We start from the raw sequence: 144,179 nt of genomic DNA, 5'->3' as shown, positions 1-144,179 counted from the left end.
GTTGCTCTTAATTATTTAGCTGAAACACGTAAAGAGACGCTATGAGAAGCGTCTAGGAAAAGGACTAGAAAATGGAAGTTGTAATTATAGAGAAGTGTACACTCATGAGGAATGTAGAGGAAGAGGAGAAAAAATGTCCACCGGTATGCTGCGGCTTACTAAAAAGTAATAATAAAAAAAAGATATTTGATTAAATCAAATTAAAAATATTAATAACCTACTTTGGATCTAGTGGAGCATCGGCGTTGAGCCTGCACGCTGCAGCGAAGCGGGCTATAGCTGCCTGTAGTGCGCTGAGGTCCCCTTGTATAGCGTGCTGGTGCAGCAGGGTCTGCGCGGCGCCGCACAGGTCACCCTCCCACGGCGGCGTGGGGGTCGTGGTGGTGGGCTCGGGCTCCCCAGCTGCGGCGGCGGCAGCTGCGGCGGCGGCAGCGGCAGCGGCTGCAGCGCGCATCATCTCCACTTCGTATGCAAGCAGGACGCCAAACAGACGCTCGTGTTGACGAACCTTTATAGATTATACCTTTTTATAGCACGTCGATATTGACACTTTTTTTTAATTTTGGAAGAATTCATGTTTCTAAAATATTGTAGTTATATTTTTCTCAAGCAAACGACGCCAATATTTCATCAGGCGCGAATGTTATGGGAAGGAGATTCGAAGGGATGCCGAGAAGCCCGATAAGATACTTTATACCGAATTTTATAGTTTTTCAAATAAAGCATCTTCCAACAACATTATATAGATTATATAACATCTCGTTGCTTACCATCAAATCAGCTCCTTTGTGAAAATAAATTGCCGAGGAGTCGGTAAAGAGTTTAGGCGGTTAAACGCGGGCATCTGAACCACTTTGCTTTGAACCCAACCGGAGCTTAAGTATGACCCTTTTAATTTACAAGATGTTTCTTAGACATAAATAAGTCTTAAAATTCAAATGATGGAATGGGCAAGTGATAACTCTTGAAGCGTATAAAACCCAGTCCCACTGAGTCACACTGGAAAAAAGCACCTATGAGGGATAAATTGGATTTATCGTGTAATCGCAATTTCGCTTCAGTCGCTCGCTCACTTGATTACTCGGGCTAAAAGAGATATTCAGTTTGAATACTTTGAATACGTTATCGAGATACTGGCGGAATCTTTATCGGGACACCAAGAGATTCTTAAATGTAAATTTATTCTTGTAAAGTTACCACACTTTATATAATAAACAGATTGATATTTGTGTAGATATTTACGAAAATACCTGTTATCGCTATGGTTTTTTTTCAATATAGGATAACAGCGTTGCTACATTTTCTTGCATCATAATCTTCTTCTTTTATGCCTCGTAACATTCTTAGTACAAACAACTGGGTCAAGGTACTTTGTTGGTTAGTTGCCATGCTAGATAAGAGGGATCTGGGTTTTCTAGGGCAAAGGAACGCTGACAATGTAGATAACTGGCAGTTGGTTTTCCTTAATATAATACTTGCTGCAGAAAAACCCACGTTATCCAGACTTTGTTGCTAATTAGATGTTTCCTCTACTCTACTGATAGTATTCTCAGTATATATAAGCCTAGCTTGTCAGCGACGGAATCCTAAACTGCAAAACTGGTTCAGACCGATAGTATAATCAATATATATAAGCCTAGCTTGTCAGCGATGGACAGCTGAACTACAAAACTGATTCAGATAAAATTTTGCTCAAGGTATATTTACATCCTAATTTATAGTCGCAATATTATTTTCGGCACGTATTTATCTATTGCCTACCTCCTACTACGTGGGAGAAGTCGCGACAAGCAGCTAGTTATAAAATAAATGGTTCTAACTTTGATGTACTACAAGATTTTGTTTGATGTTATTTTGGATATTAATAACAATGAAAATCCGGCTAATTATAAACATTGTTGATAAAAATATATTGGTTCTGGGCTGTTAAGCAAATAAAAGAGGCAATGTGATCCAAAATAACAACAAGGGCGCTGGAGCGTGGTCGACACGCGGGCTTCACGATAGCGCTATATTTGCAGCTACACAATACTTTCTACCTAGGTAGGTAGGTTTAGCTGATGCCTCGCTGCAAAAAGCCAATAAAGCTTTTCATGTACGGTGCAGTGACTTCGTTGACTAGTAATATTGATTATGTTTATTTATTGCGAAATATTTTGAGTGGAGTACCTAGTTGGTTTTAATGTTAGATTTTTAAATGGTCTAGTACATTGCAGGTAAAGTCATTATAGAAACTCGTTTATGACGGTGACAGCTTTATTAAGATCGCTTGTCATTAACAGACAACGTCACTTGGAAGTTGCTTTAAAAACAGTGCAACGTTTTTAATCATAATAAAATGCAGTAGGTAAAAGTTTGGTATGATACCTAAAATGGCGTTATACTTAATCATGATAGTAGAACGTAATTGTCTATATTAAGTTATAAACTTACCCCTTCGCGATATACAAGTATAATATTACGAGTAGGTAGAGCCCTCATTGAAGTTAATTAAGCTTCATAAAGGTGTTGCTCCTGTTGTAATATTGGCTCAATTTCATCAAAGCCGTCTATACTATGCATGTTACATAACAAAATCTTCATGATGATAAAAATAATAACTTTGCAGGCTAAATAATATTCATATTCTTTGTTACATGAGCTATTAATAACGTTAGTTAGGCACTGTATATTGAGCCAGTATGATGTATAAAGATAAAGTCCTTGATTAAGATCCTCCTCTAATATAAAGCAGCCATTGCTATTAATATCGGAAGAACTGGAGTATAAAATTAGGCTTAACGAAGCAAAAAGGAAATCACGTCGCCGAATTGTACTATTCTACTCGGACGGAAAAGTGCTTTGGTTTTCGATTTCACGTCAATTTGGCTCTACGCATAGACTATAATGGCCTCCTAAATACGCTTTGTTTATTTTGAGTAAACAAACCTTATTTACTTATATAAATTTTCGTTTCTGGATTGTCATTTTTATTTTACGAGTCCTTACACATTAATTTCTAAATATTATTTCTGAAAAGCTCTATCATTTGTTTATATGTCAAATGTTATTACGAGACTTGATTGGCTGTTAGTAATTTAATCGCAGTACTGCATATATTCCACAACAGAATGCCTTTCAGTACTGGGGTGTATACTAGTTACGTCACAAGCGTCTTGTGGAGTAGAGCGCCTACCACCGCCCTTAAAGTAATATTGTTGCAGTTGTGGACGAGTGACAATGCACTACACTTTATAGAGCGGCGTCTCTCTTCCTCAACTGCAATGACATTAGTTTAAGACGTGCTGTAAGACCCTAGTTGTCAGTGTTATTTGTTGCAAACTGTAGCGGGCATGTCTGCGAGTGAATCAGCGAACAAATGAGGCGGACGCCGGAGTCAATTGTAGTGCAAATGTGACGGTCCTATTGTTGTCAGGTGAAGTCGAGAAGGAACGGGAGGAAACGTAGCGAAAACACCCTTATTTCCTTATCCATTTATAGATTTCTTCATTTATAACGTTTTCATTACTTCTTCAATTTTTACGTCATTATGTGGTAGTCGTAACGTTGTGTGTTAATGAATACAAGTAAATAACTTAAACAAAATTTTGATGTTGTAAATGCTTTAAGAATAGATCCTGAAAGGGCGCACTAAAATAGTACAGTATCGCATCTCGAGAGATTTTATAAGTAGTAAGTAGGAAAAAAAAGTCGATTAAAACGTGATTCATTAGAGGACATCGCGCCTCTGTCACACGCGTCATAATAAGAACGAACCAATCTCGAAAGTAAACAAGAGCAATACCTGTTGCCAGTTGTCGTCATCATGCCGGCCAGCCTCCCTGGCAGAGAGCCAGAGGCGCAGCCGAATACGGCCCTGTACCGAGGAGCGCTGCGAGCGCGCTTCCAACTTGTACCACGCCTCCACACCAGTTGATGGGATCTCCCGCAATGGAATGTTCACACAACCTGCAAAGAGATTTTAATCAGAAAACTTTTCATTCTAGAAATCCGAGAATGGCTCATTTAGTAGTGAGAAATATCGTTCGAGTTTCATTACGTTACGAAGCTCTATCATCAAAATTGTCAAACCATCATTGCCGGCAATATATTGCATCTTGCATGGTATGTCCCTGTCTAAATGAGCCTTAATTATATTTAACTAAAGTTACAATACTCCGATTCCTTGAATCCGTGAAATACAGTGGGATTTTGTTTTTTAAATTGCTTTATTTAGCTATTTTGTTTTTCTTGACAGCCCTTGTTTCTACTTTAGCGATTTCTTTTGTTTTGCGAATTAAATTTGTTCTGCTTGAAAATATTTGAGTTTCATTGTTTGACGTAACAATTTATGAAAGGCTCCAATTGGGACGCTGTATTTTCAATTGTAAAGCATTCATTTTTATATTGCTTTAGAAGGTATATTGTGAGGTTTGCGTTGTGTATTAGGATTTTAAATCATTAATATCAATTAAAGTCAGCAACATCCATCCATCAGTCGAGGTATACATTTCATTTGTATCTACGTTTAAGTAATCTAAAACTCAAATTGTGTTAGCAAAATATCAAATATAAAAGCATCAAACATGATTTATTTTTAAATCTTACTTGTTTGCAAAGTTAACGAAGTTATGTTTCCATTTCAAAGTTGAGAATTTCAGACATTTTCGTTACAATATTTGTTTTTATTTGTACTCGGTACTCGGCAGTCGGTAGCGATATGGCCAGTTTTATGTTTGTTGTGAAAATCAACAGATTTCTGCTGCGCCAAAGCGCCTCCATAAGCGGATTACGTTCATAAAACAAATGGAAATTAAATTGATGCATTAATTTTATGATGCCGTGTCCCGACACAAACATATTATGATTATGTGAGTGGAGCGATGTCAAAGCTAACAGTTTATTCACATTGAAATTATGGCTTAATTCGGTCGAATAACATTTTGGTATATTTGTAATACCTCATTAGGTCTATCAACATCAATCATATTCAGTAACGTTTTAAACAAACAGATTTTCAGAATATTAATTGAACAATTTTTCATTCATGTCACTTTGATCATGTTGATACGTAATAGTTTTAGTTTTTCGTGTATAAAATAGTATTTTTATTCATCATTCGGTAAACTGGAAATTACATTTGGTAGATAGCCGCCTGAGGCGAAGAGATTTCTATAGGCTGCTTTTTTAGCGAGAGTAACTTATAAAGAACATGTTTTTAACAACCAAGATATTCACTTTATCAGTGGACGCCCAAGTTAAAGTAAAGGACGTGATTCTTCCGTCACAATACATCTTTGTGTTCACATGCCTGCCGAAAAATAGCAGTCAAAAAGTTCTTTTAATATTTATTCCCCGAATTCAGTGCGCTGCGTTAATAAATGAAATTACAATACAGAACACAGGTACGCTCCCACTCGTCCATCAAAATTGGTCATATCCAATTTTTCGATGGATTCACATTTCATCCCGCTACCAAAAAGAGATTTGAAAATGTCAGCGAAGTAAAACAGGATTGCCGAACTCTGAAATGAATTGGAACTGCCTTTATTCTGTCTGTCATTCACGTAGTCCCGTCTATCATTGCGATATTGCATTGTCGTATTCGTATGCCGAAATTCATGCCTGAATTGCATAACTATGGCCAATAAATATAGGGAACTGGTCAAAAGACAACGGATATTAACGTATTTTTGTGTTTTCTTTTCAAGAAATCTGCTAAACAAATCGCAAAAATAACTGTGTTTTGAGGAAGTGTAATGTTATACTGGAGGTAGCAACGAGTATCCAGTTTCCCATTAGCTTCCATCTAACTACAGTTAACATGTGTAGGTTAAGCCGACATCTTAGTGTGTGTATATGTAGATAGGTGGATAGGTATTGCTTGGTATCGATTCTAATCAACCCACGATAAACACTTGACGTCAAAGTGTATTCGCAGAGCAGCGGTACGATATCGGAATATCCTCACACTACCATAAACAGATTTATGTGAAATGAGTGCGTGAGCGGGTATTACGTTGTTCAAACAGTGACGTATGGCGGTGGACGTAAAACGAGGTTCCATGCACCCACCCCACCGGCACCGGCCCGTTCGATTCGGCCTCCTACCGCCCTGTATGCAAGCGCTTTGCACCTCTCATTTGAATATGTACATTGTGAATTTCATCGCCTTTTATTGTTTTTTTTTTTGTTATATAGCTTTGTTCTAATAATTAGCCGAAATTTATAGTAAGTAATTTGCTATTTTTCAGAACAACGATCACTTTTTTGATCTCTTTGAAGCGTACAACTGTTTTGGTTGAATTTGACGCGAGCCTAAAATAAATAAGGAATACTAAATCTTATTTTCTGATTATACCTCAAATTGTATTCGTCTCAAATTGAACGCCGTATTCATTAATCTGTGTGGTAATAGAATCGTAATAGGCAGTAAAGAGAAAGTCCTTCTCATTCCAATTTATTCAATGCTGCCTAATTCAAGGTAGCAATATAATTCGTCATTTCATTTGGACGGTGACTGGTTGTTCAATTCTGTGACACAAAGAAAAGTAATAGCATTTAAGCGTAGACACTTAAAAGTATTACCTACTTAAATCCTTTAAGGTCGACACACGTACTAGCTGCGTCTTACGAGCTTAACGTAAGTGTTGAGTTCTTTACTTGCTTAGAGCAATCGTGTATGTGCTTCCCACCCGCAGCTATCTTAAAAATAAATACGTGCGCCGTGCGTGGCTTCGGGAGTCCTACCAACCCCCTTACACTGTTGTAAAGTAAGACTGTCGTCTGAATGACCATCGAGTGAGCGAGATGGCGCTCGTCACAGCATTTAAGTGCGTCTCGCTTCCACACTGGCAAAAATCTTTCTTTAAGTCAATTTACATGGTTGTACAAGTGCCTCAGGTACTCAGTGCTTAGTAGAGTGAGATGTGCGTTGAGTTCAGATCGCGTGTCACGAGCCCCGTTGCCTTCGGGAATACTTTGCAAGTCGTTCTTGTCAGCAAAACAAATAAACTCCTTGTTTGGTTTGCTGTTATCATTTATTGGTTGTTGTGATCGTAGCTACTAATGTATTTATTATTATTTGTATATTTGATGCTTGCTTTACGTACTACGCATTGCTACGCTATTAAGTTTTGTGTAATAGCAACTTAGACTGCTTCAAATTGACTGCACGGATAGCCGAGTTGTTGAGGTCACCGCGCCAAACCCACTGTGAGCGTCGTGTCGCGGGTACGATCTCCGCTTAGGACAAGTGTGATACATGGATGCTTGTTCTGTTTGAGAAACAGCCCGCGATACAAGGATAAAATTCCTTTCCGCGGGAGTCGTTCTAAAGAAAATAGTTGGTAAATAATTTCGTAGATATTAGCAGTACTTTGTGTCAATGTAAAATAATATGTTATAAAACAATAGAAACCATTAATGGATTTAACAGTGCATTTTATAATGGGGCACTATTACCTTTGTCCTAATGGCCGAAGGGGTCGTAACAACTAGGCTATCGTTTGTAGTTAGTTACTATGCATTTTTAATCTAGTATCGACCAAGCCATTTTATCATTCAGTTCGCATTCAATTAATACATTATGCAATGATTTTTTTACAGTATAACTACGTTCCCAACAAAAATAATCTTCTACTGAAATTAGAAGTGATCAAAGTCTGTGTAGCTATAATACAGTTAAGACGCGTTTTTCGTATTGGGACTACTTTGTGGTATTCAAGTCTTCATCGACAAGAGGACTATCCAAAACGACAAAAAATCAAACAATTCGATCTAATTGTAAACAAACTCTTCCACTTTATGATAAGGTTTTAATATCATTTGTGTTTAGGTTGTATATCAAAATTTTTCGTACAAGGGTATCTAAATAACATCACGCTATGATCAATATAAAAATGTACCTTTATAAAAATAACTAGCTGTTGCCCGCGACTTCGTTCCCGTGGGTAGAAGATATATGTTATGATTTATACCTGCTCTGTTTTTTCACATTTTCCATTGTACCTATCTTCGCTCCTATTAGTCGCAGCGTGATGGTTTATAGCCTAAAGCCTTCCTCGATGAATGGTCTATTCAATACAAAAAGAATTTCAATTTGGACCAGTAGTTCCTGAGATTAGCGCGTTCAAACAAACAAACTCTTCAGCTTTATATATTAGTATATATATGCAGGCAAAAATAGCTCTTACAATTTAGACACAATTAAAATATTTTACATAAACATTTTCTTTAATGTATTTATTCAGAGTCCTAAAAACATTTCTTTAATTAAATCTTTTTAGCAATTAAAGCAAGTTAGGTGTTTACTAGTTTTCTTCATAAGTTTCAGTACCAAAGTGTTTCAGTACAGAACATTAACGCTTGTTATTAAGCGAGGCCCGACCTTACTTGACCTAAGGTATTATAAAATTATAGAAGACTCCTAAAGGAGAGAAAGAAAACCTTTGAAGTCTAATAATTTGTCGTATAAATAGGAGTAGTTTTAGTTTATATTTAAGTTATAGAGAAATATATGTACGAAATATTATAATATAATTTAAAAGTTATTGTTGTTAAGTGCTTACCTATTCTCTATGTATATACAAATATTTGGCAATATGTCTGCGTACAATATTTATGCAATTAATTGCTCAGCTCGGTGTGTACCTAACCCACATCTGTCATCATCATCTGTATGTATTTACATAGTTTTGCGGTGGCATTATAATATTCAGTATTTCCATTGGAAATATTAATAGCAATTACTACAAAGTCAGTCTTACAAAAAGTAAACCAATTCCACTTATTTACAAATAATTTACGCCCTGGTTTTTAAAAGACTATAAAGCTCACGTTTATTGAATGAAAATCAATTGTACATTTATAGTTTATATTAGGCGATAAAAGTACTATCGTCTTTGTGAGATTCAAAACTAATCGAGTATGAGAATAGCCGTTCTAATACTAGTTAATGTATTTAATATTCTAATTTCCCTATAACATTCGGTATAGCGAGGTATCTAGTACCTAAGTACGGCTTAGTGTTCCTTATTCAGTGTTCAAGCGTCAGTTATCAACATATGTGGTTCCTCTGCGGTTTACCTCACACAGTACCTACCAATATGCCTTTGGATCGGAAACTGCGTTAAACATTCAATGACATCTAAAGACCGGTTTTGTTTTCAGTTAATAAATGTAGAGTCGTCACAAAAAGATCAGTTTGGTTTGGTTTTTGAATTATCATTTTGTTACTGAGATACTTTACGAATAGTGCAATTTACCTCTAATTTTAAATGTGTATTTTTCATAGGTTAGTATTGTGCGTAAAAAAGAGAGTAAATGAAGAGCTTTATTTATTAATCGTGTATCAATTGCACAGTCATTTATTATTTAATTATCTATCCCTATATCAATTGTGAAATGATGATTAATTTAAATTTTAAAAATTGCAAAAAAGTGTAACACCTTTTTTTCATTTATCGGATCGAATGTTGCCATTGTTGCCAATACGAAGAGATTGACATTTGTTACGTGAGACACGTCTGATTCAGTGATATCTAAAGTATGAATATAGCAATGCCAAGCAGGAGTACCCTAGTATTATTATACTCCAAGTATTTTTTTAGATATTTATAAACGTGGTTGAAATTTTATGAAAACACACTTTATTTGCTCAACATTTAAACTTCTATTAACTTAAAATGGCTTACGTAAAATTTCCATCTAACCTTATTACTTTCTTATTTTCGTAGGATAATACATAATTTAACATAGGTTTAGCTTTTCAATTAATAACATAAAAAGTAGGTGGAGTTGGTATTTAAGTAAAGAATGTTGATTTTAGGTGTGGGTGTTAGATTCGATTCGTTACTGATTTTTTGTTAAATTACATTTATTTTAGAATGATTCATATTTTAGGTATGTAATCCTTTTAAAAGAACCTTTTCAAAATTAATAAAAAAAGTACTAAGTTACACCTGTACGCAGGATGAACTCATATTTATTTAAACTCATGAATATTAAATACAATTTCATACATAGCAATTTTTTTCTCATATCTCATACACGTTGACAAAATGCTGTTGCCATCGAAGAAGAATAAGTAGAAACTTACCTAGGAAATCATCCTGGCTGCCCTGCCGAGCGCTCTGGCAGACTTGCTTGAAGAAGCGTCCCAGCCCGCGCACGCCGCGTACTTCGTTAAGACGTGACACCGCGTCCAGCACCGAGCTCTCGTCGTCATGGTCCCAAATGTCCAGGTGCAGTACATCCGATGAAATATCATCGATGTCACTACAGAAAAGAATACTTAATTACCTAGAGTCAATTTTGTTTTTTATTTATCCGATCCGGGAGCCGACAGCTACCGCTTAGAGTAAGAATGCAGCAATTGTAAAAAAGGGAAGGTACTACATGGCGTAGAGCGGCGTCTTGCCTCCACAACAAAAAACTATCATAATTTGAGGAAAAAGTCCAAAAATTAGGCACGTTTTTCCGATAATTAGATTTGGGCCCGACTTCACAGCCTTCCTGACATTTGACGGACCATAAAATTCATTATAATAGTTCAAAATTTAGCTAACAGTCACGAAGTCTATAATTTTCAGAGAACTAACAACGTTCGCAATCATCCAGTGACGCATACACAATAACTACGATCACTAATTAGTTCAACAAGTTGCACGTCAACAGAAATTATTCATAACACACCAAAGTCAATATTTTAGTGGTCTACTAAACAACTTACGGCAGGTCAAACCTAATAACATTGTTCAAACATTCCACTGTATATAAAATGTTAGAATCTGAATAATTTCCAGGAATTTGTAACATTAGGTATTCATAGTACCTAAAATAAACAGTATTATAATTTAAAGAGATTCCACAGAATGTTTATCTTCAGGCTTAAACATTTTGTTTTTCTACACGGAACATTTTACAGTCTCTATAATTCTCAAAACAGGGTTGTTGTGAGTGTAAAACGAAACTGTTCAGTATGGAGCATCATATTCATTCCTCGACGGCAACAAAGAGCTTTGAGTAATCTTGAGTTATATCAAGTTTACGAAAACTTATCACGATATTCATAAACTTACAATTTGAACGTCTCGTTCCATTTGGGTGAGAGGGTGTGTGGCCTGACGCTGGTGGCTCTGATGTAGCGTGCGGGCAGGCGGCCCAGGCTGTCGCGCTGCTGACGCCCGTCGCGCCGCTTGAAGCTCAGCCTGAACCCGTGCTTACGACCTTCGTCCTCAGAGGCGCGCGGCGACGCGGGCAGCGACGCCGGCTGGATGCCCAGCATGCAATACGGGTCACTGAACCCTATCGAAACACAAGACCATTTGTAATAGGTACAGGCTGCTAAATAGAGGTTTATTTAACTCAACAGCATAAAACTTGCGAAACACATCCAGTGTTGTTTGTAACTTGTAGGTAATATCGCCTTGACCGAGTTGTGTAGCTTCTCGATGAGCGTGGTTTTCTAGATAAAGGAAATCCTCTTTCATGTATATGAGATTTTAAAATGTCAAGGTTTTTTATCTGGGTTCTCTAGCATGAAGTAAATTTATTACGAAATTTTCAGAAAATGCTGCTTGTTTGTATGAGGAAAACCCTTGTTGAAATTACTCACTATCTCAGAAAAGGCACATTGGGGTAGTTAATCGATTTTTATATCTTTCAATAAATATTTAGTGGTAATATGAAAAAAAACGTTTTTTTTGACCAGATAAATTGACTACATTACAAAAACACAAAACGTGTAAAAGGAAATGTATTGATTTGCTACATATTCGTTACAGAACTCGACATTTTCGCTTATTTACTTTTGCATTTCATACCTTCCAGAAATTAAAATATCCTTTTAGCATAACAAGGTTTCTACCGCAACATTCGATATGTACACGGTTTTGCGAAACTCGGAGAAACGTAATTGAATACCTTTCAACTTTACTAGCCGTTTGCAAAGCTGTCGAAACAAAGTTTTGCTTGAATAGAAATTTGATTTTAACTTTCGTTTGCAGCATTTATTCTAGAGGAGATGTGGTTGTTTTTTCGTAAATATTCTTGGAATTCTAAAATCTTTGGTTTTTGAGAGGCGTTTCATGTATAATCTGACGTCATTTGGTGTTGTTGTAAGATGTGTTCGGGTAGCTAGACGACCGCGCGGTATCTCGCCGTCGGCGCGCGGCACCCGCCCATCGCGTTCGCGTAATTCAATATAACAAGCGTAGCTGTCAGCACGCCATCCCCACTACATTATTTGTAGCACAATTTAATTTTTATTTTCCCGACGTCGACGAAAACATTTTTAGCCATTTCCTCATTTCCTTGGATCTTGTAAGTACAACATGATAATGTTCTAGTAGGGGCAAACATCCGTACGAACTATATATATATTATCATTATTTCATTTGCCCGACTGAAGGGATACTGGTTATTGAATAATGTTACAACTCATTTAAAGATTATGATAGGAATTTTACTAAAGAAAATATGTGAAAGCTTTGTCTTTTCCAAATTTAAATGAGCACTGAGCGTTTGATGTATGAGTCAATTTGACATAATGTATGGTGTCACAGAAATGTCAGGTGAAGAGAGAACAATATCATGATACATTACATATGTTTTATTAGTATAAATGTTCGAAATGTCAGCTCAGGTAAGTGAACCGAAGGTAAGTCGAGAAATTTATTCGAGGCGACACTCATCATTTATGAATTTGATTTAAGGGCGCATAAAGAAGGACGTGTGAGCAATAAGGGAGTTATATTAAGCTAGATTTACTTTCGTTGCCACACGAAATATTATCACGATAGAAAACTTTTCGGAATAACGATCATCTATCGGTATGTGTCAACATGTCTCTCGTGTGTACACGTGGTTACGTAGCTATATTGTTATGGAAATATCTTTCATATCGTGTTTGATAAATGTTCATCGACAAGAGTGTTTCAATTGGACCTATGGTTGGGTTGTGTCGTGTAATTTTGTATTGATAACACTGTTTATCACGATTTATCGATATATATTTATTTAGTAGAACTAATATAGCATCAGCAGTATGTTTTCCTATTCTTAATTCTACCTATACTTCAGCATTTTCTTTCTTTTCGATTCTCCAAACTTACATTTGCTTTCTTTCAAAAACCGGACAATTAAACATGATATAACAAGTCCTCAATACTTGGCTTATAGTTAGCTTTAATGTTTATAGAATGCTTACCATTGGCATCTTTGGCCTCAAGTCCATCAGCCTCGAGGACGGTGCAGCCGAGTACGACGGTGGGCGGCCGCTCACTGCCGGCGGAGCGCAGAGCACGCGCATGGACCTCCGAAGACACCCTGAACGCGCGACGAGCATGCTCTATTACCTCCTCCTTGTAAGCGGCAAATTGGCCGTCCGGGGCTGGCGCGCCCACCGCGTTCTCGATGCAGTACAGCACCTGACAATAGAGGTAAATGGCTCAGACATAATGGCTTGAATATGTGCGGTACCCAACTGTTGCTCTGTAAGTAAAATTGTCGTTCATAAAGGTCTCATTTCAAGTACCGTTGAACTTTACTGCAGTAGTATACCGATATAGTAAAATGACCAAATAATGTGAATAAACGTCAGACAATACTCAAGTGTTGATATAAGATGAATACGCATTATACCACGTCCTATTTATTTATCACTCACGATCACACTTACAGACCGTTGATATGATTCTGACACGTATTAGGTGAAATATTCGAGGTGAAAGATATACGGACGAAACGTGTTCACGTGCGACCTACAACATACTAAAGTAAGTCTCCTTTTCAGATGGAGTCCGTTACGAAAAAGCTGACGTGACGGAATGTCTGTTCCGTGGAAAGACGACTTTGCATGTTCCAAGATAGTTACGCAAGAGACGAAGTATTCAATTACGGTAGATATTCACCCTCCTTGCGTTCCTACCTTACTCGTACATGACTGCACTGTCAGCTTACATTGCATATCTACATTATAGTTGTATGCCACTATCTTTAAATAAAAGTTAAGCATACCTAAATTATACATTATACTTTCAAAAAAAAAATCCATTGAATTTCATGAAAGCTTAACGCTTACTGAAATATTATTTTCATTATGACAAGAGCTTGGCTTTCAATGTAAATTAATTCAAGGATCACACATTAAAATTCCGCAATACATATATATTAAAAAATTAACATAACTATATTAATTCATTCAACTATAATAATTAATTTATGATTTAATTCATTAGAACAAAAAATCACTGAATTTCAGTAATTAAGGTTTCATGGAAACTTAACGTGCATTTGTGAAAATAGTCTGTTTTTCAGTCCATACAAAACACGGTGCTACTCAAACTTCCAGTGAATGTAACTTTTTCACAAAATAAACACACAGCGAATGCTTAAACTTCAATTAAGTCGCAACGCTAATAAAAGTCATACCAAATTACATATTAGTAAAATGATCAATTCAGAATGAGAAATCCGTATTAGAACCGTGTAATTCAAGTAAATATTACATATCTCTTCAAATAGGTATTGTTTGGCACTGGTTGATCATTTCACAGGTAGGTAAACAATTTCGCTAACGTTCACAGTAAGACTTGCTACGTTAAACAATTACAATATCATGTTACCGGTTAAATATGCTTCTGGTAATTCGTAGCAATTAGAATTCCCTATTAATTAATTGGTAATTTAATGCTGGATTGCTGCGTTCCCATATTAGGAGTTCTCGGAAAAAGGGTCTGTACCTGTACTATGAAACTCTTAATGCAGGTCCGTTGGTGTGAAAGAGAGATGCTGCTATACAAAATGTATCGCCATCTCGCTTATACAACGGTAACAGTTTTATGTTGCGAGCTCATGGTACACAGGCACTGAAGATTCATGGAAGGTTTTAGTGGCGTCGTCGACATTTATCAGCCGGTACACTAATACCCGCATCCTATGATTTCTCACAATCAAGATAATTTATTTAACGAATTTCGTATAAAAGGGTCCTATGTACCGATTCAAGGAAAAAATCTCACAAACTCTCAAGTTGAGCACTTACTAATATAATAAAGGTGAAGACATTGTTTGCACGTTCAATCTTTTAAACTGGGAGTTGGATCAAACTCTATCTATCTTATTAGCTATTTTAGATTGAAGTTACCTGAAGTTACTTATTAATTTAATTTTGTATTTCAGCTTAAAAGCTGATTACACCATCGACGAACACTTATTTCAACACCTATCCGATCAAATACATTTCAATTAGCGATCTCATGCGGGGATATGCAAATGCCACAGTAATGCGCCAATTATCCCATTCATGCGCAACTATGACAAAGTGAATACAGACATACGTTTATTCAATTAATTGAAACATTCATAACTTAATACTCACGATAAAAAAATACTTAAATTTATTTTATTCGAACGTAACGACGATGTATTTTCGAACGCTCGGTAAATAATGAAATTATTTTTACGTTTAATTTATTGATAAACATCATTACGTATTTATAAATAGAGTTTTCATGACCGGTCTGAATTGCTTTTCATTTTCAATCTTTTCAAAACAAGCTGATTGTTATTACGTCACAATAAGATGATTTCTTGTCATCATTTGGTATCCTCTCTTTGCTATTGAAATGTATTAAATAGGTTTATATACATATTATTTAAATAGATGCTTCTGACCTTACTATCTATTCGGTCTCAATTTACCGCATATTTAGACAGTAGACGATACCCACCTCAGCTTTGGCACCTTCTTGGGTCACCTCTACCTCAATCTATTCGTATTTTAATATTCCACAAAGGTTTTAGTTAGTACTATTATAAATTGGTTTAAAATTGGATTTGGAAGTGTCATAGTGACTTTGACGTAGATGACTATTAATTAATACTTGTTGATTGGAATAGACACGCACATAATTGTCAATGACAAACGAGATTATCAACTCGGTTTGGACTCGTATTTCAGCGTGCTTACGTTATAGACATAAACATATGTACGGTGTACCTTGGATTCAATCTCCTATTAATTATAATAATGAACAGTATTGATAGTCTTAATTCTAGTTGAACAAACTGCATTAACACATTTCTTAATGTCTTTAAGCCGTTATATACGGTAAAAGCCCTGTACAAAAGAAAATTATCTAATACTAATGGGTATCCGGTAAGAATCGCTAAGTACTGTACAGGAAAAAACGTAATTAAATGAAAACCGACATTCCCACAACTTGCATGACCTGACTAAACCTAACGTGCAGCAGTATTGATTCGGTAATGTTTGTAGGAAAGACTGGTTAAATATAAATGGGTACGAACCTCTGTGTACAAATGTTCGTGTTCCTTGTGTGACAGCTGGGCAGACACGCTGGGCAGGCCGAGGTCGTGCGGCGCGGGCGGCGCGCGCTCCGAGCGGGCCTCGACGAGGCGCAGCGCCGCAAGACGACGGTTCTCATGACGCCAAGAGAGAGCCGTGAAGTTCTCGAAGTATGATCCGTCGGTCTCTTGCACCCTAAGAAAAAAAGAAATTGGTTGTTAATCTAGCAGAGTCAAATTGGATATGGAAATCGTAATATCGAGTTTTATTTGGCTTTTCCAGCCAAGCCTGAAGCCACCAGCCGACCTACCAACCGATCAGCCAATCACCAATAAAAATGTTTTTTGTCGGAACCGACAGACATAAAAATATATGTAAAGTTAGCGAAATTGCCCGCGAGAAAAGTAATCGAACTTTCAGTACTTATAACGGATTGAAGTCATAATATTTAAGTGTAAAGTAAAAGATTATATAGTTCTAGTTTAGAGACTAACTTACCATTGTCTAAAAACTTTATAGACTTCTTAATAAAACTTAATGGCCGAATAAAGCCTAGGAGTAGCCACTTCACAAAGATTACAGATTAAAACGGTTTGACTGAACTGAGAATTGACTATCTAAGAAAATTTCGTATTATAATCGAAAATGATAAAAACTATCCTGTTTTTTAATATTGGTAATAAACTGTCTGTGTACCATGTTTCGTCTAAACCCGTGCAGTGTATTTTGAGCGAAAGAAGAAGGAACATCCATTTTGTTTTCCGCTTTTATAATATAAGTAGGATTTAAGTAATTAGGAAACGACCATATACTATCTCTTTTGAAGTTCTCTTATCATTAGGTCAAGGTCAAATCTGAATAAAAGCGTGTTTAAATAATAGTTATGCATAATCCGGACCAGCTCTAGCCGTATTTGTTGGACCGTGACTTTTTCGCAATACCTCACCGGGTTTTTTCCTCTGTGTCACCCTGTGGTAAGGTTTTAATGCTTTTTTCTCTACGTCAAACGCAGGACAATGATAGTTTTTTGTTTGAAAAATATTTTTTATAAAATTCTTCCGTATCTAAAATTGTTGTACAAAATAAACATTGGTTCGAGGGTTCAAGTTTCAGCCTGGTTACTAATATAGGTACCTTAAGTATAATTTCACAGCCAAGTTCACTAGGAGCTTACACAGAGCTTAAGAATGTACCTACATATGTACAATAAGGTTTTTAATTTCAATTTAACAAAAGAAAGAAAAAGTAAGGTAGCTAGCAATTTTCAGCGCTCATCATAATACCGCAACGTCATTGCCACTAAAAACGATACCGCAACGTCTGTTTCCACTCATTTTTCCTGAGTTTGTAGCACCAATATTCTGTAAGAGCGGTCTCTAATTGTGGCCAGTCATAAACGAGCCGCTGTAATCAACTACAACTAAGCTTTCTCCTCATTACACAAAGAATATTATTATAACGCAAGGGAACTAGTTTGTGTAAAGTCTAGATTCGTTTGTATAAAGTTTGTGTATTTTCCCAACACGAATTTTCAAGTAAAACTGTTATTTGACCTAAAATTATATTACACTCTTCGAAAATTTTCAGAAATACCTACACAATACACAAGTATCTACCTAGTACATAAATATCACGTATCATACATACCTAGTATCATAAATACGAAGGGTATCCCAACAAGGCAAATAAGTTCTATAAGTAGACATAATAGGCATTAGAATTTCCCGGAATGTACGTAATGTCTCGTTATCCTTATAAGTACAGTTGCTAACTGGGCGTAAATTCATTTGTACCATAAACCGTTTCTTATACATCTTAATACTTCGATATTTATCTGTTCACTGTAATAAATGTCGGGCCACGTTGTTATGATGTAAATATATCAGGCGGGAATAATATTATTGATACCCAGTTGATTAAATATTTGTACAACAAGCTCCGATTGGAGATGAGAACTTGACAAATAAACCTAATACCGAAAACGTAAGGACGGGCATGAACCGAGGGTAACGGTGCTATACAAATTAGGTACGTCGATACCGAGGTATATCTCGCTTATATTTCAATTAAATTATTTTGTGTTGTTTTACATTTTCGGTTTATTGAAATTGTAATTTTGTACGAACGGTTTTGAGACCTTCCACACCCGGATCGACGTGAAGGACGATCAAACGAAGGTGTACTTAAACTCACAGGTATATAAAACGTACGAAAGTAATAAATTGCGTATAAAGAAGGTTTTATGTAACAGTGACCCTTTCCTCTGAAGGTGTGTGAATTACGGTCAAACGCGAAAATAACAAGTTGTTCCTGATTGATGTCGGTAATCAATACGAAACGCACGACTATCGTAGACACATTCACTGAACCCTATTAGCCATGTACTGTAACATTGAAAACCCCAAACGAGAAGCTATTTTTAGAGCAGTGCCGATATCTCACGAAACTACTGTTTTGGAAGAGTAAATTTTTGGACTTGGTAAATCTAATTTTCTGCGCAATTGCTCAACAATATTGTAAGTAAATCAATAAAAAAATCGATGAAACAATCAAAGCCTGCTCTCTTGTTAGGAGCATACATGTACCTATTATCTATTACAAAATTAATTTCAATCTTGGCAAGAATTAAACAGGAGAATTATTACGTAATTGCAAGGCAGTTTTATGCATGGACTTGTATGTACAAGAAGCAGGTTTGATCCGAACGCAAAGTACTGATGTGACTTGTGTACTTCCTTAATTATTTTAGACACCACTGGCTTACGGTGAATAAACCTAGATTCCAAATATTGGAATCTGAAATCACCAGCCCGCAGTGAACTAGCTTGGTGATCAATGCTCAAACCTTACCCATATGGGAATATGCCTGTGCCCAGAAGTGGGAAGTATTAGTAGATATTAGAAAAATCCAGTGATAATATACAATTTTAATATACGCCGTCGAAAATCCATTTAACGAGGAACGAGCTCCAATAGATAGAAATTCTCACAAAATCTGACCGCAGCATGCTCGCCCCGCTCACAGGTTGCGTGCTGTGGTTGGCGTTCGCTTCCACCTCACTTCTACCATTCCGTCGAAATCACGTCAATACAATGTGCTTAGCATTTAAAAAGGTGCTCCTGAATAATATTTTGCACAACCCTACAAATACTGATAAAAAATTAAAAAAGAGGTCAAACCGTAGGTCAAATTGAATAGAAACTCCAAAATTGAATTTGTAAGTAATAAAAAAGTGATAATAAAGTAATAAAACCTATTTCATATCGATTTTACATATACTTACTCAACGTCGTCTACTTGTAATCTTATTATAAAGCTATAAATAAATGCCGATCAAAATCGAACTTGAATAAGGAATCCTTTTTATGGCATGATAGCAGACTCGTAACCGAGGAGTTTTTATGTGATTGTTAAAGGTGTGCTATGGAGATTCAGGGACGACATTTTAAAGCGTAGGTCACACAGCGAGTTTATCGAACTCCTTTTATATTTGTGAACAAGACTTCCAAGAAGTGTTTCGTTAGTTAGTTTAGTGTGCTCTACTAACTTAGCGGTGTTTTGTCGCCGCGCTTAGCTAGCTGTGTGACCTGTGCTTTACGCCTGTCCCCATCGTTTCGGAAGTGCGTGACATGTGCGTGTCGGTCAGTTTGCCCCGGACCCACATGTTATCCACATTACATTCTAGAGAAACGTGTTCTGCGAAGTCTGAACAAAGGTTTGAATTCTTAAGCTTCTGCAAACCCTTTTGTGACTATATATTGATTTATTAAGCTCGTATGCTCACAACATATATTATACACTGAAGCTTATCGGAAATAAGGATTATGGAACTACGGATTCTCATACAGATTCTAGGAATACTACTATTGATGTAAAAATAACATCAAAATTATTATAAAAAGATCTTATACAGCAAAAAATATGACAAAGGCCGTAGGCAAAGTAGCTTTTTGCCAAGCTTTAGGCAAAATAAGTTTAGTGTATTATCTTATACACTTATGTGAAAATAAAGACACTTATGTGTCACAAAAATCTCTTAAATATTATATAGATATTGTATAATAATATGTTATCCGAGAATCTGCCGATAGATGCGTACCTACGATTAAATGAATATAATAATATAACGTTCTGCTATCAAAGAAAACTGAAGACTCCTAGTATACTATTTAAAAACAGGATCAATAAGTAATGGATAAAGTACAATGCTGAGTTTGGTTAAAGAAAAGCATTGGATATTATTTTAAAAATAAAACTATCACGAAATGCTTTCAGCGATCCATCAATTCTCCTGGGAAATGTACTGCGTCAGAACTCGGTCCGGTCAGTCCTATAGGTAAATAACCTACATAATGTACATAATACACAATTCGAAGAATCTACCAAATGAATACGTGAAATTTCATTACGAACCGTTTTCAGAGGGAACCGGGCTTTATTGATTTCGTCGACATAATTTTCACATGCATATTCAGATGAAAATGTTTTGTAGCAGCTTGTCAAACAAATATTTATATAAAAACAAAAGGCCAGCGGTAACCTCAAACGTTAAGCGAGTTTTATTTGTGTTCCAAAATTAACAAATTGAAATAAAATTATGTCATATGAAATTATATCTTGCAAACCCAAAATCGAATGGCCCTAATTCTATTACATAATAGTCTAGCCGAAATAACCTTTAAAAAGTTTATCTGAAAAATCATTATGCGAGTTACATTATTATTTCTTTAGAAGTGCCTGAACTATGTGACTTTGACAAAGGTTTGGTGTCCATTGACTCGTCACCGAACCGTCACCAAACCGTCAACGGGCCGTCAACCCTTGCATTGTGAACGTTCTAACAGGCACGTATTTAATCTGCGTGACGTTTAAACACGGAGATGTGAGTATCTGCGAGTGTGTGGGGCGCAACCTCCATGACGAACGTTTGCCAATTCGACTGAGTTCCGGTCACCCGTAAGACCTTCGTTATCGCCTGTTACTCGGACATTGTGTTTACATGCCTCTGTAAGTCTGTTACTCCAAACATCGTCTGTTTAATTACTGTGAGTAAGTATAGTTTTGTCTCCTTGTGATTGATCAGACACAGTTACAGTAAAGATAAAATAATGAAACTGAACAAGTTTCCTTTAAGTGTTTAGCCAAGAAGTCAGCTACCACCAAATATCATCGAGCTTTCGATGCAGCCGTTTTAGCATGAAGAGGTATCCTTTCGCATTTATAATATTAGTGTGAACATATATTACGGAAGAGAAATGCTGCTCTACGATGTGTATAGAGTTTTACAATCATACCATTCTCATGTACAAAGATGCCCTTATCATCATACTACTTTAAGACGTTGTGGAAGACCTTAAGGCCGTGTAAATATCCCGTATAAAATATAGCAATACCTCACCGAAAACCTTTGTACGCATATCAGTAGGTACGTTTCATCGCTCCCTTTTTATTTATTTCATGTGAAGTTCATTGTGAAGCCATTATTAGTGAAGTGTAAACTACGCGCGGTATGTTGAGGTCCGCGCCTCGTGTATGTGGGGATGTGTTTGTGTTTCCGACGGATTTTACAGAACAAATACTTCAGGTTTTATGTGCTAATTAAATTAGTATTTGACTTCAGACTTACGTGCTAATGATATGTGTTTCGTGTTTTAAACACTCCATTCCTGTTGAACAATTAAGTATTTAACTCATTAGGAATTATGAAGCTAGTTGCATAAATAAAAAGACTACATTTTGACACTTTGATGTCATAATAGATATCTAACTAATATGAGTTAAAATGTTTTATATTGAATACATTGTTTAGGAGCTTTCTAGCCCCTGTTTTAAACATAACCATTTTCACTACTATAAGTAATCTTTAACCGGTTTGGTTTCATGCAACTATTAGGTACCTTTAAATACAGGTTTTTGTAAAAAGCTTTTTCGTCTTCGTTACTGTAATAAAAGTTCAGAAAATTTGATATGATGGAGATAATAAGTTTCTATTCATAAAATATATCTGAGATGCATTCAAAAAGCTTCGAGAAGCTCTATTCAATTGATCGAACAACGCACCCTATTAACTCAGTATGAAACTGTCTTGGATAATGTGACTCTTCAATAGCTATAAGTATATCCTACGGCTGCCATCAATGAAGGCTCAATTATCAATTGTGTGCTTGTTGCCAAGCTTAAATTCACAGGTTTTATTCCTAACCTAGCTTGGAGGTGAAAATGTAAATATAACTATGTATATATTAAATGTTTGCATTTCAGTTAAGAGTTTTATAATCTGCACTGCACTTAATAAACTCGATGAGGGAAGAAGATTCTCCTGATAAACCAGGAAGTCCATGAATTTGAATTTTAATGGCTAACCCAGCAATTGAATACTTATGTGAAGAAGTTTTTGCTTTTAGCTTTTGGGGCGTAGACCGATGTTATTTATATGTATAGTTATAATTATGTAACCGTTTCTAAAAAAACTGATTATAATATAAATATATTCCTCTGCCGTTATTAATATAGGTAATATGTTTGTAAGTAGGTCACCTAGCGACTTGTTGCACGTCCTTGCACGTGCCCCCGTGGCCGGCGTCTGCCCCCACCCTCCCATAACCTACGCATTACCCCTCATCCCGCGCTTTTACTTCGCAATCATCGCACCAATGTTGCCAGCTTTTATCTAATTGAAAACCTTTCGCGTCAACTTATGTCGGGTTCCAATACCGCTGTGGTAACGGGCGGCGCGCGGCGGCGGGGAACGAGACGAACGAGGCGAAAACAATGTTGGAACTTACAAGTTGGGACTTATTCAATATATGTTTCATAATCAACAGCATTAACACTTCGACATTGGTTTGACCGTGGGTCAACGTAGTTCTCTATATTAAGATTCTTTGCGTAAATATGAGTGATTGAATTCTCTTCTTCATATTATACTATATCTTATAAGATAATAATCTATAATAATCTAATATGATACTGCCAATCTAAATTGTAACTTAAAAGTGCAATAGAAAGAGAGTACGGCCACGCACTAGGACAAATTATACTATCGCATTGGCATTTTATGTATAATAATTACATGAAATGTTTAAAAGAAACTTCATTAATCGAAAACACGTAAAAACATGATAAAACAAGTATAGATTACTAATATTATCAAAGTAATAAAAAAGATAAAGTACACGCTCATCTAAAATGATGTTCACGTTACCAAAAGGTAAAAAAATGTAATGTTTCATTTCGAATGGCAGCATAAATAAGAGCCCCGCTGGTTTAATCAAGTTTTCTATTCTACAGATGGACTCCCGCTGTTAAATCGATTCATTTAACGACAACACATTTCGTCCATATCTTATGTAAGAGACTTTTTTACTCTTGAATTTCTTACAGACTTGAGACTTAATAGAAAATAATTTCCTGCAGATGTTATCGTTGTAAGTTATTTAACTGTTCCCTAAGCTGTTGGAAGATAAATACGTCTTGAATAGTTTTAGTGTCACATAAAGAAGAGTTAAGACGCCATCTGTCGTTTACTTAAAATACATTCTTATTTGGTTTAGGGACAACTAATTTCTATTCGCGACAGGTTTCGTCTCAGGGCCGTAAGGAGTTGCCGCTAATTTGCAATTCCCCTTTCAGTGAAAACACGTTAATATCCTTCGAGAGCCTGCGATTTCCTCGATATCATTATTTGTCTAAATGGTCTTTGTTAAAAGATTGCTCTAGTGCGAGAAAACTTGAGTTGCATTATAAGCTCACCGAGATTAGGTAATTATTTGCTTCAACCTTAGAAGAACACTTGAATACAACCCTCGAGTTTGGTACAAGTAGAAAGAGTTGAAGTTTGTGAGTTGGGTATAATCTTTCCATGAAATGTAATGAGGCACAAAAACTACAAATAAAGAAAAACAACTTGAAAATAAAGAAAACAAACATATTTGTTCATTTAGTATCCCGGAACTCTATTTTTAAGTTAGGTACTAGAAATATTCGACTTACCCAGAATTAACGGAGTTGTCAACTTCGGGCCAAGACAGTCGACGTTTGCAAAACGCCATGGTGGGTTTCTCTGGTGGTGGCGGGTTTCGGGGCACGCGCAACGACCCGCCGCGGCGCGGGGGCGGTGCGGGGGCCAGGCAGTCCAGCGTGCGGCGGCGGGCGCTCAGAGCTGATGCACCTTCAGTTGGCACCACTCGAGGGAAACCTGTACATGATGACCGATTAAAAAGTGAGCCCTTAAGCCGTTCTCAATACAACCTTAAATGTATGAATCTATTTTACAGATTATGATATGCACACATATAACAAAACATATTTTTTTTCGAAAGAATACCTACATATTCCAAGTATCATTTTTTTTTTACTCCGTCAAATCATAATCCCTATTAACTACAAGGTACATGGCACAATAAAAAAGTACTCCCATGATAAATTATTTTAACCGAAACTAAGTTGGTTTCTTTCCTTCAAAGTTCAAAGATCTCGAGGAAAAATTTACGCCGACACACTTCTAAATCTGGCACATAGTAACTTCTCAAGTCCTTAAGAATTCGTTAGCAACTAAGTTGAAGTCTGTACTAAAAGATTTCTGAATAAAGAAACACGAATAGACCAAGACCCGGGGCCTCCAGACCTTACTTATTGTCTGAGTAACGAAGTAATGGAATGTTTCTCACAGACTGCTTACAAATAGTAGGTTAACTTTAAGTCTGAGTGATTTTAATTAAATGGACATCCCCCTTGGCGAATCTTAGATCATTTCTCGAAAATTGTTCAATTCAGAAATCGTTTTGCGATGTACAGGTATTTAATTTATTTAATGAAAATATAAGTAAATTGCTCCAATGTGACTTGAACTTATACCTTCAAAGTGACTGTAAAAATTACTCATGGATTTTTTTTGTTCGTCAAAAAACAAGTAACTTCTAGCGGCTTAGGGATCTTTGGCTAGAGCCTTGTTATACAAGTAATCCATTATTATGTTAAACAATAGACGGCCTAAATTCATGGACAATAGCTAGATTATAATGTTATTACAATATAATTATTTCGGGCATTAAATCAATGTTATTTTAGGCTTAGGCGGAGAAAAACTAGTGCTCTTATGAAATAATTTTAAAGTAGTATATTTTATAACGGTTATACTTTCTTTTTACACAAAGAACTTAAAATTATATTATTTTAAAATCTGGTTTCGAATGTATTAAATAAAAGCGCTGCCGCTGGTCTGCGCTCCGCCAACGAAACGCTAGATACAGAAGACAAATAGATACAACAGAAGAAATCTCGGGATCCTGCGATGCCGGTCGTTTTCTTGCACCGAAAATTCCGAGATTGCACAATTGGCTAATCTCGGGATTTATGTGATAGCACAAATAGGTCTCTTCTGTTGCGCCTTTACAATAACCGTGAATAGATTATTTTAATAGCATTCAAACTTCGAATCGGGATTAAAAATCAATCACAAGATGCTCTGATATTTCTGTGACTATATTTGCGAAATACCAAATAGGTTTTTGTGTTGCACGATATCAATATTTTTCGATGAAATTGCTTATAGTTCTTGTAATATAGGCATTTACCATAAAATCAGATCCTTGGATATGATAGTCCGGGATCCAGAAACCACGTATACAAAATCCCGTTATACTATGATGAATAAACACGCTGGAGATTGTATTCCCTAGCGCCAGCCAACATCATCACAAGATAGTTAACTTTTAAATTTAAATCAAAATTTAAATATATATAATGTGGTTATGGTCACCTCTCATGGTAGCGGTGGATGGCGGCGGCGGGTGCGCCTGCGACTCCTCGGCGGAGCGGTGGCGGGAGGGGGGCGCGCGGCGCGGCGACAGCGCCAGCCCCGCCACGCTGTCCGCCACGCCCGCCACGTACTGACCCAGCGACGTCAGGAAACTCATGGCTACTACAGCACCACACTATTCCACCACACTCATCTGACACACCACACTATTGAGTCAGTTTATATGAGCACTCATTAAAAGTTCAGTACTTAGCGCGAAAAAAGTTCACATAATCGTCAAAGTTTCGTTTTTATAACACTGGTCGCTAGATGGTCATTTCCGTGCACCTCACCTGAAAAAGAATAGGCTATTAGAAACAGATTGATACAAAATTTAAATATTTAGCTATGGGAAAAAAGGAATCAAAACAGATAAAGCTACATGTCAAATATATTAATTGTTCAGATCTTTTAGGATTAACCTTCTCTTAAAATACTGTTGGACGGTACAGCAAAGGGTGCTTATTACATTAAGTCCATAACGTTACGAAGAGTGAAGCATATGCGACTTTCTGGTTTAAATTAAAAAGCTCCTTACAACATTCATAAAGATTTTAATTAGATTTAACATGTTGCGTCATATAACAGTCATACGGTAAGGCTTGGCTAAGAAGAGCAATCTTAATACGTTAAAGACCAAATTTGAATTTTAAATCCCTTCGCGAACTAGGACTTGCTTCGCTGAAGTAAAACTTTGTTTTCCGTGGTGACAATTTATTACTATAGAATCGTAATTTACTGTTAACGCCTTCTAAAATTAAGTTACTGTTTTACACAAACATTGACTCTATATTAACATACTGACGCATTTTATAGGGTTTCATTTTCATTTTTAGTTCACTAAAACAGGTCGGACAATCCTTTTTAAAAGTTTACACAAGATTGTAAGGCACCACACTCCTACCAAGGACAGTAATTTATTTAAATGTATTCTACAGTACATAAGAAGCAAATTTTAGCAAGTGTTATCACAGTGCCTAGGCACGTAAGCAAACAGTGGCCCTTTTCTGTGAAACACTGAAATATCAAGCTGATAAGATATAGGAGTAAAACATTAGATTTACACCCAAGACTCCCACTACGAGCTCCCAAAGCAGTAGGCTTACTCCCGACAAATATGAACTTAAATTCATGTTCAAGTTGTATTTCAATCGAATGAAGATCGATTCTCGACTGATGATTCTCGTTAGGTACTCGACCTTGGTTCGGTTTTTATAGTAAAATTTCAGGATCGCAACGAGGCCTAAATCAAAAACAGAATCAGACTAGTTTCGGAAGTCAACCTCCTGGTCTGGTGCCATTCTAGAAGCAAAACCCGATATACCTTGCACTTTGCCGCCTCTTTTCCAAAACAACGACAGATTCACTTTAAGTACACATTTCTTATACTTTGAAATTATCAGAAACCTCTCCAAAAAATACTTTTGATGTAGCCTCCCATTTTACAGAATCTTTTGTCACAGTTCAGGACTATATTGAACTCAAAATACTGTTAAACCCACACCACATTCAAATCATGTAAAGCTACTGCACTTTAATTTCTATAATCTTCAAAAATAATTTGTATAAGCAATGTAATAAAAACGTTATCACACTTCAATACTTTTTTGATAAATGAAGATACAAGGAGACCACCCAAAAAAATTATTATTATATCTTTTGTAGCTAGAAAATAACTTTGAAACGTCTGTCTAGATAAACTTGTTTGGGCAAAAAAACATTTCATTGATGTAATCTAAATCGAAATGAAAGATATTTCAAAAGTGCCTTCACAAATACAGTGACTGAAATTGGTTTTTCACATCGCCTCAAAAAGTTTTGACTGTTCTCTCAAAATGTTCGTAATATTTCTATTAATTTATTTTGCGTATGCCTATAAATACTGTCATGAACTCTTGAACGATAGAAGTGTTCAGGCTGAGTTAAAGTTTTAGAGAGACGATATGCTGGGGAGGTCGTTAAAGTCATTTAGGTCGCATAAATCGAACCGATAGTGGCAATACGCGACTGTAATTCAATGCGATATCTTAAACTGATATCAGGCTTCTTCGGCGTAAAAGGAGTTTACACAAAAAAAAATCGTAATACCTAGGGCTAATTATTGCCGTGCACTAATCCATACTAACTAACTAAAGATTTTCTTTCAGCTTCCGAACAACGATTTATGAAAACATGACACACCAACATTGCGATTTAAAAAGTTTTGATTTTATATATTGTTTTACCCCATTTTTTCCCAACAACAGGGTTCGCTGTTTTCACTCAGCCCTCACTCAAACAAATAAAAAGATTTTCTGCAAAACAAAAGAATTCTTAATGTTGAATTGTGAATGTTTTGGACGTCCGCGAGGCCCTTTTAAGATCAGGGATCAATATGGCCTCAAAGACATCTGTTTTATTACCCGCGCTGTTAAACCCAAGTTTGTCGTATAACATAGAAGCCAATACAGTTAGGAAGAAACGAGTTCATACTGACCCAACAAAAATAACAAACATGCATTTAAGTGAGTTTCATGTGAAAAGTCTAGAAACAGGAAATATAAGTCGGTCTGTTTATTATATAATGATTAAACAGATTAAGCCAACTAACAAACAAAGTGTTAAACTGTCAAATTCTCCTTCGTATTTTGTACGGAATCCTCGGTGTCGCGAATCCGACTTTTACTTGAAAGGTCATTTATTAGTTTTTAGCTCATATTGAGATAGTATTTCGTTCTGTACCATAAAAAATGACACCTTCCGCACGAAATTTTATCGGCTATTAAAAAAAAAAATATAGACGAAGAAATATGGAACATGGCGTTACACCATGAAAGTAATAAACTCTTAAAAATTAACACTTGCAATATTTTCGCGTAATAAATTCAAGCGATAAAGATTTTACGTCCGAGGCATTTTTCTTTCAAAAGGATTCCTTTTGTTACATTTTATAGGCACTGTATGAAGTTTAGTAAGATAATTAATTTCGTTCCACTCCAACTCTCAAAGGCATTGTCGCTATTGTATTTTAAAAAGAATTTATTATGCATTTTAAAATTAAAATATTTAAATATTACAGTTTGTAAGAGAGAAAATAATTAACGTTAACAAAGAAGAAAATGAAACTTTAATGTTTTTCTTTTATTGTAGCCATTTTTGAGTTCTATGAAATAAATATAAATCTGCAGTCATAGTACGTTACAGTAACGTAAAATATCAATACCGTCGGCAATTTTTTTGTACGAGCGTAGCTTAGTTTAACGATAGTGATACAGATTTTATTTTCATTTGAGTCGGAATGAAATACTGCGTGGTGTTTACACGAACAATTTTATAACAAACATGTTTTGCCCGAAAATAGCGCAGTAGGCTCTCCTAGAAATTCGAATAAAAATAAACTTTAGCATTACTCCATATGTAGCTTTTTCTGGGTAAGACTATTATTAATTATAATTGAGCTGCGCTTAACGGTATGTTCGATGAATTTTTTTTGCTCATCACACGATAAAAATATATTTTGTGGGAAATAAAGTGGCATGTGTTTAATCTAGGGTGTCCATGAGTTTTCCGTAAAATTTTACCAGAATTTAAGTAAGAAACATGTAAGTACAAAAGTTGAATGCTTTTACATTATCTTAATATTCAAATCTCAATCTCGATGAACATTATGGTAAAAGCCTGATTTACTTTTAAATTGCTATAAACAAGTATAAATGAGCACTCGTGAAAGTAAACAATCTAGTCGGGGGTGTGCTTGCGAACAGCAACTACCAGTAAATCCATTAAGCTCAGAGACCGATGCTCCGCTATAATCCCGCCTCCTCAGTAGTAACAATATTGGGAATTGACCTCGGCCAGCACACTAACAATACAGCCTACTGGGGTTTGATTAGGCAAGGCTTTGTTTTAACGGAGCCGCTGCTGCGAGTCACGTTACAATACGCCTATCTTCCCGGACGAAATGCGCCTCCAATTTCCCCACAGTCATTTCTACCATTAACTTTTATATTTCGAATAAATACATGTTCTTATCCCAAATAAGCCATGGCGTTCTGCAGTGAGAGCCCCGCTTGCTTATCTGTTTTGATATAACATTTTCGAAACTTGTGCACATCAAACACTTTCATTAAAAAGTTTGCGTCAAGTATTTGGTTTATAAATGAGACAACTTAAGTAAAAATTTATTGCGTATTTAACAGAAACCCATTACTGCTCCAGATAGATAACTTAGAAAGCAATCCTTAGGAATTTTGTGAGAAAAATACTGAAGAGTCCAATAAACTGTGCGCCTCTTGAATTAATGAATTTTCGTCTCCATTGTCGGACTGTGATTAGAATAAATGAAATAGTTTTACTCCAAACTTTTAATTTGAATTAAAGCCAGTTAAGGAACAGGTTTGAATTAACTTACTTTTATTGAGGAAAATCTGAAATTTGTTTTTTGAACATTTTGGTGAAGATTAAAGGTTTCGCGTTGCTACCTGGAATACAGCAATTGCCTACTTTATAAAGACTTAAGTCAGTCTAATGTAGTCTGTCCTTACAAACCGAAGCGTGTACTTAGTATTATAGTAACCTTTATCAAAGATTAAGTGAACCCTAGGTACTTTATATTTGTTCTCTGAAAACAAATCTTATCACCACGCAAAGGTCAATATTTAACATATTTATGAACTATACCTCTAACATTAACTGCGAAATGGGATGAACATACTTACTTACATTGAACAATCTATAAATTTCTTCGATAGCGACCACTATTAAGAGTCATAGGTAGCCATTAAAGATCATGTCTGACCTTTTTCAAAGTAGTATCGTCTAGTGCGAAGTATAAATATTGTAAATAGGTCGCCACCCGTTCAAGGGTTGATGTATAAATTACCGTGCGTTCCCCAGATGACTGCGTTACCCTTGGGTCACTCTCACCTTGGTCGCGTTTAATTTTGTTAAAACAAACTTCATAAAAAAATCACACCTCGCATTTTAGCCCATCTTTTAGTAAAAAGGTCTACTTAAAAATGGCGTTTTTATTATAACGACATTAATCTTGGCGTAACCTTTGATTCACACGTGTTTTGCTTTGTTTTACAAAAATATGATTGCAGAATAAACATTATAAAGAATTTCTATTCAATATTTTCACCGCGTTACATTTTTAGTTAAAAGCTTCTCTATAAGCAAAATATCAGTAGCGTTCTTTATACGATACCACCCCTTTATTAGAACCCACCAACTAAGGTGCTAAAAATAGGCGACGCAAGTTAAGTTGGATTAGTATCCATTTAAGTCGCTTTCAAGAGTTTGTCGGCTAACGCCAAACACTCGTCAAGTCGTCACGTAATCTCCAGATCTACAATGGCTTTATATAAACGTCTGAAAGTTCATCAGCGGTATCAGGAATCATAGGCACAGAGATTGATTTAATGTGAGAAATTCATGAGCATAACGACAATCTATCTTTAACAGATATGTATATGGTATTTGGACTTGTCTTGCACTCTTCAGCTACTTCCATAATGCTTTCTTAAACACAGTTTTTGACAAAAAGCTCTAGAAAGTTATGCATAATATAGCGGACCAACTCAGTCGTTAATACACATCACAAATGTATTCACGTCATATTTGTGGTAGGGTTGAGTGGATAAGCAAACTTCTTATTAGTAACAAAATAAACGTCGTTGTCAGAACTCTGGGACAAACAATAGAATTAATTATATTCTAAACAATACAGAGGTCTCCTTGAGAAACATAACACTGAGACGGATCTAAACGCATTTAAGATGTCGACTATCTAAACAATTTACGAAAACAATGATTTACAGTGAAATTCTAAACAACTTTATAATCGTTTAATTGGATCTGAACTTGATTTAAATTTATAAAATTCGTTGTTTAGTAAAGTGAAAATAGCAAAGAATTGTAATAAAAAAACTAATTTAGTAAATACCCGTAGAAATTTGATAACCAGCGACTTTCTTCTACACAGCTGGAATTTGTAACATATTATGTATCTTCGTCTCTCCGAAACCAAGCCATTCAACGAACCCAGCTCTGCACCTAACAGGAAACTTTGCCAACCAAAATTCAATGGTTTTCAGAAATAGCCATGCTTAATTAAACCCTGGACCACGGGGCATTGTTTGTGACTCAACTCGGAAAACGCAGTTCGACAGAATTTAGAATTCCTGGTGAACGTTGTTAGGGCTAGTTTCCATGAATATATGAACTATGAGAGATAAAGCTTATAATGCCTTTGAGTAAATGTTACTTTCGATTTTAGAAATTGGTTTATTTTTAGAATTTGATAAATAGGTATATTGCTCCTTCAGAATCTAGTCCATCCAAAGGTTGTCTGTAAAAGATCGCTTTTAGCGATAAGACCGCCCATTGTGGCACCATGTAACTATTTATTTATATAAAATCCTGTATTGATTTGGTTTGCAATAAAGATTATTCTATCTATCTAACCATCTATATTCTATCCTAGTTTATCCTGCTGTATTTATACGAAAGTGGTTATCCTTACCCTTATGATGGGCTACACTACTTTTAGATTAATAATACCAACTTATTGACGTCTTTAATTACTAACTTTTATTTGTAAAATAGTTCTTAAAATATTTCTTACTCATATTTACTAAAAATACTTTTACTCAAAGCACGAATAAAAGCAGCTTAAACTGCTAAAAATATACCTACAGTATTAGTGTATCGCGAACAATGCCAAGCGAACAATAAGGTAGCGTTTTAATTAATGTTATTTAAAACCATACGTCCATATCGGAAACTTTCAGTATTGAACCTCTATTCATTCAAAATAATACATTGCAAATTTGTTAAAGGAAATTGAACACATGTGCTTTCAAAAATATGAATATACAGACATCAGAAAATTAAGGTTAATACATAACTACGTTTAATCAATACCCCTTTACATCGACTCCGATCGGCTGGAAAAAGGCGACATACCGGGACAACTTCGAAATTATTTCATATTTAACAAAGGCACAACCCAAAATATCTTTTGTAAATAAAAAAATATTTTCCCTAATAAAGGAAAATTGACATGTTTCTCGTATTATTACAAAGCCACACATAATTGCGCTTTTATGGGCTATTTTTATAGCCTAAACCAAGTTGAGGAAATTGGTCAGTACCTTTAGTAATGGACTGGCGTAGTGTGATCTTTATCACACCTATTGCATGTTTGTACTGACTATGATATATTTACAAGCGCTAATGCCGCCTACCGCATCGTCACACGCGGCACATAAAGTAGTATTGAGCCAGTTAAATGAACATTGATGAAAATAAAATAAGTTTCGAAGCAAATTGTCAGAAATATAACATTCACGTAAATTACACAATAATCTTTTAGGTCGGTTGGGTTTTCCTGTTGCTCGTTTAATTAAAGCCTGCTTGGCGTCCGCTGCAGACTTGGCAAATAAACTTTCATGTAAATTGCAAAGGCCGTCTCTTCTGCCACTTTTTCAATCGGTTTCTCCGCCTTAAATGACATCTAATGTAACTCATTTTCGCTTAGAATTGAGAAGTGCATTTCCTTTCGCTTGCATTAGAGCAAATTTGTTCAGTTATGGGGTCAAGAAGCCTTTTATTTACTTCCAATCAGCAATTTTTATTTGTACGGAAGTATTTGAACATAATTCCTTCCAATGACATTAAGCACTCGTATGTCAGATTCATTTTATTGAGTTGACAATTCTGCCGCAATATCTGAGTTCATGGAAATCCCATAAGAAAGGAGAAAATTCGGTTCCGAGTATTGAAAATATCCGGTGGAGCTACGGAAGGTTATCTAATAAGTCTTCAAGCGCTTACCCACACAAGCTACCAATTACATCGCACCAGGCGATCGATCGTCATCAACGTAGGTACACGATACACAACAAATTGTATGCGAAGTGCAAAGTAAAATTATTTCAATAAATAAGTATTGCAAAGTTTATCTAAATAGCGTCCTTTTTCTCGACTTACGCGAACTTTCAAAAGATGCCCGTCTAACAGCTCAGCACGACTACAATAATGGAGTTACAAGACTTCATTATCGCGAAAAAGAACTGAAAACTTGAAGCGAAGTACATTAAAGTCTGCGGTATATATTAACCCCTTCAGAGACTTTTTCGTAGCGTATTCAAAATGTTACCACAATTTTGAAGATGTTTCTCGACTGTTTTAACCTGAGATGCATGTTATTATGTCAAAGTTGGACTATTTGTAATTACGGAGGTGTAATAGATTGGTCTAAATAGATTAACCGACAGAATGTTACACAGATATAGCGCAATGTAATTACATTCGACAAACTAATTATGTTAAACTGATATGATCAAAGCGGCAGGTAAGTATTATCTTCATTAAACTGATAATTTAATAGTGTAAATCAAAATTTCCATCAATACCATTTGGCAATAGAGCAAAATTGCCAAGATGATTTTTTATTATATTTTGTCAAGTTTGCATACAAACACCATCGAAATATGATCAAAACTCAGAAGCCGCCCCTTTCAAGCTGTAAAAAAGTTGTTTCCATATCAAAGCAATTAAAACAGGGCTATTTATACATTTTTCTCCATACATTAGCAAATACCTTGACCGGGGACCGTTTGTCCCGACGACCCCCAATCTCTAAATTTGTCATTAAGGTATTTCTGATGTTACAAATAAAGCCACGTTAATACTTTTTATTTAATCTTGGTAGTTCTCGTAACTCAGTCTCGTTATTTCTAATCTGACTTAGGCATATGGCATCAGTCGATATCGATTCTAAATGGTTATACGGTGACACAACATTTTCCTATTTACATTCAGACAGCAATTTGATATAAATTTGACAGCCCGCGCCCTAATATGAAATGACCAATAGTAATATGGGTACAATACCTCCATACTTGGAAATTTGAGCTATAGGTTTGAAGTTCAATCGTCGACTGTCATGATTAATATCACAAGTATCTTTCACGTACACCTGAATGAGTTTCACTTTCTTAATCATGTAGGTTTCCAATTCACTAAACGCAAAGTAAATATTGGATGTACCGTGAGTAGAAAAATAAATTAGCAGTTTCGAACCTTCCACTAAAAGAGCAAAGGTTCCATCTAATTAAGAAAAGGAAACGAGCATTAATCACATCCTTCCCTCACGAAGTGTTGACGATTTCGGAATATTAATGTTTGTTTCATTACGATGTTTCCCTTCACTATTAGTTAGAGGTATCTAACCTATACTCGACCAAACTAAACTTCAGGACGCTCTAAAAAGTGCTTCTATTTTCGCGACATTACATAAAACGAATGTGGCTAAGAGAGCTTGACAGTGAGTAACATTGACTATCGTATGTTTTTCCATAACAATATAATAAATAATAAAAAATAACTTGCATAAGTTTGATCGAGCTAGTTTATTTATGCAAATAAACTTGGTCTCAAAACTTCAACAGCATAATAAAAGCAGGAACATGCATAAATGTGGAAAAATGTCGTTCCGCTTTAGTTCGGCGACATCCAGCACACAATATGTTTGTCAATGTTGAATTTCGTAAGTTCGTGAGGTCCCGTTAAACCCGTGTCACAGCCGCCTGATTGATGTTGCTTTGTCTAAATAAATAATATAGTACGACGTCAGGTAAGGGAACTCCAAATTAGTTCTAGTCCTATGTTGTGGATGGCAATATGCAGCATTAAATAATCAAAACCTTTCAAACAATCTCTGTTGTATCAGGAACTTTTGGCCCAGCCTCAGTGTGAAGCACTCGGTCCCATTAGCCAGGAGAATTGGAATTTCCGTTCTCCATATATTGAGTGGAAGCAGTTATGCAATTTCTGCGCTTGGTGCTGATTTCCTATGGTAAAAGTCATCTCGACTTACGGCTAAGCTAAGCTAAATATGTCTCATAGCGATAGCGCTATGAGACAAATTAATCATAACATGTCTTAAAAATTAGTAGAATGACTAAGACAATCACTTCTAAACCTAAAGTTGTTGAAAGCTTTTAGCCTACTGAGCCTCAAAGTGTTTTGGCCAACACCTGAACAATCAATCATAAACTTGAGCACTAACGATAAAGTTAAACAACAACTAAGCTTCGTTTGACGATGAGTTAATGAAACAATTTCTACGTAATTACGTAAAATGTGCAAAAATCTTCTAATTAAGATGTTGAAATATGGTAATAATTCCGTGAATAATAACTTTTCGCCCAGTGTAATTTGAATGGGACTCAAATTGCAATTTTTCGTCTCGTACTCAGATTAAGAATCCGGTCCAGCACTGAAATTACAAATTTTCCGACGGTCACCCGTCGTTTCAGCGTGTTTCATAAATGGAAATAGTCAACGTTGGAAGAGGCGGACGAATAATTAAAAAGAGCATAACTACGCTTTGTATGAGTGCCATCCAAGATCGCTAATTGCAAAAACTTTAAAATGAGAATTACAGCAATCCGTGTAAAGGTTTAGTAAATATTTACATCGCTGTCGTACTAACAAGTTACGAATTGGTTAATTGAATATAAATATAAATAACAAACTTGTCTTCTTTTTCTTGTTACCTTGAACAATACGCTATTCGGAAGACACAGCGCGCTGTTGATGGCTAGCTACAAATTAAAACACTGCTACGACCGAAACGGCTACGACATTGCAATCAATGGCTTTCGTAGCAGCGAGTTTCACATTTACTGGACTAAATCGATCTTTACAACAGGAGGTTTTGTACACTGAAGTAAATCCCCAATAGCAAGCACGACCTAATTGCAGTCACTGTCCTAATAGCAAAGCAAACAATCACTTACACGACGCAAGAAAGTTCCAGATTCAATTCAATTGCTTGAAACATGAGTTCACATCTGTTTTTATTTTATAAACAAGATACTGAACTCTTGATAACTTAGTATTGTTATTTTGCTTTTATTACAAACTTGCTTAAAGGATGCTTTCTTGAAGTTTCATTTCTTTGCCGACAATAAACAGAAGAATGTTGCTTTATTTGGAATGATCTTGCTTTTAAATAGGGCCTTATCTGTTCGATAATAAATAAATAATTATTTATTTACAACCTAACTACTAGTTTAATATAAACATGCAAATCTTTGTTGTTATAAATATTTTTGCATTCTCACAAATATTTACCTACACTGCTTTCATAATCTTATTTTGCTAGGTTAACTTAACGTAACGTAAGGTCGTAACTTGCAGCACAACTTCTTAAAATTATGGGGACTAAATGCTACTTAAAACTTACTTGGGCTCAAACGCAGTACATTATTGGGGCACGGAGAATCCTTCGCGATCTGTTGGCACTCAGCAAACTTCGAACGATCTCAATTCCAGTTCTTAACGCGATATTCGAACTTATTTCGCCGAATCAAAAAGATTCTCTACTCCATAAGATGTTTGTTGTTCTGTGATGGTAAAGTATGCAAAATCCGAATTTGGTACGTGATCAGGCGTAAGCGAGACAAGTGATCGGTGTGTGTGGGGTGCAGGCGCGCTCGCGAGGATGCGACGCTCGCGAAGGGCGGCTGGGCGGCGACTGGCGTCCTCTGCTTGCTCGATGCTCCTGCGAGCCTCGCCCGGGTCCCCTTCCTGTTGATTGTGTACGCGACAGGTGATCTCAAACCTCTTTTAATCACTAACTTCTGTTTACAACTCTATCGCATTATTGATTTATAGACAATTATTGGTTTAGGAAATGCAACTGTTGTTGTTGTGTTGTATACAATAAGGTGGCTACTTGCAGCCGTTACGCTCGCTTTTATAATATAAAACTGCAATTATATTAAACACCGATACTAGTAACATTTACTTACAAATTTATGAAATCAAATAATTGGATTGATCGATTTTTAGATACAGTTTCTGATTTTCGCTACTATTTTTGTCCTATTAATGCACCTGAACGTTTTCTTTATAGAAAATAATAATTTAATAAATGTAGTAATAATTTATTGTTTAATTTAAGCAGTGACTAAAAATTCCATTTGGTTTAATTGTTGATAAATGTGGACATTGTTCAATTAATTACTGGAGTGAGACCCACATGTTTGTCGCGTAACTTTTGGTAGTACATTCCTTCAGCTCGCGTTAGCTGGAAGTTAGCCCAATCTTCACGTAGATGTTCAGATGTTACAACTAGACTGTGGTAACTTAATTACTTTCCGTAAAAGTTTCGCGCAGTAATTTATTCTTAAGCGAGTGGCCGTTCGAACGGTGATTAGCAAAGTTTTGACCGCCCCACGTCGCCTTCCGATAAAACAAGTGAAATTACTTTCATAATTTTACGCAATATATCAAAATTTTGGTATTTAGTTATTGGATTGGCAATTTTTGTATTTTCATGATTTTGTCAGTTCCTTCTCCGTGCAGAATAGTAAAAAGGATCGCAGCCACGTGTTATGGTTATTCATTTCTATAATTTCATTTTAGTTTAAGAAACCCTTTTTTTCCTGACAGTATTCCTGCTCTAGATTAAACTCTAAAATATTCCCAACATAAATCAATATTAGTGCTATTACAGAGTTGTCGGTTGGTCGGTATCCAATCGAAGTTTGGCGATCCTTAACGCCAGTTGCGATCTGTTCTTCCGGAGATGTTTCATTAACTTGGCATGATATCTGTAGCGGCGGCAATTTGTCATCGCGTTTGTAACCTGACAACTGAGAGGGTACTTGTCAATATTACATTACAAGGTAGGAAGTTATCCGTCCTGATGTTATTATGAATTTGTAGGTATTAAGAAATTAAATTATCAATAATAATGAGAATACTGACTAACAAAAGAAAAACATTAGTTTTTTTTTAAATACAGATAGCAATGTAAAACGAAATTACGTACTTCATTTGAAATCCTTTTTTTTTAACTGTATATTGTCAATTATCGAACTACAATATGAAATTGATATTGCCAAAATAAAATCTAATAACTTGTTTAAAAACTATACGTACAAATATAACTCGTTTGACAAATCAGTTTAACAAAATTTAAAACAAACATTTATGACAATGAAAAAAATAACTAACACTTTCTGAACGACACAGTGAATAACTGAACAATAATTGCTAGATTCGAATATGAATTGGTATTAAATAATCACGTTATGACGTAGTGCTTGTTAATCCCCTAATACTCATTAAGCTAGATGTAGCGTTGTGGTTAATCAATTCTCTATAGATATTTAGGACATCAATTACAATAATGGGTTACTATTAAAGTCTAAAACTCATTATATTATTTAATTTAGTGGTGTTATATTTAGCTGGATGGTTTAGATCTCGATGACGTGCAATTGGAGAGGCCTATGTCCAGCTGTGGACGAATATGGGCTGATGATGATGATGATATTTAGCTAGGTCAAACCGGCCAATCTAGGAAAATACTTCCAGATTCAGCTCTCTCTTTAGCCTTAATAATAAGGCTGAGTCGAGGGCCTAACCCAACAGTGGTTGACCTCAGAGAGCGTGGCTAACTTACTTACCATTTTATATTTGCTATTGCTGGCTTCTAAAGCTAATAAGTCCGGTGGAGCAGTTAAAGCCTGCGCTCGAGCTAATATTAGAAACCACAACAAATACAATAATAGCTTAGTGGTATAACTGTTGGACTACCAAGTTAAAGGCCGCAGGCTTAAAGCTTGGCACGCAAAGATGTCTTTTCGTATTAAAGTTCGTAAGCTGTTACCGCTTTAAAAAACAATGAGGTAACCAAGCACACCAAAGAATATTGCGTTACAGTGGTTTAGAAAATCTGTCACAAGCTTGTATATCAATAACAAGAAAAAAGAAGATTGCGTATTATGTTGTAAAACTCAAAGTTCCAAAAAGGACTGCTTAAAGAACTTAAAGTAAAATTAAAGGGGTGAAGAAGCTTCACAGCACTACACTATAGGGCGGCATCTCTTTTACACAACTGTAAAAATATAACTTGAAATGGTCTTAGTAGTCTTCCAGGTTTAGGCAAGTGCATTTCTGATGGGTCTCCTAGCGATTCCTTTGTTTGCTCTGCAGTCTAAAGGCATCTTATCGAACTCCACCAGCAACTAAATCGAATATCCAATTAAGAAATTAATTCCAAGCGTCACTTCATCCGTTAGTTTCAATTCTGGCAGTCACTGCTATTATTGAAAATGTTTTGTTCCTCTATTCTAATAAAATAAACCTGTTTTTCTATTTACTCGAAAAATGAGACCCTCTCAACACTTTTTGAGCCGTAGTAAGGTTAGAAAATTTAATTTTATAGGTATAGATTATGAGAATACCTATTACCAGATCAAACATAAGAATACAAGATTAATCAGCATGCAAACTATTAGATACTTTTCTAACAGTACCGCTAATATTATTATGTCGAACATTTAACTAAAAACCACAACACAAAAAATGTGACAAAAATCCCCTATTTTGTCTTTTCAAGTAGACAATGTTTCGAGCATGAAGCAACAAACGAGATTGTAATCTTCTTCCTTTGCCTTATTAAATTATAAGTCCATTTTTACATAAGCGCTGCAAAGTACCGCGCACCTACACAGCCCATTAGATACCTATCTGATTGTCTTTCATAGTAATTATAAAGGATCTGACGTAGCTGTAACGAGCGCGTAAATTAACACAGGCCATAAAATTCGCATTCATTATACGAATTCCCAGTATCACGTAAAACACTGCGACGTCGGAAGCAACGACAGAGAAAATTATTTATTACGAGCGATAAACGTTCATAGAAAATGTATAAACAGGACGCACCTACCTCATACAGCTTTATTACAATTTGGCGATAAAATACTTATTGAGTGCTATCACTCATCAAACATGACAAGTGATAAAGTGCGTTGATAACGAGGATGCCTACATTTCAGTTTATCTGATACCTTACAGGGTGACAACATAATGAACTCGGGAACTCGGGCCAACCTCGACGTCCCAGGACAGCGGTTTGCATTATGCCTTAGGATTGGTGGTAAGCCCTAGAGGATTTAGAAGAGAATTGGTTACAATAAATAGTAGACACTACTTTGACACAAGCAAATGTCAGCGGCCTCGCCCGTGTGGTCATTAAAAATTTTCCATAGACTACAAATATTGTTTTAATAGTAAGGCAGCGGCAACGCCTCAATATTGACCTTTTAAGGGCGTCAATTAAAATATAATTTACCTTTCTAAATTAACACTTGAAAATATAATAATACCCTGATTCCAAGATATTTCGTTTTAAGTTCGTTACCCAAAGGGTCAAAACTGAACCGTATTACTAAGGCTCCGCTGTATGTCTATCAGCACTCTGTATCTCATACGATACAGTTGGGAACATCACATAAAATGTAGTTTAACAATGAAAAGAAAAATCGAGGTTAAGCAACGTTGGTACAGTAATTTTTTTGATTACTGAAGAGAATTTAGCCATTTACCCTCACGCGCACTTGAATATTATATTTCATCGGTTAGTTCCTGTTAAAATAAAACACATATTTCAAAATTACCTTCTAAGCAGTCAGTAATCGAATGACAGTGAGGAGTGCGTGTCTAACCAGGGCTGGTGTATCCACAGGTCGCAGATCCAATCTAAGCGGAGTGCACATCAATGGATCTGATTATCGATTGCCAACCGGAAATGAGCGTGGAGAGTGACGGCCACTTCACTACTTCACCGACACACCAGAGGGGGAAGAGCAGTAAAACCACTACGAGCAAGACTATATAATAATACTTCAACCTATTCAGAAAAACTGGAAGTAAACTGGAACATACTAAAAACATACTGGAACATACATCAAACACCCTTTTATGCCGTATTACACGAAATAGATGTTTTGTTTATCTGAAAACAAAAGGCTTCAGTGATATACCTAATATCATCCATCCTAATTCATATAATATTATCATCAAAAATTTTGATATCATAAAACTGACGGTACAAAGGCAGGTGTATAAAGTATGAAACTACAAGAGACCTTTATGGTAAAAGTGTGATGTGTAAAGGTCAAAAGACAGAACCGCAAGAATTCCTTCCTATATTGCAAGAGCTTTTTTTATATGATTAGGGATATTTCGCCTCTCAGGTAACGAACACACATATTATCTTCAGTATTAAGAATATTGGACGTTCCCCTTAATTTCCTCAAGTCTGACTCTTAATTTACTTTCATATGGAAATGAAAATGGTGATGAAAAACTAAACTTTGATACCAAAAGTGGAACACTAATAATTAAGTATACCATGCAATTATTTTATCATAATAACTTTCGTGAGGTGGATTCATAATTATTTATTAAGTAAGTTTTCCCACGCGTATTTATCCGGATAGTCCGACCAGTTTTGGACCCAACCGGAGTCCTTAATCTTAAGCTGAGACGGGGTGGGGTCGAGGCACGCGTAAGTAAACCGTTACCAAAATAATGATGTATTGATAATCAGAACACAAGCCAATTTAATGCGAAACACACAAGCAATTTAATAAGGCTTAATGACTGACAAAGCTTTACACAGTTGAACTATTTATACTGATCTATACTGTATCGCAACAATGTCAATCACAAACGCACGCTTTACCGATATAATTGTTCCACTTGATATGCGGTTGAGGTTCATAGGCCAACCCCAACTTGGAGCAGACTGGTGTAGTTGTGGGAGAGGGACAGCGCTCTGCATGATGTAGAGCGACGTCCCGCTTCCACAATCAACGTCTTCCTATCGCGTGCGAACTAAGACTTCTGTTTGTTATGCCTGTGTGATAGACGCCGAGAAACCACTTCCTGCCAACTTAAAATGTTACATCTAAGTAATAATATATTTTCCAAGAAAATTTTAATAAGATGGTCTGAGCTGATAACGTTTATAAATGTAGTCTGCTTTTAACGTCGTTATACGGTTATTAGTTCGTAGTATACATACATATATTTTTAATATAATTAACATCTTTTACATATGCTCACATAAACATGGCATTAAAGTCACTATCGCGTGAGTCCTGTCTCCCGTTTATATTCATAAAAGCTACTTATAGATAAGTAGTTTTTTCTCTCTCACACCAAACTGCAATTATAACATTACTGGACAATACTTAGATTTGTCGGTCGACATGACGACCTGTATGATGATGTACTGGAATAATACAGAATACACACTTAAAATATGTTTTTTAACATAATGATAACTCATATGTATCGTCATACGATTCGCGTCAAATACAGTGCTCGTGAACATAATATTAATGCGTGCCGTAATGTTCGACCAATAACATAATGTTGATGTTAATTTAACCACCCGCTGATCCCTAACGGATTACACGGGATGAGTTGAGAGTATTAGTGGAATGTATTATAACAATTAGTGCCGACACACTAATTGGAATCACGTCAATCATAAATTGCAAAAAATCCAATCATTGTTAAAATTGATTTGCGTAGTACCAGAAAGAACCGCAAACAACCGACGTTTTATATTTTATACATTTCTTCCATCGTAAGTTCAATATCACAGATGTCTTAGAAACATGTAAAACAATTGGCCCAACCAATTAACAAGTGTATTCGTCATAACTCCGAATTGAATTCTTCCAAAAGCAGTATTATAAGTCAGTTTTCTATAACTCAAGACTTACAATTTCACACTCAAAATCAAAGGTAAGTAAAGACCCAAAAGAGCGCTTTTACACCAAGTCCCAACACAGTCGATTTAAAGTCCAAGTAATATACTTTAATGGTAATAGTCCCGTAAAAGCCATTTATCGGGTACAATACCAGGCGGCTACTGAAAGTTCCGAATAGAAAAACCCAATAACACTATGACGGTGCCTTTACTTTTAGGAACGTTGATTATTACTGCCGAAGCCTTTGACGTCACACGTGCATATTAAGACACCTCTGGTGGCAACGGGTGCGGTGTTCTGTGCCTGGCAAAGTAGTTTTCTCGCAGTTTGGAAACTTTGCGATACTCGGTAAAAAGGTACCGTCATTTGTTTTCATTGTTGTATTAATAAAGAAAGAAAAAAACATTTGTTTGCATGCATGTGTTGTTTGACGTTTTCTTTTAAGACCGCTGTAGTTGACATGTCCTATTTAATTAGATATCAAACCAGAATCGAGTCCACTCTCAAGACATTCGATAAAATTCGAAATGTATCAACAAGTCCTGAATATTTTATACCCAATAATTTTCCAATCGAACAAAGTTAGGTAATATATAGTAAATGTATCGAAGGACAAAATCCAGTAAATGTATCGGAAGTGCAGTTAGTAATGGCAGGAGTGTGTGCACTCAGAGCCACTACTCAGGTGAACTGGTAGGACTCGCGGCAAGTGAGCTTGACCCATATTTTAAAGCTATTGATCGCGGAGCTTTCGCAAAGGCCCCCACACACTGAGCAATTTCCCGCCTTGTTTATCTGGCGTAGTTATAGGTATTCTCGAGAAAAGGGGGAATTAATACATATAAAATGTTTTGGTTTCACGATCAAAGATGGTTTGAAATGTAAGACAACATATATAGGTAATTCATGATATAATTAAATCATTTATCCCCTCATTTTAAGAAATACAAAAATATATGAAAAACTTTGTTAAGTCATAGTTTTATAATAAACTTGGAATTTTTATAACTTTGTGTTAGAAAATTCACGAGCGTTCAGCGGACTTTTGTCATTCAATGATCTTGACTAAGATATAGAAGCCTAGGTGGTAAGCTTGATTCACATTATCAGTCGTTTCATTACCGTTTAACATGTTGCAGCCTTGGATAGTAAAACATATCCATGCACTATAGACCTTGGCCCGTTAAAGGTTATTAGGTCATCAAAACTACGCAATCAGATATTTTCCCTGTTATTTCTCCCAGTTTTCCTAGTAGGTACAGACATAAAACAAATACAATGCATCACGTCATCACTGATACTAAATTTTACTTAATAATCAACACGATTACTAATCAAATATCTTAGCTTTGAAGGAGGGGCGAAGGCAGAATCATTATTTTAAAACTCTGACGGGAAGATTATAAATCAGTTTAGTTTTCAAATCTAAACAAAATATGAATCCTGGCCAGTCAGAGTGTCTACCAGTCCTCAAGTAGAATTATTATGTGTCGCAACGGTTTACTCACGCGTACTTATTTGATTGCCCGATTTGTTTCGGACTCAGCCGGAGTCCTTTATCATGAGTTGATGCACTCACTATAGTTACTATAAAAAAAATTATTACGATTGTGGAAGCGTGACAGCACGATACATGGCATAGAGCTTCATCTCTCTTCCATATTGGCAATAATATTACTTAAGACGTGGTAGTATACCCCCTGACCATTACCGCTTAGCAATTGCGACTTTTGTATTAGTTCGAAGTGATCTTTAAGTCTCTACATGCCCCCTAATACACTTCCCGCCACTGAATAAACGTGTCAACGTCAAGGTCATTATAAAGACAACCTTAAGCTACCTGTAAGCTTGCTAGAGCAATTGTTATGCATGTTTTCATATGTACCTACAAATACCGATGTAACTACTAACGTTAGTATAATTTCTAGTTCTTATAACTTATCTCATAAAACCAGGTAACACTTGGATACCTCACTGGGAACATGAAATAACATATAAAGTATATTGTAATATGAAAGTATCGCGCAGGATATTAAATTCCCAACCAACGGAAATACTTCCTTCTTGCCGTCTTTTAAAAATACGTAATACACTTATTTACTTACGGTACTTAAAGTATAAAAATGATATTTTCATCTCCAATTCTTGAAGAGTTTTAATACTTTTTTGTTCTTTTTCCCCTCGACATTTTCGTTTTTATTCTCGGCCTTGTTTAGGGATAGGGCTAACTTAACTCTTGCCGGCTGACAAACAATTCTGATACTCCTTTCTTTTTAACGCGACCCAAGTACGATATCGACACTGTAAACTAAATTGAACAATAGGCCAATAATATATACTTCTTTGATTATTAAAATGAGGAGTCAGATAAAAAGACATCAAGTACGATTTGGTCGCGCGATACTGAGGGTTCCGAATGAATAGACTGAATATAAACAAAACAACGAGGTGACTAATTTTTTTTTTCGGTGTTAAGTTTTTCTCGAATAGGTTATTCGTAAATGCTAGTTACACGTATCACGTTGTCACAAACATTTCAATAACAAACTTTACATCAACATCACACATTGATGTAATTTATTTAAGGTTTATTTGTGACCGTAAAATCCGTTGCTTAACCTTGATCTGCATTTTTAGTTAGCTTTAGTTTTTATGTTATGGCGCCATCAGAAATGCATCATCTGTGAAAATTCCAACTGCCTAGCTATCACGGTTTCTGAGAAACAGCCTGGCGACGAACAAATGGACAGACAGAAGAACATATAGCCTGGCCTCGGCAGTAGAGTTTCGTTTTAATTATTGAAGTGCAGAACCCTAAAAATGAGCAGCCGAGAAACTCACACTCGGGTATTTTGCGTTCACCGCTATGACGTCTATTGACCGCAAATTCCACTAGTTGGTGTAACATGTACTATGAATAATACTAAGTTGTTGTTTCCCGTTTCTCATTACAGTATCACTTTAACGCCAGTCTGGCTCCTACCTTCAGGACATACACAACACCTTTAATGTTTCAAACAGTGCGACAGTGATAAACACTCATGTGGTCAAAATGTCTACGGAAATTGTGCCATCTCCTGGAGAAACCGACGTCGTTACCGAGTTGTTGGAGACGGTAGCAATAGCTTCGTCCGAGTCTCCGCTGAGCACAAGTGAATCAATACCTTCATCGACTGAACTAGGTGAACAAATGAGCATCAGCGCGAGTGTTCTCAACAAGACGGACATTGAACATGGATACAGCGACACAACAGTGTTCGAAATTTTCATCGGAATTGAAATTCTCATGACAACCATAGAATTAATCGTATCAATCGTAGCAGCTATCAAAATGCCCCGCTGGAGGCGTAACTACAGAAATCAAATGCTAATGCAGTTAACCTTCGCAAGATTCATCAAAAGAATCATATTTACAGTGAAGTTTATGGACGATCATCATAAGATAACGCATTCTACCGTAGTCACCGACTTAATACATTGTTTTAGAATTTACATAGACTTTGTTATAGTAATTTTAGTGTTCTTTTTTATTAAGCACATGTACAATAGCTTGATTATAGTTTTAGTGAAAATTAGTCACAATAGTTTTTATAGAGTGTTAACTTGTTCGTGGTTGATTCCTATACCCATCAGTATCGGTTGGACAGTGGTGATCATCACTGAGTTTGTGGACGAGTGGTACGTGAACCTGTTGATCTGCAGCTTGTTCCGATGGCCGCTCATCTTCCTGGGCACCGGACTTTACATCACCATAGTATACAGAGTGCTGTCAGACAAGATTCGCCAGTTCGCCAGAAGTTTAACAGTAGTCACGTTCTTTCTTTGCCTAACAATCAATGTCTATTTATTCTCGAAGGATGTATTCGACCTATGGTGTATTCATTCCTTATCAACTTTAATAATAAGTTACATATCAGGGTTTCTAATGAATGTACTTATACTCATTCTGTATATAGTTTTAATAACGTTAAGTTACAATAACAAAGCACAGTCGTCGCGATCGTTACCTGAGTATAGTCTAGCAGACGTTAACGTTAAATGTTAACATTCTGAGAGGATTACGTCTGTGTTTCTAATTGGTGTAGCTGCCTCAGTAATTAAGGAATTATAATTTATTTTAAACATGTCGTTGTTTCATTGATACGAGTTCCTTGTATAAAGAACCACAATCGTGTACGCGGCAAAACCCGGATCATGAAAGACTCAGTGCAGTCACACTGATTCAGGTAATTGTTGCAGTATCGTTTTCCTCTAATAAGTCATCCCGTTTAATGTTGTTTTTCCGTTTTGAATGTTCCAATTAAACTATATATGTAGGTATAATTAACTTAAAGAAAATATATATAATGCTTTTTTTATTGAATAACTTTGCAAAACCTTAAAACTAATAAGGAAAATATCTTGGTTTTCCGTAAATAAATTTAAATAAGTTTTGTTAAAATATCTTAAACTTCCGCATTGAGCAACACCATACGTATTTCTTAAGTCTTAGAACAATATATAGCAAACAAAATGTTAACTACGCGGTCTACCTCGCCGTAACTCTTCGCAAAACAACATCATTGGAAAAAGAACTTAAACAAGCGTGGGAGTCGTAACAGCCTCCCTCGAGAAAAGGGCGTAATCTTTGTTTGGAAATAGAAATAAGCTTCCAGAGAAAAGTGCGAACCCTTATATTTGACACACAACACTTTGTTCTGCTATATTATGATATGTTTATGTTGGGTGCACCGACAAAGTGATACCAATTGAATAAAACTGTAGGAACTTGTGACGTAACTTGTGAGCGCTCAGGATGTTGATCATTAGCAGCGGATACGATATCTGAAGGTACAATGTCTGATACAACATTCAATTAGTGCTAAGTTAGTCTCTTCAGCTTACTGGCAGGATGCCAATGCAGTTAACTGCTAAAGGCACCTAACAATATACTTGAAACATAAGAATGTCTTTGGTTGATTTTGAATAACAGTTAATAATAATGATGAACCGTTAATAAATGAATAGGTAGTACTCTGATATGATTGTCCTTTTATGAGGTAAACAAGCGTAAGACTTCAAGGTTAATATAATAATTCAAGGCCTAGCTGTTTCAAGATTTGTTATAATTCAACAACAGTTCAGGATTGTTCGAAGCTCTTAGTCATTAGTGGTCAGTGGCCGCAACCGCAGGCCTATTCAATTAAAAGTGAATTGGTAGACTTTGTGTGTTTAGGACAGATATTTAAGAAGGCATCTTTATCATATTACTTTATTGACATGGTACTCCCCATAAAGCTTTTCTCCACAATTAAATCGATAGTAGAATTGTATATCACAATGAACTCTACCCAATATTTGAAATCCGCCTGTGTTATATGAAATCGGAGACCAGGTAAAGTCCTATCTGCATATCACTCTTCCCAGAATATTAATAATATTTCGAAATCCAAAACGTTGGAAAGCTCTCAAAGAGCGCAATACAATTCGATTTCCAATAGCCAGTACCACGAAAATTCGCATTGTTTATCTTACATTCCAAGTGTATAGAAATACGAAACATATAATAAAATTCCCCAAAACAAATAAATTTTGTAACCGGGGTAATTAGGACTTATAGGAACACGATTCTAAAATTGGAATCCACATAAACCTGCGAGAGATTTCTCTCCGATTTAAAGCTAATTGGATTGGAGGACATTTGAGTAATTCGAGTGAAATGCCAACAGTTGATACCTAGTTAACATTATTGCGTTCTCAGCGAGTGGGTCATGGGCATTGGGCATGCATAAGTGAATCAATCATTACTATCGGTGACGCACATCGACAGATAAACGTTTGATGTTTTAAGCTCAGCTAGCGAGCGTTATAATTAAAGCTGCCTATCTATGAATCATATTGACTGATAAACTCGTGTTAACACCATGAATGGTGATTTCAATAACAAGATCAACGACACCGATTTATTTTTGTTCTACTATAGGTATAAAACAAATACGAAATTAATGGTGTTCGGTTTAACTGGTTATTGACTAATAATTTACTTCGGTCTGTTAAGCATTGGCTATGCTCAAGGTTTTCTCATAAAGGCAAAGCTTGAGCATTGACCACCTTGCTAGCTCACTCAGATGTGTCTTGGAATATAAAGTATATATAACTAGAAAAAGTCACATTGGTACATTGCCAGCATTAGGATCGAACCAAAAGGCCACCACGATATTTTGTTGTCTAAGTGACACAGTGAACATATACAAATGCGAGGATACATAGTTTCTGAAAAACCAATGGCGTACGACATTAAAATCACTTACAGATAGGAGTTACAAATAAAACCATCAGCAAAATAAATCTAGTAAAAATTTAATTTAGGATCACAATAATAGAATACAAGTTGATTTTAATTTTACAATATCACCACTAGTTAATTAAGGAGCAAGGTTTATGCAAAAGGTTTAAGAGTTCCTCCAGAAATAAATGCATTTTCTAACCCAAACAAATGCAGATATTCTTATCTTAATAATTCAAAAGATATTTTCTCGAAAACCAATATATGTACCACAAACACAGCGGAATGTGTTCGATGTTGCGAATTTAATCTTGCAGATGGATATTGCATCGCCGACCTCCTCCTACCCTCACAATTACAACATGTACATATGTACCTATACATACGTACCTAATGTTAAAACTATTATTATACCTTACATATTGCATTCTCAAGACGTAAACAGTCGATAAATAGTAATTCATAGGTACATCGAAACAGAAAAACGAACTATAAAATTTATAATTATTTAACAAACAGTAAAATTTCCCATAAATACAACCTCTATGCAGCGACAGGTAATTAAAAACCACTATCGGAAGCTCATGGATTAACAACTTTATTTACAGAAATGTTAGAGACAAGCCGTTATTATGTTAAACTAACAGGTTTCATTAACTGTTACAAAATATTTGAGATTGAAAATGGACGGAGAGCGGCGGCGCGCGGTGCGCACGCGCACGCGCCGGCGAGCGCGCGCTTAGTCGCAGCTGCACGCGCAGCGCTTCACACGCTTTTCGCTATTCACCAAAGCGTCCACGCTGCGGACTGAGCGAGGCTGCAAGTCTGTAAACATAAAACACATTTAGTATTTACCCTATATAGTCATACGCAGTTCTATCATTCAATGACCTACATTCGTGACTAATTTCTAGGTAATAAAATGAGTACAATTTCCTACCATTACGCGCAATTATTGACGTAGGGGTTTGTTTCTACAGAGATAAATATTTCCTGCACTCCTAATCATCATAATCTATTCTATACAGAGCAGTAAAAATTAAATTAAAACCTTTTTTCCGGACTTAACAGCTCCAACGTTACATTATGGAATAGTTTATTCAGTGGAATTCTTTTGATCTCAATTCCCACTGTGTAATTATTGTAACAATGTTAGTTAGCGGAGTTGACGACCGCAGTCTGTCGACAAAGGATTACTTGCTATATTTTACTAAATAAGTACGAAATACTGTTCTTAATGAACCTTGTCCCTCGACAGTGCTCGACGGCGGTGGTGAGAGAAAACTAATCTACTGATAGGCATGATAAATATGTATTACAGAATGGCGCTCAACATTTTCTATCTGAAGGAAATAAAAATCTACACAAAAACATCTTTAGTAAATCGTGGAATCTCGCTGTCACTCACAAGACTACCGTTTTATGAATGAACATGGAAATGAGGACCCTTTCTCTATTGTTCGAAAGTTTCTGCATGAAGTACAATCCGGGAGATCAATCCTATCTTAATAAGGCTTAGCGTACGACATAACTCGAATAAATTCTAAGAATCGCTGTACAACGCCTTGCTGTCTGTGCTTTGATAGGTATAGTCAGCAACAGAAGTTGTTAACATAATCAAATATTGTAAGTTATTGTAATTGTTAAGGTATTGAATGTTTATGTCGCGGGGATCGCAAACATCACAGACACCCAGACTCAGGATAAGCATTCGTGGATCACACAAACACTTGTCCTATGCGAGGACCGAACCTGAGACACTTCGCCTACTGTGTGTTTTCTCGGCTATCCGTGCGAAAACATCCATAGTTTAGGTTCATGACTTAGTTATACATGGTGTCAATTTTGCATCAAAAAAAATTAAAGGGTTAGATTGTGTGTGTTGTTTTGAAAGAGTGATTTGTTTAACCGACTTCTATTGCTGATGGTACTTAGACTGAATATAAAGAGGCCAACGAATGAGTACTTCTCGCGGTCACCTCTCAAGATTGCCTATAAGTGCGACATAAATTATTGGAAGTGTGACACATGTGTTTTTGCGGTAGACATCGCGTCTATTCATTAATTTTATTGAGGAAATAATTACGTAAAATACCATTACTACTAACTCAACCGGTAGGATTCTATATGACGTACATTTGTTTAACGTTACTTCCTTATAGACTCTATGATAAAGGTTAAAAACGTTAATCGTAATTTTTTGACCCGCTTTGAAGGTCCTCTTTGCCCCGGGGGCGGAGTCCTGGGACCGTTGTACGACCGGCTAGAATAACCGGACTGGTCCCTTTTGCCTGGCACCAAACGGAAAGGCTTTGACTATCCCGGCGAATTTTACTTTGTGCAGTATCGCGTAACATTTGCCATCTCTATGTTAACAGAAATTGCTTAAATAAAGTAATCCTGTTTAAAGTGCAGTTGCTCTACCAGATATTTTACCCCGACAGTAAATATTTAAAAATGTTCGTTCACATTTGTAATGCTCACACTCCGTGACGGGGCAGTTTCATTGATTAATTATTAATGGTGTAACACTCAACGAATGTCCACGAATTTATATACATTTTATTTTGAGAGAGTGTGTTGTGTTTTTGATTAATATACTTCTATATTGAGTTCAGCAATTTTGCATGTGTTAAAGTGCAAGCTAACACATTTATCACTTGTTTACAAAATATGGTATATTAACGAGACTAGATTAAAATATCTAATCAATGTAAAAATTAAACTGTGCAGACAGTCGAACTTGGAAAATCACTCTTCTCGTAAGTTCAAGACGATGATTTATCATCTGAATATTTTCCGCTTCAGATCGTTTTCACATCTCAACGAGCTTTTAGTATATGTAACTACTTACATGTTAAGGTACTTTTTTAATCTATATTATTATTTATTTAGAGGCATTTATCTCCTTACTACTAGATTGTGGTACTTACAATGTGGCCTCTCGTCAGTGGGCATGGGCATGTCCTGAGGCAGCAGCAGCGTGCGCGGGGGTCGCGGCGCGGGCATGTCCGCGCGGGGCTCGCCCGCCTGCTCCTCCGCCTGCGCGCGCGCCTCCGCCTCCGCCTCCGCCTCCGCTGCCGCCGCCAGCGTCTTGACTATCGTCTTAACCTGTAATGAGATATCCTTCTTTCATTATTTAAATGGATTTAATAAAGAGACTATGACTTCCAGATTATTATTCCACATACGTAGTCCTTAATAACCAAATACTTAAAACTTGCTTAAAAGTTTTGACGTTACGTTATTGCGTTGAAGGGATAGAATGGGACGTCTTCTTGTTTTAAATTAAAAAAATGCTTTTTTAATCTATAAACCTACTTAACCTTTTACAAATAAGTAAATTCAAGAGAATCTTTAAGTAATGACTTCTTTTACAACTGTATTTACTTCGATATGGTATACGTACTTTCAGTTTAATCTATCTATGATACGTAGAAATAAGTTCAAGTAAGTGCCCATAACTTGTAAGCGGCCGTCCCCCGATGGCTCGAAAATGTACCTTCACTTAACCGAACCATTTCCCAAGTTAGAACTAAAATACTATTGAATAAAACTCCCTCTGCGTGAAAATACGGTTGTTCAAGTTCGAAAAAACAATAAAAGGTACGTTGGAGAGCTTTTAACATGTATACTAAAGAAATACACTTTAAAACTACGATAAAAACTGTTTAACGCGTTTTTAAGTATTTGCAATGAAACGTGTAATTTTTTTATGAAATGTACAACTTTACAAACTTTATGAAAGATATTAAATTGTTTAATCTCCTTTATAGACAAAAACATTAAAAAGTTACAGCCAAATGTATTATTTTAAAAAATATATTCGTATCACCGTACTTTGACACCGACTCGACGAGATTGATCCATCTTAACATAATATATCTCATTCACACTACATCAATCCAAGTATGTTTAAAAGTCACTAAATTTTTAACAAGGATAACAAAACACCCGAATTCAATATGGCGGGATAATTATGTTACGGTAACAAACTTCCCGATACAAATGTTGAGTTGTCGTCCCAACTTAATTATAAACATCCCAATTTGTAAGTGAGAGAACGCGAAACCTCATCCTTCAAGCATACTGAATATTTTATTATCCATTATCCTTTTGCCGACGCTACTGAGAAATTTTTAATTATTATTAACGATTTTCCACAAGTAATTAGATATTCACAGTGAAAATGTTAAATTGAAATTTAACACTAGTTGCGAAGATTTCTAATGATGCTCAGTTAGTTAATTTAGAGCTTCCTGTATTTTATAAATATTGTTGTAATAATTGATTCATTTGTTATCATAGTCACGGCCAAAACAATAACTTTGACGCCACATTACTATTTATCCTGTTTCTTAATTGGTGTTTGTTTTTACCTTACAAAGGTTGTCAACATTCGACTAGCGATATAAAACTTCTTCATAGACCGTCCGTAACACATTTTAGCGACAAGGTGTAAGAATTTAAAACTATGTTAGGCAAAGAACAAGTCACAAGTACTAAGATGGAAAATTTATTTCATTTATTTCGTTAAAACAAAACACGATGGGCATCGTTTAAATTAGATTAAACAAAAACGGTCCGTAATTTTTTCAACAAATTATAATGAAACAGTTGGAACACAAAATACACAATCTCTGGCCTAAATTGTCATAATGTAGGATTATTTTCCTTCTTAAGACAGGTACTGTACCTATTAAACAAGTGACTAAAATTACATCTTCATGTTTGCGGTTGTCGTTATATTTTGTTTCATTATAAATGATACAGGAGCTCTTTCTGCGTACCGTCACGTACTATACACGAAGCAACCGTCGAATTAAGAAACAAATTCGCAAAGAATACAATTCTAAACAAATGAAAGCTACTAGTCAGTTTATCTTTAAAAACTAAATCCATATAGTCAAAAAAAAATACGTCCCTGAAGATCTCCAGAAATATGGTTGGTAATGGTACTCTCAATTTAAACTGTTCCTATAATGGCCGAATACAGACAGACAAGACTCGCGGTCCCTGGTATAAGTGTGAAGTAGCGACGTATAGACATTTCACAGAGAACTACTCGACGGCTTGTAATGAGCTGTTCGCTTCCATATATGCATCAGACTTTATCTTTTACAAAATTATGTTCTAGAATGGGTACTATTTAATACTTCAATGATAATTGTCTATTTTGCTTCTAATAAGGGCCCATTTAGACGATGCGAGAAATATCGTGCAGGTTGTAATGCATTGCTTGCGATCATATACCAATTTAGATACCCGACCTGCGCGGCTGCGTAATGTACCTGTAGCAACTTGCGTAGTATTGCTCGCATCGTCTAAATCGGTTCTAAACCTCAGTTTAGATATTTACCTCCTGCATGTCGTTGTCGATCTGTTGGTCGCGGCGCTGGTTGGCGGCGGCGTCCTCAGCTGTGCGGTGGATCATGTGCAACTCCTCTGGGCTCAGGTTCCAGGGCAGGTTCATTTGGACCGCTGAGCCGTCCATCGGGATCTTTTGGACCTGAGCATAGACCTACCGAATTGTATTAAACTAATTCTAAACCGAACGCTAGAGACAAAATACTAAGTCATCGATTGCAGCAAAGAGGTAAGGTTTTCATCGATTTTGGATAATTGTAAAGTAAAAAGTTTATGAAATCTTGCTCTTGATATTGATATAAGTATATATTACGAAAATTCAATTCAATTAAAATTAATAAGAAAATACATCTTTTAAAATCTGCCCATCGATTGACAACAAGTAAATGAAGCATATTTATTACCTCAGACTGGTCAAGTTCCTGCGTGGGCGCAGATTGGGGAACAAACTGATGGAGTCCGGTGGGTTGCTGTAATTAAAGAGAAACAAGAATTTTAATCATTCTGTCAAACGGTTTTGGTATATGCAGGCTTCCTTGACAGCTGTGAGCGTACCTCGTAAGTTTTGTAAGGTAAACGCGCACGCGCACGGTAACAAGCCGAGTTCCTTAACCTTTACGAAGATAACGCTTCAGTGAACTCAATGTTAACTTTTTGTTACTAAGTTTAGTTACAACTCTTTAATATTTCTCTCAATTGAGAACTTAATACAAATGATTATGTTGATCAACAGAAATTAGTGACGCTAAACAAGTTGTTTATTTTTAATAACTTTCTCTTGAAATCTGAATAAGAATCTAATAATCTTATTGATTATATAATTCTATCTAAATTTAGACACGATAACATCTGACGTAGAAGTATAATCTCTATCTCAAATACATATAAAAACATCTTAATTTTACGGCACTCAATAAAGTAACGAATGAATCATGACAGATTTATTATTACATAATTACGATTCTTCACATGATTCTTGAGTATTTATTTAAATTATTCAACATTATTGGCAAGTGCTATTATCGAGGTACGTACATACATACATAATGTTATACATTAAGCTTCCGTATATGCCTTTTGCAATACTTATTATTGAACTTGTAATTTGCTTGCTAACGGAATATTTTTTGTGGACTTTTATGTTTTTTGACATCTCACTTCTCGCTTGAGTTATTAAATTAGTCAGCCGAAATTGTCGATGTCTTTTAGGGCAAAAAGTAAGTGAAAAACCGACTGGTGAATGATGAGTAGACGTACTCTACATTACAAGTTCAGTAATTGTTTAATATCAACAAAACATATAAAGACTTAACATATTTGCTGGAAAAAGTTAGTTGAAAGCTAAACAGCAAACAATCTACTCATCAATATAATTTTCCAATATTGTCACTAGAATTGCACTTTAAAGTTTCGAATGATATTTCAGCTACAACGGAGGGTAGAGTGCCAAGTATCCCGGAGCAAATATATACAAAGTGGTGACAAAGGCGACGACCAAATGAACTAAATATATACTTAGGACTTGCTGTAGCTGCAACTAAACTTTAATTTGAATTTTCATATAAGTTAGCAGACGACAGCACGTCTGATTAAATAGAAATGCAAATATCAACCTTAGGAGTTTGGAATAAGATCTATTAATATCAAAGTTTGTAGTGATGTGTTATTATGAACAAGTCTGACAGACAACTAGCTTTGAAGGTAAATGATATCTGGAGTGAAGCAGCTTATGTATGCTTATGAGAGTTGGTTAGGCGTCCTTGAGATAAGACTACGAATGAATTTAGTATTTGTACCTATATTATAAGTCTTTGCTGTGAGTAATTCTAATACGTAGGTAGCATACGTAGGAGAAATGTAAAGTTATATCTGCTTTGTCGCGCAATATTTTGGCACATATTATCCTCAGGTTAAATATTCTGAACTATTAGGCCATAAATGGGTCCCGTGTGCTCCATCGTATTAATATTTTATATCTACACTATTCTCGCGTATTTTTATAGCTCAAAATAGATTCTGATGCATTTTAAATCCAAATCGCTCGAGAGATTTTGATTGGAAAAGTTATACGGAAAGAGACTTTGTAGGTAGATTATTGGAAACATTTATTTCGGGCTGGTAAAAGGTTGGCTTACACTTTTCACTAATACAAAACTCTTGATGGATACAGGAAAACATGTATAATTTTTTAAGAAAATCTCCTTAGAAATACAATGTTCTTAGAATAAAAAATACACCTAATATTATAGGTTGATTTGCTTCCAGAAGACAATATTTATATAATTAGAGTCGACCAATCAAATCAGTCACGGTCTACTTTACCGTTCTATACTATTTCAAACACAGTAGGTTATTAATCTTAGTAAAAAAAAATAAGTGGGATTTAATAACTAATAACGTAAACGTGTTAATTCATGCTTCATGCAGTAATAGAATGTGACTTACTGAGTAGTAACTGACCTCGTTCTGGTCCTGGTTCTGTGGGGGTGGGGGAGGGGCGAAGGGCCCCATGGACTCGGGCGGCGGGGGCATGTTGTGGGGCGCAGGGATAGCGATCACGCGCTGCACGTGGATGCGCATCTCACGGGGCCCGCCCATCTGCTCCTCCGAGGAGTCCCATGGCATCTACGACAAACAAACATATTCCTGTTAAAAGGATTTGATATCTACTAGTAATCCATTTGGAATACTTGAAAGGCAAGAATTTTAAAATGGTTCATTTGTTTACAGTAAGTGGCGACATTCCCCCGAAAGTGCGTTACCTCTACACTAACGTAGTCACTTAATCATTAACCTAGTTAACTCAATCACGGTGGCGCATGGCGGTCACTGCGTGTTACATTATGAGCCTTAAAATTACCTCGATAAATATATATTCATGAGCGAAGTCATCTAATAAACGACTCCAAGTTATCCGTGATAAGTGCATTAGCATTGTAATATGAAATTATAGGGGAACAAAGGATAATAGAGGCTCGATCATGTCTGTTATGAATAATGCATGGAGTTGCGCAAACGCACCGGGAACGTCACATCTCGGTGAGATAAACACGGGCGATCAGGAAGCAATGACCGCTGACACCCGAGGACGCGCGCCTCGCCGTGTGCGCCTGCGCACTGCCCGCGCCCGCGCCAACAAGCCGACGAACTCTTCACGTCACGCCCCGCAGACGTCGATGTGTCAAAACTAATAAACACCCACGCGGCAAAAATTCTACACTAGGTACTCAAAAGCACTGTCAAGATAATATGCTCGACAGACCTTGGCCTATGTAGGTTCAAGACAGACATCGTTATTTGTAAAATGAGGCATAAGTCCGTGCTGATTCAAAACTACAAATGTTACATCCATAAAAAGATCCAGTAACGAGTGCACAAAAACGTAGTACGAACAAAGAAACCCATGAAACAAAAAGCTATCCAGCAGACAAAGAATTAGGATAACGAATATTAATATTCTAATGATGATGCCGCGGCTGATGCGGAACGAGACAAAAACACGGAAGCGGCGACGAGCACAGTATTGTCCATTCATCCTTGGACGTTTGCTCCTCACCGAGCCATACTCGTGGAGACGCGCTGTGGCCGATGTAAGCCATTGTCAGATATAATTGATGGCCAACAACCGGTACCGACTACTGCGTTTATTAGGAATAATTGAAATAATTAATGTGATTAGTTTTCCTGTCAGATTTATCTGAAGAGACTTCAAGTTGTCCGTGTTCACCTAGTACGCGTTTAATTATAAGCATTGAGAGTATTATTAAGGCGTGCTTTAATTTATGATTTGATGAAGTTTACAACCAAAAGGACTTTTTATCTACCGGTTCCTTGTCAAGTTATTTAATAACTTCCTAATTACTCAACAAAGATAAACTAAAAACAACTGTATTTCACTTGTTTATGTGTCAAGTTTTGTATATTATATCCACCCTTCAAGTCCCCTGGTAATTGCCGGATTATAAATCATCTCAAAATATAGATATTGGCAATTTCTAATAATCTCTGGATGTGACAGAATATCTTTAAGGGCTAATGGGCTTTTCTGTCACGATTGAAAAGCTGACATCAAAACAATGTAATTACCATTTGATACCGTTGACAAAGGCAAACTACGAGAAGCGGATTATTTAGAATATTAATTTATATTTTATCTTAATTCCACGATTTATTACAGCTAACTTAAATCCAAATTCTTCCGCGTGATCAACAAAAATAATCTACACAGTAATAAATGAAATCAAACTCTATACTCTTCTCAATAATCATCGTTATCGATATAAAAATGTATCAGCGTTTACAGAAAAAATACAGACATAAATACTTCTTTCTTAAGACTCCTTCTTTAAATATTCAAGTTTACTTAGTTCGGCCGAACATCTACTTTCACAACCCTTTTGGATACTCCTCTGGTATCTATTTATTAAACTGTTACATCATAACGTAATAATTGATAATGATTAATATAACATAATTTAATAGGACGAGGCTTCATACCACTTGCCTTGGCTGCTTCCACTCTACCAGTCCACATTCGAGTGCACCTACTCGCGCAAGTAACTGTACTTCCGTTTGCTATAAAGCTATTTCCGGACAAACTACACCCGAAACCAGTCCATTATCTCATGACCATATAAATAGAACATACGGCTAACGTAATATAATATGCTAATTAAATGTCCTACAAGTTGCGCACTCAATAATTAATTTGAGATCCTTATATGATGATAATAGCAAGGTTAAGTAAATAAATTATTTATTTATTTCATAACTGATGAATTTTTCACAATAGCTTTAGTCAGCAAACATTAGAATTAGCCGTGCATTTTATTTGTAAGTCGACTTTGTTTTTTTTTTTTGTCTTTTTATAAAATATTTTTTTACGATTTATCGAAAATTAGATAGCAAAAAAAATAAATACGTAACAGTTGAGATTGACATAAAACACATAAAGTATTGCTGAACGTAATCAAATTAACATAACCATCTTAAAGTACTTTCGTACATTTAAATAACCTTATCATAACTTTGACTGACCACTTTCGTTCGCACATAAATAAGAGGTACTTTGAATAAGTTTTCCCACAAACCGTGGAAAATGTATTCTGTATTTGTGTTTACCGTAAGTATGTTTACATTACCATCTGTTTTATGTTTATTAATTTAGTTAAATGAGTGTTATGTAATCACCGGAGCAAGACTGCTCTCGGAAGGTCGACAGCTGCTCTGTATTTCCTGTATATAGACATAGCAGCTGTGGCCCGCGGTTTAATCCGATGGTAATTTTAAAGTAATCAGATTACACCGATTATATACTGTTATACAATTTTATTTATTGTGCTAAACAATATAGCAAAGTCTCAATCGATAAGTCTTAGTGTCGTAGAGTCAAATTAAATATTTAAAAAGGCCTTTATCAAACTCTCCGAAATTTTACACATTCAAAAACAGAAAAACGAACAATATTCTCTATATTATTCGATAAATACGTACCTACGTTCACGCATTTAACAACTAAACATAACTTAACACTAACTTCGCACACGAAATACAAAGACGGCCTCGAAATTTTGGTTCCGGACGCTTTCTATTTTGAAAGATTGATATAAATAACTGATCGTTATTTTGTTCGAACAAAGATGAAATAAACAAGTTCATTAATATTCGGAACGAAGAAGGACGTTCGTAGATTTTCGTAATCGGTTATAGTTTATCAAAAAGCGTTACATTATTGTCTAGTTCCTTCTATGTGACTAAACCAGATTGTTTCATAGTTTTTACGTATACATTGGTTTACATTTACTTCCAAACAATAGTAGTGTCAACGGATACTTCGAATACGTTTTTTAGGTAGTAACAATGCAATCAATGCTTATTCGCGGTAGTTTGTAGCCTGCATTTAACATGACACGACTCAGCAAGTTAGATTCTATTTAATATCCATCAAATAAACTTGGAACTACATGAAACATCGAAACAGTTAAACATGAAATGTTTTCCAAATACCAGAATATATCCTCATAAGCCTTAATGTATTTACTACTGGGCCCCAGCAGTCTTTTGTTTTTAATCACGCTTTCCAATTTCTTCGGCTTAAAGAAGCTTACTGGAAAGTAAGAAAATATTTTCCCTCTTATTGCTTGGACCGAACATAACTTGGGCATAACATATTCACACACTACTGAAAAGGTTGGTATTAGAGAATTATTCTAGAATTCTTTTAGCCCCCATAACCATAAAATATCGTATAATCAGTAATAAACACAAGTCAGATAGTTTGTATAAGACAAAGTATGTGGCGGCGTTAAATGGTTATCCGTTGTTTGTGTATTATCCTTGAACAAATCGTGTTCTACGTCTGTAAATGTGCAATTTGAGGCGGTTATGCTCTGAGAACAAATAAAACTTTTAAATATGTAAACACTGCATAACTCGTTATCGAAATCTAAAAAAACTATTGTCCGATTCGATGATTTTCATTTTTCAAACACACAAGTATCGAAGAAAAAAGTAAATCTATAAATAAGTATCGAACTGTAATTATAAACCAATTCTAATGCTATAAAATTCAAATCGACAATTGATATCAAAGTGAATGATAACAATCTCCACAGGTCCACCTTAACTATGTAACGGTCGCCTTGTAGCGGTGAGAACAACATCACTTAATGTTGGTTAATGTAAGTGGAACAAGGTTCATGAGCGTTCGTAGCCACCGGTGCATCAAATTATACGAGTAATTGCACCGCGGCAGGCAGCCGGGCCGCGCCGGCAAGCGCTCCGGCCGAGGCGGGCCCCATCCACTCCAACCCGCCAATGGCCTGCATCTCGCCATCTCCGCGGATACGCTACCAAGTTCAAGAGCGTCTCGCGCATAATGATCACAAAAAAATAAATAAGAACCTACACAAATTGGGCACGAATGGTATCGATCGCTGGTAGGTATATATAAAAATGTGTTGGTCGTGCGCGGCTCATACACTCGATACACACCGCATCATGCACGCGTTCCTCGCGCTTGTCATCGCACTCGCAGCGCCTGCGCTCGCCGGGCCCGCGCCGGCCGCCGCGCGCCTCGGCTACGAGAGAGAAATAGACTCTACCAGTTACAACCTAGTGCCCAAACATCTCAACTCCTACATACTCGATGAGAATTACCTGATCTCACAGAAGAATCGAGCAAAACTCATTACCCGGCCCCGGCCCGACGATGCCGTGGTGTCTGATAATGTGATATTACAATCGAATGTGTTAAGTATTGTGAGACCAGCCAAGAGAAACACTGCAGGCGAAGTGAGTGAGTCGTTGGTTCGACAGAGACGTGGATACAATTTGGAAAATGTGAGGGTGCCGGCGAGGTACCCGTACCTCCCCGTGCCCAACTACAACCGTTTCCGGCGCTGGGGCTAGTGGCCGCGCGTCCCGCTGCACGCCTCCACCAAATGTCAAGGCTGCGCTGATGCCCGCCAGGCCGAGGCATCGCACCCGCGCGCGCGCAGGACGCCGCGCAGGCGCGCTCCCGGACCGCAGGACCGAGCTTAGACTGTACTTAAGTTGTATGTTATTTATATGAAGTGGCTGTGATCGAACGCTGAAGTTACGCCGTTACCTGAACGGTTTACAGGCAACGATTGACAGAGTATTAGGTTTATGTTAAGTGCACTATGCAAGTGTTATAAGAAACTATAGATATACCAAGTATTAATATACAAGAAAATAGATATTAAAATAATTTAAAACATGCATTTTTGATTTCTCACTGTGCAGTAGATACTTTCCTGCTTCCTTTATTTTGATTGAAACCGACGCTACAATTTGGAATAACAGTGAAGTACAACAGACAAGAGATAGAATAATTCTCTAAGTATTTACTTCACTAATTTTGATACACTACGCAACTACTTAAAAAACGTGCATTTTTTTAAATCCATTTGAAGCTTACAAGATTTTAAAGTTACAAATAATTCAATCTTCTATTTTTTCGGATACCCAAAAGCTATTTCGTAAATTTTGCGCAACATGATATAAATTACTAAAATTAAATTAAATTATTTAAAAATAAAAATATTTTAGTCGTATTATAGTCGTTTCGAAACTTGTAGATGATTTTGAATTCAAATTTGATCGACGTTCACCCGCCACAATTTTAACAAAACAAACGTATACATAGATTCATGTTTACGTACATATTTTGGAAGGTCAAACATTCAAATATTTCTTGTCCGTATTTGCTATATTATACTTTTATACGTCAACGCTGCTGTAATATCGAGTACCGATAATATGATTAGATTGCGTGTCAACACGAACAGTCTCGCACAGTATTACAGTAATTAGACCCTATCATTTAGTTCAGTAATGGGAACAATGAAATATAATGTATGCGAGGTTAAAATGCAGTTGCCACAATCGGTGTCAGCCAGGCCTGTTTTTAGTTATAGTTGAAGACTAACGAGTTTCTGAAGCCGTGGTTCAATTGTTTTAGTAATTATTCAAACGATCGTTGCTCAAGCCGAGACTATTCGAATAATTAGCTTCGCGGTAAGCTTCGTACATCACCAGTCTAGCGCAAACATTCTTACTCACTTGATCACTTTCTAAATAAACTTGATCCTTTTTTATGGTATGAGTTAAAACTACTGTGTGAAACTAAATACTTGTTTAGAAAAGACCTACAACTTGAAATTTATGACGCAGTTCTATCTTTGAAAAAGTCGAACCTTAAATGAAATTCTTTATGTAAATAATCTTATTACCGAATTCTTTTACGGAACATTTGCTACAATACAAATACAACACAAGTACTTATTCGCTCTATAAGGAAACAAAAAAGTCATCTGCTTTAAATAAATAATCTTTTGTGTATCTTCGACTCCAACAATGGACCAAATCATGATTTGATGGAACAAAAAAAGGGGAAAACATATTGAGTGCTGGTAGGTAACGTAAAACCATTAGATGATTTGGTAGCAGTCTTTACATCGTTACCTCTATAAATAACAGACGAATCGGCGTTAAAATAAATGTAAATAACAATAAATCTTCATCAGTTTCTCGATCCTTGTCGAATCTTTCACCGGGCTTTCAAAGACATCAAATTTAATTCACACGATTAACATTGAATACAAGCCAAAACCTAAGGTTATGTAGTCAGTTTCTATAATAAAAATATACGAACTTACATAAAGTTCCTTATTAAATAAAAGAAATCCAAGGTAATGATATTTTTTAAGTAAAATTCAAATCAGAGCTGTCTACTTCCGAATGTAAGTGCAGATTGCCTTGGCGATAACCTCATATGTAACTACTTGACTTTTTATTACATTTTACGAAAATAGCATTAGTTTGGCTTTAAATTTGAGTAAAAAAATCTTAAAGAAAAATACATGGTACCCAGTAAGCCTTATACAAATATTAACTTTATGAAAAAAAGTTCCAGTATTTGTAATCAAGCATTCTATATTAGCACCATCTACCCTAGCCCTTGAACCTCCGACGTACCCGGCCAACTGATTTGGATGCTCACGCCAAAATATTTCACTCAACTCATTAAACGAATAAATTCTCTATAAGAAGAAAAACAAACACTTTAGCTATCCAGTTTTAAAGAATAACGCCTAATAAAATATTTTAGTGCTTAATTATTCCAGTTATAAATTAATAATAAAAATTTGAGACGACTTTTATTGGGATATTATTTACTCTACCATTTGGCTTAATACATAAATAACTTGTTAGTCATTTAAGTTGCAGCAATATACTTATAATAAAATCGATGAAAAGTAATGAGTATTAAAAAATAAAAAAAGACTGCTTTTTGCGTAATCTACAAACATTACCAAAGTCTAAAGAATTTTTTCTTATTATTTTGTCTGTTGTAAACCCCGCAACTTCTTATGCGATTAATTTGCATTTGAAGTTCTCTGACGATCTCTTGACTTTAATATGTATTTAGTGTTTCAAATCAATCAGTTAAGAAATAAAAAGGAATAATAAGTTAGAGAGTCACATAGGCCTTTTTTTCAGGGATGTGGCTGGCATAATAATTATAAGATAAGTCTATGGTATTCTGCGATTTCATAAGAAAGCTTACAATATGCAAACAAAGCTGCGTGAATATTTAGGTATGAAAAATTTACATTTTATCTAAAAACGTTTGTGAAAAGAAAGTTGATTTGAAGGAGAGAGCACAACGCTACGACACCTGCAGTTCTTATGTAATTTAAAGAAATCGTTATTCGTACATTTAAATGCAAAACTGTCTCGTGAATTTATAGTAGTGTCACTATTCCGGTATTTTCCCTTAGGTACTTTGTTTATTGATTGCAACTTTCTTTTTATGTAGTTATTTATATTGTTTTTTATTTTGATACCTCAAACATGCAAAAGTACTATTTTATGAAAGGCCCCATTAGCTTATATTGTACCTACGAGTATATTACAGCATGAAATGTATTTTCTTGTAATAGCATTAAAATCTTATGATAGGAAAATACAATTATACCGACGACAACAGTTCCACGCTTTGTACAGTAAGTAGTCGTAAGTAGGTTCTCGGAAGTACTATTTAAAGCTTCAACACAGTAGAGTACAGTAAAGGAAAACACACTTTTCTTTAGAAAGGTTTCTCTTCACGTCTCGAACCTTTCAAAGATACAAAGGTGACCGCTTATTTCACTTGAACAATTGCTAAGCTGTCAAACGTGTAAAAACGTGGTGTACCGTTAACTTTCTGTTTGAGAGGAGCGATCGGTTCGTGGCCGACTGACACCTTATAATTGTCTGTAGGTACTTGCACGATCTAGTACCGCTATTCACGAGCTAAACAAGCACTCGCCAGTTCTTGCTCTCTCTCATACGTTTTATACATATTTGTTCAACGACAATATTCAGGACACACTCGGTCTGCACAAACATCTGTTCATACACATTTATTAAATTCAAACTTCCTTCTTCCTCGACAGGTAGCCTGAAGTACGTTTAGTGAATAAAATTATAAAGTGTATTTTGAATTAACTCTATTTTTTAATTATCTGTCTGTGCTCATTTTAAATGAGAGCAGCTAACAGCTCCGTTGCTCAAAACAGATTTGTTTTCATCGCCTTAGGGAAGAAAACACGAGACGTCTTAGTAAAAGCTTATGCAGAAATCGTTTTGTATTTTGTAAGGATTAAAGCTTAAGTAACAATTAATTAGTTGTTGTTTTAGAATTCTTCTTTAGATACCTTCAGAATATCTGGTATCTCTGGAGTGCCCTGTGACAAGAGGTCTTTGCTCTATAATGAGGCAGATACCAGTTTATAGGACAACGGAATTGTATACAGTTTTTTTTATGTTTCATATACGATATCTCAATTCAACTGTATATATGAATATATATATATGTAAATATGTATGTGATATATATATGTATATGTAATATATGCATATATTACAATATGTAATATATATATATATAAATTAATTATTGTTAGGGTTTCAAATGATAACCAAGTAGGTGATTTGAGTAAACGAAATTGAGAATTTTGCTTTTTTTATTCTCCTTTAATTAGAATTAGCCTTCGAGTATTCCAGCAATAAAAACTATATCAACACCCTTTTACTAGAATTTCCCATGAATTGGAGTTCTCTTTATTAATTTACATACATCAAGTATTCCCAGTATATAGCCGCAATATTACAGGAAATAATAAGATACAGAACACATCAAAGCTAAAGCTACAAATAGCTTGTTCATGCACCAGAAACTAATAGGATTATTGCAATTAGTTCAGTGCATCCCGGCTTAGCAAATGCGATGTAAATAAGTACATTTCCTTTTGAGGATTTAAAAGATGATTAAATATGTATGCTAAGGCTTTTATTATATTTTAGGAATTATTTCTAATCTGCACCTACCTGACTTTTAAAAATATCTCATTCTGAGCTTTTAAGAACAGCGAAAGTTATAAGTAAGCAGTGAATTTCGGTGTTCTTTTGATTTACAGACTTCTCATATCGTACTCCGCCTTAGAAAACTCCTTAAAACATACTTTTGAATCTATTAAATTATGCGCAAGGTTAAAGGTCCTTACTAAAAGTTTGATAAGCATACACCTTCAAGTTTACGATGTAAGAGGGCAGTGAACAAGCAGCTTCACAATCTCCCATACTAACTTAAACGCTGTAACCCTTTTAAATGCGTCACCTCATCGTTTATACACTATACTCTACTCACGCCGTAACTTCAAGTATATACCTAATTCCTTCACATAGTAGACGGCCACAATTTCGATTTAAACTTTCATTAGACATAAATATGTATCAGAACTTGAAAATGCTTCGCGCTGCGCTAACGGCGACACTACAAGCAATAAAAACATACATTATCTGGTCGAAATATCGAAGAAGCGAGCAGCACGTGATCTTTTTATACGTAGCTGTTTACTATAAAGATCTGGTATTTATATCTTTTAAAACACGATGAGCACGAAATATTGAATTCAAAAAGCAACTCGACCCTTAAATAATCGCGCAACCTTTGTTCAAAAGCAACATACAAGTCCATTCTTCATCGGTAGGCACTATAATTGCATTTATATGATCAGTTGATCTGACCTATCCAAGGCCCAACCTATTAATTTGAAATATTTACTGGAGATATAAAATAATAATATTATTCAACGCATAAATCAAACTAGACGTAATCATCTATCAGTTATGTTTACATTGGATGGTTACTATAATTTCCACGGAAATTACTTTGAGCAGGAAGCATGGAAATGTGATTAAAATGGTTTGGACATTAGACTCATATATGGACAAATACAACGAAATTTTCCTAAACAATGCCATACTGTTCCAATGTTTATTTCACGATACGATACAAAAATTATCATAATGGTCTTAATGGTTGAGACACTCTCTACCAGTAAACCATAGGCTGTTGCAGAGAAAACAATAACCCTATCGAATAATTAAATTCTGTAACAGATCAGTATTGCAGAGAATAGTTTTATTTTAGTTCTTTGTTTCGTCAAACAGGGCGTCTAACGACAGCCCCTTCTGTGTCTCACTGTAAATGCCATGTCAGTAAATGTGTTGCCGAGTGACGCGACATCGCTATTACTTTGCCCTTCGCAGCTATTTTATGTAGATATTATGGACTCGTCTGTACGCACGTGCAGGCAACAAATACGATATATAATGAGCAAATATATATAAGCACATCTGATTTCCTTCTCGAATAGGGCCCGATAGCTATCGGTAACCATATGCGCGGAGATAACTTGATACGTTTAGTATGTAAAACACGTTCAAGTTCTATTTTCTAACTCTTGGGGACCTTGAATAATTCCTGAAACAATACGTTACTATAATCATTTTCTTAACGCTCTATTACCTGGAACAAATTAAAGGCTTTGCATCGAAATCGTTTTATGAAACACCTCGTTAACATAATAACACAACTACTATGTAAGCAGGTTTGTATTATTTATTATACAACTCTACCTTATATGTTTAGTATTGATTCATCTTTCTTATCTAAATTAATCTACATGACGACGGAACACATTACTAAGTCGATTTGATTAATTAATTACGAAGCAAAAGTATGGGTATAAAAAGTTAATACCACAGGATTATTCACGAAGCCTTCACGTTCAATCAATAACGAAGCCTCTACAACATCTGGCGTATTATCTTGTAATAGAGCCGGTTAGGCGTCTCGACTCGTCATTTGTTTGTTGTGATCGGGAATGCTTATATTTGTTTACGTTCGCTTGCGCCTTTCCCTTCGTGTCCAAACTGTAAATGTGGCGTGGCCGGCCCGCACCACCCCACACCAGCCCCACCAGCCCCCACCAGCGCCAGTCGCCGGGAGATGTACGCGTACGATGGGCCACATCAAACATTTGAACTCGCGTGACTTGAATCATTCCATTCATATCTTCACCCTTGTCCCTTTCTAAGTAAGATATAATGTCACATCACTCAAGTCCGTGTTGTATGTAATTCGATAGGCACGAATCGCTGAACCTCATTACAATAAAGTTGTAGAACGAATTTACTCCAAGTTTAACTTTATTAACTTTAAGTAAATCAAAGCAAACCTGAATTACAAGTAAAATACGGGTTTTGAGTTTATCATTTTGTAATTAGTTAAACTTTTAGCGCTTTCTAAATAGTCTTTACTTTAAAGTAATCCGACTATCAGCCGCCCACCTGTTTCACTTTAAATGTTTCTTTTTACTTCAAAGCTGTTGAGTTTTTATTTTTAAGATAAACGGACTATTTTAGATTGGTGAGACATGCGCAACATTTTTTCTAGCATAAACTCGTTATTCTATTAAGCACAGGTGGCTCTAAAACTTACTTTAGTCCGTAGTTTGTTATTACCTCGCACAAATTATATGTTTGTGAAACAGCTACGAAATTTTTACTATTTTTCTACAAAGGAATGCAACGCTTATTTTTTACGATTTCAGTAACGCAAAGGTTTTCTTATAAAGGAAACATCACTGGAGAGTTAACAGGAAAAACGATTATATGAAAAGAGCAATGGGAATAAAGAAAATCGTTTGAGTGCCGACGCGCCCATTTTTCTAGTTTCTACTCGCGGGTCCTTTTTTATTTCTAGAAAACTTTTTGTTTTATTCTCGTTTCATTTTAATCCTCTTTACAAACTTGAATATCTAGCTGTAAAGTTTCATGCCGTTGTACCTTTAATGATGCCAGCAACATAAGATAATAAAATAATTATCCGCAGGTTTGTAAATGGTCGCACGCAATATGAGGCAACATGTCTGTACTTTATGTTTTTGCTCGATTTTTATTCGTTGCGCTCGATATTGATAAATGAAAGGGCCGCAAGAAAACGCGCGCCGAAAACCGGAACATTTAGTGATTGCGTAAGTCTGCCCAAGTGCACGGTGCAACCGCCTCGAGGGCGATGACCGATCGACCATGATTTTTGCGATATTACTGTAATTCTGTGCTATAAAGAATAAAACCCTAATCCGATGCTCGTGTATTCTTTTTTAGAAATATTCCGGGAACAAACTTTTTTTTAAATCTTGTCAATCAGAATAATTATTCGGAACCAATATGAATATTGTAATCCATAAATCTTGCATGTTGCATGTAAATTGTATGTAACAACATAGTAACACAAACTTGTAGATAATAACAGGGTATTTAATAAATAATTCAAACGTTCAATTATAACTCTTTATTAGAGTAGTTCGTGGTATAAAACAATGGTTGTCCACACCCACAGCATAGCCGCCTACGCGCAAATGGCATAAAGTTAATTTGAAGAATCTAATGTGTTCAAGGGAAATTCACTTTCTATCCCCAAATGCTGAGGCTCTCACAGCAAAGATTACGACACAAATATCGATAGTAACTTCTATAGACGATGTTAATGAAGACATAAAAATATAAAACAAACACTTTCCCCGCTATATTCCGGTCAGACTAGTTTATATTCGAGGCACGGACTACTGATGAAGGATCTTAAAAACTTTAGGACACAATCATAGCTTTGACATCAAGAAAATCTGTAAACGTTTAACATTATTTGGTTGAACGTTAAAATCTAGGTACGTTATAAGCTTGCAAGAGCTTATTTAAAACCCGTTCATTTTTACGGCCTTATGATGTGCTAGGGTTTGCCTGTCTAGATGTCGATCAATACTGCAAATATTAGTTTATGTGTAGGGATGTCAGCTACCTCCTAACTCAATTTGGTAAATAATGAATAGATCCTTTAAGCGCGTATCACAGATACACACAAACGGACGACTTTATATCATTAGTGTATAAACTCCATTAACATCTGACATCAATTATAAAGAAATGCAATTTACATCACTACAACTAAAATAAATGGTTGAAGTGCGTGTCGAAGTGACGTTAGTGTAACTTTTCGTAACTCGTTGTAATTGAGTGAAATATCACATTTTTCACGACATGTTCAAACTTCAAATATGTCTCGATTATTCCGATGTTTTCGAACATGCGACAGAAATAAATATTATCGACTTAAAGGTTTTACGTCAAAGCTAAGCGCAAAAAGACACGTTGTGAGTTTGATGACCGCAGAGGACAAATATACGTGTAATATGACCTAAACCAAGCTTTTGCGATTTAAAGTCGTCGTCAGACAAAACATCCAGTCCTTTCATGAGTCATAAGTGTTTAAACAACGTTTCTTTCAATTAAAGCCACCTACTTCTTCGTGTGCATTTACAGTTGTTTAATCTGAATACCTGTTAGCTATTCTATTTTAAGCTCATAAAATTCGAACTTGAAAACAAAACACAATCATTAGCAACTATTGCATTTAAATAAAACAGCAATTTGCTTTGATGCAACTTTCCAAACAACACTTTCGCTCAACAATCTTTGTCGTATGAAATTAAACTCATCCCATTAAGACAAAGTAATTAGAAACTCGAATGTCGTAAAAATAACTTTAAAAATATTAAATATTAATTTATTAAAATAGGCTATCTAGAAGATATTTTTGAAGGTCAATCAATTAATTACTTAATCGACAGCGCCTTTTTTCGCCCTCCTTTCAGCGTTCTTAAGTGCTTTTACTCAGGAGAAAAAGAACAAGAAACCTCCATAGCAGCTCTCGGTCTTTAGTTTACAAAATATAATTATTAATTGAAGGATTTAATATTTAAATATATTAACAAGCAAAGTTACATTGGTCCTAAACTCCATATTAATAAAGAAATAAACAGCTACGTTACTATAGATGCCAACTAATTGTGCTTTTTATATTGTTGCTGACACGAACTGTCATGGCGTGTGAGGAACAAACGAGCATCGCAACTAAGCCTTTCTTTATTGAAGACGTCCGACATTACATGGTTTCACACTTTGTTACTTCGTGTAAATATCAATCTTTTAACACGCACACACAGAACTATGGTAGACCTAGCCAGCTATACGGTAGATAATTAAAAGATAATACGTTGTCAGGACTTTAATGTATTTCAGATTATCCAAAAAGTTCAAAAGTTCAATGCAAGAATTATATTAGAAGATTTTTAGTTTGCAAGAAGAATATAGACTAAAACAAAAATTGAACATCAAGAGTTAGCCACGCCATTTCAAAATATACAAGACAACAGTATTCCGAAATTAATAATAGTCCAGACAGACATTGTATGCGTAATGAATTTTATTTCACTTGTTATTTTCCACCTGCGCTGTGCTATAACAGCATACCTATACAACATCCCTGTTATAACTTATAGGCAGCACGAAAATCGTTTTTGTTTCTCCATACATATACTTAGACAAGGAAGGAACGTACGCGGGATCTTAAGGAAACTTCCTCTTTGCATAACCTTACCATATTTACACTTTTCATGGGAATTGTAATTTTGCCAGCGAAGAAACTCTGTGCTAACCAACCTTAATATTCGCAGGTTGTTTCGCACTCTAAATTAAATATGTACATTCACAAAAGAGGTTCAAGTGACGAGTATTTATTAAGTACTAGCTTTTGCCCGCGACTTCGTTCGCGTGGAACAGTGACTTCCGGCATATTTTTGGTTTTACTCACATAGTTCCCGATCTCGCGGGATTTTTGAGAAGTTCCCGCTCCCGCAGGATTTTTGGGAATAAAAACTATCCTATGTCCTTTCTCGAGTTCCAACCACGACGGTACCGAAGCGCTCGGCCGATACCCAACCAAATGCGTGTAACGAAACCATAGCGCGATCTATTTCGATCCCAACGCCATCTATCGACCATAGTGACAACTCGGATTATTTATCTATACTCCGTTCGGGCATTTTCTTTGTACTAAAAGTAGTATTATATTTTTTATATGTTATTTTATTATTTTTTTCATACCTTTTTACTATTTATTTACTTTTTTCCGATGAATTAAAACAACATGAACCGAACTCGTGTAACGATCGACACCATTGCGCGTAGTACTAATAGAATTATCTATACTCCGTTAGAGCATTTTCTTTGTAGTAAAACTTATATTATATTAATATTTTTTTTTTACACCTTTTTACTGTTTATTTACATTTTTCTGATGGATTTTCCGATGAATTAAAACAATAACATGAACCGAATACGTGTAATGACACCATTGCGCGATTAACGCCATCTATCTACGGAGCATAGGAACAGCTCGACATTTGACCAATAGATGGCACTATTATATAGTATGTCCGTAATAAATTTTATTTTTTATTTTTATTTTTTGTAATAAAAACTATCCTATGTCCTTTCTCAAGTTTCAAACTATGTCTGTACCAAATTTCACACAAATCGGTTCAGTAGTTTAGGCGTGAAGAAAAGACAGACAGACAGACAGAAAGACAGACAGACAGACAGACAGAGTTACTTTCGCATTTATAATATTAGTTTGGATTCGCTATGTAAGTGTCCTCAATCAAATGATTAGTTTTTGTCGATAACAGTACTTATTAGCCGTCAAACGAGTTTGTATGTGTGACAGTAATTGTGGCCTGCGCTGTTAGGATCGAACATGATTTACTGCTAATTGTATTTATCTGACTATTTACGTATTTTCTCCTTACATCCTGTTGTCATGTGACTCTATACACGTGGGTCCTGTTCTCAGAAAACTCGGAACATGATCTGTTTCAGGATACACGTTTACAGTTTTCTTTTGAATAACCGGATATAAGGTAATGATATTTAATATTATTACTTAAAGCAAAATAAGAGTTCATTTTGATTGAGTTTTATTAGTTCCTTATACCAAAAAATATTTTTTTTTTTATTCGCGTTCTGTACAGTTAGGCACAGTTGTTATAATGAGAGGATAGATGTTGTTACAAACTGACATGATAAAAGCATTCTGAAGTTTCATTTTCCCGAAATTAAGTTTAAATTTAAATAAAGTTAGATCATCATAAACTCTTGTATTACCATTACCTTCTCCAAAAAATAGAACACAATTTACATTTCGATATAACTGATATAGAAAAAAAGTCGTGTCATGGGCTGAATCTCTGATGGTGATAAGAAACATTTTCCTTAAAGGGGTGGCGGTGCTCAATAGGGCGTAACAGTTTTATGAAGAAACTGTATCCACTGTTCAGATATTCAAAAGAAAAGTGGACAAAAACAATATAATGTCCAAAGGCAAAAAAAGCTTTATAGATACCTAATAAAATTCCCCTGAGCCTTAAAATCTTATCAAAGGCCGTTTAATCTTAGTGAATAATTGGTTACAAATAAAAAGCTCTTTTAAAATGGATTCCACTCAAAATCCTTTAGCTGAAAATCGTTCATTAACAACGAAACACAGAAAACGGGTTTGTAAAGAATTTATAAGTAGGTACCTTCCATTAAACTTCGATGCTAATCTGAAAACGAAACGAGATATGGAGGTATCAACTGTTGATATTCTTGTGAAAGAACAGATTTAAATATCCAACTCATTAATTCTTAGTATTTCGAGATTATTGAGGATTCTACAAAGGAAAGGGAAAACGAATAGTCATTTCCATGGAATATTTATCTTCAATCGTCGTTTATTTACAGAACAAGACATAGTATACTTACCTACACTATGTATCTATAACTATTATTACATACAACGCTACACGTGGCTTTGTGCGATGTATTAGGTGCGTTATTTAAGATAGAAGAGAGAAAAGTGATTCATCTTGTCGGAATTATGTTTTCTCAGAATACTTGCTTAATCGAAATACCTACGATGTAGCTTTCACACAATGACCTTTGCTGTAAATAGAAAGCGTGGCCCGTGGGATGTTGCTATGTGTCCAAAACGTTCATTTATTTCCTTTTACACGTAATAAATCATGGATGCTTGTTTTTCAAAATTACACTCTGTTCTAACTTGTAACTCTGTTTGTTGTCACAGTAGTCATTCAATTAACATTAGCTTATTTTTTTATTTCAGTTATGTATCTAACTGTACAATGTACAATCAAGAAAAACAATGGACTATGTTTATGTTTTTGAGAAATAAGTGGAAAGTGATCTTGAGAAAAGTAAACTAAAAAGCATGTATTTCTAAAGTACTTCATGCCAGGCTTATTTTCCTCATCTCTACGTCTTATCGTATCAGAACCGCACTCAACGAAAACACGTAGCTCAAATCAAACAAACTTCCAACTAATCAGAAGTTTCGAGATTTATAGAATACAAGATAAGCGAAAGAGTGTAGCATCCCTTTTACTTAAACATTTTCAACAAAAAGTAACAATGGGTGCGGATTAGGGTTACTAGTTATCGATACGTTCACCATGTTGGCTACAAACTTATATTTCGGATCCAACCATCCGACACCGAATACAGAAACGCAAAAGATTTTAATTAAAAAGGTTAATTTCTAGTTGAAGTATGATACACATAAAGCCCACATCTTTGAACAGCTTGACCAGGCCTCAGATTGGATCGTTTTGAGGCTGACTGTCGATTTTCTGAGGAGTCACGATAGGCAAAAATAGGCAAGCGATCCAGATGAGATACCTTAATCTGACAGAGAACAACCCGAGACTTAGCTATAATCTGATTTACAATTCAGCATCTCACCCCATTGCCGTAATTTTCTTATTGAATACTAAATTAAAAATAGCAGCTAAATAAACCTTCCACAAATTCACATAAAACAACACAATTTGCTTAAATTAAATTTCCTTAAATAAACGCAGACTATCAACAATGTGAAGTATATTTATTTGCGCCAAATAACAGCGCCATTTAATTATTCATTACATACACAACCAAAAATGGGAAAGTTCAGAGCGCGTGTTTGAACCATCCATTGCTATTATAAGAGAAACAACATTAATTCAGAGTATGTGTGTTGTAAAAGCCTGGAATTAATGCAAGTACTTTGTGTATTATTTATATGCTCCAGACTTTTTTTTCTTCTCAACGATAAGAAGGCAACTCAATTTTGACTACTCTGAAAGTTGATTTGTTGATAATTGAAAATTGAATGTAAGTGTAACTCTATACTATTTCCAAGAGTGTGTTCAGTCTTTTTCTTTACATTTTTACCTCAATCTTTTTTGTCTTTTCTTCAACTAATTAGAAAACTCAGTGTAAAATGAAGGATCTTCACGATCTTTCGTTTAAACCATTTCTATTACATACATAGAATAAATTAAGCGAAGTTTATGTTTGAGACTCTAAATAACGAAAATTGTTTTCCCAGTTGAAACTACGCAAACATCCCTAGTGTTGCTTTCGAAAATAGATCTATTTTGACTGTAGTGACTGTCACTATTAAATCCTTAATGATCAATCAGCATTAAGTAAAACAGTATTAAAGTTAACAACCGTTTTCATAGGCTCACACAGCCATAAACATATAAGTTTAAATGTCTATGTAATATGTGTAATATCAACGTAGGTTGTACAGATTGGAAGATTGCGTCGTCTTCATTGGATTACATCAGCGCCAGCGTAGACCTCATCATCTCGTTATCAACTAAATCGCGAATTAAATTCTATCTCAACCTAGTTCGCTGTAAAATGACAAATGAAAGTTTCAATGTTTTGCTGACGATGATAAATGTTTGATACTCAATCACGCCTCGGCTTAACGACAGGGGGTTTTCATTTTCTAGATGTTGCTTCCGTATTTGATTGAAAAAATGAACGCTTTTTCATTCGGACAGACAAAGGATTATTTCTATAGAATCTACTAGTAAAAAAAAAAGTATTCTTAAGTCCAGAAAAAACACCTAAAAGTGTTTATCTTACCAAGATAATACATTAAATAGCTGGTAAAATCTTTCAGATATTTTGCCTCCTTCGTAACCTAACAAATAATATCTACACAAACAACAGCGCACATTAAGCTCATGAAACAAACGAACAGTCTTAATCAGTTTAATTCCCATGCCGATCTAGTAATTAAAGAGAAACATGGAGTACTTATCTCGTGACAAGTTATAACAGCCCTGAGATACGGCGGACGTTAGTGTTAGACTAATCATTTGGGTACAGATGACTACATCAATTCAGAATTTAAATTAACTTTGTAAGACTAGAATACCTACCGCCTTCTATTCAAGTAAGGCTTGCTGTTGTGGAAGAGAGATGATGCTCTACGCTGCCCATTCCGCGTAGCATGTCGTCTCTTTTCCACAACTCGAACCGTTGCTATGAAAGATCATGATAGCCCCCAATATCAGTAATTGTTGCAGATATATATAAGTGTTCTAACATAGTGAAAACAGGCACGTTATAAATCATGTCTGACGAAAGGAATCGATAACTTAAAATGTAATAACGTAAATGTCGGTTTTCAGCTTTTTCTCGATTACTCTTATAAGTATAAGGTTAATCCCGGATAAAGCTTTGTCTGCGGTTTATGAGATCATCTCTTAAAGATGAAAATGCACAATCGCAAAAACGAATGTTGGAAAATGCTGGTTCAAGTCTGAAAATATTATTCCCTCAGCAAATAATTGAGTCTGACTTACTGACGACCATTTTTATAATTCAATTTATTGATGGATTAGAACGAAGAGAAAGTATGTAACGAAACCCTCACTCCTTTGGCCCAAACAATGATATTATCTCGGGCTGCTAGATAAACAAATCTTCATGTTTCTGTTAATCTCCCTTTTTTGTAATATTAGGCGCCAGTTAAGTCCACATTAACCCGATGCGTCAATCATGTTATGGCATGACGTAATGAAATTATTATAGCCACCATAACACATGACAGACGTAATAAATGGTTGCTCGGCGGAGCACTCATTGTGTGGAAACACATCACTTTTATTGTTAAGCACTTGAAATGCTTTGTGACCCGAATATATTACTTCAGTGCCCTTTGGCGCTCTAAAATCATCGTCGGAATTATTCGGGGTGTTACTAGTCACGCTTTCACTTATTTAAATGTCTAACGAGAGAAAATAGTAATCGAAAAGTGTCGACATAAACTATGAGTCGTAGTAGTAAGTATACTAAGTAGATATTAAGCCATAATCCGCTACAAGTATTCATTATATCGCTACAGGAGTTGCCAAGAGCTCATTAATGATAGGTTTACATAATAATCACAGATAAGGGTGCTATTAAACGATAATCAGACACCAGCACTCTCACGCTGTAGAGGACACAATTTCTATGTCATGACAGCGAACACCTCGCCACATTCGTCCTTTAGATGTAATTAAAACGTTCAGGTAATTACACTATTACAGCAACAGCGTCAGAACAGCTAGTAACAAAACTGGTTATGATATAATATGTATGAGAATCAAGAATAACAATAGAAGTCATTCGTGGAATTATTCCAGAAGAACGTACCTACCTAACTCTTTCGGAAACACAAAAGGCAAGATTTTGTTTTGTGTTATCGCATCGAGATTACGGAGAAATACGGAAGAATCCTCTCGAATAATATAATTATTTCAATTGAACTAGAAGGGACATCCTTATTATCTATATGATTTTAATATAGAAATGAACACACGACGGACACTAAAAAAAAGGTTTTTTCTTTAAAAAATGTTAATTACCGATTACAAGTAAAATGGTATGTATATGGAAAAACGACTCTTACAGATCGACTGTTGAAACTGTTCGACGTAGCCAATAAACGGCGCGATCGGCGGATAATCCTCAGCAATCACGGTCCCACTTGACCCAAATACCAATTCATGTAATGTACCCCGCGGCCCGCCTACGCCGAACGTCAAGCAAGGGTCTAAAATCTTCCCATTACCAATTTACCAAAACCTGCATAGTTTCTCAAACGTTTTAACACTTATCACACTAAACTTGTGGTGTTACCGTTTTAAAATTACTTTTATGGTATTATTCTTTCAGAAGCCGGAAGGTCGGCCATTATACTTAATCATAAAGTTTGTAATCTTGACATTAAAATTCCTTACGTGATCCTTGCAAGGCGACCGTGATTTCCGCGCCTATTTATGTTCGCTCTTAGAATTCCTTTGATACATTTTATTACCCACTTATGAAGTGGTTATTCTAGTTACGTATTTATAAATAATTTACATAGGTACATGGTACATCAATTTACATCATACGCAAACTTCGTAACGAAACAATATTAATTAGCTGTAAAAAATGTTGATTAGATGTTCGTATCACTATGATGACATACTCTCGGCTGAAGAACTATGTGGTTAAGAGGTATGCAATGGTATTATTCTTAAAGTGTATGGTAATGGTACTTACGGGTAAGGGGAAAGGCGCTGGTCTGTGCGCGAGGGGTGCGAAGGGCGGGAGACGCGGAGCTGGTGGCGGCGCGGCGGCGGCAGGAGGAGCTGGTGCGCGCTCCGGCTGCGGCCTCAGGGGGAGTCGCACGGGACCAGTCAGCGGGAACGCGAACACTTGCGACTGCGGCTCAGGAAAGCTCATGGGCCTGGAAACATTCGTCTTTTTAACCTAACCCATACTGGCCATTTTGAAATACCTCATAAATATGTAGAGCACATAAAGTAGGTTAGTTCAATCTTATGGTGTTCAGTCCAATTTTGGACGTAACGCAACTGATGAATGGAAACTTTGGTTGTAGGGATAAATAATTGAGCTTGAAATTGAGAATTGCTTATCCTACTCACACGAAAATATTTAGCCAAACTGATAGACTATATTCCGCTAATTATTACCAACTGTTTGGTATACTAGAATCTATAGTTATAATTAACTACCCAATGAAACGCGAACAAAGATTACTAGCCTTAACAACATCACATACTCACGCTGAACGCCACTTAGCTAATTGGATGGCGTAGGCGTTGGTGAGATCGTATTTAGAACTTCTTTTGTCTCTAAGAGTTCTGATATCGCCCTCATTTCAAACTTCATTAAATTTATAATTTAAAACGTGTTCTCCGCTCAAATTATTATCACTTTGAAACAGGAATCGTTATACACTTCATTATGTAAAATTGTTATGTAAGTATTTCGTGATACTCATATGGGAGTGCCAAGTGGTAAACTTTCGTAGGTCATTTTAGCGCCAAAGCTCATAATCTTTTCCTATAAGTTCTTTGCAATTTTTTTTCATGTTTCAAATACTTTACTAAAACCTAAAATTAGACAAAACCACGTATTTTCTTCTATTGTCCCTTTGATCTCCCTACATATAACACTAAGAATGAACACCAGACATTCTAAGAAACAAGAATAATCGGTCCACTCCGTCGCATTTCAATGTGAACCAACCACAAATACCCAACAAAAGAATTTGATCCGGATTGTTATGTTTTGTATGTACGTAGACATGTTAAACCTCACACAATGATGTTACTCTCCACAGTTTATTGAAGTATTATATACAATACATACACCGATCCACTCACAATTTGTATAGATATCTTGTTCATATATATGAAATGTGAGCGTAGGATGATATTTACAAAATTTTCTTCGTGATAGAGAATTGCGTAATACATTATATCTTTGATCTATCTCAGAAAGGTCAACTATAAATGACAAACCTTTATTTACGTAATCAAAACAAAAGAGGCAGAAAAAATGAACGATTATTATTGCTAAGCATGTTCTTAGACGACGTTCTTTTGTTCCTATTACTTGTATAGGTATAACTATATGTTACCTGGGTTCGTCTCCTCCGTGGCAGATGATGGCGATGCGCTCAGCGTGGGCGCTGCGTGGCGCGAATGCTCCAAGAATGTTGAAGGGGAATCGTCTCTCCATGGGGTCGTCGCGACGCTTCTCCACCACACAGTTCATGCGACCCCTGGAAGTACCACGGACCATTTAACACAACAAACATCAAAGAAGTACAAAAACCTTAATAAATTCCCTCCCCAACACTTTTCAACACTCTTTTTAAGTTTCTTGGAATTCTAATAAAATCTGCCAGCCCTCTCCGAGGTTGTAGAACAAACAACAATAATCAAAACGGCTGATTGGTCGGTACTTTTTATGTAGGTAGACTATAAACCTTTTTCAATTTCTTATTTAATTGCAATTTTTATGTAAAAGGTTTTATTAAAATACCGCCAATCATTAAAATTTTATGAAAGCCTTCAAAAAGCTTTTTCCTATAAAATGGAACGGAAAATGTAGATTAGCTACAGTGTCTTGGTACAGCAAAAAATTAAGAAAACTTAAAATGCCTTAAAACAACGTAATAAAGGTATTTTCAAAGGAATATCTTTATTACATTTTTTAATTGTTTTATACTTTATACTTTTATAATTGTGAGAAAATAAATCGCCGCTAATTTGTCGGATGTTACCTATATTTTCAGATACATGTAAAATCGCCCGCATATTTAAAACACATTACCTACATGTTTATTTTTTTTGTTAAATAGATATTTTTGTTAGTAATTCATAAATGACTAACAAGACCACTGTTGTTGTGTGGAATCATCTAAATGTTTATGATATTATGTCACCAAATGTGACAAACGTGAACGCATATTAATACTTGTCACGTAGTTACAGATAACACGTTAGGTCACGCATATTCCTTCAGATTACCAATGAGGTTGTACTAATGTGATTACATAAGTTTCCCCACTCCCTTCCGCGTAGTTACGGCTAGATATACTAATATCTGACTCCTAACAATATGAGAAATCCGTCAATACCAACTTCGCAAAGTAAGACTGTTGCAACTTTGCGAGATAGCAACAGCACGGCTTATAACGTCGTCCCACTCCCATAACAGTACATACTAGCATTAGTTTAAGACGTGGTTCTGGCTCTCAGGAAGAACTAAGTTAACCGCGTTAGCCCGTTAGAGTTAAACCCTAACCTAAATACAGAGACTTGATTCATTTGGATACAACAATGGCTTGAAAATATATCATAACTACGTGTAACGGAAAAATATTGTTTATTTAAAACACGAAAACGAAACAAACAAAGCGGTTATACGGCTACTTTGAAATCCAGTTCTTTAAATATTTTCCTTAACAGTTTCTAACAATGAAACTGACCTCTTTGTCACAACAAAACTATGTACTAGCACAGCCTCAAATAAAAATATTCGTAACAAGCCAGTTATTGATCGTCGTGTTATTTCACCTACTGCCATTTAACATAACGCCGGTGTTGACTAACATGTCCGTTATTACGGTGCTTCGACGATAGATTCTCATTGAAATGAGTTCCACTTGGCTCATTCGCATTCAAATTTTGTTAATTGGTAAACTAACAGTATAGTGGTTTTTTGTTGTTTACATTTTGTTATTGAATCACCTATTGCAATTTGGCTTTTTTGTTAAAAGTCTGGCTGAATTTGTGCACTTTGCAATGTATATTATTACGTATAACCTATATTACATTAGGTACCTCCTGTATAATACTTATATTCAATAGAAAGTATATAATTAGTAACTAATATTCTCTGACAAATGGCAAAGTTGTGGCAAAAGGAAAACTTTGTAGACGGTCGAAAAACATTAATAAATATTATAAATAACCTTTTAACTTAAACATGACATAATATGCGGTCAGTTTTAAACAGTTTCACAATCACAAGCATAACAAACCTTCAAGGTTAGATGACGAAAACGTTCTAAATTACGATGCACAGAGAATTGAAGACAACCTGACCTCTTTCATACATTATCTTTTGACAAAACAAGTTCTGTGTAATCCGAAGCTTAGTTGTTTTCCTAGACTAAGTACGTGCTCCCAAATTTTGTGTGTTTAATTCTAACAATATTACATTATAAGATAGTTGTGGAGGAAGCTATAAATATTAAGTAGTGAGTGTAAACTTGAACGTTATAGTATAATTACAGGAGCACCTGGTGGCGAAGTTAAGATGTACTACACTCGAGAAACTAGTCGTGAGCTCAGTAAGTTAGCACAAGTTCGTGGTGATTTAGCAAACTGCAAAATATAAACTTACTTCTTATACAAGAGGCAACCTCTTTCTTCCCGTCACCAAAGTTTTTAAGTTGTTTTTTAGTACACAAAATCAAGATATAAGTTTTTACGAATGCCGTTTAAACTTGACTGATATCATCATATTTGTAGCGTATCACGTCTTACTTCTACGACTGCTAATATTTCAAACATTCTATTATCATTAAAGAAATCTAGAAAGAGAGCGGGATCAATCTTGAGGTAGGACTAGGTGCAATTAGGGACCGACTTGTTTCATAATGAAACCAGATTGGTGATTTCTTCTCCTTAAATCCGATCCTGTAAAACCTTTTTAGAGGATTCTATATGTAACTTACTTCTGGTTGTTCGCGAGGAAGGCGCCGGCGAGCTCATCAAGGTCGAACTGTATGGGCAGTTTAAACATGGGCCGCACCGCGTCTAGCTCATCTTCCTCCTCCGCTGAGCTGTCAGACTCCGAGCTGTCCTCGCTGGCAGAGTTCGGGGAATCGTTCCTTTCGTCGTCTATTTTCTGAAAAATTTGGAAGACATATTCAGTAATCGGACGTTTGGTCACTAATTAGTAATTTGGATCAAAATAGAACCGACATACGTATTAATTTGGACTAAAACAAGAACGGTATTCGTCATAGATAAATGATTAATTAAAAAAGACACACTTTCATTCAATCTTCTAAGAGAAACGGAAAATAGTAATGACAATAAAAAAAAAGATGACAGAAAGAGGAGAGACCACTGAAATTGAATTTGTTATTTGTCCTCAAATTAATAGTTATAACTTCTACACGTTCTTTTTGGTATTCTTGTAGGTAAATGTCAGTTTTCTACAAAAAATATACAAAAAGTAAAATAACTAAATATCATAGTAAAAATGTCGACGAGGGTTACGTAACTTGTACCTATAAGAGTCGGATCTATAGTGCAATTCAGCAATACGTCAGAAATAGGAAGCTTCGGAACTTAACCTTACACATTTGACCTGACCATCCCTAGAAAGGCAGCTTTCTCCAACGAGCCTTATAATGGAAGCGAAAGTTCCCGATACTTTAAGCGATTTATTCAAAATCCGTTTGCCATATTAATGTTATTTTTGGTTATGTCATAAAAATGATGCGCTAAATTGCATTTAACACTTAATGGAAAAGCGACGTGTGAAACAAGAACATAATATATCTCGTTCTGTGCTGTTTACCCGGTACAATGGGTTCGGACATCCTGCGCGAGACAATGCGCCCGCGAGCCATTGTTCCACCGCCCTCCGTTTGTAAATATTACTAACATTCGGATAGATAGCTCATCGTTGAATCAGCCTATGTCTATGCAAATCTTATTATTGTATTGAATGAATATCAGTCCAGCGTATTGTGTTCGGCATCGACCTTACCTCAGTTCATGATGCCGCCTTTTGAGATTTCTTGCCGCGTTGCTTCATGTGCAACAACAACCTCTTGTATAAGCCCGAAGCTTCGCGCACGCTAACAATTTATTGCATAGACTGAACATAGATTATATTATTATACGTTAGGATGCACCGCGTAACTAAATTACATCGCTACAAGAATTAATTATGCACTTTATATACCAGGTAACCTCTGTTATTTTATCTGTAAGTACTCGTATACATAAACACTAACAATTACATGTTTCCGGTACTCTAGTCAAATTATAAAAAAAATATGTTTTCTGGTTTAGAGTGATACTAATTTATAGTATTACGGTTCCCGTAGTGTCAGTTCTAAGAGATCTGTGTAATATCTAATATATATTTCTACACGGACTCTTCTTATGCTGAACCATGAAATTCACATATCTGTCTCATTCAGACAAAGGGCCAATATCCGTAGGCCATACAAATATTTATTCGACGTCATGATTCTAACAAGCCGTTTGTTCAAATACGCGACCCTGATCTAGCGATTTTTCATGTTATTTTAAAACAAATAAATAAATAATTCAAAAATAAAAAGAACGTTTTTAAATTAAAAAAAAATCTGTTTTCTCTTCACAGTATGTCAAAAGCACTAAACTGTAAACTCATATGGACATATGCATTTAAAGCCTTCATGTCATTTCGCGTTCATCGTTATCTGGGCAATACAAATAATACAAAGTGGCCGCTTTCACGTGGTGCAACCGTCGAGCGCTCGCCACCGCTCAGCCGCGAGAGAAAGCAACCTGACGTCAACAATATAACACAACTGACAAATGCAACGATACCAAACCTACGTATTTACATAAAACAACTAAATACTTACATCACCCAATAACATTTTTAATCGAATCAATTTGTAACTTAAATAACGCAATTATCTCCATTCATAATTTCAAGTTTCCCGTAATACAGAATGTTCTTGGACCTTTCACGCTCAATTCTGCTAAGTGAAACTATTCACTGGCCTTAACCAATCGGTAATATGGCGTCAACACTTTTACTATTATCTACTAATTTAAAAAGACACCAAACTGAATGGAGTTCTAGAAATCTTTGAATAACAATCGTAATTGGTGGCAAAGTTCATTACCCGCAGTTTCTAGGAATGGACTTAGAATAGAGAGTCGTAGTTACACTAACTTTAGTGGCTATTAAAGAGGTGCTAGGTGTGCCGACTTGTAATACATTACATTTATTTCATTAGTTTGCCATTCGCTCTTTTTGAATGTTGTCAAATCAGGTAAAAATAATTTTATTTTAAAATTGCACACGTTTTAAAGCCTATTAGAAAAAAGTTCTTGTTACCGTCTGTAAAGGACATAAGTACGTCCGGCATAATCCTTCGCTTACCCAAGCGAGAGGATTATCCAGGATAAAAATAAAGAAATCCAAAATACTCTTGCGTCTGTCTGTGGCACTTCCGTTCTCAATACCCTGTTTACGTCTACAGTTTTGCCTTAAAAACGATTACTAAAATGTTACGAAAAGTTACGTAAATATTGGTAAATAACACAGAAAACATCGTGGGAACTCACCTGTAATTTTTCTTCATCAACTTTAGACTCGGCATGGTTGAGTGCGTCGTCTTTGAGCTGGCTGCCGGCGACGGGCGCGGCCTGGCTCGGCTGCGCAGGCGCCGACGATAGCTCCGGGACCGCGGACGGCGGCGGCACGCCGTGCAGTGCGTGTGCATTGTTTATAGGTAGAGGCTCGTCCTAAAAATAAAAAAATACTCATCAAAAAACATCCTCCACAACAAATATATAAAATTACCTTAACTGTTTCTATTACACGTATCTAATAAGCCATAAAATGTATGACCTTTAAACCTCATATCTTTATGCCTCTTTACTGCAAACACGTGGGCTCGAAGTGAACCTACATTATAACAGTAAAGATCAACGAAATCATGACAAAAATAGACTTTTTATAGTTAAACCTAATATCAAAGGCCTATTTCTAATCGAGTTTTACGATTACCTAACCACTTTCCTTAGTTAATTGAATATTCCTAGAACTTTTTTTAAATCTTATAGGTATTAAAAAGATAAATTGATCGAATCGAAAGAGGTTTAAAAACTTTATACCTCAGAAAAACTTTTTGAAAACTCTTTCGATCTCACGATCTTATACCGATAGCATATAAGTCTGTTACTGAATCAGACCCACTGTCTGAGGAACTCTATTATTAAATAACGCGGCGCGAGCCACAAGTCTGTAAATTAGGATGTGTTTGCATACAATGCTCTACGTAGAGCCCGGAGGTTTAAATCACTTAATCAAATCAAATAACAAGGTCACTCCTACAGAAGCCGTATTCTAGAAGTTTAATCCGAATGCTGTGATACTAAAGCTATTTACCACGTAAAAACTTTTTGTTGACGACTATTTTAAAATTATTTAGGAAACCTTTGCAAAATCGTAATTTCTTGAACAAATTAAAGTTGAAGCGTTGCCAACCTCGCCGCTCACTTTTAGCGCAAAAACCATCAAAGTGCTCATCGCAAAATGGCGGATGCCTTTTCATGCAGCCAACCTCTTACGTAACCTGCGTACGTAGGCTATATTGACGTACCTACGTATTTACCTACACCCGGTATCGCGGCTCATCATTGTTCATGTCAATTGCTGTGTTCTCATTGGATAATGACTAGAGTTCGCCGGTGCCAGTCATGCAAAAATAAAAACATCTATTCTATCTACGTATGTTTACATGTATATATTTCTTGCCACTTCTAAAATGGGTTTTCCCAAATGTAAAGTAAATTAGTATCTAAGAGTACTCTTAAACTTTGATGTGTAAATTAAACAACTTTAATACGTAAATGTTTTATTTGGATTTTGTTCTCCTTATTTCAATTTATGGATTTACCACATCGTAAAGGGACTTAACTAATTAAAACTTTATCCTTAGACATTAAGTTGTTGAAACTAAGTTAAATTTGAACTCAAACCAGACAGACTACAATATTTATAAGTGCGGTAAGCAAGTTACGGTTCATTTATACAAGGCAATTCTTAAGCTTTTTTTTGTCGTTGCCTTTAAAATATTTCTACAGAGCTGTGGTAACATTAAATTACAAAAACAACCTAAATTATATGATGATATCTTAGTCACAATTCATCTTCTCCTACTCTTGTCAGCGAGACATATTTGAGTGTATCTTCAACAAGATTATGCATGCCACGAGCAATGCGCCTACGCAACCCTCCGCCTTTTGAAATAATAGTAATACGACGGCTAAAGTCAACATCTTTATCCCACAGCGTGATTGTTGAAATATGAAGGTTTAGTCATGTTTGAAATATGTGCGGCGTATCATATGACATATTGCGGTATTGTGATGGGCGAAGGATTCACCGGTTCGTGTAAATCTTGCCAGATTTCACAGAGATAGTTACGTATCTGTGGAAATGGTGTTCTGTATGTAGTACCAGCGGAAGGCAGCGGAGCGCGAAGTGTTTGCGACCGCAGCTGATAGAAAACGTCGATTACGTCGCCAACTATTGTCGCATTGTGCGCTACGCCCACAACACTTTTACTGGATTTACGAAACGTTTTAAACATTTAATAGTTATTGTTACTTGAACGACAAACGTTGCGTGATAACGAGGAAATTGCACCTCTCACAAAGACAGAAAGTCAGTACGTCAACGGTCTCAACGCAGTCTATAGAGAAAACACTTAGCTTGATCACAATTATTTATATAGAATATGTTATGCGATTTGCGTGCGTTTGCCGGATAAAATAGCTCCGATATTTAATTCTGTACGCAACTTCGCGTATAAATACATAAGTAGCAGCTAGTAACGCTTGCATTGTGAATACCAATTGTGATTGTACCATGTGAATGACACAACAAAAATAAACGATTGATATGTAGCAAAAAACAATTACATTTCTAGATATGTTGTAAGTCTCAATATCTGTAAGAAATACTCTGTAACGCTAGTTAGGCATTAGACAGTGCCTGCCAATCATGAATTGAACTATCTGACCTTGAAAAGAAATAAGACTTAGGAAACAGGAAAATACTGGTCTGATATAAAAAGTTATTTGCAATTTTTTTATATAATTTCCACTATCGAATGCCTATATATGTTTTACAAAAGTATTTTTTAAATAAAATCCTATGAGTTTGATATTATTGTGCTGAAGCTACGTAGTTTACTCACTTCACCATATTTCAACATGTACTACAATTTCGTTAATATGTTAATAACAATAGCGTCCACTAAATAACGGGTAACAAATGTAACCTCGTACTGGTTTACAAGAGCAAGATCTCACGTCAACACTGCCTTTAATTTAATTGTTTAGCATTAATACAATGACTGCCATATCCCACATATTTGACGACTATGGTTACTAGGCAATTGTGACTAACAGTTAACATCTTAAGAAAGTTTCAGAACTCAGTCGTATGTTTTGTTTAGTTGTGTTAAGGCTACACAGAACTTATAACTTCGTTGTTTTATATAGTTTGAAACAATCTGGGAGAACAATGTCGGTGTAATCCTTATAGCAGTGTTATAATGAAATTGTACAACATTAACACAACTCATAATAACACAAATAACCCTCGACTTCGCCATCAACAACATATGTTTCTGTACACATATAATAAAGTTACTTTGACGATATGTAAACATTGTTTTTATATAAATTAATACTTCAGCTCAAAGAATTTATGATAATTTGACAAATCAATATTCGATTCGATCGATTTGTCATCCATGGAAAAACCGAATACGCTTTAAGAATCCACATGCATGTAACTAGCTCATGACACATCTAATTATTTCAAACAATATTGTTTTGACTAAGATGCTAGACAGCCTTTTTCCCCTCTCCTTAAATTTTTGCGTGTACGACGGGGTCCTTATTGGTCTTTAACATGATTTTTACCATCCCTGTAATTACTTATAGTAGTATTTAATAAAGGGAATCGTGTTGAGTATTGACAAGCCACACATTGTACTTAAGTTTCAAGTAATCAGATTTTATCAGCAATTTTGCAGTCGTTACCCATTTAATTAAGCCGGTAGATAGTTTGATAGATTAGTATCTGAAATAATTAAACTAGTATAGTCTCTTAACAAAACAATTATTTTGTAAGTTACATGTGTTTTGCTAAACTAGTCTATCCGATACCAGTGAAACTAAGAGAAAGAATGTACTCGATCCCGTCATTGTACACCTAAGATCTAAGCTAGCATTACATGTAATAACATATGAGGGAGCCTCATGTTAAGCACTTGTTGGAATCAACCGAGCATAAACAATGTTAATTAAAGTACGATGGCGAGTCAATAATTAGACGATGACAGCGCAGTGGGAGGCGCGGGTGGACGGATGCGAGGAAGATCATTGTGATGCGCGTGTGCGGAAAATCGCCCGCTTCCGTTCAAACGAGCGCTCATCTAATACTTTAAAACATAGGTATTTTTATTCTAAAGATTGAAGGTAAGACTGCGCAAACACTTAGCTCAAAGGTTACCGCCTAATGTCAGTGATCGTTGTTTAATAATACTACTTGTACAGTCTTGGCCACGGCCACCTATATTAAATGCCATCTTTTTTATAAAGCTTGACATTTTTAATTTTGGAATATTTATTTTGCAATCTTATAATTCACACTGCAATTGTACATTGCAATGTTAATAATAAGATTGTTTAACATAAATAACCATGCGTGAAGTCATTTAACACAAACGCATGTATGAAGTATACTTTAACAAGTGAATAAAAATAATTTCGTTGTTACAATGCTTTGATTTCCTCAAGTTATATGAATTTAAAAACATGGAACGTTTGTACGCAGCTAGGATCTACTTTATGACTTTTTAAACAATCATGTTAAAAAATGAGTAATTGAAAAAATGAAGCCGTAAATATTGTTTTTATCCTCCTTACTGTACCCACAGATTGTTTAATGCTTCAGCCGCGTCATGTTCACCTGTTCACTAAAGAAATCTCGCCGATTGTTATGAGAATCAAATGATTTTTATTTCTGAAAGAAACAATTGAGAGTTTCTCCTGCCAATAGGATTCGTTGAAAGGTTCTCATTGTAATGAGTAGTGAACAGGCCAAGTACGTGTTAATTTTCAATACAATCGGTCACGGCGACTGACTCAAGGACTTTACGCCTTTTAAATGTTTACATACCAACTCGCCGGTATTGCCGAAAACATTGTGACTCAAGTTATTAAACGTCAGCTATTATTAATATCGTATGTACATGTGAGAGCAGGATATCATATTCAAATATAATAATAATATTAAATACCAGTCGTTTAACAGCCATCGAATAAGTTCCGGTTAATTTTATTGTAGAACTATTTACGCGGACTTTGTGAATATTACTGCTGAAAAGTCCTAATATCTTAAACTAAGGTCAGTACTTATTGTGTATTGAGAACTGTCGTTATTGTTCAAGGAACTGACCTTCCAGGCTGTACGAAATCTATGTAAATATAGACAATCTTGCACGTTTATAGTATTCTATTTAAATCGTCGGCTAACAAACCTTCGAAAGCATACCTATACAAAATTTTAACATGACCAAGTAAGTAGAAAATGTTATCTAGCGCAGATAAACAATTAATATTTGATTTAAATTCAATTCAAACTCAGCAAGCGACAGGAACATTAAAACATCAATCATTTGTGAGTGCTATAAATACTGCACTATTTGCTGCACTGTAACATTGAAACAGAAGAACGTACCTATTAACATTTATGTAAAACAATCTTGTACACAAAACTAATTCTATAACAGTTATTTAAATGACAAAACTCTACCTGAGGAAACAACATTTATGGATGCTCTGCATTTGGTATCGTTTTCATTTATTTTTTGTTAAGCAGTACGCATTTTATATACACGGTGATTTTTAGTCGTCTTACAAAAGCAGCCCAGTTTATGTATCCGATGTAAAATACCCCTAGGCGCGATTATTATTTTTTTATCTTCAACTAAGATAATAGGTACGGAGAAAAATTAAACAAGAGAAATCTGAAACATACTCTTCAAAATGATAAAAACGCCGCTGCCCGCGCCCCTCACCATTGTTACAGGGCTCGCAACAGAGCTGTGTTTCTAAACCTACGAATTGCATAATAATATTGGATAAAAATTGCATTTTAAAGTTTTTCAAATCTCATAAATACCTATTTTTTTATCATGCACGTGTTCTAGTTATTGGATACATGAACTGGGTTGCTTTTGTAAGACGACTAAAAAATCACGGTGTATATAAAGAGACCCGGTCCAAAACAGGTCTTACACTAAGACACCTAGTTTATAACTTTCAACTAAAATGTGGTCAGGCATCCACCTTTCTTTATCGAAGAAAAGACATAGGCCCAAGATTACTACAGAACTATTGTAAAATGTAGAGACAAATAATGATATCTGATTGTAAATTTTGTAATATTGATTCTAGATTAGATTATTCTAGAATATTATATTGTCAGGAAAACCATACATCATGCATACATCCTCATAGCTCATTTATACTTGATTTAAATAACATACACGTTGCGTGAAATTGTACAAACGGAACAAACAGTATACATACCTACATAAGACAATCACTATGTACACACATGCACTAACAATAAAAACAAATATATATGTGTCGACTAACATATTATTATAAATATATTTCCGGCGATTGCACTGTCAATGGAGAAACTTCGCTAATCCCCGATATAATATTACTTATAATATTTATGAAACTAGGAAATATTGCGTGCATATAAAAGGAAAGTAAAAAATTGGTAACAAATATTTTCAATGACTTATATTAAAATAGCTTTTCCTCGCGGTTTCGCCAGCTTGGGTATTTATTATAGCCGCAAAAATATTACCAGCCTAACGTAGTCGGATAAGGGCATTCTGTCTTAATCCAAGATTTCAGCTACTTCCATACCAAATATCGTCGAAATAGATCAAGCTATTTCATTGCGAAGATATGTATAACAACGTACACACATACATACAAACGCTCTCACTTACTTTCGCATGTATAATAATAGTGTGAACAATATAAAACAAGTGAAAATCAGTACTGTTCGTTGTAATGACCCATCCCAGAGGAAGTACTCTACGTGTAGTCGTAATTACAAGTGTCGTGTGTAATTCTGGGCTCCGAGGAACTGGACTAAAGGATTATGCTAAGCCCAGAGAGCAGCATCTATCAGGACGATAGGATACCGGGATTATCCTTTCACATCTTGCACGCGGTAACTAAATAATAGGAAAGAGAAAGGCTTTGTGTGGCGCTGACCGTTGTCTAACATATACTACCTCTTTGTGTTACACATAAATTATACATAAATCTATGCACAACAATAGAATCTATTCATTATATAACATTAGTTCAGCAGACAAAATCACTTTTCTCATATGAAAAGGTGTCTATTTTTGCCGACGTTCACGTTTTAAGAGTTATAGACATGTTTACGTCTACATTGCTCGTAAAGAAGGTTACATTACATTATTCTTACAATAAATCGATTACTTTATGTGACCAGTCTATAAATAAACAGTAAAAGAAGTTCAAGCTAAGAAAATAACAGCTAAAATGCTGAGTTTATCTTCGATTGAATATTTTTTAAAGAATAGTTCGCTCTCAGTAATATTGACTAATATGGAAGATAGAACATAAGAGAAACCGTAATCTTATTAGTATTTATTAGACACACTATTAACAACAAAACTAGACCATCAAAATCTGAAATTCTATGCTTGTGAATGGAGTTCGCGTCAAAATTGTATTTTTTCGTGTGTACCTTTGTTCGGCTGGCTCGTACATTCACATACTTTTAAATCCCTTCAAAGCCACAAAGTTCTTAAGCGAATCCGTTCATTAGTATTGCATTTCAGATCTTCATCATCTACTCTAAAGATAATCATTTGCATGGGAAACGAACTGACTACCTTGTAAAATTTCTCCACACACTGACTCGTACCTTTCATAAAACACCGTTTTGTTGAGACTCCAATTAAGTGCTCGTATAAATAAATCACATAAAGAAACAGCAACGTTAACTATAGACGGTCAGCAAGCTTATACGTATGTCAAAGCTTTAACTTACAATACCGATATACTACACATTCCGCATAACAATGAGGCGCCGCACAAAAATAACATACAAGTGTAAAGAAATGTGGTCGCGTGGTGAACCACACATACACACATACATACAGCAGTATCTACATTTGAAATTCGTTAGACGCAAGAAACAAAAGAAAAGGAAAGAAAGTCCAGCCATTGTACTCCAGCCGGTAACTATTGAGCTGTGCCTAAATGAGACAAATAACAGAAACACCGTCATGCTACAATCTAAGAAACAATCACATGAAACCAAAAATGAAACATAATAATGTACTGCTGACCGAATTTTAGTCACGAAGGATTTTAAACAAGGCTAGCTGATTTCTCGAAACCGGCCATCTGAGAAAAATACATATATGTGCGTACATATGTATGTACTAGAGTTTTTGCTAACATAGTTACACGGTGTTCGTATTCATAAATGGCTATTTACCCTATAATTAAATGAAATCATTTATTCTGCAAGTAAGATATAACATAACTTTTATATGTCTTTTTTGAAAACGCTCAGTCGACGAGTTGTTTGATTTTTAATTCATTTTACAGAATTTTATACTTAATATTGCAGTCTACACGAAAAATAATCCAATTTTCATTGTGAAATTTGGTACGGAGCCAAAAACATGCCTTAATAAAAATGCTCTTTTTAAATAATTTCTACGTTTGGTATAACAGCAAAATAATATTTTATTAGGGTAGTTTTATTCGTTGCATAGGCAACATTTTGTTTTCAAAACTTCAATCCCAAAATAATTAATTGTATTAGTTGCTTTTGATCGCTCTGCAGTGTCTCATTACACAACACTTATAAAAATGAGGTTAGGTATCGTTTGACGCCCTATAAATGGTATTGAAGGCAGTAACTCCAGTAACGAGTAACTCCAAACGCACATGACACTACCATGTGTCACGAAGTGATGCATCCGCTTAAGGGTTCAACGACCGCCAGCCGCCGGCGACTTTCGCTACAAATACATAATCACCAGCCCAAGCTGGTATTTGTGCATTACACATAAGTCTCTAGATGTAGCGTCGCTGACCTTTGACATAACCACTGCAATCCTCTTTGATCGTTAAAATTTTGCCTTGGAGCTAGAACACATCATAACGCGCCTAAGTATTATTTACTTTATTAAGTACTGGCCTTTAGGATGTTCCCTATTTCAAGCAATATTCATATAACCCGTTAAAACTATTTTTGAAACAGTTTTTTTTAAACGTCTTTTCCGTGGTAATTACTTGAAATATTACCGATTGAGGTAGGTCATTGTTTTTTTCTTTGAAAATGTTTTGCTGATTGAGACATAATTTGTACGCACATTATACGTATATTAGACGTGACTAACGTGATTATAAACTATTGTCTACGAGCAACTCTAACAATTATTTTTGTACGTGTGTCATGTTGCAAAGTTTTGTAGAGATTTACAATATTTTATAAATAATTTAAGAGTCGCAGACAAGTGGCAAAATAACGTGCGATTATAGAACAAAGTTCACGAAAAGGCACGAGAAACTACGAAACCTAGCCTCGGGCTTAATAACAAAGTTAAGTAAGTAACAACCGACGGACTCTCGATAAAACATAGCAGGTACCATCAGCTTTCGTAACAGCACGTTACAAAAACGTTAGTTTAAAAACCACGATCAGAGTCAATCCTATGTTCTGTGTAGAAATTCAAGGTGATCCGGTCGACGCAACTTGCCACGTCCTCAATACCCCGCGAACTCTACACAAACTTACAAACAGACATGCACCGAACGTGTGTTGGTACGTATATGAGTCACATTGCGGTAACGAATGTCCACACATCGTGTAGACTTGTAACAAGCTTTTGTTACCGCGAACCTTCGACGTTACATCATGTCACCAAGTCGTTGTCCCTTAAACGCAAACCATTGTCGAGACTCGAGATAACTTTGTTTAATTAACAATGCGAGTAAAATTCACTAAAAAACTTTTTCTTTGTCTCCTTTAATTTTATTAAGAAAGAACTCTTTAATTTATACTACACAAACTTTACACTTATGTTCAGACATGTTTGGGGCGGCCATTGCTTTTAATATTCATCAAATTTTGACCATGTTCGTGTCAGGGTAGTGTGTATATAGTCTTAATAAGGTTTCACTTATGTAAACTTGTTACGGAGATTGCGGCAGCAGTGCGGCACGAAATTACTTAAGGTCCTTAAAGAGGTGCTAAGTGTAAGAACAATGTTACGAAAATTAACGCGAACCTCTAGTTTTGGACGAGATCAAAACAAACATTACGAATGTAGACAAAACATAAAGATAACAACAATAGCTTCTGAGAAAACTATTATTAAACAAATCATTAGCTCCTAAGTACAACGCAAAATAGTTGTCATCTACTTGTAGTTTATATTCATCCACATCTTTACATTGTTCTATATGTTTCCACGCACAGCAATTACAACACTAAGTACCGGTCTCCACACGGAACCAAGACATCTCCACTAAGATTACATAATAACTCGTGTAAACATTAAATATAAACTAACTATAGTACGGACTGACATCGCGACCTGTATTCGAGTCTTGCTATTTTTTACCAGTTTTTCCGAGTCTTCGCAACAGGAAAATTACAAAGAATGTCAAATTATGACAAACTTAGTCAAAACTTAATGATGTTTACAAGGTAACTTAGGAGTTAACTGCGTAGTTGTATAAAGTATTCGTTTTCCAGATGTACAAGAACTGTAATTACTGTTCTATACCTAACCAATGTATGCCATTAATTTTTCTCAGGAGTTATTCGAAAATACATTCGTAAATTAGAAGTTTATATGAAAAAGTACCATAGTATTAGGTATGCGTTAAATGCAAAAACGCCAGAAGCGAAACTTTTTCTCAAAGTAAATTGCAATTATACAAACATATCATGAGTGCTATACTGGTTAACAAACAATCAATTTTAACGAGTTGGTACTAACTACGAAATGTACTTGTGACACAATTTCATACAACCCGCACTAAGTATAATCGACAACTTTCACACTATCAGCAATAATTTGCATTCAACGTTTTAAAAACAAGCCTTTTCTTGTTATCATTTTCATGCGTAATCGAGGTGTTGTGTAATGTTTAAAGCAAAGTTTTATGTAAAAATTATACAGCCCTGATTATATTATAAACAAAAAAGAATCATTATGCACATTTGATGATGTACAAGTACTTGATTAAGTAACAACGAGAATGAAGCGATAAGTTTAACACGGCGAAATACATTTATGGAAAGACATCGAGTACAAGAAAGTCATGTAGGAATAACTCCGCCTAAGAAACGTGACTTAACCAGTTTTTGTGAACCGCAGACTCAGTCAATATCTTTATTGTGACTACAATAACACTCGATGTAACCGCGTTTCTGGTTGATTTCTTCATGATCATACAAGATTAGAGAATCGATTTTCAAATCACGTATTGTTTCGCCCACAAAACGGAGGTAGAACTCTACTTTAATTAATTTAAATTGTTATGGTAAGAATGTTAAACATTGAATAATCAAAAATCTCGAATTCAACCTCTTTTAGATGAGCTATTATGAACGCTCGTAACTTCCGTAACGTAAAGCGTTGCATGAATGGTTACATTATAAATGGTTTACGTAGTAATTTATATACACTGATCTGAGCAAGAAAAAATAATAAAGGTCTGTTAATTTGAATTTATTTAGATCTTTACGTATCATGAGCATGGCGCTAGACTGGCTGGCCCAGGGAGAACGCAACCGATGTGGAAGCAGATAGGCGAGGGTTTGGCAACATGCCACAAAATAATGCATTTTGCGATTTCCCTCAACATTTTATAGTGAGGTTAATTTGCAAAAGTACATTACCTACCTAAATATGAGTGCTCATAAAATGTTTTTAGTAGTACTTCGAGACTAATTGTATTATGATTGTGCTTATCGGTTACATTGCGATGGTGTTGAATGAGTAGGTACTTACCGCCAGCAAGGCGTCATTGCCGTAGGCCCGGCCTTCGAGAGCGAGCTCTTTGTCTAGCATGGCATCGAGCTGCTCGAGCTGGTGGCAGGAGGAGCGCGCCGCCACCCAGCTGGAGGCGAGGATGAAGGCGCCCAGGATGAAGGACGCCGCCACCACCGTCAGCGCCGCGATCCGGGCAATTTGTACTGATGATGATACCCTTTGTCGGTACGCCTGCGACAAACAACGACATGCAATTCAAACAAATAATTCACCTTCAATTTCAAATAGATTTAAGAGTGTTGGCGTTATCTTAATTCAAAGATTTCAGGTTCCAAGTACCGAATACCAGAGTTGATGTTTAGCAGAACGTTAACTTTACATTACCTACGGTTTAATGTTTTTAAGTACTAGAAAAGAAAGCTAAATGCGTATTTAACGTGTGAACGTGTTAACAATTCACGATCCTAGACCACACAAAAACCACATTCTGAAAATGCGTTAAAATAATTTACACATGCATGTTAGTTATAATAAATATTGTGGTCGTTGCAAGACATAACCAAGCAATACTAATAACTTATTCCGAGGCAATAAAAGCTTTTCACCAAATTATACTTGAAAATAAATGCGTGTGACTAATCTCAAACCATATTAAAATATTATTTATGCTCTATGCTCGGTACATAATCGGTACCATAACTTTTACTTTTCTGTGACGTCACTATTGAGTGCCTAGACACGATTTTATGACACGAACATTGTCCTCAACCCATCATGATTAGACATAACAAGTTGAATATATTTGTAAACTAAGTATGTGAATCTTCTAACGTATAGACTTAACTTTCAAAAGTGCTTCAGACAATCTCTGAACGTCAATGCTAAACTGTCATTCCAATTAGTTTCACCGAAGTTTTCAGTGGTTCATAAACATTTGTAAGCTAGTGAAAGTGTTGAATTTGCTGCCAACGTTTCGAGATTCACAAGGGACAAAGAACGCCTCCTTATAGCTCTATTACGTCATAATAAGATTATTATGCAAACAGATCAATCCTAATCGTAATTCAATTGCAAGCACGTCGGCGCAATGCAAATATGTGCAATGAAATCCATTAATCAAGTCACAGCAAGTATGTAAATTTGTTGAGGTATTCCTTATTCCTATTTGTTTTCAAACCTGTAGGTCGTGAACAATCGGTAGGATATTATTATATCGAATGATTGTACTTCAATGTTAATGTAATATACTTGATACTAGCTTATGAGTCATTCTTGTGGAAGCCAAAAAGGTTAAAGGTATCCATTTGTTTGAACACAATCACAGTCCTTAAGTTTACAAATGCTAAGAAACTGTTAGGTAGCTAAGAAAGCTTATAACCAAAGAGCTATGAAATGAAATAATTTATTCTGTAAGTAGGATGTATCATCACTTTTACATATCTTTTTGTGAATGTTGATACTAACTCAGGGTCGCAAGGCATTCAGATGAGCAAGTTTGTACCAGCAAGCGGCAAGCATGGCTCAACTAGATGGCCTGTGGCACAATAAAATGGAATAGCAAAACCACACTCAAATCCCCAGTTTGAGACAACTACAATTGTATTAAGACTAATTGATAGTATACCTTCATTATGTTTATACTAAGTATTCAAAACTGATAAAAAGCTTTAGCTATAAGTATATTAAAACCCATAAAACTGACAGTACCCAAATCCTAACTTTGGGGATCAATTCAACCTAAAAGTATGCTGACTTTATTGCACGAAATTTTGAAATATTTCATGAAGTCATTAATAATTTTGTGATGGGGTTCTGTAAATCTATCTTCGCATATTTCATATCGTTGATAAATCAAATAGGAATTTTAACAGTGAATAACAAACTAAAGCATATACACTCGATTTTAAGTAATTTAAGAAATTTGAGGTCTACTTCCCACGAATCTCCTTAAATATCACATCAAGGGATAATATCGATTATGTTTATAAAATTACTAAAATATGAATCGCTCTCCGGATTAATTCTCTTTGTAGAATAGTCCACGCGATGCCTATTAATACTGATAATTAGATAGTTTTATTGGAGTTTTGTTTTCTACAGCACACATTCACAACTTCAGCGTACCTACCTATTGTTTTCATGTGATTTTCCGCGAACCATTGATTATTTATCGGACAATAAAGTTGTACATGACATGCGCAAAGACTTAGGATGGATTCGCAATTGTTTTAAGATACTGTAAAACGTAACTCCTTAACTCTACTGAACTACAACTATATTTAATTGCTGTTTGTTAAAAACTTGTTTAAAACTGCAAATGGAAAAATAACTTTTTTTTTTAAAGGAATACATTTATTTAGTTGATGAAACTAACTTGTAACTTGGACTACTTAAATATGCTTACTTCATATTTTATTTGCCCATTTATATTCTATTATTTGTTGATGTTTGTGTTAGGTCAACGACCGAAGCCGTATCAGAGTGTCTGAGACTTTCGCGGATCAATTTGTGATTATGATTGCTGTGTAGATATGAAGGTCTAGTATCAACCTTTCTGATATTGTAGAAACCCCCGCGGAATTTTAAACGAAGCAGTCGTATATAAAAATATTGAACAAGGAACCCACTTTATAAATATATTAAGTTTTTAGGATATACAAGAGATCTTTATTAACCTTATACTTATCCTTGAGAAGACTAGCAGCAAATATTTTATGAGAAAGTAACGTGCATTATAGTCAATGTCACTTTCATATATTAAGACAAAGAACATTTTTGATGATGGAATTAAAATAGCACACATATACCTCTCACAGTACACACAGAATAGATAAGTAATCATGAGAAGTAAAACTGGCAAAACTCATCTTCGTCTGAGAGAGCTTTGTCCTGAGCGAGGTGAGGTGTGCTTTACTAACAAACTGAAGTAGCAACATACAAAAATTACATAACCATAGTTGGGTAGGGGCGGTCGCCGGCGCCGGCGCACGCTGTAAGGAGCGGCGGGGAGAGGGGCGGGGGGACTCCGGTGAAAGTGCTTCAACTATTGCATTCGAGAAATCCATCATCTTTAGCGAACCTCGAAATAACGATGATTTCAATCCCACAATTTGTTTAGCACGTCTGAATTTAACCATATCGGATGTCAGTTTCCTTCTCTTACCGGGCAATGACTCAGCGTTTCGTATCATAATATCATTTTAATAATAGACAACTACATAACATTGATTCATGCATCGTCAATATTGGTTGGTATGATTGGGATATGATTCGGTAACGAACAGCTATGAACAGCCAGATTTAATAATAAAACACAGAAACCTACATAATCACTCCACAACATAAAAAAATAAAAACTGGACGCCTAAGGCGTGTTTTGGGTTTGTAAGGTTGGTTCTTATTACTTAAACTCTTTTGTTCTGCAAAATACATGTCGTAGCATGTTGTTTTTATGTTTAACTTTTGCTTGTGACTACCACTTAGAGCCAAAATCTAACAAATTCAAAAGGCCTCACCAAAGAGGTCAAATAGGTGGGCACTATGTGTAATATTTTTACCATTCAATTGCATCCGCTGTCATTGAAAGCCGTCTTAATCAGCGTAGCACAAAACCAAGCAGTTACCAGTGTAATTTAACAAGCAGTTCACCAAAAAACATAATTTTCCTTAAGTTTTTATTAAAAATTGAAAAATTATGAAAACTATTATGCATATCGCGTAAAAGCGGTAAAATCTGCCCGATTAAATGTAATAAGCTTGTAAACGATTGCACTCGGTTCCAGTCACACGTCGGCACCGTCCAATCGTGTCATTGAGTAACAATTTACTTAATACTCGAGCCTTATAATATTTATAGACACTGTCGCATTGTGTTCTAGAAAATTCTATATGTTCCAAGTGTTTATATAATACGTTATGCCAGAATCGCAGTTATTACTTATTTCCGTGTCAACAATTATGGTTTTGGGTGTTGATGTAAAATATTGACGTTTCGAAAAAATATCTAACTGGCGAACTGTGGTGACGGATGTGTTGCAAGCGCTATTGTCCAATAACGATTTCTCTCCTATTGTGATCGTTTAAGTACAACACTTTTTTATTTGAGATTCAAATAACTATTAATAATAAATAAAACTCAAGGAACAGTTAAGTGATGTTCGAGATGGATCTCTGCCCTATAACTATGCATAAAACTAGTTATTTATAGTTATCAAGACAATACAAGCTGAAGCTACGTTTTAATTAGTAGTTAAAGGTAAAGAGATCTTGACTTCCTGATTCGGTCTAGAAATAACCGACACTTATTAGTGCAACCTATAATACGAATCTAAGTAGAGTCCAAGCATCGTATGTCACAAGTGTAAATACGTAGCTACTTAGGCATCATGTGCTAAGTTTTTAAACAAATAAACATGGTTTTTGCTGATAGCGTCACACATAAAAACCCAAAGTACAGACTTCCTTTTGTTAGATTCTGAAACTGAGATTTACCATGATAAATGGATCACGTATTTGTTTGTTATTGAAGCACTTTTTGAGAACTATAATTTGTAACGTGACAATATGTACAAACGGAAAAATCCATATGATATTAAAGCATTTTGTAGAACATCCTGTCTCAGTTTAGCCTTTAAGAACTTAGTCTAGATAATTTGGCTCTTGGTTTAATGAGACTGTCCAAAAAGCAGAGTATAGTTTTCAGGGATCATTTATTTGTTTCTTTTTTTTAATCTTCATGCTCCCATAACTTCTGAGGGCATAACTACGTTTCGTGACGTTACTTTAAGTAACTTTTGCTGTACTAATTTGCGAAAATCAAGTAAAGTAGAAGCTAGGTACAAGAGCTCATTTATTATGGGGAGGAAAGTCGCGTTTTTTAAGTGTCGACTTGTTAATTACTCAATAGCAATCGTATTTGAAAGTGAAATGTAACCTAAGCAATTCTTCGCATTTTAGGGCTTGGTGCCAGACCCTTTTATTGATTACGTAAATACTTGAGTACCCTATACGTGTACTGCAGTTTCTGACATCACCGTTTACCTAGTTAAATGCGTTCTTAAACATACACCTATTTACTGGACTGATGAAGTTGCGTGATAACTATGATAAGTAGAGAAGGCTATGTTAATAGTTGGCCAGAGACAATAGAACAATGAAATTTCCCACATGAACTTATACAAATCGCAGTTCTTGGAAACGGAATATATCTGTTTGAATACGTTTGTATAAACACGTATCTGAAGCTGAGTATTGATGACCAGAGTCACGTAAGACGTATTACTCTTAATAATGGTTTGATTTACTTTAATTATTCACAATAGCACTGCCTTATTGAGTTCGTTACGCTGAACGCATTGTCACATCCCCATTGTCGATGTTATACCATGCTGAAGCAAGCAATAGCAGATTTTCGATGAGGTAAAAAAATATTTAAAATTGTAGAGACATTTAGTCAAGTGTTTAAGTACACTTGACTAAATGTCTCTACAGCAAGGAAGATATGAAAATGACAGTTCAGTCTCTATAGAAAATAGCGCAGTTCTTGGGGTAGGTATGTAATTGTTTATGTATTAGTGAGAAATAACTATGTACTTCAACCTACTCACTTGTAATTTGGAGGCTGAAAACTGATACGTTATTTTGAAGCACAGTTTTATAGTATTTTATGAGCTGCACAATATCGTATTCTATTTAAATATAAAACATCAACACTATCTGTATTTATTTAGTAAACATACATTGAATGTAAAGAATAGGTAGCCTAGACATTTGAATTACCTATATCAAGGTCAGCAAAGACAAAACTTTTAGCCATAATTACACATCGGTACATTAAACAACGATTTTGATTGTGTTAGGTCAATGTTCTATAAAATGTTACGAACGTTAGAATTTTATATCTCGCCATATTTTTAACTTAAAACATTGAGTCTACAATCCGGTTATTCAAGATTTGTGTTTGTATTTTTAAAGACGTGTTCGATATAAATAAATGAGACACAGATACACCGAAATATTTGTGATGACTATAGATAAACTGTCATACAATTTGTTTAATAGTTATCTTTGGATTACGATGGAAGGTAAATATTGTCATACTTTAGGGTGCGTTTAAAACAGTAACAGCATATCGATCGTCGATGTTCAGTAAAGTATGTTTACAAACAAGCCGATACGCGCCAGCGGCACTGGCAGCGGCCTCACGACTGCTAAGGCTAAGAGAAAGGCGCTTTCCCGCACTTATGTCCCGCACTATTACTAAACAACTCTACCATTTCTAAATGTTTATTACCAAGCAACGAACAAAGGCCTTCATATTGTAAATAATTAGTATCTTGACTACTCCAAAACAAATATCCTAACATCATTGAGCATTCCACTTAGTATTCGGTATCAACGAGAAGCCTAGGTAGAAAAGCAGTCAGACACAGCACAACAGACATTATACAAATTGCCTGAATAATAGATTTCCAAATATGTGATCTTAAAAAGAGACAAAGTTTACAACTACAGACACGATGCTGCCGGTCCGCTAGCAGATCTGTACGTTATGTTTAACATTCGTTCAAAGTGAATAACGGATATTGTCATACCGGTGGGGGCTCCGACGTGCTGTACACTTCAGAAGGCGGGTACTCCGGCTTCATGGTAATGGTGGCCATGGAGTCTGGTTGATGCTCCTTCTCCATCACGCGATTTTATCTTCACAAAAAAAAAGTAGAGCCCAAGTATTGTTGCGCGCGTAATGTTTGACGTTCGAAGTAGAAGTGCGCGCGAGTGAACGGCGCTGCCCGGCGTAGGCGCAGTGGCCGCTGCGAACGTGGTGGGGCCGCGCGACATCGCCGTAACGCATTCACTTATGACAGTGGACCCACGGAGGTGATCGTTCAGATTTAACTAAATACCCGTCTGTCCAATATCCATAAATGTATTATTCAAGTCGTTTGGTTTACTACATGAACCCTTAAAATCTATTAACGGGTAGGAGATTGAAAGAAGACTGCTGTACTTTTTAATATTAAATGCTACTTTTACAATTCTCAGACCAATGAGAGATATCCAGCTGGTTACAAACTATTAGATATTTGCGTATGTATGTGCATTAAAGTACAGCTTATTGGTAGAAGCCGGTGGCATCCTTTCACTACTCGTTAGATGTTTAGTTATTTAACGCACCTTTGCAGCTTTGGTGGAATTGATGCAATTATAACATATGCGTTCAAGCACGGTGCTTAGGATGAATTTGTATGCGAATACTATTTAAAGTATTTAGGTAAATCAAATCTGATCAATTAAACAAAAAAGTAAGTTTTTTGTCTATCCCTGACACACTAGAATATAATTTACCTGAAGCCTATATTTGTTCTGAAGGACGTAAAAATCAAACTCTCCACTTGAACAACCTGTACGTAGGTCGTAGGCTGTCTAAGAGAAAAAAATGATTAGTACTTCTAAGGCTAATTTTGTTCAAACCTTCAACCGACACGAATTTGTAGCCAAATAAGTGGTCACTAACGGATTATTCCTAACTTGTAGTTTATTGGTGATAGTCGACAACCAGGTCAACGCGTAATAAAGTGGTAGACTTCTAGCGCCACGCAAGATGCGTTATAGTAACACAAAATGTGTTGTCCACGGACAATAAATGGAATAATTAACTTGTAACAATCATGTATCTTCTTTCCATATTATTACTAAGTTAGCGCCTACGGAAATCCGGTAGTATCTACTTCATATGATAAAAACGATGGTTTTGTTTGTTGGTAATGGTTTGAATGAAAGCCCGACTCATAAAAACTACTGGATCACATTCCGGCTATCAATAGCACGGCTATAGGTATAGTATAATCAAACTACATAGGAGCAGGAGAAACGCAGTTAGTTGAACTGCAAGATTCATTAAGGAGATCAGGTCCAGATCTGCCTACTTTCCAGGTCTGACCGCCGCGCCTTACACGACATTTAATAAAAGTCACCTATAAGAGTCAGCTGTCTCTGTGAATTTAAAGAGAAAAGATAAGAAAAATACACATTAAGAGACGTAACTTGGCCTAGAGTAGTTCTTGAATGCGGAGGTAGGTACCTAAGTTAATACATAGATGATTAAGAATCATTTTTGTCTTTTTCCTACGTAAGCATAATTCTTATAAGTCTCGCATGCTTCTACAACATTTAGTGCATATTGCTTTGCATGCGTGTGGTAGTACTTCCGCGTGCCCGAAGTCTGCGTCAGCATGTGATAGGACGCGAACGAGTGGGATTTCGTACAAAGGATGTTTTGTCTGCCTTTGACATAATCTCTATAATTATAAACATTGTTTTACGCTTTTGCTTTTTCAGTTTCCGAGTATGAGGAACAAAAAAGCATTCCGATCTTTTAGCTGGTAGCAATCTCCAGACCTCGTTGCCTTCCGTATGGCGAAGGAAGACCATGGGAATTTTCAACGGGTCACAAAAGGGGTGTTTTCTTTTGCCATTTCTCAGGGTCTCATAATATTTCATTGATATCTGCTTTGACTATGTAGGTACTTGAGGTATTATTTAAGATAGAGTATGTGTCTATGTGCAACACAAATCAACCAATGGCAGACAAAAGCAATTAAGCACGAGTCAAATTCACGACACTTAGGGTTCCGTACTTAAAATCAGATCGGTTTTGTAACAGGTTTTTAAAGGTACCCATATCTTTATTTGTCACATAACAAAATTACCATATCAATAATTGCATAACGCTTTTTATGTTAAGTGTTCTACAAGCGGCAACAGAAATATTTCATCTATGAAAATTAACTACTGCGGTTCTTGAGATACTTCGGCGCCTAGCTTAAAAATAGAGGCAAACCAACATGAATTAGATTTAGGTTCTTAAATAAATTAATAGTTTTAAAAATACGCTTCTAAAGGTGCACGTAAAAGTTAAAAAGAAACTTCGCGTCGTTCACGTGGTCTCTATTTCTGGGCTGTGTCAACGATGTGCTTTTTATTCTACTATTTGATTGTAAGAGTGTGGGGCGCTGGATCAGGAAAGACTTTCTTGTAAACATATACGAACAAGAACTCTAATTTTTGCCACTATTGACTCGTACTTTGAACAGACTATTTAATGTAGAGCCTTCTACTAGTCGTGCTACAACTATAGTTAGATCGCCAATCTTTGCAACCTGCTTCCCGAAATATCGTTTTACTTGATTTCTCAACAAAGTATACAAAAAATCTTTACTATTCCAGCGCCCTCCAGTAGTATTTGGTCTTTGATTCCAATTCAAGAGATCCAAGAGATTTCCTTTCCCTGACCGATTATAAACGGGAACAAAATCTGATTCTGTGGTTTGAGTCCATAGAGCACTTTTGCGTGTCTGTCAACCTTAACTGTCAAATGTCACTGTCATTGTCATTACAGGTGTGAGGCGCTCTCTCGAAATATCGTGGGTCTTTAGAGATTCTTATTAATAATAGTGTAACTCAAATAATACAAACCATGGCTAACTCAGGAAAAGGCACCTTCCAACCTGTAAGTACTTTCATTCATTTCAATAATATATTAAAGGTTATGTGCATACAAGTAACGATAAGTTTCATTTTAGGATTCAGATGTTCACATTTCATTCGAAGACCAGCAAAAGATTAACAAATTTGCGCGCTTGAACGCAAAAGTAGACGATTTAAAAGAAGAACTTAAAGTAAAACAGAATGACATGAAGAATTTGGAAGAGGCAGTGGAAGAACTTAGTCTGACCGATGAATCTGAAAAGATTCCCTATCTCATCGGCGAAGTGTTCATGTGTCAAGGCTTAGAGGACACCTTGGTAAGTTCAATAATCTGTCTAGTTCATAGAAAATAAGTATATATAAATCATATAAAACATGAAACAATGTTTAAATGAAATATGACATACAAATCTTTAAAAGGTAACGTATGGATTACTACAAACAATGTTTTGCCAATAACTTAGTCGTACATTGCCTTAGTGTTAACAAATCATCACTGAACAGTCTTTTAACATGGAATGGACCCAAAACTCAGTATTTATTTAAGACAAATCAAAGCCCAAATATGTCTATAAAATTTTAAAATGAAAGAAAGATTACTTTATTTTTGTAACAATATACATAATAAGTTTTTTCAAGATTTTTCTTTTTTCAGAAATTCTTAGATGAAGCTAAGGCTAGAAAAACAAATGAAATAAATGACTTGGAAGGAAGGTGTGATGAGTTGAAATCTCAAATGAGCGAATTGAAAGCCCACTTATATGGAAAATTCGGTAGTCACATTAACTTAGAGAATGAAGATGAATAAACAGTATTAGCATTATAATAAACACTTTTTTGCAAACATATATATAACAAGTCTCGATGAAACTCTAAATAACTGAAACCCTTGCTTTTCATAGTAAACATTTAATATATATTTTAAAGAACATATTCAGTATCAATTAAAAATATGACAAGCCATAAGCTGCTGAAATATCACAAATTAAACATCCAGAAATATGGCATGATCTTAAAAATATTAAATTAACATAACTGCTGAAGCTTATTTATGTATCAACTAATGTTGCAATACCTTGTATTATAATACATACATTTAAAATAAAAAGAATATCTACTACCTTAGAATGTTTTATTCTATTACGAGGGTATAATTAATATAAGGAACAAATATAATAACAATAAGCTTTTTTCATTGTTCAAGAAATTATAAAACCATGTACCAACCATACCATTATAAATTGCACAGAATTTTATAGAAAGTAATGACAGCATGGAAAATAGTTTAAGAAATAATCGAATAAATAGAATAGGAAATTGATTTTCAAATTAAAGCTAATTAACAACACTTAAGTACATAAAGTAATTATGCAGTACCTATATTATTAAATCATCTATGAATACTAAATCACATTTAATGTGTATTTTTTCATCACACAACCAAACAATACAAAATCTTGATAAATTATGTTACCATTGTTATCAAGTAATTTTAAATCATACATTTTTCGCAATCTTTGGTTTATGTACTACTTTGTAACAATACTCTAAGTTTTTAAAATACTCGAATACTATCACAATATTTGACTTACAAGTGTCAAAATAATCAAATTTAAAATAAACATAGAGACAGCACAAACTGTACGAAAAATAATTGAAAAATATACATAAAATTATGACTATTATTTCCTATAGGAATTAATTGTATAATATCTAATAAAATTTTGCTAAAGCCCTTCGTCACAATAGTACCATTGTCTAGCTATACATAACTTATGATTGAAAACAATAAATTTCGCTACTAAGTAGTACCATTAACATATTATAGTGTAAGATTGTGACAAGTTACAAAGTTTTTAAGTCAAAAATACACTGGTCGAAAACTTAATAAAGATCTTCATGATCCTCCATTATATTCTTTTTAAATTCTTTATGACTTGATTTTTTTAGTGCTTTCGTGTACTATTCTGTAAACACATATGGCCTACACAGCACACCAAACATGTAACGTTGCAGCTATTACCTAATTGGTCAAAGATCTTTTATACACCCCTCTGAAGACTGCTGTGTGAATTTGTTAAGGAACTTTGTTGTAAACTCTCCTCTTCATCTGTTTCTCTATCATTTGATATTTTTATAGCCTGATACCACTGGTTTGTAAGATCTGTCATTTGGCTTTTGCAATCTTTCAGCTCCTAAAATATAAAAAAATCAAGTTCAAACTACTGCAACTTTTTACTAAGTATGTTAATTACCCTCGGGCTCACACACACATTTTATTTATTCATTATTAATTTATTACTGGTCAGTACCCAATGCAATAGTTATTGGGACCTATTTCCTTTGTCTGTGAGGCACTTACAGACGTTTCTGTTGCTGTACCTTCAGGAAACTTAGTTCTTACATACCTGATGAGTGAATCTTCTTGTGAAGAATGGAGTTAAATACTTCATGTCCAATCGAACAAATCCTTTCAATCGTGTTGCGTGGGAGTAATTTACCTGTAAAACAATGTATTAATATTTACTAATATTATGGTCAAATAAAATTCATACATCTGAATCGAAATATTATTTAGTCTAGCTTTTCGCCCGCGTCGAGGTCGGTTATATCGCGTTTCCAAGAGAACTTTTCCAAGTCCGGGATAAAAACTATCCTATGTTCTATCTCCATGTCAATTCTATCTCTGTACCAAATTTCATTAAAATCAGTTCAGTGGTTTAGACGTGAAAGCGTAACAGACAGACAGAGTTACCTTCGCATTTATAATATTAAAGTAGGGATATTTTATCACAGTAAGTACCTAAGACTTATGTGCGGGTCTTACAAGATAAATTCAGGACATCTGGTTCCGTATCCAAAACATGAAAAAGTAACCGTATGCTACGAAAACAGCGGAGCCGGTTTAGGTACTCTCTGAAATGACTACTGAGATTATTGTAGGAACTTCATCCTGATAATTTAAATACGCAGGTTTCCAATAATACTATAATATGTCGTACAAAAACATACGCCTACATTACATGCACATAACCGTGTAATGGAATTATATTCATATTTCGGATTGTAGTGACCTTGCAGCCTTGTAAGCAAGGCTGTTGTTGATAAAATGGAAAGTTTAATTACTCATTACTAAAGTTACATTTGTAAAGTGCGTGGCATATTTTAAGTAGGTATCAACTAAGTACCTGACTATATTTGTGTGTAAATTATATTTTAGTGACCTTTTCGGCATTATATTAAAAATAAAAGTACGTAATATTTGTTAAGAATAGGTACGATAATAATCTCATACTTTAACGCATCATTTATAAACTCTTAGTCTAAGATTACCTATCAGATTCACAGAACACTGTTAGAAGTTAATGAAGATTTTAGCAGTCCAGGCAAAAGCCTGTTAGACTACAATAAGCACTAAATTCAATGGTACCCTTGAGCGCATTTTACTTACCTCCAATTCTTCTTCCGTAATTTCAGACAGGTGTTCAGAATCGATAGCTTGGCCCCACTCTCTCGTCTTTGACAAACTCACTTCCTTCTGTTTTCGTAATGATCTCGAACGTTTGGTTTTCTTGTTAGCCTAGGAAATAAAATACTCGTCATCAATTTTACAGAGATATGGGTTCTATATACAATTGGTTGTTTGCTATCTAATGTAAGAACGTGATTCGAAATAGTGGAATCTGAAATCGCCTACAATGAGCTAGCGTGATGATCATTGCTCAAACTAATAATATGATGTCATAAAAATAAGTATTTACTCAGTTTGTCGTACGCGCGAGAGGACAACCTTGGCGTATAATTGTGCAGTGACAAATTTTGTGCATTGGCAAAATGACCTATGTCACTCAGATAGCTTTTAAATATTTTCCATCTATGTTAGTGAAAGGCCAATTGTAGTTTTTTTTTTAAATAGAGTGATGTGTTTACACAAAATTACATACCCGCAAAAACTTTAATAATGGCATTGTAGACCCGCCGAAGAATAAGGTTGTAAACAAGACGATTATAAGTGTCGTAGTAATGATTACATGTCGAGTTTCGTCCGAGAAACCAAGGTGAAGCGATAAAGCGTAGGAAATAGCTCCTCTCAAACCTGAAAAAAATAAAAAAAGGCAATTTGAGGCTCTCAGTCTAACATGATTCATGAGCTTAGCAGCTTTATTACCAATCAAATATAGATAAGGAATGTCCCTAATCCAAATAATTCCTCATGAATAAGTTAAATATTACTTTTTGTTTTATAGAATGCTAATGATTATGCTTGATACCAATAGTTCAGATAAAGATCTTTGGTGTTATATAATTAGAATGTAATTATTAAGAATAAATTACTCCTGCCATATGGTATTGACTCCTTGTGTTGCTGGGGTATCTCAAACGTTCAAGTTAGATGCAAAAAGACAACCAGACTCATGACAAGCATTGGTGCATCACACAAATGATTGTCCTACGCGGGGGTCGAACCCGCGTACGTCGTTCTCAGTGCGTTTTGTTTGGTGATCTCAACCACTAGGCTATCCATGTAGTCCAGACTCTACACACATTCGAAAAAAGAAATAGTTTTCTTACCGACTTTCAATTTACGTTTAGCTTAGATAACAACTGATTTTAGTTTAAATGGCTTCAAGATATCTTTACAGCATGGTATGACAATATGATATTTATACAAGACACGACACTTATATCTAATATACTTTAAAGTATAGTTTTGTAAGTACTGGTTGTATAATAAAATAGCATTAAGATAAGCATTATGATAAAATCAGAACACATTACTTACCGCTAAACCACATGATAAACATCATTTTCTTTGTAATTTTATGTTCACGGAACTTGTTGCAAAGAAGCGCAAGTGGGAAGATATTGGCTGCTCTGCCAAGTAAACACATAACTATGCTCCACACTACGAGTGCTGGTTCGACGCGATGTCGGAAGCTGTAACATTTAATAAATATTTACTCTATGCTTAAACAAAACTAAATGTGTATTTTCTAATCTATAGTTTATTTCTGACAATATAAATAAATATAAGTCTGCAGTTATCTCTAGACATCTCTTCAGGAGAGTTAGTAAGATCTCTTAGTCTCAACATGCACAGTAGGCAAATTCAGAGCCTATGTGTGAAAATGCCTATGCCTAGCCTACAGGGGAAATTTTAGGTATATTTAAAACATTATAGAAGAATAAAAAGTTATTTCCAAGTAATATTATCATTATCAATATTAAGTTATTTAATTAAATGTTACCTAAATATGGCTAAGCCGAGGTAAGCAAACACACAGGTCTCAGCAATGAAAGCCAAGGTCCTCATAGTCTGCTGCATAGTGACCTGGGTCACGGTAGACAGGTTAAAATGAGTGTAGTGAGACATCACAACACCACAAAATAGAATTGCCATGATTCCTGAAAAGAGTTATAAAATTTTGTAAGAAATTCAACAAAAATGATATCAACATAGCTGTTTATTATGATGTTATTTCTTTTTGTTTATTACATATCTAATCTTTGAGAGTGATAAGATGTTGTACTTATTCAATTAGTTGTAAGATGAAAACATTTTTAAATTTGAGCTTTTTCTACTTGAAAATTATAAATTAGAACTTACCAGACAAATGAATACCCTCGGCTAGTACATATGGAGCATAGGTAAAGACTAACATCATTCCAAATTCAAGAGAAGGATTTTTTCGAAGATCTACATGTTTCAATAATAGAGCACTAACCAATGCAAACAATACTCCTATACCAGCAGAAGCAAAGAACATTAACCAAAATCGATTGATGGCAGAAAGTATGGCTTCCCCTGTAGACATGAGAGGGTCATTGGAGTCCAAGACTGCTGTTGTCAACACAATAGCTACAGCATCATTCAAAATGCTCTCTCCAAACACCAACATGTTCAAAACTGGGTCAACATCTAGAGCATGAAAAATTGCCACAGTGGCCACAGGATCCACTGCTGATATTAAAGAACCAAATGCAAATGATTCCACAAAACTCAACTTATAAACCACTTGTGCCAATCCTAATAAATATATACCTGCACCAATTACAAATGCAGATATAGCAGTGCCAACAATAGCAAATAATAAAATAGAACCAATGTTTTGAAAGAAATTACCCTTATGTAAATTATAACCAGACTCAAAAATTATGGGAGGTAACAGAACAAGGAAAAAAGCTGTAGGAGAAAAAGCTTCTTCTTTCCTCCAGTTAGCAATGTTCTTAATGGACATTAAGTTAATTATCATCCCTATTAAAGCACCAAGGAATACTATAACCACACTTTCAGGAAGGTAAGAGAATCCAGTTTGCAACATGAGATGAATTAATAAAATTCCAAGTGCCAGCACACACAGCACAAAAAATATAGCCATTGAACTATTGTGCTCGTCTTCTGCTGAACTTTTCTCAGGCAAGGGAGCTGCATCAGATGGACTTACAACTGAAGCATTTGGAGTTGCCGATGATGAAATATTGACTAGAACTACAGAGAGTATAGACGATTCTTTCTCATTTTTATCTGTTGAATTGTCAGAACTTTCAGTAGATGAACTTGGCGTTGCATTAACAAGTAAACTGTTAATGCTGGCTTCACTAGAACTGGAAACATTCGGCACACTAGCTCTTTTCGACCTTGACAATCCATTCTCGTGATAGTCATTGTGATTGCTAAACACTGTTCCCTGTAATGTGTTGCTGCGATCGGTCTTATAAGATTTGTGACTTCTCTGTTCATTGGACAAAGATGACGATTTTACATGATGCCCGTAACAAACACTGATTAAACATATTATTCCGATCCAATACACATATTTTCTGATACAAAGCATTTTGTATTATTTTATACGAGACATTAAAATTCTATCGCCAGTTTCTCAACCAGTTTGACAGACAGACAGTGACTGACGGTCGCTTAATGCCAAATATTACATGCTTGATTACATGACGTAAATTATGACACATCGGGTGCGATCGATTGATTGCCGTGACTTAAAATAAAATATGTTACCAATTTCTAACAATTGATTATACGATGATCCTCTAACGACGCAATTCGTGTGACGGCCATACAAGTAAAAATAATACACCATTTACTATACAGTATTCACACTGCTTTAATCACGTTACAAACTATAAAAGTGGTTCCATGGGCCCAGTGTCACCTTTAACAACATTGTTTAACGTATACACAATATAAAATAAGATACTTATTTCTTAAGATATCTCTACCGGCTTGATGTAGGTTTCAACAGTGTGTAACTTAATAAATAATAAGTTAGTTATAAACTATCTGACTATTGAATACCACAATCTTAATTAACCAAGTGAGAAAAGATTGACGATTATTCCTTTAGCATAAACTAATAGAAAATACTGTGGTCTATCCTCGTCTTTTTATAGTCGGGCAACACTCAACATGTGAATTTGTATGACTGAGACTCTGTGACCAAACTGTGACTTTGTGATTGAATGAACATGACGTAAACAAAATAATATACTACGAAATCTGTATCATAACTTGATTAATCTAGGGCATGCAACAAAGTACAAAACATACTAGTGTTCAAGAAGTGACTTTTACTACCTTCTCATCTGTTACGTCGTGTCATTATATTATTAGCACAAGGGTTCAATGGTACGTAATCCACAAACAAAGCATTTGTAAAGGCCTATAAACATACGCCATATATGCACGCACATTTTCTTTATGTGTATAGTTGTACACTCTCTTCAAATCTTCACAAGCATTATGTAAACAACAATATAGTTGACATAAGGCAGATACTTAGTAAGTTTGTAAACAATACTCTAAACCCCATTTTTTAAATGAGTAACGTAGCTGCAGTCCTAAAAGAAAAGTAAATATTTTTGAATATGTTCAATATCAAACTTATACATATAACACAAAGCAATAAGATGACATTGCTTTAACCATTGTACATCATTTTCAAGAATCGTGCTCAAGTGATAACGCATTTCTAATGTTCAGTATGATTTTCACACACACATAAAGTGTGTAATAAATATTTTCAGCATCTCTAAATCACTTTATTTAGACAAGGTGAAAACTGTCCAGTGACATGAGAACATTCTGTAATAGTTTTTAGTTCAAATGTTAGACAACTACTTAGTATGACAGTTCCTATAGTAATTAAGTTAACAGAAACAGCATATTTAGTGCATGGAACTATACAAAGTCATGCATAACACAGTTGTAGTCTACATTCCTAATCCGTAGCTAATTTCTTCATAGTGTTACATGAATGTATATTAATCTAACCTATTACAATGCTGTTCATGGATCAACTTATGTTATTTTCTAGTCAGTAACTTGTCTGCTGGTTTTATGATAAGAATGTAAAATGTCTGTTGCAGAATCTACAGTCATGGAAAAAGAAGATATTTTATTGGGATTGGAAATGGGACGACTTGTAATAGAACCTGTACAAATACAAAAGACTAAAAATAATGAAAACCCTTTTTTAAGTCTTTTCCAAAAAAGAAGTATTTTTAAGAGTACTACTACCCAACCTAAAGAATCAAAATGTACTTGTTCCTTGCAAAAAAAAGTAAAACATTCTGGAGTATACAAAAAGAAACATAATAAAATACTTAAAGAACCAGTATTGAAAATATTAAAAAATTGTGGTAGTAGCTTTATATTGGATTCAGAGGATAATCAGAAACCTACATTAAAACCAGTATCAAATATTGTAAGGTGTGATCCTTTAAGTTTATGCACACTTGTTGATAACTGCAATCAGTTAAAAATATCCTCCAGTACAAATGTACAAAATTTAGAATGCTCTGGTGAAAGTGATGATAGACAATGGTGGAAGAATGAAGCCTCATGTTCTCAAGAAAGTAAGGAACCCAAACCACAGACTAGTAGATCTGGAAGCTGTTCCCAACAAGCTCTCAACCCGCCCTGTGATGTTACTATTGATGAATTAGCAAGCTATTTCGAAACATTGGTTCACATACCAAAAAAAATGTCATCTATGGCTGAAATGATGTACATTTAAGCAATAAATATTTAACTACTTCATAAACCTAATGCCAAGTCCAAAAGTTTATTAATGTTATAAGTGTACCTAGGAATTTTTGTATTACCTAATTTTTTCCAACTGAAATCGATTTTTTATATTTTCCTTTAATTGCAGTGTATAAATTTGACTACCTTTTTTTGAAAAATTAAATTCTATTGATAGGCAAATGATGTTATAGTATTTAAAAACGTTAAACTACAAATATTACTAGGTAAAGACTTTATAAATATAGCAAATGATTCTAATACAAACTGTTTGATTGAGTATCTCCCTTAATAGAAGCTTATCATGACACATCACGTCGGTGTCCAGCTAGGCAACAAACTTATATAAAAAAATTCGTTCACGTGCCGAGTACCTACTGGTGTGTGTATGGACCTTTATATAAAGATCTAACCCCACCTACTAGCCCGTGCGCACGTTGTCGAACATAACACTTCATTTTTGGCAGCTATTGTCGCGGTCGAGTGGAACAGGACCTGACTCTTGCCTGCCTTCAGAACAAATTTTAGGCTGGTGGGTTCAATACTAGACATACGTAGCTGTTGAAACAATCGGACCCTCTATTCTCACTTTGGACTACCCACTGTCTTGCCCAGTCTAGTTGATTGCAAAAGGGCAATTCTCAAATAGGCATTTTGCTATAAATATGTAAAATCATATCATTTATTTGCATTACCCAATGTATTGGAGGTGTTACCGTTTCGGCTTAAAGCTAAATACTGTGTACAATGTATTATGCTGTAACCCCAGAAACGAAGGGCCAGCCAGGGCAAATAAAACCGTAGCTTTGAACAAGGCTAAATAAATTATAGTACCTACTCAGAATTGTTTCACAAATCCTAGCGTGAACCCCTAAAAAATAGCACCCTCGAGAATTATCGAGATTAACATCGATAATCGTATATAATTTCTGTGGTACCCTCTGAAACGAAAACCCAGTAGGGTTAATAAAATGTTTGGAGTGGACATCGCTGAGTTGTCGGCTGTCGTATCTGCAGCGATCGGCAGCCGAGCGACGTGGGATGCACTGGCCTCCTTCTGTGAAACAGTGATGTCACAGAAGGATCCCAACTCGCCCGCCATACGCCGACGTCGAGTGGGGCGGCGCAGAGCCGCGCATGAGCGCTCTCTCCCACCCTACCTAGGGATCTGGTCGACGGCACGGGGCTGCGGTCGTCCGATTATAGGACTCATGGTGGGGGCCAACATTCGGTGCTATGCATGTGGTCCCAATATGAGGCGAGGAGGCCGACGGTCGGGTTATAGTAAGAAGGATTGCAACGCATTGCCATACACCGACACAAAAACGCGGATGACGTAGCACAGCGGTTCAGGTTTAATCAGTAAGAGTCTGACACTACCCATTTCCTTCGCCGAGGGAGTCCATGAGGATTCGCGCACCTTAACAAAAAAAAAGGTTAAGAAAATGTTGACGTTTTTTGTTTCTAACGTACCTAAGTAGCGTTGCCGTGCGTGGTGGCGTCCGGATAAAGCCGGACATAGTTAGGCTTTTTGATTGCATGTCCGGCCAAAATAAACGGTGTCCGTCTTGTCCGGCTTTTGTTAGGCTTTTTACGATAAGTAGAATGATGGAGTTATTTTGTTTTAGTTATAAATGTCATATTTGTTCATAAATGTTGAATTATCTTCAATTTAATTTTATTGTGCAACTCAAAGAGAAAAAGTTTTTATTTTAATAATCAAAAAGACCTGATAATTGTCGTACCTAAATCCTCAATAATATAGGGTGTCCGGCTTTTTTAACCAAATGTCCGGCCAAACTGGCTGGTCTGTCCGGCTATTAGGTTTGGCGACCTGGCAACGCTATACCTAAGCCCTTCCTTTTTTACCCGACTGCCAGGAGGGTTGTGTTTAGCGCGTATCTTGTATGTATGTAATATTCTTTATTACCTTGTATCTCTAGAACCGTTGAATGGATTTTCACATTTCAGGTATCGTTAGATTTGTCTTAATAGCCCGAGTGTTCTTAGGTAGGTTCGTAGGTACATAGGTTTTTTAGTGTTTCAATTTAAGTTTCTAGTTTTAAGTACCCACCTAATCATTGCTTTTTTAAATACCTTATCATTGAATTTTTATCTTGTTTCAGTCTTTTCAGTTGATTTTTAATTGTAGTTATCCATGCAGGCAGGTTTTTTGTTTTTTAAATTATTATTTTTACTTTAATAAAAGATAACTGCGGTGCCGCGGTGTGACAAATCTAATTTACAATAAATACATATTATAAAAGCGAATAATAGCCGTTTTATACATATTATGTAATAAACATTAATACAGCAGCTATTTGCGACAACAAAGAACGAGATCATGACCTTAGGTGTATATAGTAGTTTACCGTAATTCTGTGACGTAGTCCGGGGGCTAATGGACAATTCGGCGTCACAGTGCAGCGTCAGAGTAATTAGTTAGACGCTTTAATTACGTGTTTTAGTTCCTACATTGTTTATTTTTCTGATGAGAAGTTTAAAAGTAGCGTAGCAGAGGCAGTTTGGAAACTGCCCCTGGACAATGTAGGTGTCCTCGAGTAAACCCGAATTCGGGGCTTCCCGCTTCAAAAGTTTTGACGTCTGTCAAAAGGATCTACTTGTAACGGACACAGTATAACCATATTCGAAATACGACCAATGGTATTAGTCATATCTTTTTTCTGCTGCTAATGACTAATAAAATTGTGCCTTTAGTGTAAAGTACCTATAATATAACCTAACTAATAATATAATTACTTCATTTAAAAATGTGATATAAAATTTACAGGTTTATATAGGCCAGTGCCGGATATAGCCAGCGCCGGGCCTGCCGCAAATTCGGCCAGCGGTGCCCTTTGCTTTGCTTTAGGTTTTCAAATTCTCTCGTTTCGATTTCACGCGAAAGATATTTAACCGATAATCATGAAACTTTTTACACAATATGTTCTAGGGCGGATTAGAAGTAACATAGAGATCGTTTTACTCGGCCTAAAAAAGAGGATTATGCTTTACAGCGATGTCCCAAGCGGGAGGAGCCGCGGGCGAATGCTAGTTATAAAGTAAATGTCCATTGGTAACGCTTTCTACGATACCATCCCGCTCTGGCTAGGTCTTTACAACATAAACGGCTAACCGCGATATCGCTGTGAAAAAATGTTTTTTTTTTTCGACTTATATAATTAATAGCCATGTTCACCTTTGGATATTTATCAAGGCAGGTAGGGTTTTGGTAAAAATTATCACGCCTTTGCTATCGATATGTCAAATATGTCAATGTCACTTGACTAACCTTGTCAAACAGATACATTTTGACTCAGTTTGAGCGCTTGAGCTAACTTCAAAATTTATCGAACCCTGGCCGTAAACAAGAAGCTAACAAATTTTAATTATAGTTTACTTATCTTTTGGTACACCCTTCCTCAGCATACATTAACAGAACTCCATACATTTGGCTATAAGGATTGAGGATCTAAAAGTATATATACCTGATCGTAAGATTCGACATAGCAAATAGTGTTATTCTGTTTGAATTATGTCAAGTGTGGGTGCAGGCTGGTGGTACGGTATTTTCTTGGATGCCTATACTTATTCGACAAACTATTTGCTTTTTACGATAACGATCTTAATAACATCCGTACTGTTTTTGTGGATTTATGAAAAACCTCAGTTTTATAAGGTATTCATGCAACACTTATCTATCAGAAGTTGTTAGGTTTATATGATAGTAATGATTTCAGGGGCATTGTGAATAACCTGTTTAACAGGCTAATAAAGATTGTAGGTTAGGGTAACAATGTTATTGTGCATAAAAAAAGTGATCTTGATATGAATAAATATAATAAGATGTTCATATCCCACATGTTATGAAATGTTGTCGTTTGAATATTGTTATTCTATATTTGAGGTGTTCCATGTAAGAAAACTTAATAATCCTTCAGTCTATCACTAGGTATACTAGGGATTGTCATGACTAAGGTTTTTATACTTACTATGTATGTAATATTAAATAAACCTAATAGACCATTTATTTTATATTTGTATGTATACCTCCTTCTAATGTGTACTCATACCAGGATGAATCTTATCTAGTACTCTCAACTATTCAAACCCTTACTATTCCTTCAGAACACAACTATAATAATAGGTCATTAATTGTTTTAGTTAATATTCAAAAGAAGTAAACATTCCATTATTATTGTGAGCTCCACTCAAAGTGAAGAAGCTCTTGAAAATTACAACGCAACTCTTTTGGACCATGAAATAACAAATAATCAAGATGAAAAGAAGAATGTTCAACTTGTACCTGATTCAGAATCTTGTCATTAAATTAAATTAATTTATAACTGTGTTTGTATTTTTGTGAACTCACACTAATCTCATATCATTGAGCAAATATTTGCAGAATTTACAAAATTAATTCAAACCACTTAAAAAAAATAAAAACAGCTTAGGTAGCTCACAGAATACAATTCAACAAATTATAAATTGACTGTGATACATAGTTAACAAATTTTGCTTATTTTTTATAAAACTATTAATGCAAGGTTCATCAAAACAGAAATGATCAATTTCGATTTCAATTATTTTTATTCAGGTAATTAATAAAAAAAAAAACAATTACAACTCTAGGTACCTACAGTGGTCCACAAAACGGGATCTAGAATTTTAAACAGGATTTGATTATTGTTTTTTGTAAAATGCTGATTATTGTTAGGTAAGCCTTTTACCTGTTTAGTAGAAATTATTTCAAATATGTTTTATGACTTGGTAAGTAAAAATTAATAACTAAATGTAGTTGTAGTTCTGTTATTAACTTATTAAGCTCCTGTAGAAGGTAAAATATAATTAATAAAAAAATATTTGAAACTCGTTTATAATACAATCATTTTTATTCGTGACAGCCGAAAAAAGCAATTAGTGTCTTATAAAAGTAAGACATTATGAAATAACACTATAAAATAAAAATATGTAATATCAACATTGAGAAAACATACAGGTGCAAATATGCTATGGCTACTAAAGATCTTTGCCAAGATGAAAATTTCAACAATTTCGGTGCAACTTGCGTTGCTTAATTTTATTTTCAGCCTAAATTAATGTAGGTACCACCAGTATTTATTAGAAGATTTTCACAATATACTTAACATGGAAAGTGCATATTTTTGTAAAGAACAATATGCCCGACTAGTCTCATTACATTCATAGATGGCAAATACAACTAAGTAAGTATACAACTCACAAGAATTATCAATACTTATTGAGTAAACTATCTGTAACAAAATCAGTAAATCATTGTAAATGGATAAGCCCTAGCTATCTCTGGACCTGTTGAATCGGATTGTCATCGTTACAAACGACCAAAACACACTCGAATGTTACGACGTCTCGTGATAACCTAAGACTTTGAAATTCCAGCAAAAGAAAAAGTTCCTTCGGTGGTTTCTCCATACTAATCTTTTAAAATTATGCCTTCAACGTCAAACTGATGGTTTCCTAAGCTTGAACCTTGAGCTAAGTTTTTATGGCGATTTATTACAGCAGCCTCTTTTCTTATGGCAACCTGCTCTCTGTTACAACCAATTCCTTCCACGAATATCTATTCTACGCCAGTATCGATTTTAGTACCTTCCAAGAATCAAGGAATATGCAACCACCGGACAGGTCAGAAAATATTTTATTTCAGAAATATGTCTTTTTATCCTTTATATACATTATCTTTATTTAAAAAAGATAACGCTATTTAGTTTACAGTGATGTGCACGCCGCAACGCACAATGTGTTTTGGGTTTGACCTATATTTTAAAGCTATTACTAAGATGTGACAGAATATCACCATGTACCTAATAATAATTGAAACTATGAAACCACTTTCCTTTAAAAATATGTTTTAAGTATAACAACCACAGTAGTATCAAGTTTTAACAGACATGCTATTCTTACAGTAATAGTTTTTTGTTAATCCACACTTTCAAATCTAAATTAAGTCTTGAAATCGTAAAGCTTCTTCTATAGTAGTCTACACACCAGAAGTTATATTTTGTACTGCTCAACTCAATAACAGTACGCCATAATCTGTAGCAAAATTTCAGTATTATGAAAGTGTCAACTATATATAATTATTAGGGGAGCATTTCACAAATTTGTTAAGTGGTATCTTTTAGATGGTCATTGAGAAATTAGCTATTTACAATGGAACTTTAGAAGCTAAAGCAAAATTCTCACTCTGTATGTTAAAGTCATGATTATTTACGATTCCATTACATTTTCTGTTATAATATTTTACAATCACATTATAAATTTCAATTACCAAAAACTAACACAATTAATAGGATTTATTGTGCATATTCTGAAACCACTGTATACATATAAATATGTAGATACGATATTTTGTAATAAATTTAACATGATTGACTACAGTACCACACCCCAAATATTGTCCAGCAAACCAACGCTGCTATAGGGTGTTTACTAAAGTAATATACATTTCATACACAATTCCACAGCTCACATTGCGCACCATTAGAAAAATAAATTATAGATGCTCCTAAACTAATACCTTCAAATTTATCTTGGCATATTTTCGCTGCACATCTGAAAAACAAAAATATATTAGTTATTTGTATTTTATTCATACAATTAAACATTTAAAATTATTTTGTTAAGCACATACAATTGTCAAATGTCAGAGTGATTAAAATTTCAAGAAAAAGCAAGTAGTAATATACTAACAGCAGTTGAGCAGGAGATTGACGAATAATTAGTCTGAGGATTTGGAGTGCCAGGAAACATGTTCATTTGAACATGTGGCGGAGGCGGAGGCGGCGGCGGGTGAGTGGCTAGCGGCGATACAGGTGGCGCCGCTGCACTTGCACAACCCCCACCCGCATTATTTGGGCTGCCCGTCGTTGACAACCGCGAAAACGCCGCTAACGCATCGGGGAAGTTAGGAGGAGTAGCTGGTGTATTGCATGGCGTCATCAGTTGCTGCAAAACAAAACAACCTTAATAGAATGGATAGATTTTCAAGCACTTTATTCCTCTTTTAAATGATTAGACATTGATGAGATTAGACAGTACTTCAAAACAGCTTAATATGTTTTAAACTACAATGATTAATTTAATTAACTAATTTTAATCATAGCAGTTTATTTATAATTTAAAATATTTAGATGTATTTGGTACCTGGCGATAATGAGGTGCTGCAATTCCATTAGCCCCAGCTGGTATTGCCACTTCTTGAAAAAATATTGATAATGCTGTCTGAAATGATGAAGGTAGTGTATAGTCATCTATGTTCTTTTATGTATGATAAACAATAAAATCAGAAACTAATGAGAAAAGTTTGTGGACTTTAAATTAATGTGTTGTTATATATTTTTTTATTCCTTAATCCATAATGTTCTAGCTAGTTGTTATAATTATTTTAATATTCTTTTAGGGGTGCTTTTCAAAGTTCAAATTACATTGGACCAAACCCCGCTTTGCCCACCTTCATTTCTTGCTATGAGCTTTTGCTGCAAGAAAAGAAACAATACAAACTCCCTAGCAACATGCTATCCTTCCATTTTTTTATAATAATAAAGTGTGTAGGTGCAGTTCTAGACAAACAAATAGTCTACTATGTTGATGAATATGAAATTGTTGTATTATGAATATAAGAACACTACAAATTTGTAAGTTAGGTACTTACTTCTGTTTTATTAATAATAGTAAAGTAACTTATGGTAATTATTTGCTTATAATTGTATCTACTATCTACACTAACCATTCATACTTATGTTCTGGTATCTGATTTTGGACTGTGGACACTTTTAAGTTAAAAGTACAACTATAAATATTAAAAATAACCTAACCTAATGGTCAACTTGACAATCCAAACAAATTAAGAATGATTACGAAGTATATACTTTTGTCACCGATTTTATTTCTAAGTAAAAATTACGATTAATTTGCAGGTTACAAAAAATTACATTGAATAATAATTCTAAATATAATGTAACACGGCATCCTAAGCGGAGGACGGATTTGAATCTGTAGATACAACAATTACGAGTATATATAATTACTTTATTTACATCAAGGTTAAACAACTAGATCCGTTCGCTTATTGCGTGTTATTTCATCAATATCATTATGAATGTTTACAAGTAGTATTTATCTCTAAAGACCTAGCGTATCACACATAAAAATTATTAAACTATGTGTGCAGCGATACCGATGATATATTGCAAGCATCATCAAATATAAATAACACATTTTTCTTATTCGTAATAAAGATAACAACGTGTGACAGCTCTAAAGTCTTTTGTATATCAAAATAAGAAGCAGCCATTTCATGATTACATACTGTTTGTTTACATATATTATAGAATTTACCTCGAACTGCCAGTGAGCAGCTTGCAATAACTGTTTAGCTTGTTCTTGAGCACATCCTGCCGCTAACACGAATTGATTTATCATGACTTGTTCACGTAAAGTTGAATCCATTGTAACAAAATTCAACAAAATATAAAAAGAAGTCCACCGACTATTCAAGAAATAACAAGCAATGAAAATAAAAGTCAAGAATGCGTATCTAATTTAATAATGAGCGCTAGTGGATCTGGCTATACAACAAGAGTAAAAGAGAGATCCGATAAGTTTACGTAACAATCACTTCGTACGAATATCCAGGCCAGAAACACTGTTTTCTTCACCTTTTTAACTCGCGTAGCCTACTATTGCGCTATCCTATCGGAATGATCTCGTTGTCGATGGTATCCAAATTATTCCAAATGATTTAATGTTATTTATTTCCAATAGTTTATTTTTGTTTGATGTTCTCAGTGGGATAATAAATATTTGGAAAAACAGCCAACAAAAATTCAAAAGTCACTTAGTTTTGTAAGGTTCAGTAAAAGTGAAAAAAATTAATGAATAGTGTGTGTTAGGGAAGTTCTGGAAGTTAGGTAAAATTAAGAATATATGAGTTTCAATTTGTAAAATAAATGTGTTTTAATATCTTAGAAGCCAAATATATTATATTAATAAAAACTGGTTAAAAATAATAATGCAAATAAAATAATTTCAATGGCAACTCTGGTTTCACCTTGACGAGACAATGGGACACTTTGATAAACATTAGAAAATTGTTATTACGGTAATTGATCAAGTAATTGGTAATTTGAAAAGGTAATAAATAGTCTTGAGTAAATTGCTGTTCACAAAGGGTATATGTTTTTTACTGACGTATTGCTTAAATAACAACAATACTTCCGATTATAAGTTTTCATGCTTAGGATATCTGGTAACACAGGCTTCCTAATTTTCATTCAAGCTTCATAGACCATAGCTCATTCAGCAGTCAGACAGAGTAGGAAATGGGATTTTGTTGAACTGCTGTATTGTTTTCCTTACAGTATTGATTTTCACGTAATTGTTTAAATAATGGAACCTAATCCTGTAATAATTGCTGCCACCGCCAAACAAACGGCTTCTGTGAGTATATTTATTTGAAATAATATAATACTGTTAGTAATATGTGAGCAAATTCTTATCGGTATTTAATTTTTTTTAGCTTATATTTCTTCATGGATTGGGCGATACCGGGTAAGTTTCACTGTTTATGGACATTAACTGTATATATTTAAGTTGTAATGCTTGACGATTTGATAAATTGTTAACTTTTAGCCACGGTTGGGCGAGCACAATCGCTGCTATTCGTGGTCCTCATGTTAAAGTGATCTGTCCAACTGCATCAGCAATGCCAGTAACTCTCAATGCTGGTTTTCGTATGCCGTCTTGGTTTGATCTAAAAACTCTAGATGCAACTGCTCCTGAAGATGAAGAGGGCATTGTTAGAGCCACTGATCTTGTTCATAGATTGATTGCTGATGAAGTTAAAGTAAGTAGATAATAGAACATATAAATATTTATGCAGTAGATAGGAAATACATCGTCTTGTAAGTTATTCACACAAGAATGAAACATTTTTCAATATCTACTCTGAAAAATATTGTTAATGGTGGTGGAAAACTGCATTTTATTTGAAGGCACAAATAATCAATTAAAAAACAAATATAATTATTTGCTAAACAAAATTAGTGTTATTAAATAGAAAAACAATTAAGTTGTATATAGTAAAATGTAGGTATTTGATACAATTATCCTTGTTTTTAATAGAGAAAAAATATTATTTATGTTTACAAATTCATTTATGTATATATCAGATTGCTTGTTTTTCAAATGTTTTCAATAGAGTGTTGATCCACAAATGCTTTTACAACTTACTTATAGAATATTTGCTGATTTCAGGCTGGTATCCCCTCTAGCAGGATTTTGCTGGGTGGGTTTTCTCAAGGTGGAGCCTTAGCACTTCATGCTGGTTTGACATATCCTGAACCATTGGCTGGAGTTATGTCTCTCTCCTGTTGGCTGCCAAGACATGCTCACTTTCCAGATAATGTGAAGGCACCATTGGAGTTGCCGGTTAGTAACTATTTAAAAATATATAATAACATATTGAATGGCAATGCCAACTCATATTTAAATATTGTTTATATTCATACATAGTTGGTTGTTAGGGCAGTAAAATCAATAGCTTACTTCATTTTTCACTTTCTGGGAAAAAAAGTGTTTCATAAATGATGAAAATTTTTATAGAATAAGGTAATGAAACAAATTTTATTACTGAATCAAACAAAAATAGAAAGCTTTGTACTTTTGTAAAAAAAACTTGAAATTTTAGACATACTACTACCTAAGATTGGTATAATCAATTTACATTTGGGCTAATCCACTATTAACAGGTAATCCACTTGTAACAAATACTGTAGAATATTTTATACACACATAACTTAGGCAAACATTTTATGGTAATACTACTAATATTATAAATATGGATGTTTGTTAGTTTTTCACACAAAAACCATTGAATGGATTTAGACGAAACTTGGTACACAAATAGTTTTCCAGGATAACCAGGATTAACACAGGATAGTTTTCAACACGATTTTATGATGCCTTGGGATCATTTTAGATTTGTAGCGGGTGGGCCCGCAGGTATCAGCTAGTTATGATATTATTTGTAAGGTTTAAAGCTATGCTAAAAATCTTATTGCCATATGAATACTATAAAAGTAATGCTTAAAGCCTCCAGTTGATTAGTTGAAAAAAATAGTTTAATCATATTACTAATGTTCTGAAAAGTAAGCAATTGTTATTTATTAGTGATAGGTATTTATTTTTAAATTGTGATAAACTAAATCAAAATATTTTTTTATGTTCACGTCAGATGCATTTGATAAGTTATCTGCCTTGGGCTTAAGAGAGATGCTCCCACATTGGCTGTGAAATAGTATATTTTTCTGGGATACAGTTTGTTGGACATATTTTTGTTATGGTTGATTTGAGTTCACAGAAGACGACTATTTATTACTACAACAGTACGTAATTTTGTCGCCTCCCCCTGAATATTATTAAAATGTCACGAACCGAATAAATAAAACAAAGCAACACACAACTAATTATAGAATATTTTTAATATAAATAACTTATATAAATAACTTGTAAATTTAAGATATCAATGACGATTTAGAAAAGTAAAATAAAATTTAAAGTCAGACGACGAAACAGTTATTTATACAAACAAAAATATTGCTTACCGGGGACATCTTGATGGAATTATGTATACATTAGGAAAACAAGCTAGTAAAGTAACGTAAATTCCCGCCCTTTTATCAAAATTGTCCAAACAGTAATTCTGCTGCGGGCCTTTCGCATTCCACAAAAGGTGGTACTTAGTTTTTATCACTTCTCTAACTCGAGGCTTCCTCAGTCTCGGCAATGTGTCCGATGACGCAGTGAATGTTTGCCCTCAGATTGCCTACACTCATCTCTTGAAAATTAGTACGAAAAAAAAAACAAATCTCAAAAAAAAGAATGCATAAATTTAGTTACACTTCTGACGTTAATTTGCCTAATGTAGGTTATATTTGAACTACTAATTTGATTTACCTACGGTAGTTGTTGATTATTTAAAAGTTTTCATTAATATTTGCATTTTTAAACAATATTGTTACGTAATTTACTTAAATATTGCATTAACGTTCATTTACATTTGTATCATTACATTGTATTTAAATTTGGGCGTAATATTTAATGAATATTAATTATATTACGAACTCAAATAATTCTAAAGACAATTTTAATTGTAAATGTCTAAGATTTCCATGTACGTACACGCTTTTTAGTACATCCTGAACGCGGTCTTTGACGCCATCAGCTTTGACTATTTGGCTAGATTTACCCTCCCGCCGTAGTAAATAAAAACTTACTTTGGGGTACTTACTTTATATTTACTATGGGGTTTGATGCAGCAAACAGCAAGAGAGAGGTCTGGGTTTTCGCAGTGTATACTGGACTATGGGAAATAACTGTATTTTTAAAGGAAAGGGGTAAATTTACAGTTTCACTATTGAGTTGAAATAGTAATAATATTTTAATACTAGCTGTCCCAGCAAACGTTGTATTGCGATACTATCATCATCCTAAGACTTTGAAACAGGGGCCGGCTTCCAACGATTGTCAAATATGTATAAACCACACACAGCCGGGACCTACAATTTAACCTGCCTTCCGAAACACGGAGGAACTCGTTATGACGAACAACGATGGTCACCCATCTATGGACCAACCGCGTCAAGCGTAGCAACCTGTGATCGATCCACTTATGCAGTTATAGCTTAGCCACAAGTTACTTGGATCTAAAAAAAATAATGGTTATACGAAAAATAGATGTTGTCCGATTCTCAGCCCTATCGAATAAGTGCACAAAATTTCATAACAAGCGTTCGAGCCGTTTCGCAGGAGTTCAATTTCGTAAATCGTGACACGAATATTTTATATGACAGGTAAAGCTTTAAATCATATCTTTTTTCCAGATATTCCAAGCTCATGGAGACTGCGATCCGGTAGTCCCCTTTAAATGGGGACAAATGACTGCTTCATTCCTCAAAACTTTTATGAAAAACGTGGAATTTTCAACATACCAGGGATTGTCACACAGTTCTTCGGAAGCAGAACTTAAAGATATGAGAGGATTTATAGACAGAATGCTGCCTGCTAAAAAATAGGGCAATTACTGGTCAAAAGCCAGCAAAATAAATCTTAAAAAGTACAGATCATCTTATATTTTTGATTAGAAGTTGTCACTAAAAATAATATAGTTAGTTTATTTAGTAATAGCTCTAATTCCAGAAATACTTGAATTTGACATTATTATTGCTGTCCATTTGATATAATCTTAGACCCTCATTCCAACAAGTTCCTAAGGGTTCCATTATTATTCTTAACTAGTTGATGCACACCTTGTAATTTTCAATATCTTTAACAATCTTATAACACTAATAACGCTTTTATTATTTAATTTATGCTAAATGCATAAGAATAATGTTTATATTAAAAGGTTTTCTTATTTATAAATTTGTTTTAAGATGATATTTAACATAACATACATGAATACAGTCTTGAATAGGAATTTGGCTTGTAGTTGTTGGTTTATTAGTAATGTGAAGTGTTTATTATTATATCTTATATTTTCGAGTAGTATAGCAAATAATATGTAAAATACTTATCGTAAAGTATAGGCCTAAATAGGAAATGTCTCACAAAATAATTATTGAGTTTTATGTATTGTATTGGTTTATGTAGACAAAAGAAAGTGGCATTATCTGCTTGTAAAACTAGTTAAAACCAAGTTAGATTTGAGACTGTTCAGTGTAAAAAGTCAAGTAATAAGGAAACTGCTAAGGAACATGAAATTATGGAACCTTTGGTTTCTAGTCCCTTATTTTACCATCGGAATTAGTGAAACTTTCAAGTTTGTACTATTATTTAGTCGTTGTTTTTTTATTGTTTATCATCAGTTTATTTAGTGTATAACAACAATGAGATATTACTTAAAATAAATGCTACCGATTTAAATCCAAATGAAAAGAGGACTTGTTTTTTTCCTGTCTTTAATAATGGTTACTTATTCGTACATTATATAATAAATGGTTGTAGTTTCTTAGAGGTGCCTCCCTAGTCGCAGAAATGCATATCAAATCTTCCACCTACTTAAGTATTAAACAGTCTAAACAAGTAAGAGAACGTTTATCAGTAATTATAATTTTAATAAGTAGCTTTATTGTACACTTCTACGGCTTATTCCTTCAGTCGTTAAATAAAATTGGCCATTAAATTTGTTTGGGCCGCAATTCCGCTATTTACAATGACCGAACCGATGAATTAATTGCAATTGGATTAGACACTATTCGTATTCTCATTTTATTGAAAATTCATTGTATTGGCAGTAAGTTTCGCTCCGTACTGAAATTCCAATAAAAAAATTGGCAAATGTTGAGAACGAATAGTGTCATTTTAATCCAATTTCCATTTATTCATCGGCAATTGTAAATAGCGGAATTGGTTCCCAGAGCCTGACATTACACTTTGGTACCTACAGTCAGGTAAGTGATCATATTTTCCACACTATGCGCGTTAAAATAATAAACAGTTAGAAATGATGTCTACAGGATCCGTAGACATCATTTCTCCAGACCTACAAGGGTCTTGAGGTTATATACGATGAAATGCATTATGTTAATATTGGGACTGGGCAGTAAAGTAGCCGTAGCTGTAGCCAAAACGTCAGAATTTTAATATTGAAAACAAATCTAACACCTATCAATAGTACTTAATCTAACAAGCACGTTGCATCATTTAATATAGACTCCGTGATTTAGGATTTCGTATCCAAAGAATAGACTTCTAAGACTTCGTAATGGCAAAATTTTAATCAGAATCTTAAAATTTTTAAAGCGCCCGGGACAATGCTTTTTTATATTTTTTACAGAAGTAGCTTTTTGACTATCTATATCCAACACAGTTTATTGCAATGTTGCGAATATCACTTTGGTTCCCTCCAACTTAATTATTTTTGCGTCATCTAGATCTGTGTGAATTAACTAAGTAATGCAGGTAGGTAACTACCTGCTGTAATTTAAATATTATGTATTCAAAATTGATGGCCGTTGGAAGAAAAAGAAGTTCTAGTGCAGCGAAATACAAATTGATGGCTACTTCTTTAGGTATTTATTTTTCTAACAGCCGTGTTCCATACGAGATAATAGAGGATCGCGATTCGGTTAAGCGCTATATCAGGTTTACCCCGGTTGTTATTTATTTGAACTTCAGCATTCGCTGAATACTCGGCGTTTTCTTTTACATGAGCAAAACAGTGTGTTGACACTGGCCGATGAATGAATGGGAATTGGATTAAATTTGAAACTATTCCTATTCTCTTAAACATTTTGCCAACACAATAATTGGAAATCCATTGTATTGACAGTGAGTGTTCCGCTCCGTACTCCGTCCAATTATTGTGTGGCAAAAACATAAATCAGATAAGACTATATAGTGTCATTTTAATCTCTATTTCCATTCATGCATTGGCCATTGACAATAGCCGAATCGGGGCCTTGTTTGTCGAAAGCAGAACGTTGCGTAGAGTTTTCATCTGATATACACAAATGCCATCCACGAGACATTTATGTACATCGTTATATACTTTTTCAATTAACTGTTTAGTAAAATCTCATCATCATCGGAACAGTCGTGTTCAAGACTACTCGGAGAGAACAAATAGACGGATCATTCATTTAATTGTGCCGTATTCGCTAATAATTTTAAAGAAGAATACTAATTCCTCGTATATGCGAGAGCACTTGGTTGTGTTCTTAGTGTTTAACCGCTTAAATTAATGTTTACGCGCTTGTAAGCCGCTCTGAGTGACGCGAAAACCCGTTGTCGGCGCATAGAATACATCATGCGCCAAGTGTTAGCGGCTTAGTGCCGAGTTACATAAAAACGAAGATTTACGATTTTAGGATACCAATTCGAGAACTGAAGTGATGTTTTTCTTAAAGCTTATAAATATGGCTCTCATATGGTGACACAATTGTTAGTATATTTTGTTTCTACGTTTAATTAGGTAACTGTCGACATCAACAATAGGTAAAAATAGCTACACTTCCGAGTTTAAATTGAATTATTTTAAAAATTAAAGCCGGTTATCAATTTATTTATTATTTAAAATAGTAAATGGGTTCAATCTACGTACAAAAACATAAAAAAACTATAGCCTTGTCACATTAAAATATTTATTTGCAGATATTATAAAGTTTTAAAAAATATGACGACGTAATATTTTTTTTTACACTAACAAAATATTTTTGTATATTTATATATTTACACGTACATTACTTAAAAGCTATATTGGTATTCTAACTTATAACAAAAATTCATCGCAATAGCAATGACTGATACGCAGAAATATGGATTTATAGCTGAGCCTACCTTTTTTCGACAGATGCGTGCTGTGTGTCTTTCTTGGCCTTTTGTAAAAAGGAAAGGTTACAGAAACAAAATTTATTACGCACAGTAATTTACTACAAGAAATCACGCTTCTAACGATATATCACACTTCCAATTCCGTAACCGTAAACCAAAGTTACAAGTAAATTTACATTACAAATAGGAATAAACACCGAAAAAACGGTTACTATCAGGCCGTTTATACACATTATACGATAAATGGTTTGAAACAGTCAGAACACTTTCTACTTGACGCAAAACAGATATTAAAAATATGAATAATTAAGTTATGATGAATTAACTTGTTTTTAAAACGGCTGGTCCGATTTTGATGAGACTACTGTGAAAGTGTGCGTTTTTATGACATTACGAAATGGAAGTGTGATAATCCCTAAAACACCCCAGTATGCATAGGTTCACGTTGCAAGTGTCACATTTCCAAACTGTTATCAATTTTTTTCTGTGCGCACCACTTGCAAAGTGACCTCTTGGAGGCGTTTTGTGCGAGATAATGACGAGTGGCAGGGGGTGCGTGTATTTTTGGTGGTCGAAACCTTTGTAAGATTTCGTCCACCAACTGTACACGAAACGCCCGCTGTTTTATACCTGGCAATACCGCACTTGGTACATCACAAAAGCATTGTGGATCGATACATTTAAAAGGCGGCGGAAAAGCTTCTTGTACCAAATGTGGTTTCTCACCCTTTCTATATAACGCCTGCAACTGCTGATCCTTTTTGTTGATACCCCCCTTAGAAAGGTTGTAATCAAGTACAACTTTTGGCTTGTACTTGTAGAAACCATATTTTTCTTTTCCGCCGACTTCTTTTTTGTGGTATGTAGATATTACTGACACTACATTTGCATCTTTCCACACTGCAATTGTGATGTCCTTTGTTTGGCTGTATGCCACTTCCCCGTGACGCATGTTTGCCTTATTTTTGACGCGTAGACTTTCGGGCACAAACTCCCGGTTGAGCCGCAGCGTACCCATGACGTCGGTTTTTTTTGATTTGAGGGTGCGCGATAAAAGCGGGCTTTTGTAAAAATTATCCATCACTAAAGTATGGCCTTTATTCAATAATGGCCGTACTCAGTGATGGACAATTTTAGAAGTTGCACCGCACCCCTCAGGTGGTAACCCATCCCCAACATCCGACTTGGTACCTTGATCATTTTTTCCTGTATAAATTAACATTTTCCAGAGATATCCTGTCCTGGACTCACAAAGCTCATAACTCTTTATGCCTACCTGAGCAGCTTTATTCGCTATTAACTGAGCAAACGAGAGCCTCCCTTTCCACAACAAGAGAGACTCGTCGATAGCAATTTCTTGTTCAGGTAGGTACAAAGAGCTAAATTTTTTGTTGAGATGATCTAAAATAGGCTTTATTTTTGTGAGCCTGGTTGGGATACCCTGGCAGCAATAGTATTGTCTACAAAATGTAGACATCGTTTAATTACAGTAAATCTGTGGTATGACATTAAGTCGGTAAAGTTACCGAGTTTTAAATAAGGCAAACATGGTCTCCAGTACTCCTGTTCCACAGGAAGCGGGCAATGCTCTGCAGCATTAGGATCCCAAAGTACGTCCATAACTCCTGCACCGTTATGGAAATCCACCTGTGCAACCTAGAATGGGTCTTGAGGTTGCTCGTGCTGCAAAGGTTGTCTCCGTACCTGTTGGTCTCTTCTGCAATCGTGTTTATTATGTCCTCATCCCAAATTTTGGAAAAAATATGGAATGGGGACATACCTTCAGCTGAAAAGGTAGTTCCAGCAGCCCCCGTAAAAGATTCACGCTCCCCCACAAAAATATCCCGATCATGTGACCAATCGAACGCGAGCATATCGTCGTTAGCCAATTCTCTCAAAGCATCATCATCCCGTCTGTCTGTAGCATTCAGAGTTTCGAGGAGATCGCTGCTTAGTTTGTCTGCGTCAAAATCAGCAGCGTTTTTCAGGCGGTTGGCTCCACCATGTAAATTATACTCATCCTCTTCCATATCGCTCCCAGGATCTTGGGTCACAGACTGTTCCCACTCTAAAATAACTTGATCCATGTTGTCGTCATATATGGATGGTTCTGAAATCAAATAATATGTAACTGCAATTGCAGAATAGTTGCTTTTAAATCTCTGAAATGTGAAGTCAAGTCAGCTTAAATCTAATACAAAAAATAATTTACACATCTTTCTCCAGCTCCCAATGCTGAATAACTCGCGGAGGCGGGACTTCTGGAGTTTCCGGAAGCAGGGGACACGGCACTCGCTCTGGAGACACTTTTCTAAAATATATTAAAATTAAAATAACATAAGACACCATCGAAACAGGATTTAAAGTTTTTTTTTTAATCTATTGTAGACGAGGCTTCAGTACACTCAAGGTAACTATGCCAGCCCTATGGGTGCTTTCATTTTAATTACAATTCAAAGTTTTCTTTCAAAATTTTGCTTGCCTTGATTTTTTAGCAGAAGGAGCATCAGGCATTAGAAATTGCGCGACTTCCTTCTTGTTGCGTAACTCTTTTAGTAGTACCCGCTGGTCTACCGTCAATCGCACCATATTTTTTTTTATCGACGACCTTCTGCTTTTTTTATTTTTCTCAACTCGTCCGCTAAGAGATTTAATTTATGTATCTTGAAACATACAACGTCGCGCGCAGTATATATAATGTACTCTGTGGTCGCGCGTCACCAGTTTTGTGATTGTGTATGTGTGTGACCTGCGATATTTGTGATGCGTTCACAAAATGTCACAAATACATTTCTTGTATTGCTTTCTTTTCCCTTATAGGTTAATATTTTTTCGCGGAAATTGCAACCGGCATCTACTAAAAACATAGATCATTCATCTCAGACCAAGTCAATTATATTTGTGTTCATGCCAAGGCTCTCTAATAATTGTTTTGAAGGATACTTACCTACTCTTGATAAACAATTTATTTAATAGGGCAATAATGGTAACTGGTAAATACATCTTTGGACATCTTTGGCCAGCAGGCCAGTTTATTATTGCTGTCAAATGTCAACTGTCAAATTATAATATTCGCACCACGAGTGCCGTGTCGTCTGCTTTTATTAAGAAAAACAGCATAATTTAATGCTATGTTCACTCCTGAATATTAATTTAGAGTACGGAAAATGAGTACGAGTTATTTTAGTACTTCTCCTAAGACAAGAAAAAGGCGAGCCTATAAAAACAACCAAAGTAAATATTCTAAAGTTTTCATAGTTATTCATATTAGAATGAACGAACTATCGGTATAGCTTTACATTGATAACCAATAAAACTTTCAAATTTCAGATGAAGAAACTCCGACAATCGAACTAAATACCACAGATTTGGATAAAAATGTGAAAAAACGGAAAAAGCAATTTCCTCATTTTCGTTTGAAGACAAATGGAGAACAAGCATCTTTATCTAATGAACCAGATACAAGAATTCCACTGACACTTACAGACATTCAATATTTGTTACTGCATTCACTACTTGGAAATCTAAACCTGACTGAATCACCACGGTGGTATGTAATAGATAAATGTAATGGAATTCAACAAACTACTTGTTTGGTTTTAGAAGGCATCTCTCTTGATCACTGGGAAAATTATTCAGATGAATTTGAGAACACAAAAAATGTATTTAAGGAAGTTGTCGAAGTTATTACACCATCAGTGTATGAGGGATCTTTGGTCCAGGAACTTGCTTTAGTTCCATTGTCAGAAGCAGAAAAGGAATCCATCATACATAAATATGGAAGTATGAACTTAGCGCTTGAAGCAAGAAAAGATTTAATGATAATGATGAAAGCTGTGTTTCCGATTGGAAATGAAATCAGTGATAATAGCTACACAAATGAAGATAAATTCCCTCGAACCCAATTGGTATTGTCTGCATGGCAGTTGATTGAAGAAAACTATCCAGTTCCATTAAAGGGAAAACTTAGTGATGCATATTCTGATTATGTGCTCACCAAACATGAGTATGCCCCTGTTACAGCCAAGTCACCAATGTTTGGCATAGATTGTGAAATGTGTTTAACCAACGCTGGCTCTGAACTGACAAGGGTTTCAGTTGTCAATGAAAAGCATGAAGTTGTCTATGAATCATTAGTTAAACCTTTTAATGAAATTACTGATTACTTAACCAGATTTTCAGGCATTACAAAATCATTGCTAAATGATGTGACTAAAAGGCTACATGAAGTCCAGACTGATTTACAATCTTTGCTGCCTCCTGATGCTATTTTGGTAGGACAGTCATTGAACACAGACTTACATGCTTTAAAAATGATGCATCCGTATGTTATAGATACAAGCTTGTTGTATAACTTTGCAGGTGAAAGAACTCGTAAACCAAAGCTTAAAACTCTGGCTAAAGAATTTTTAAATGAATCAATTCAAATGGGTACAGATGGTCACTGCTCCACAGAAGATTCTTTAGCAGCATTAAAATTGGTACAACTTAAATTAAGCAAAAGTATGGCATTTGGAGATGCAGTTCACACAAATAGAGATAAATTTAAAGAAAATATTGCTAAAATGATAAAGTCACCACAGTATGCACTGTCAATTTTTAACCACATGCTAGAACAAAAAAAGTCATCTTTAGTTGTGGGCTGTGATGACATAACTGGTGATTATCATACATATTTAGCACAAGCTAAGGAAAGTGTTCAGTTAAAAAAAGCAAATCCAAAAAGAATAAAACTAATTACTGTTGATAGTGTAGAGGAAGTAATAACTTCAGTGGCAAACTCTGTAACAGATTACAACTTATCAATGGCCCATTTGAAGATAGATGTAAGTACTAAAAACGAAAAAGAGGTGATGAGTAATGTTAATAAGTGGATAAAAACAGTTTGGGATAGTCTGCTTCCATCTTCTTTATTTGTTGTATTGTTTGGAGGGACTACTACAAGCAACGGATTGGCTTTGGTAAATGTTAAGCATACTTAAAGTAGGTAATCTACTTTATATTTATTTTGTTATTCTGTTTCTGCATGGATTTGGAATCTATACTGTGTGTGTTCTAGCATGGTGTGTGGTACATATGTTATAACAAGATAATATTAGGAGTATTTAATGTAGTATTTATAGTTACTACTGTTTACATTAAAGAATAGACATCTTCTCTATTAAAAAGAAATATTCATAAAATAAGATTTGTCTAAAATCACCACTACCAGCCTAGAGCGCAAACAAATATAGTGTAACAGTTTGTAAATATTCATTTTAAGTTTTATTAGGTTCTAAGATTAATAAATTGAAATTTTGATCAGAAATATATTATTTGTTATTCATTTATCAAGCCTAACCCAACACTTGTTCATTTGTTTTGGTACTTGAAAGTAGGTACAGAATCTTTGCTTATCTTTAAATATTCTTACTCTTAAATTAATAAATTACATTTGTGTCATCTTTATTATTGTTTTACATTTGTTTTTGGTAGTGTTGTAATTTAAAACTGCCTTTTTAGAGAAAATTACACATCAAGATTGTTTAACTTTTTGCAAGTGTCTAAACAAATGTACTATAAGCATATCCGACTTTTTCCCATGTATGTTTGTTGTTCTGGTTGGATTTTTTTAACTCAATTTTGAGGCAATTCCCGATAAGCTAGCTATTCTTAGGGTTGCTTCAAACCCGATGACAGTGCAATTTACAACCTTAAAAACTCTGTACCGATTAAATTTAAAAACGTGAGTATTTAGGTTTTTTAAATCGATTAATTTATTAGAACTTACTTCATAATTCATTGTATATCTTTAGTTACCGTGACTATACGTCCTGCTCGGGAAAGGACGATTTTCCCGCTGCCTGCCTGTCCTGTGCCTGCCTGCCTTTTTTTTCCGGCGTGAAACGCTAATGTCTTCAACCCACGTCGAGGGCACGGCGTGGGAATATGTCGGACTTCCACCGACTAAAAACACCCCTGGCCCCTTCTTCTGCTTTAGCCAGAGTCACAGGATCGCTCGCGCATACTCTGCGCGACTCTGGCTGGGTCTAGTCCTTTGGACTCCTTCTCAAGGGATGGGTGTAAAAAGCCCACCCCTCTGTGCCTGCCTGCCTGCCTTTTGTAAACAAACATACTATAAGTTTCAGACTTAAATAATCATTTTAGTTAGGTACCTAACCACATACATTTGGTATTATAATTAATTAAGAAAGTTGTTAAAAAAAAGTTGTTATAAAAACTTGTATCACATTTTACAGATGCAACCCTCTCCTTTGTAATAAGTGATCAGGCTTGCTTTATAACATTGTATTGGTTGGGCCCAATGTAAGGACTAGATTTTGGTTTTCATATGCTCTACATTATCCTGACTCAGTTGCTTGAAAGAAACGTGAATGGAATGTAATAAAATATTATTTATTTAGAAACTGCATATATTTGTCCAGTAATAGGATCGACTGTGAGAGAAGGTGGTAGTTCTGCTGCTATGTCCGCAAGCGCCTCCCATCGTGTTGCACGACTGCTCTCTGATTGACTTGGACTCGTGGCCTCCAAGGCGGGATCATCTCTGCGAATAAGATATCGTTGTAAATAAACTCAAAATAATCCCTTAAATGCAACAATTAAGAAGTATTTTTTGTATGAAGTCTGTTAACTCTTTTACATTATAGTCACATTTAGTAGAGTGCGTACTTAATTCCTAATCATGAAAAGCAGTAAAATCGATTGACAGATTTTATCAATACCTCGTTAGTAAACCCAAGTTTAACGACAAATATTATGGGGTTACGTAGGCAGGTAAGCTAATAGGATCGGCTCTAGTAAGCATTAGGCTGGTTGAATAGCTTAGTGGTTTTTTAATTTCTCCCCATTACATTTTGTACAACCATAAAATTGTTGTGCGGTAAAGTAGGTATAAACATTGTTTTTAAACATGGATGTCGCAAAGGGAAAGCCAGATGCTGTATGGGTGCAATAGTATAGGATTACCTACGTATCTATCTAACGAAATGCGGTATGAACCTTTCAGGTAAGGGTTGTGTAACATCTTCATACAGTTCATACTGTCAATTATCTTTTAGAATTACAATTGATGAATGTCCTCTGCCTTGAGCAGTGGCGCAAGGTAGAGGACATAGAGGACAAGTGGAGCAAGAATCGTACATTTTTAACCCTCAATGTCTACTCTCATCATATCTCGCAAATTTTGCAATTTTAGTTTAGTTATTTTGTACCTATGAGAGGTGAATTATGTGTTTGATAAAAATAAGTAGTAATTTAAAAGGTGTGGCGACTCAAAGTGGGGTAGAATAACTGAATGTCTACCTACTCGAACCCGACTCAAACGTAAGAGAACTGAAATAGTATATTGATGACTTAATCATGAGAGTTCTTAGCCTGGTTTGATGATAAATTTGGTGGTGGGAAAATGGGATATGGAAATCCTTATAAGTGAGAGTATCGATCCTGCTACATCTCAGTTTTCCAACTCCAACGTCGGTTATTTCGGGGGTTATTAAATAGTTTTGGTTCCCGTAGGTAAATGTTCTTTTTGAACCACAACCGTGTTGCCTAGCATATTTACATACCGATCCATCGCTCACAGACGACTTCTGTTCATCGTCAGCCAATAAGGGCTAACGGCTAGCTGACATGTTAAGTCTCTCAGCTTAATGAGAACACAGCACGAAATGTGGCCTGCCCTTGATGGTCTCACAATCAGATGACAAACACCCGTGTCTGTCAACTAGGACCCCTGGGGCAGAGAAGTGCGCTCATGTGCTGTTCGGCACCGCTCTATTCTTAGTTGCAGCATATGGAGCTCAATAGGGTCGACGTCTCATAGGACGATACGTTTTAGCGTTTTACCGTTAAGTACATTATTGTAAAACGCACACTAAGTACCCGTATTTTTACCGTATAATGCCGTGTTCAAAATGTTGGAACTCACTTTTCTTTTTCGTTATCCATTTCACTGGGCTCGTTTTCTTGCATATTTTCCGTTGGTGTCAAATCACTTTCATCCTTTGTTTCAGCTGATTTGCTGGAATCTTCCGTTGGTTTTAACGCAGATTTTGTGTTGTCCGCATCCGGATTATGTAAATCCACTATTTTTCCAACCAAATCTTCTAATTTATTAGTCTTCTGGTCTTCTTGTGGTGAGCTTAATTCAATATTGTCTGCCATACTTTTGGTCAAATATTTGATTTCCATATCTGTAAGTTTGCTCAGGCACTTAATAAAAGTAAAACAACTTCTTAATCAATAAAACAATTCATTACGCTTTCATTCGCTAACAAAATGGGCAAACACATTAGACAGTCCCTCTGACAACCTGCCATATTTACCTAAGGTTTATAAAATGTGATATGTTGTGAAACTGTTGCCTCAAGTATGTAGGTAAGTGCTGCTTACACATCTCAGTAATACAATAACGATCAAATACTCTCTCGTAATTAAAATAAGCAATTTCACCGAAAGTTTATTATTTACCTGAATGCCCCATAAAACTTTAAGCGTGCAATTTGTATAATTAATGAGTAACCTTACTAACATATCAGATGCTAATCTAAAGCGACGTTAGACACTTACCCTTTTCTGTTTTTAAGCTAGCATTCGATTTATTTCTAACTAAGTCTATGGGTTCTGTTAAAGTATCACTCGATGGAAGCGCTGATAGTTGTTTAGAGTCGTTTTCCGCTCTATAAATTATTTCTTCTGTATCTTTTGATAGGTCGTCGCTCATTTCTTCTTCGAATTGTATGCTTTTCTCTGAAACAGTTTACACGAATATTGTATGGCTGTTATTATAGTTTCCATGACTGATAGGCTAGTACCTATCTACTACTACCAAAAGCAAAATCCTATAGAATACCCTCTTTTAAGAAATATATTTTCCTTTTTGCCTAACACACTGTCCTTGAAACTACCTACTTATAAACATTGTATATAGTATGTTCTAAGGATATAAATAAATTACACCCGATTTGTTTTATGAAACACTTATTTTTAAAACAACTTGACAAGTCATTAATTATATTGTTCCAAATTCAAATAACTAGGTACGCAAGTACTTTGTAACTACGAAAGGGTTATTACCGAAATGCCACATTACCATACCTGCCGTGCTAGTGTTGACCATGTTTGGAGCACTGCTGGTACAACCCATGATCGAGTGAATTAAGCTCAGGAAGGTTCCATGGGTTCAAAGACTAAAGGGATCAGGAAAATGGTAAGTATCGGGCGCGATGTTGACAGCCGCGACGGCGACGGACAGCTGACCAGCCGTCTGCAGCACCTCGGCTCGACTGGCCGCCACACGATACTTGACTCCCCTGAGATCGTATCGTAGCTACCTATTATGGAAGGAGGCAGCCCGCTAAACTGACCTCGCACCCCCATCGCGTTTTTCCTATTAAACGAACGTAGTACATTCTTTGACTCGCAAATGGTTCAGTGAAAGACCTTTCTTCCGTTTAATTTATTTATAGAGCACACACTTAGTTTCTAAAAGGAAAGACAATAGTTTTGTTTGCTTTTGTAGATCAAATTGAGATTTGAATTAAGATAAAAATACAGATCATATACATATCTTGGTAAATTTTAGGGACATTATTTATATTTAAAAGAGTAAACATTTTAACTTGTAACGAGCTTACGGTAAATGCAGGACATCTTCTGAAATCTTAAAATTAGATTTTGATCTAGATTACATTTTCTCTAAATATACCTGGAGCATTCCGAAAAATACATCCGATGTTCATGATGGAAGTAGAAATACTAAATGCAAATTTATCTACTTACTCCCATTTTACCCCTAGTATCAATATTTTTGATACATGTGTTAACATGCATTGAGTATCTGTTACCTACCAGTTGCTTTAATTATCAAATGGCATGTTTAGGATCTCGCTTACCGCTACGTCATTGTTACCTTTATTTTATTAAGTACTTTTGATAAACGATACTTACCTAAATGTTAAATACCGTAAATAATATTGTGTGCAATAGGACCAACTAGGTAAGTCTGAAAATACTTGTTAATATTAATTTTCATGTTAATCGTTTTATACTCGCAAGCCAACATTCTATTTATGTTAAATGCCTCCAATTATGACTGAAATATAGACTTATAGCTAACAAAAGCTTTTGCTATTAACTTTAGCCTGGAGAGGTGAGAGAACTCCAGTTTATTTGTGATGTCACGTGAGGCCATGACTGGCAGCCGTAAAGTGCTTGGTCACACACTGTAATATTCAAAAACACTAACGTTTTATTCGGTAAGTCTTTAATTTTCTCATAATCAACACGGCCACATCATAACAATTAATGTCTAGTATTTAAGCACATAGCTATATGTCATCTCCCTTGTTAAACGTAGCTTACAAGCACAGACTTTTGAGTTCTTTCTTTTATTGATTTTTATATTTGCACTTCTTTGTTTAAATTATAATTAGCCGCCATAAGTATGTGAGCGGGTTTACTCTCACAAATAAAAGCTTTGTGGTTGGTTAAAGGTAAAGGTTCTTTGTTCTTAAATACACGCAATAGCTGGCTTACGGCTGCTACCCAACATACACTTATAAATTATGCCGTCTCCGCCTTACTCACGCCTCACTTTGTCCCATACAAAGTCGTTAGTTTACGCGATAATTTTACTTTTGTTCCTTAGGGTGTCTATAATTTGTTCGTAAATTCTTAAAGATCACTGGCTTTTTATCCTCTTAAAGTGGTTATATCTGTGAATTCGTAGATTTTAATATTTGTCAAGTAACGGCAAATTCCGTCTTCGCGAAAAAATTTAATTGTTACTAATGGAATGATTATTACTAAAAACGATAGATTTAATAACGAAGAAAACGCAATCCCCTGGCTCGAATAAAAGCCTCTCGACCGGGGGTGATAACGCGGCAGTTACAGATATCCGCTATCGATCTATGAATTTCATACTTTTTTTTAAATGACTTCCTAAGTATATCTTCATGCTTTGGAAGGATGCGACATAAACATTTGGTAAGGGTTCTCAGTATTTTGAGTAGGGAATACGAAAAATCTTTGCACAATATCGACTTACATACGCCTTTTAGGTAACAGACGTTAAAATTATTGTATGTACCTATGTAGTAATTTGAGCCATGTCTGGTCTGGACTTCCCGTAATCTACACAAAGATCAGTGGTTATAATGTTCTTAGCCTTCAAAAGCAACAGGACATGCTATCTGCCAGACAAATCGTTTCGTGCATGGCAAGCTTTATAGGTAGGTAGCTCTACCAACGGCGCGCTGTAAACTACCGTTTTCATGACCACCCGCTCTAGGTCACAGTTTTAAAAATAGTGTCTTATTTATTTGAATAACAAATAGGCATTTATGAAACTTAATTATGAAAAATTATAAATCAGACAGTATCAGCGCTTCTACAAGACTCTCCTAAACTTTAATCTTAATGTACTACAATAAATTTAATGCAAAACATTTTTAAATAAGTATATTTTTTCCTAGAATTCACTTAAAAATTTTGCTATGAATAAATAGGTGTGGGTATGTTGCGGCAGAAAAACTGTTTTGCCCGCCTTTTCGACTGTCTTCTAACGTAGTTAAGCACTAAAAAGGTAATTGAACTGCTTTGATAAATTGA

At 35.3% G+C, this 144,179-nt stretch overlaps 12 protein-coding genes and 1 long non-coding RNA gene across 18 annotated transcripts in view; 7 read left to right on the top strand and 6 right to left on the bottom strand.

The window, feature by feature from the left end:
• The window catches only part of LOC113496019 (BAI1-associated protein 3), a 58,628-nt gene extending 20,685 nt beyond the window's left edge, over window positions 1-37,943 (bottom strand). Inside the window, exons 1-9 of the mRNA XM_026875076.1 lie at window positions 37,331-37,943; window positions 26,053-26,384; window positions 24,285-24,489; window positions 16,294-16,486; window positions 13,190-13,409; window positions 11,061-11,286; window positions 10,079-10,257; window positions 3,785-3,948; window positions 222-508 (exon numbers count right to left, since the gene is read on the bottom strand). Of these exons, the coding sequence (XP_026730877.1) occupies window positions 222-508; window positions 3,785-3,948; window positions 10,079-10,257; window positions 11,061-11,286; window positions 13,190-13,409; window positions 16,294-16,486; window positions 24,285-24,489; window positions 26,053-26,209 (1,631 nt within the window). The 5' untranslated portion in view covers window positions 26,210-26,384; window positions 37,331-37,943. The remainder of the gene's footprint in view (window positions 1-221; window positions 509-3,784; window positions 3,949-10,078; window positions 10,258-11,060; window positions 11,287-13,189; window positions 13,410-16,293; window positions 16,487-24,284; window positions 24,490-26,052; window positions 26,385-37,330) is intronic.
• Window positions 37,944-43,975: 6,032 nt separating this feature from the next.
• LOC113496012 lies at window positions 43,976-47,794 on the top strand. Its single transcript, XM_026875065.1, has 2 exons — window positions 43,976-44,026; window positions 46,625-47,794. The coding sequence occupies exon 2, from the start codon at window positions 46,723-46,725 to the stop codon at window positions 47,713-47,715; it is 993 nt and encodes a 330-aa protein (XP_026730866.1). The 5' UTR covers window positions 43,976-44,026; window positions 46,625-46,722; the 3' UTR covers window positions 47,716-47,794.
• A 2,198-nt stretch (window positions 47,795-49,992) lies between these two features.
• LOC113495972 (pollen-specific leucine-rich repeat extensin-like protein 2) lies at window positions 49,993-104,450 on the bottom strand. Of its 6 annotated transcripts, none has more exons than XM_026874998.1 (11): window positions 104,254-104,450; window positions 97,679-97,891; window positions 86,115-86,294; window positions 83,486-83,658; window positions 80,876-81,019; window positions 79,489-79,675; window positions 57,748-57,927; window positions 55,707-55,772; window positions 55,295-55,456; window positions 52,869-53,061; window positions 49,993-50,760 (listed from the first exon to the last, which is right to left on the bottom strand). In XM_026874998.1, exons 1-11 carry the CDS (start codon window positions 104,347-104,349, stop codon window positions 50,675-50,677), a joined length of 1,680 nt encoding a protein of 559 aa, XP_026730799.1. In that variant the 5' UTR covers window positions 104,350-104,450; the 3' UTR covers window positions 49,993-50,674. The 6 variants fall into 6 exon arrangements, with proteins under 6 accessions (XP_026730799.1, XP_026730808.1, XP_026730823.1 ...); XM_026875007.1 differs by having other exon boundaries at window positions 55,295-55,444; XM_026875022.1 differs by having other exon boundaries at window positions 57,763-57,927.
• Window positions 61,533-63,047, top strand: LOC113496004. Its single transcript, XM_026875052.1, has one exon. It carries the CDS (start codon window positions 62,257-62,259, stop codon window positions 62,710-62,712), a length of 456 nt encoding a protein of 151 aa, XP_026730853.1. The 5' UTR covers window positions 61,533-62,256; the 3' UTR covers window positions 62,713-63,047.
• A 2,588-nt stretch (window positions 104,451-107,038) lies between the features above and the next one.
• LOC113495966 (probable prefoldin subunit 4) lies at window positions 107,039-108,272 on the top strand. The gene is made up of 3 exons (XM_026874987.1): window positions 107,039-107,171; window positions 107,245-107,466; window positions 107,805-108,272. Exons 1-3 carry the CDS (start codon window positions 107,139-107,141, stop codon window positions 107,955-107,957), a joined length of 408 nt encoding a protein of 135 aa, XP_026730788.1. The 5' UTR covers window positions 107,039-107,138; the 3' UTR covers window positions 107,958-108,272.
• LOC113495952 (sodium/hydrogen exchanger 8) lies at window positions 108,270-114,078 on the bottom strand. Its single transcript, XM_026874961.1, has 7 exons — window positions 112,758-114,078; window positions 112,399-112,555; window positions 111,933-112,087; window positions 111,094-111,245; window positions 110,601-110,729; window positions 109,558-109,650; window positions 108,270-109,344 (listed from the first exon to the last, which is right to left on the bottom strand). Exons 1-7 carry the CDS (start codon window positions 113,983-113,985, stop codon window positions 109,192-109,194), a joined length of 2,067 nt encoding a protein of 688 aa, XP_026730762.1. The 5' UTR covers window positions 113,986-114,078; the 3' UTR covers window positions 108,270-109,191.
• Window positions 114,079-114,180: 102 nt separating this feature from the next.
• LOC113495961 lies at window positions 114,181-116,452 on the top strand. Its single transcript, XM_026874972.1, has 2 exons — window positions 114,181-114,791; window positions 115,532-116,452. Exon 2 carries the CDS (start codon window positions 115,543-115,545, stop codon window positions 116,179-116,181), a length of 639 nt encoding a protein of 212 aa, XP_026730773.1. The 5' UTR covers window positions 114,181-114,791; window positions 115,532-115,542; the 3' UTR covers window positions 116,182-116,452.
• Window positions 116,453-118,361: 1,909 nt separating this feature from the next.
• LOC113495945 lies at window positions 118,362-120,538 on the top strand. Its single transcript, XR_003400769.1, has 2 exons — window positions 118,362-119,868; window positions 120,354-120,538. It is a non-coding gene; the product is annotated as an uncharacterized LOC113495945 (long non-coding RNA).
• Window positions 120,539-120,760: 222 nt separating this feature from the next.
• On the bottom strand, window positions 120,761-124,879 carry LOC113495937 (UBA-like domain-containing protein 1). The gene is made up of 4 exons (XM_026874944.1): window positions 124,569-124,879; window positions 123,375-123,452; window positions 122,922-123,176; window positions 120,761-122,783 (listed from the first exon to the last, which is right to left on the bottom strand). The coding sequence occupies exons 1-4, from the start codon at window positions 124,677-124,679 to the stop codon at window positions 122,757-122,759; spliced, it is 471 nt and encodes a 156-aa protein (XP_026730745.1). The 5' UTR covers window positions 124,680-124,879; the 3' UTR covers window positions 120,761-122,756.
• A 380-nt stretch (window positions 124,880-125,259) lies between these two features.
• On the top strand, window positions 125,260-130,166 carry LOC113495930 (acyl-protein thioesterase 1). The gene is made up of 6 exons (XM_026874931.1): window positions 125,260-125,363; window positions 125,591-125,669; window positions 125,749-125,780; window positions 125,862-126,075; window positions 126,486-126,659; window positions 129,113-130,166. The coding sequence occupies exons 2-6, from the start codon at window positions 125,619-125,621 to the stop codon at window positions 129,302-129,304; spliced, it is 663 nt and encodes a 220-aa protein (XP_026730732.1). The 5' UTR covers window positions 125,260-125,363; window positions 125,591-125,618; the 3' UTR covers window positions 129,305-130,166.
• Window positions 130,167-132,421: 2,255 nt separating this feature from the next.
• LOC113495922 lies at window positions 132,422-135,523 on the bottom strand. The gene is made up of 3 exons (XM_026874925.1): window positions 135,046-135,523; window positions 134,780-134,874; window positions 132,422-134,673 (listed from the first exon to the last, which is right to left on the bottom strand). The coding sequence occupies exons 1-3, from the start codon at window positions 135,150-135,152 to the stop codon at window positions 134,096-134,098; spliced, it is 780 nt and encodes a 259-aa protein (XP_026730726.1). The 5' UTR covers window positions 135,153-135,523; the 3' UTR covers window positions 132,422-134,095.
• A 63-nt stretch (window positions 135,524-135,586) lies between these two features.
• Window positions 135,587-137,873, top strand: LOC113495914 (RNA exonuclease 5). Its single transcript, XM_026874916.1, has 2 exons — window positions 135,587-135,797; window positions 135,894-137,873. The coding sequence occupies exons 1-2, from the start codon at window positions 135,731-135,733 to the stop codon at window positions 137,543-137,545; spliced, it is 1,719 nt and encodes a 572-aa protein (XP_026730717.1). The 5' UTR covers window positions 135,587-135,730; the 3' UTR covers window positions 137,546-137,873.
• A 1,085-nt stretch (window positions 137,874-138,958) lies between these two features.
• On the bottom strand, window positions 138,959-142,526 carry LOC113495893. Its single transcript, XM_026874896.1, has 4 exons — window positions 141,663-142,526; window positions 141,135-141,314; window positions 140,494-140,758; window positions 138,959-139,110 (listed from the first exon to the last, which is right to left on the bottom strand). The coding sequence occupies exons 1-4, from the start codon at window positions 141,709-141,711 to the stop codon at window positions 138,960-138,962; spliced, it is 645 nt and encodes a 214-aa protein (XP_026730697.1). The 5' UTR covers window positions 141,712-142,526; the 3' UTR covers window position 138,959.
• Between the last annotated feature and the right edge of the window lie 1,653 nt (window positions 142,527-144,179).

The sequence above is a fragment of the Trichoplusia ni genome, chromosome 1 (genome assembly GCF_003590095.1).
Source record: "Trichoplusia ni isolate ovarian cell line Hi5 chromosome 1, tn1, whole genome shotgun sequence".
In the NCBI taxonomy this organism is placed as follows: domain Eukaryota; kingdom Metazoa; phylum Arthropoda; class Insecta; order Lepidoptera; family Noctuidae; genus Trichoplusia; species Trichoplusia ni.
This window is presented reverse-complemented; position numbering and strand designations above follow the sequence as displayed.

Excerpts from the sequence above, each read along its gene's own strand:
- LOC113496012 (XM_026875065.1), top strand. The coding sequence starts at position 46,723 with ATGTCTACGGAAATTGTGCCATCTCCTGGAGAAACCGACGTCGTTACC.
- LOC113496004 (XM_026875052.1), top strand. The coding sequence starts at position 62,257 with ATGTGTTGGTCGTGCGCGGCTCATACACTCGATACACACCGCATCATG.
- LOC113495972 (XM_026874998.1), bottom strand. The coding sequence starts at position 104,349 with ATGGAGAAGGAGCATCAACCAGACTCCATGGCCACCATTACCATGAAG. Across the intron at positions 79,676-80,875 it reads CACGGAGGAGACGAACCCAG|GCCCATGAGCTTTCCTGAGC; the intron begins GTAACATATAGT and ends GAATGTTTCCAG. Across the intron at positions 55,457-55,706 it reads AGGAACTTGACCAGTCTGAG|GTCTATGCTCAGGTCCAAAA; the intron begins GTAATAAATATG and ends ACAATTCGGTAG.
- LOC113495966 (XM_026874987.1), top strand. The coding sequence starts at position 107,139 with ATGGCTAACTCAGGAAAAGGCACCTTCCAACCT. Across the intron at positions 107,172-107,244 it reads GAAAAGGCACCTTCCAACCT|GATTCAGATGTTCACATTTC; the intron begins GTAAGTACTTTC and ends GTTTCATTTTAG. Across the intron at positions 107,467-107,804 it reads AAGGCTTAGAGGACACCTTG|AAATTCTTAGATGAAGCTAA; the intron begins GTAAGTTCAATA and ends TTCTTTTTTCAG.
- LOC113495952 (XM_026874961.1), bottom strand. The coding sequence starts at position 113,985 with ATGCTTTGTATCAGAAAATATGTGTATTGGATCGGAATAATATGTTTA. Across the intron at positions 112,088-112,398 it reads CTCGGCTTAGCCATATTTAG|CTTCCGACATCGCGTCGAAC; the intron begins GTAACATTTAAT and ends TAAATGTTACAG. Across the intron at positions 110,730-111,093 it reads CATTATTAAAGTTTTTGCGG|GCTAACAAGAAAACCAAACG; the intron begins GTATGTAATTTT and ends TTTATTTCCTAG.
- LOC113495961 (XM_026874972.1), top strand. The coding sequence starts at position 115,543 with ATGGAAAAAGAAGATATTTTATTGGGATTGGAAATGGGACGACTTGTA.
- LOC113495937 (XM_026874944.1), bottom strand. The coding sequence starts at position 124,679 with ATGGATTCAACTTTACGTGAACAAGTCATGATAAATCAATTCGTGTTA. Across the intron at positions 123,453-124,568 it reads CTGCTCACTGGCAGTTCGAG|ACAGCATTATCAATATTTTT; the intron begins GTAAATTCTATA and ends TCATCATTTCAG. Across the intron at positions 122,784-122,921 it reads CAATCTCCTGCTCAACTGCT|ATGTGCAGCGAAAATATGCC; the intron begins GTTAGTATATTA and ends TTTGTTTTTCAG.
- LOC113495930 (XM_026874931.1), top strand. The coding sequence starts at position 125,619 with ATGGAACCTAATCCTGTAATAATTGCTGCCACCGCCAAACAAACGGCT. Across the intron at positions 125,670-125,748 it reads CCGCCAAACAAACGGCTTCT|CTTATATTTCTTCATGGATT; the intron begins GTGAGTATATTT and ends AATTTTTTTTAG. Across the intron at positions 126,660-129,112 it reads AGGCACCATTGGAGTTGCCG|ATATTCCAAGCTCATGGAGA; the intron begins GTTAGTAACTAT and ends TCTTTTTTCCAG.
- LOC113495922 (XM_026874925.1), bottom strand. The coding sequence starts at position 135,152 with ATGGTGCGATTGACGGTAGACCAGCGGGTACTACTAAAAGAGTTACGC. Across the intron at positions 134,875-135,045 it reads CCTTCTGCTAAAAAATCAAG|AAAAGTGTCTCCAGAGCGAG; the intron begins GCAAGCAAAATT and ends AATATATTTTAG. Across the intron at positions 134,674-134,779 it reads GCATTGGGAGCTGGAGAAAG|AACCATCCATATATGACGAC; the intron begins ATGTGTAAATTA and ends ATTTGATTTCAG.
- LOC113495914 (XM_026874916.1), top strand. The coding sequence starts at position 135,731 with ATGAGTACGAGTTATTTTAGTACTTCTCCTAAGACAAGAAAAAGGCGA. Across the intron at positions 135,798-135,893 it reads AGCCTATAAAAACAACCAAA|ATGAAGAAACTCCGACAATC; the intron begins GTAAATATTCTA and ends TTCAAATTTCAG.
- LOC113495893 (XM_026874896.1), bottom strand. The coding sequence starts at position 141,711 with ATGGGTTGTACCAGCAGTGCTCCAAACATGGTCAACACTAGCACGGCA. Across the intron at positions 140,759-141,134 it reads TAGCTTAAAAACAGAAAAGG|ATATGGAAATCAAATATTTG; the intron begins GTAAGTGTCTAA and ends GCAAACTTACAG. Across the intron at positions 139,111-140,493 it reads ATGGATAACGAAAAAGAAAA|AGATGATCCCGCCTTGGAGG; the intron begins GTGAGTTCCAAC and ends TCTTATTCGCAG.